We start from the raw sequence: 144,179 nt of genomic DNA, 5'->3' as shown, positions 1-144,179 counted from the left end.
CATCTACTCATCCTACCATTTTCACTTCTCTTTATTAGGGTGCATTTGAACTGGAAAACCATTATCAAATGTTTTTCTTTCTCTTTAAAATAGTAAACTAACTAAGTCTAACCTTATTACATCCAAGGGCTTAGATTAAACCAGTGAAGATAATATTGGTGATATATCACCGAATATCGGAAATATCGTGATATTTTCAGCGAGCCGAAATATCACCAAGAAAATATCGCGATATTTCTGGCTCCCAAAATTATCGCAATATTTCTGAGATATCGGCGATATCTCAGCAAAATATTGCGAGATGATATAAAATATTGTTGGGCGTGTTTTACCGTGGCTGGAAAAAGGAAAAATTGTTTTTTTCTTCATTTTTTTTCTGAGTTTTGGAAAAGGAAGGGGAAGAGTTTTCTGGTGGTTATCAAGGAGGGTTTAAGGATCAAACAACGATTATCACCACCAACTAAGATTTTTTTGTGGATCAAAGATTGAAGAATACTGAGACAAACTTCATTTCTTCCACTAAAAGGTATGTTCTTAAAAACCCCTATGTTAATGATTTTTTCATAGATTTAGGGTTATGCTTGCTTGCCACTTTTCCTACCAACATTTTGTTTCTTTGTTTTTTTCCATTCGCTATGATTTTCATGCCCATGAGCCAATGCAAGGGTTTTCTCCATATTTGGATAGCAAGCTTCATTCTTTTTTTTAACTTTCTTATGCACCCTCTTATTGCCATTCTTCATTCACATTGCAAAATGCAAATAATGTAGTAATTTTTTTTTAAATGAGGTGGTTATTACTTATTATTTTTTTTGTTGGGGGGTTTAATGCCAATTTTTTGTTTTTTTTGCGCCCTAGGTTTGAATTAGTTCACTATGAATGTCAAATATGCCAAAAGCCTTGGACCTATTTTGGGAGTATGGGGAGACTGTTGGTGGGGCAAATCAAGCATATATGTCATGCAAATTGTGTGGGACCAATATTTCAGGAGGGATTACACGATTGAAATACCATCTGGCTAGACTCTCTACACACGATGCAGATGTAATGCCTTGTATAGTTTCTAGTGCAGAGGTTATACAAAAATCTCTTGAAACAATTGCTGAACAAGACAGAAAGAAAGCTGCTAAGGAGAGGCCAATGGTCTCAGATAGAAAGCTGCTAGTTTAATTTGTTTTGCAACTTTTGCTACATATAAGTTTATAACTCATGATGATGAAATATTTTTAAAGTTTTATATGTGTGATGTTATTTTATTTGAGTCCTTAATTGGACAATTATTAGGGATCTCAATCAGCAGGATATGTGATGTTATTTTGTTTGAGTCCTTGATTGGACAATTATCAGGGATCAGCATGATTTGGTATCGCCTTTGAATTTTGATGTATCATTTCTATTTGACATCATATATATTAGTGCCTTGTTCATATTTATGTGCCAATGTGTTTAGTTCATGTTGTTATTACTATATATGTTTAGAAATCTAAAAAAAATGAATATATTATGCATTTTTTATGCTTGCCGATATTTTGTCGATGCCGATATTTTCAACACTGGATTAAATAGTTGAGCACATTTTATTTACTCTACCTATCTAATGATATGCTAAGATTAAACAGTTTGGTCAGATTTTTATTCTCTATCTATCAACATGAAACTGAAAACATGAAATAGCCAACTTTAAAAATTTTCACTATCATGGATTGTGACAAGGATTACAAGCTGCACACAATCATTTTATTCTACAAAAAATTAAATTACGAGTGGCATTTTGGCTTGCTCAATTTCATAGTATTTTTTCTTTTCTTGGGGTTCATATCTTTCATCTTTTTTGACCTTTTCTTATTCTTTTTGTCCTTTGATTTTTCTTTTAGGACATACCCTCTTTACATTTTTTAATTTTTTGAATATGGAAAACATTTGCAGAAAGAAAAGGTATGTACATATTACAAGTTTTAATCTGAGTCATTCAAAAATTATGACTTGTATTGGTATAGGAACCTAACACGACCAATAGTTTCTTAGCTTTCATCTGTGGTTATTCTTTGTTCTTACTAAGCTTTTAGTGATATGCTTTTGATTGTCTTCCACCCTATTCAATTTATATATTTTCATTTTCTTTTGACTCCATAAAAGGCAATGGTTTACTGAATCTTATGTTCTTGATCTCTCATTTAAAATGAATTTTTGCATCAAACATTGAACACCATGCATCTTTGGCATATCTAAGTAGGCCTCTAGGTCATTTTAGTATTGTTTTAGATAAAATTCAGCAAGATTAGCTTGCTGTAATTTCACCTTTATTACATTTTTCTCAATTTCTGTGCATTTAAACATAAGAAAACATTCAAAAATACCAAAAACAACAACATTATATTTATTAGGACATCCATAAATTATCACTGTAATTTGTGCTTTTTCATTTAAATCGATAGGTTTTCCATCATATAGTTGCACTGGCTTCTGTGCTTGACCTTAAATTAATATTTGTGTATATTTTCATTCCATTTTCAGCGTCAAGAGAAATTAATGCTTGCTGTAAATTCTGTTTTGTTACTTTGTTGGTGCATTTTTCATAATGATAATTGCATCTGGTTTTTTCAGTTCAGTCAGAAACAAATATTACATAATTTTTTGTGCATTATTGTTATTTTTTATCAATTATTTGTTATTAATGTATATTTAAGTAAGATCATTTGAACATTTCAATTGAAATACATCTCAACCTCTAGTTATTTGTCTTATAAGTGATTCTTCTTGTAATCAGAAGTTCTATCAGGCATGACACGTGGGTGTTTGTATTATGTAAGAAGCTTAAGGATCGCTCGTAGCAGGTAGGTTATAACAATAGGACAGGATCGATGTAGTTCAACAACATAGTTCTAGAATCTGTTATTCCACTTTGAATGAAATCAAATTTTAAATGCGTTGTGACTCAAGTAGCTTATTTACTTTCATATATAGGTAGTTGAAGGGGAATATCCAATTATTGTAGCCCATGGGTGAGTGTTTTAGCCTTAAATATTTTTATGCCTCTATGGATTTTATTTGATTGTGATCTAAGGCTTCCCTTCTTGTGTAGAGAGAAGAACATAACATACAAGGAACTTGATCCTGGTTCTCGGGCGTTGATTTTGACAACACTATGTGAGATTTGGGTTGAGGTATAAAACATATTTGCATTTCTATTTTTTTGGTATCATCAAAATGCAATGATTCCATTCTTCATATGTTGTGACCATGTTTAAATAAAGGCATGAATTTTCTGGTATTTTACCTTCAGTGTACTTTTGGTGATAATATATATTTTTAAATAAAGTTGGATTTTTCCTAAGTAAAATTTTTCTTGGTTGCCTCATGTTCAACATCTCAGTTTTTTTTGTAGTTCTTCCAAAATAGTTCATAGATAAAAAGATCTTTATTTTTGTAGTAAAAAAAACATTGGGTGCCTGTTTGGTGGTGCCAATGCTTGCAAACCATTACATCTATATCCGTGTTTTTTCAGATTCTCTTTAGTTGCATATTTTTCTAACATTTAATATTTTTGATAACAACTAATTAATGTGATCATTATCTTTTTTCCTTTCATACATGACAACAAGAGGAAATTCAACCCCATATCTATAGTTCTCTTAAGCATGGAGTTTATATCTCAACATTTTGTAGTGAACGGATTGGGGGGGGGGGATTCACATGGAACTTCCTCCTAGTAAAGTTGCATATATTATGGAGTCTTTGATGTTTCATTCTTGTTTATATACTATTGTGATTCTCATGATTTGAAGGCCAGATTTTCCTTATTATGAGTTCATTTGTTACAATTGTAGAACTTATACCCAAATCCTTAATTGTTATAAGGTGGAGATTCTAGAAATAGATTGCACAAAAGAAACAAAATTTTAAGTATATGAGTTCCTACTTTGTTGAGTGGGACCATAGGTAGGATCATGACAAGTGGTATTAAAGAGCCACAACTCTAGGGCTTATTGTGCCAAACCTGTCTTTTTGCTTCCTTTTGGTTCATTCTAGGTACTTTTATTCAAGTATTTAAAATTGTTATAATTGATATGTTCATCATGTTGTATTCTTTATTTGATTTGTCTAGGAAGCTATGATAAATTGATTTTAATACTTATATGTTGGATTGATTTTAAGGTACGAGGATGATTCCATTATTGGTCACCATTTATACAAGGAGATTCAAAAGATTGAGGTAAAAAATAAGACTAAGGGTAAAGGTCGTTTTTCCTTGCCAGTGGGTACCTGCCAATGGGAAACCATAGCAACCATTTTTTATGAATTTGAAGTTGTGGCGGTAAGTAATTTAGTGTACGAACATTGTATCCTGTTCACAATTTTTATGATATCCATTGCAATATGAAGTTTAAAGGTTCATATTGTGAACAATTGTTGTGTTATATAATATATTTCACTGCATGATGAATAAAAAACTTAAAATGATAAATAAATAAGTCGCTTCATAATGTTAGCATTACAAATTCTGCATGCAAGTTTTACAGCAGAGGTGCATCTCCAACTGAGCATGTCTAGTGGAGATTCATGTCCAAGAAGACTTTTTGAGCATGATTTTAGGCCAAATCTAATTATTTTCTCAGTCTTTCTTCCTTGGAAAGAGCCTCTCCTTAGGGACACTCAGATAATGATAGACAACTGCAATGTTTTATGGGACACTGTGTAGTTGGTGGCTAATGGATTTATAGAAATCTAGGTGTATGACTTCTTTTCATGATGAACCTTCTTCCTGTAGCTGTTAGGGTAATTGAGGCTTTTTTAGAAGGAATTGGCCTTGCTTGTAAACACCAAATCATAAGTTTTCATAAATATTTTGAACACTTTCCCACTTATTTTCGAAGAGACTCATATGTTAGCATTTTCTTCTTTTGTAGTTATGGAGTTTCCTTGTAATCTAGTTGTTAGATTCACCTCTTGCTTCTTGATGTAACTCTTTGTTCAACGAAGTAAAATGACAATTTTCATAAATAAATGATGATGTCTTGACTCTTCTCTGCATTTCAATGCACAAAATAATACTCCAAGGGTATCTAAAACTTTTGCATCTTATTGGGTTCTTGTAGCTAGTTATTTGTTGGTTGGCTCACATTTTCCTAGGAGAATGGAATGCAACAGTTGCTTGTAGACACATTGCCTTTTTTTTTTTTAATTTAAATTCTAGGTTGTTTGCACTTTCTAGATTTGTGTGCTTGCCCACAAGATGCTCTACTTTTGGTAGTTTTCAAGAGAATACATTGCCTTTTTTTTTTTAATTTAAATTCTAGGTTGTTTGCACTTTCTAGATTTGTGTGCTTGCCCACAAGATGCTCTACTTTTGGTAGTTTTCAAGAGAATAAATTATTCTCTTGAAAACTACAAAAAGATAGAGCAAGTTTTGTGGTCATTTTTCGGGCATTAATATAATTATTTTATCTTGTAGGTGGCGATAGGACTAAAAAGACCCCCCCCCCCCCCCCCCCCCCCCCTCCTAAAAAAAATAAAAAAATTGTCCTTTCTAGTCTAGCATAGGATGAAAAACACATTTGAAATGTACAAAGGGAATTAAAAACCATTATGGAATTTAGAGACATCGTTTTGTATCAAAAGGACAACAAAAACTATTCACCCCTCGCTATAATGTACAACCACCAAAAATTCCAAGTGACTGTCCTAAAATACTAGATTCCAAAGTGTTTGGAATCTATAATTCTTTTGTTTCATTAATATTCCATGAATATTTCAACAATGTTTGTACCTTTGTAATATATATGACTCTTTGTAAGCTTGAGAGGCCCTAGTTACCTTTCGAAGCCAATGAATGATAATGGATACATCCTTTGACGATATATCCACTTGATAATATCACTAATTTATGAGTTATTTTGGGAGGATTGGTTCTCTTGAGTTGTTCTTGATTTATGATGCCTTGATTTTGAGATATTGGTTTAATATTCCAAGTTGATATCCACTTTTTGTCGCTTTGAGTTAGATCTCCGCTACAAATTTTATCTGTGCAATTTGTAATGATAGTTTATGTTGTCAAATTAATAGTATATTTTAATATGCTTTTCGATGAGACTTCAAATGTTACAAAGTCTTTTAACAAATTTGAACCCTAGGGCTACTTAGGAAGGTTTTCCATTATCTTCTTGGAAACTCTTCCACTTACTTTAGGTCAATGCTTTTCTTACTTTGAATTATTATGTGAAATGGGGATTTTAAATCAATGTCCAGATGGACTATGTTATATATGTTTTTGTACATATATTTAATTGTAAATGCATTGAAATTTAGGTTGCAATTATTATGTAAGATGGACAATTTAAATCAATATCTTGGGTGATTACGAAAATTTCATTCACCTGCAGCATATTGTATGTTGGCAATATGTAAATAAGGTTGTTAGCAGGTTTTGTGGATGATTGATATTATTGGTCCTTTCGTGCTCAAATTCATTCTTGTGCTCATAATATGGCATTGTAGAAATACATTGAATGGACTCCACAGGTTGTGTGGGTCATGCTGCAGGTGTGACATTTAGGTAACTCCCTTGAGCTATTTTAGTAAGTTAAAAATAGTGTGTGCATAATTATAGTTTTCATAAAAATTATAGATCAGGTGTAAAGCATTTTTTTAAATCAATGTCTATCAATGTAATTTTAAGGATTGCCATAACTATTTACATAATTCTTTAAAGTGTGCTAGCTCAATGAAAAAGCACTGCCTTGCCTTACAAGCAGGAGGTTGGTGGTTTGATTCCAGTGTGCTCTAACATGAAGTAATCAATGATTTTGTGGTTTATTTTTATTTAAATGTTTTTTATATCGATTTATTTCAATGGTGGGATATTTCTGGATTCATTGTTCTATATTGTCTCTAGAGAGATAAGTGATCTATAAATAAAAATTTTATTGTCTCTAGAGAGACAATAGCTAGTATTAAAGACATATTGTCTCTAATCTGGAGTCTTGTCTCCAAAAAGACAAAAACGAAATTGTCTCCTAAGAGACAATAATACTTGTTATATATTGTCTTTATAGAAACAAATTTTGAAGACAATAATCTTTAAGACAAAAATTTTTGAGACACTTGCTTTGACAATATTTAAATTTTAAAACAATATACAATTTTTTTGTCTTACATTAAAATAATTTACCCAAAAATTATCTCAAATATTGTCTTAAAACCCCTCTTATATAATAGTAATCCAAAAAAAATTAAAATTAAAAATAAAAAATTAAATTGAATAAATAAATGTGATGCAATATAAAAATGACACATAAAATTTAAATAAATGAATGTTGTCTCGCTTTATCTCAACAATCACAGAAGAACAAAAATCTAAAATAGGTACAATTTGCCGCCCATGATTTGGCTGTATTCTAAGCGCTTTCTGAACATGCAGCCGGAACAAGTTAGATGATCCGTGCATGTTCTATCAAACCTCCTTATTTTTTTCGCTTTCATAATCCGGGCAATTTTAGGTCGTTCTCTTTTTTATATATTTGTGATTTGTGACTGGAATTCTATGTCTAGGTATTGCTACTTTTAACAGAACGATCTGAACTGTCATCGACTCTTATACTTCCAATCGATCGATCTGTTAACGCGTTAAGACCCACTGCATTAATCTCGTTAACTGGACACGAACCTCCCGCGCTGGGAGATCTGTAGTTCTGACAAGGAGAGGGGCCTGATGGAGTTACGGGACCCCTAAGGGATTCCAACCATCCATTCACCATCTTAATATTATTCTTATTACTTTCCATTTCATCTCCCTCAAATATGAATTTCAATTGCAGTGCCCTACTACTCAGTAGCCATGGTGACCACTGTAAGCATGACAATCAATGTTACCAAGCGTGCAGATGATAGTCTAATCTCCATATCGCCCCAATCTATACACTTCTTCTCTTCACAGCCGCAGGTCAAGTACTTGATGGTAACAATATCAATATTGAAATCAAAAGAAGATGATTAATAATAATATGAGTGTGGGTGTGTATATAGCAAGTAATTACGCGGAGAAGAGGAGGGCAGGGAACAGAGAAAACGCGGAAACGAGGTTTAAGAGATGACTCTATAATGTGGGCTTTATGGAATGAACGAGACTCCTAAGTTGAATCCAGATCTCTGTGCATAAGTCTTCCCCAAATCGCTGCGTGTAAAATTCCAGCTGACGTCAATTACTGACTTTGAAATTATGTGTTTAACTTTCGTAATAGAACCTTTGACTCAGTTTGGAGACTTGACTTTCGTAATAACGGCAACCATATGCGCTGTATATAGCAATGCCGCCCCAAAGCATGGTCTCTTTTCATTTAATTTTCATTCTTTAAAATATAAAAATTTTGAATTTTTATTTTTCATTTTTTTAAGATTTTAAAATTCAAAGTTATCAATGTTTACGTTTATTATAAATGTGAATTATAAGAATTAAATGTTCGATAAAATATAATAAGTATCTATTTATAATAAATATCAAAATATTTATGATATATTTTAGATATATATTTATAAAATTTAGTTAAATTAGTTAAATTATAATTTTGTTTTAATTTGTTATTATTATTATGAATTAGGATATAAATTAAAGATATATGTATCAAGATTTTAAATTGACTTCTAAAATTTTTAAATTCTAAATAGAATTTGTTATTATGTTATGGTCAATGTCATCGTTTATTAATATCACATAGCTCATTTTATATTGATATTTGTATTAATTAATTAATTTAATTAGAAAAGGGCAAATGTCACATAAGTACTTTGGAGATAAATCTCAATTTTTGATTTGTAATTATTATTAATTATAATCTAAAATATTTTTGGAACTTCAATTCCTACTATCCACCTAATAATTATGAATAATTAAATTCAAATTATAGAAGACCTATTCAAAAATAGATATATGATCCCAATAGATGAAATCAAGGACTTCCAAACCATTTTTCCATTTCAGACTTCCACTCTTGTCTTCTTTGTTCACAAATTCTAAGAATTATAAATATCACATAAGTATTTTAATAATTATCTACCTCTAACATCAAATAAAAATACTTAAATTTACTTTATATTTTCACAAAATTTTCAAATAAACTTTAAAAAAATAGACATTATTTCTATATTAGATATAGTAATTAAAAAAAAGATTTATTAGACCAGACCTATGTGACGCAGTAGGGGTCATGAAATTCTACCGCGTGTCCAAGCCCACAAATGTCATAAATTACTTTCACATCGATGCATTTCTTTCGGCCAAACCCTTGAATGGATACGGATTTTTGGTTGTGGTCGATGATGAATACCTCGAGTCTCTATATTTACAGAGTTTGGTATAGATGACATGAATTGTTTTTATGGAGTTTTACTGATTACATTCTATGTGAAATTCGATCCATTAACACAGCCACTTTTATATTTTATAACCAAATTGATCCATTTAGCTACTCACTTCTAGCATTTATGTTGAGATAGACGTTGGGTAGGCTAAATAATATTAATTTAATTAAGTTAAATGATTAGTCTTTACTTGAGCTAAGTAATATAACAATAATATTTGTTTCTTGATTGTCTATTAGTTTGATAAGATTCTCTATTAATTTTAATCTGTCAAGTCAGGCAGTAACTCCACAAAACAAACACTGAATCGTATATTATTCCATAGGTAGGTCTTTGTTATATACAATAGGGAGTCACTGCTCAGTTCATCTCTCGATGACTGTTCAAATTCCTAATTTAATTAATTACATAAAATTCATCCAATCACAAGGATTAAGTGTCAACATTCCCCCCTTAATCTGAAGGGATGTTGGTGAGTCCAAGCATCATTCTGAATCGTTCAAGTTTTTCCTTTCCAAGCGCTTTGGTGAAGATGTCTGCAATTTGCTCATTTGTTGAACAATGACGGAGATGGATTGTTTTGGCCTCAACATGATGTCGAATCAGATGATATTTAGTATTGATGTGCTTTGTTCGATCATGGAAGGCCAACTTTATTGCAGAGGTGTTGTCAATCATGAGTGGAGTTGATTGTACTTGTTTTATCTGCAAATCTTCAAGAATTTTCCTGAGCCACACAATTTCTTTTGTTGCTTCAGTTGCTGCCACGTATTCTGCCTCTGTTGTGGAATCTATTGGAACTGATCGTTTGTGTGATCTCCAGGAGACAGCTCCTGATCCAAGACTCATAGCATATCCTGAAGTAGATACCCCAGTTTCTTTGTCTCCATCGAAGTCTAAATCAGAGTATCCGATCAAGCTGAAGTCATCCACCTGTGTGTACTTGATTCCAAAGTCTTGAGTTCCCTTCAAGTACTTTAAAACTCTTTTTGTAGCAGACCAATGTCCCTCACAAGGCTTTTGCATAAACCTGGAGAGGATTCCAACAAAAAACGAAATGTCTAGTCTGGTTGTAGTTAGGTAGATGACACTTCCTACAAGCTGTCTATACTTTGTTGCATCCTCAAATTATTTTCCTTCAATAGATGTGAGCTTTAAGTTTTGTTCCATTGGAGTAGTGAGAGGATTGCACTCTGTCATGCCAAATTTGTTCAATAGATCTCCAATGTATTTCTTTTGAGAAAGAAATATGGACTTTGGATGTTGGGTTACTTCAATGCCAAGATAGTAATGAACATAACCCAAATCAGTCATTTTAAAACTTTTCCCCAATTCCTTCTTTATGGATGCAATGTAGCTTTCATTGTTCCCTATCATTAAAAGATCATCTACATATACCACAAGATATACAATTGTTTTGCCAACTTTCTTGACAAATAAAGTTGCATCATCAAGATCAAAATGATTGAAATTGAGTTTCAGAAGATGCTCAGTTATTTTTTCATACCAGGCTCGCGGTGCTTGTTTGAGGCCATACAAGGACTACACAAGTTTGCATACTTTATGTTCAAGTCCTTTCATAGCAAATCCTTCAGGTTGGGACATAAAAACATTCTCTTTTAGATCTCCATTCAAGAAAATAGTTTTTACATCCATTTGATGGACTTTCCAACCATTCTGAGCTGCTAGTGCAAAGAGTGTCCGGATGGTAGCCCATTTTGCTATGGGGGCAAATTTCTACTCATAATCGACCCCTTCTTTCTGTGCAAAACCTTTTGCCACAAGCCTAGCTTTGTGCTTGTCAAGTGAGCCATCAGCTTTATACTTGTTTTTGTAGACCCACTTGCAGCCAATTGGTTTGATTCCTAATGGAGGATCAACCAGCTTCCAAGTGTCGTTCTTTATGAGGGCATCATACTCCTTTTGCATTGCTTCTTTCCATTCATCATGAGAAGCAGCTTCTTTGAAGGAATTTGGTTCAAAATCTGTAGACAAGCTCAATTCACAATCATAAGAAACATCCATATCAACAGGTGAATTAGAGTCATCTACATCACCTCCATTCTGTCGGTTTGAATTTCTGGTTCCTATTTTTCCAATTTCATCAGGATGAACACTTTCAAGTGTCTTCGTCAACCACTTTGGGGGACATTTCTGAGATGGTACAAGCTACTCTGTTGATTGAGTTTCGACTGAATCAAGATTGAGTCTCCCAATTCTATCAATTACATCACTTAAATCACCATCCGTTGTTGGAGTTTCATGCGGGGGAGAGTGTTCTTCAAAAGAAGATTCCACATGTTGATCTAGTATAGAAATCCCCTCTTAAAGATGTGGAATCTGATTATCAAATTCTTGAAATGATTTTGTTTTTGTGAATCTATCCAAGCGATCAAGTTGCCGCTCAACAACATTGTCAGTTTTGGATGATTCAAGAAAAATTACATCTCTAGATACAAAAAACTTTTTATTTACTTCATCATAGAGGTGGTATGCTTTGGAGGTGTTTGAATACCCCAGGAAGATACACTTACAACTTCTAGCACCAAGTTTGTTTCTATGTACCTTTGGTATCAAAGCATAACAGGCGGAAGCAAAGACCCTGAGATGTCTTACCGAAGGAACATGTCCATACCACAATTCATAAGGAGTCTTGTTTCTTATAGCATTAGATGGACATCTATTCTTTATATATGCACCACATAGAACAGCATCAACCCAAAACATTATCTTTACATTTTTGAAGAAAAGCATGGATCGTACCATATTCAAGATTGTTCTATTCATTCTTTCAGCTACACCATTCTGTTGGGGATTATAAGGCACACTTGTTTGATGTTTGATCCCATGTTGGCGAAGATAGTTTTCAAATTCATTTGATGTGTATTCTTTTCCATTATCAGTGCGAATAGACCCAATATGAGATTGTGCATCATTTTCAATCCATTTATGAAAATTCTTGAATGTTTGAAAAGCATCAGATTTGTTCTTTAATAAATAAACCCAATAAATTCTGGTGTAGTCATCAATAAATGTCATGATATAGTTATTTCCATTTGCAGAAGGAACAGGTATTGGACCACATAAATCTGAATGTATGAGTTCAAGCTTCCTATGTGCTCTTGAATGTGAATCATGAAAAGATTGTTTGCTATGCTTTCCTAGAATGCAAGCATCACATTGCTTAAGTTTTCTAGGAATTGTAGGCAAACCAACAACACCATTTTTCTTCAATAAGTGGAGACTTTCATAGTTCAAATGTCCAAATCTAGCATGCCATAATAAACTTGATGGAAGTGTACCTTCTTCATGATGAGAATTGTATGAGAATTTTTGTGCATGAGCAGATGTTCCTTACAGTTTGAGAAGCCTTTCTTCTTCTATTCCCCTTATGACAAGTGAGTGGTTAGATGCTTTTCTTACCTCAGGTTTTCCATCAAACATATGAATGGAGTGACCTTGCTGGCGAATGTGGACCAAGGACAACAAGTTTCTCTTGAGCTGTGGGAGATATAGAACATGATCCAGAAGAAAGTCTGGAAGACCAAGCAGTTTAAGCCTGATTGTTCCAAGCCCTGATGGCTTGATTTTTGATTGATCTGCAAAGTATACTACTCCATCAACATTGTCAGTGAAATCTTCAAAAAAATCTTTTCTATGAGTCATGTGGCAGGTTGCTCTTGAATCAAGCAATCAATCATTTTTCCATGAAGCAAGTGAAGCATTAAACAAATCTTCATTTACTCTAATGTTACATTGTGCCTCAACATAGTGAGCGGATTCAAGTGCTTTACCTTTGTCTGTATCATCAATTTTACCTTTCTGTTGGTTTCTTTTCTCCTCAATTTTGTCCCATGGTAGCTTGCATGTAGAGGCATCATGTGATCCATTTCTTTTGCAGTGAATGCAGTGCAGATTTTCCTTTTCTCCTTGAGAATGTCTGCCCCCCCTGCCTCTTAAATATCTTCCTCTTCCTCTTCGTCCACCTCTTCGTCTTGTAGAATCTTGAGCAGGATGGTTTTCTTTATGAGCAAGGCACACAGTCTCTTCAGAAGATTCAGGGGCTATCTTCTTTCCAAAAGCTTTCTCTCTTTCATCAAACTTTTTCACAAGAGATTCAAAGGTTATATCTTTGAGGTTTCCATTTGCTTGCAAAGAGTGAAGATAATTGGAGTAAGTAGGATAAAATGCCTTGAGAAAAGCAATAAGAGGGATATCCAGCTCAACCTTATTGGAATTGATATCATGCATTATAGACTTTACTTCAGATGCAAGAGCAAGAGGATCATTATTTTGCAGTTCAAGAGTGAAGAATTTAATCATGAGTTGAACAACTTCCAGTGCAGAATGTGAGTCATAGAGTTCTTTCAACTTTTGTAAGGCTTCAGAGGCAGTTGAATATGACGAAATATGGAGACTCACCTCTTCATTTACAGATGCTGTGATTAATGCATAGCCTTTGCTGTTCCTGTTTTCCCAAATGATGAGCTCTTTGTCTGAGGTAGGTTGTACTGAGTCATTGTCTCCTTCTCCGACGCACACTCCTTTCCACAACTCATTGAAGATGAGAGTGTGTTTTATCATCCGGGATCATTCAAGATAGTTCTCCTTGCCAGTGAGAACTATTCCTACCATGGATATGATTGAATGCATTCTGTAAAAAACTTTTGCTGATAGAAAAAAATACTTCTGCCAATATACAGTAAAAATGTACTCAAAATGGCATTCTCAGAAGATTTCAAATCCACAATGTGACCCATATAAATCCATCATTATATAAATCCACCTCACATAAACCTCATATAAGTTTCATATATATCCACCATATAAATCTCATAAAACTTCACCATATAAATCTTATATAAATTTCCTATAAACTTCATATATAAATACCATGGTCATGACCATGTAGGTCAACACATTCTTTGAACTGTAATTTACAACGGTTAACCTCGGCAAATACTCCTGTGTAAAAGTTCTTTAACTCGGAAAAAAAAATGGCACCAGAAATCAAATCGGACCCAATTGTAGGGACAAAAGCACAGGCTCTTGGCCGAAAGTGAAAAAAATGTGCACAGAAATTTCACCCAATTTGCAGAGGCATACACACATACGTCAATTAGTTCGATGTAATATTTACAATTTGGAGAAAAATACAGAAGCGTAAGTGTGGAACGGATCTTTAAAGCCTGAAAAATTATCAGCTTTCATTCGATTGCATTCTTCAAAACACCAAAATCCCCAATGTCTTCTCTTTTCTGTACATCACAAGGACATGAAATCAGTAAAATTACACTTTCATCGGTCTCTGGATTCTCCACGCATCAGCAGCATACCTTGTCATCTCCACGCATGAAAAGGTCAGCACATCTCCACGCATCTCAGGTATTATCACCACAATAGCCACGCATATCAGATTCATTAACAAAACATGAGCAGGCATATCATGTTGTCTCAAATATTCACACGCAGTGTTAATATCTCTCACGCGCAGTGTTAATATCTCTCAGGCGTATTAACAACAACAGTGTTTTCATTGAAAAAGAAACTATATGCGTATAACAACGTTCAAATATATGAAACTTCCATCGTTCAAACATATGAAACTGATACCAGGTCAGATACCATGTCCAGCGTTCAAACAGCGTTCAATTATTACCATGACCAGCATTCAAACAACGTTCAATTATTACAACAGCATTCAATGACCAGCGTTCAAACAACGTTCAATTATTACCATGCGCATCGCCTTAATACCATGTCCAGGCAGAGAGCGCAGGTACAAGGACAATGCAAACGTTCCCATGTCAGATGAATGTCAGACAGAGAGTGCAGGTACAGAGAGTGTAGGGATGGCAGACAGAAGCAGGGAATCAGTTACTGAATTATATAGGGAGCAATGGAGCAGACCAGGAGTTACAAGGACATAAAGGCTAAAAAAAGAGTTGGCTCCGATACCATGTCAAGCGAGGCAGTAACTCCACAAAACAAAAACTGATTCGTATATTATTCCATAGGTAGGTCTTTGTTATATACAATAGGGAGTGACTGCTCAGTTCATCTCCCGATGACTGTTCACATTCCTAATTTAATTATTTACATAAAATTCACCCAATCACAAGGATTAGGTGTCAACATAATCATTTTCATGTGCATAATCAAAAAAATTATTTTGATTGTGTATTAGTTTGTTAAGATTTTCTAATTTTCATGGGCATAATTAAAATTTTCGGATTTTATTTTTATTTTTATTTTTTTTAAATTACTAAAGTGATTTTATAATTTATGAAAAAAAATTAATTTTCTGATTAGGCTATACCATCTTGATGAGATATAATACTTTTTCCCGAATGCACTTTTAGTTGTAGTAGTTTAATAGTTTTTTTTTCACTTGGGAAACAATGAAATTTTTCCATGATTTTTGTTTTTCCTTGGGAAACAATGAAAAATTTGGCATGATTTTGATAAAATCCGATGGAAAATTTGGAAATCCAATTATAGATGTCAAGCTTCAAGTGTTTGGGTGCCCCAAGGGTTTTTGATAGTTTTGACTCCATTTTCACTATGAAAAACACCATTCAAGCACTCCCATTGTTGGATTTTTTGAAAAAAAAAAAGGACCGGATTTCAACATTGTTTGGTCCTCACAGAGAAATTGATGCCTCATAGATAATGTATTTTTACTTTCTAATTTGTGAAACACATGAAAAAAAAATTAAAATGAAAAAAAGATAATTTTGTAAATGATGATTTTATCAGTGAGTACTCTAACACTAAGCTTGACACTACTAGTGCTCTGCCCAAGTCCTTTATCCAAGATAGGGCTAGGGCGTCTTTAGTAAAGGCCATTAGCATGGATGGTTTAGCCAAACCTTAAAACAATAAGATGAGATGGTATCAGACATTAGGGAAAAATGATTTTGTTTTATAAATTGCTTTTGTTTTATAAATTTACAACCCGATATTAAATGAGAAGACACGTAAGCAACAATTTTTCTTAATTTTAGTAATACATGATATGTAAAACATTAATGTTTGTTTAATAAATTTTCTTGGGAAAATTAAGTTAAAGTAATTAACTAAATCATTTTTAAATTTAAAAAAGGCTAATGGAAATGGTTATTCGGTAAATGAGTGATCTGAAATTGACACTGTATAGTTTATCACCATCTCTATCTGGTATCATTATAGTGGGTGCCACCATTACAATCGGTGGCTTAACTCATGGCAATTTGGTAATCTACGTGCATTCAAGCAAGGTAATATTTAACAATATAAGTACTCAATTAGATTTTTGGGCTTTGATTAGCCCATGGCCTCCCTCGACTCTCCTCTATTGAAATGCTTTAGCCCATGGCCTCCCTCGACTCTCCTCTGTTGAAATGATTTATAGGGATAGCACAGTGACATCAAGCTAAGAATCAACCGAAGAAGCTGTTGTTTCAACTGCTTCTTTTATCACTCGTTCTAGCTCTTGATCTCTCAATAGTATCAAGCAGGATTAGTATGGGTTTTGTATATTTTTTATCACTTCCACCCACATATCCGCAAAATCAAGCCAACCTAAAAAAACAACAAGGCAAGAGCCCTTCCAAAGGAAAGGATGTAGAGGAGGAAGGGTCATCATAAGGAAGTTGCGAGCCTATGGAATGATATGGATAAATATTTACAACAATTGAGAGCGCGACTGGGTCGAGAATGACCCCCATGAGACCACCGTGGATGATAAAACAACCAACAGTGGACACAACTAGGAAACTAGTAAATCACTAGTTAGTTATAGTTGTTGCTTCAACAGATTGATCTTTCTCTAATCAAGGTGATAGTGGATCTGTCCTTGCGTTCCTTTATGTGAAGTTAGCAATAATAATAATTATATTTAAATTTATAGAATGATTAGATTAGATTATCCGGTAATATCAATCTATTCCAACCTCTAATGTTTAAATTAACCACACACAACTACACAGTATCCAACCTTGCAAATTGAACTATGCCACTGAGGGCAGAAATGTTACAACATATTACAATGTTTTTCTCATAGCAATAAAATTTTGGTCCCTTCATATAAAATTAAAAAATTTTGGTGCTTCATTTGCAGTCCTTTATATGGGTTGACGGTGCCCTCCAAAAACAGTTTCCGTAGGCACATTTCTTCCTTTGATGCCTTCTTGTTTGATCCAATGGGTGCTTTTAAAAAACATAATAATGACCCCCCAAAAAAAACGTTGCAGAGGCTAGGGCTGCAGAGAGCGTAAAAAGATCAAGATAAGTCGTATCGCTAGCTCAAGGTCAACCCACTAGTTACCCATTGCTATCGGCGGATCATCAAGTCAAAGGCTCTGATAAATTCCTCTTTGATCATTTAAAAAAATCAATGAATGACGATGATTTAGTGCATCCTTTTTAGAAAAGGGGGCCTTTACATAAATAGGCCTCTTCAAATGAAATTTTTAATAGAAACGACAAGTTTGGTCATAGTGGCCATGATGATGTTGGTGGTGGTAAGCATTTCTATGGTACTAGATTCGTTCATATTGTTTCACTGAATTCATTTATATTGCTTCAGGCATGGGAAATGGCGACGAAAACTACATTAGTGTGGTCAGTGAACTTGTAGGGATGGAAGAGACGGTCAACCGCAAGGAAACGATGGGAAATTTCATTCATTTTCTCATGAAACCAATAGTGAGAAGAAGGCCTTTGTCCTTGGTGTTGACAAAAGAGGTATTGGAGAAAAAAGTACAGAGTACAAAGCTCAGAGTAATGCACTGTAGAAATAAAAATCGAATATCAAGAATGAGTGCATAAGCAAATATATTTTGATAATCTATTTACTTTGAAAGAAAAATGTGTTTTACAATGTGAATGGGGACTTCAGCTCTTTGCATCATAGTGAAAACAACATTTTTTTATATAGATATATCGACACTCTGTTTTTACAGGTAGTAGAAACTGGTTTTTAGGCACCCACAAATTTTGGCTCCAAACACTCGAACTTTCAGGCTACAAACTGAAACCATATATCATGACTTTATGTAAAAAAATATACATGCATTCATTTTTTATCTAAGGTGAAAAGTCAACACATTAAAACTATACATTAAAACAAATACATGGCAAATATATTCACTGTACAACAAAACGGTTATAGCTACACCAACTCTGGACAGATATTATCGCGGATTTGATTGATAAATGCAATGCAGCGATATGGGAGCTTGTACACTGTTCATAATTTCATTTACTTCACATTCCTTCCGCGAGAAATCAAAATCTACAATTCGATTTGTGTACTTCTAGGTGTGGTGCCCTATCAATGCATTTAGTTTGGTAGTTTTGATTATTTCCAATGCTATTCTTTAATCACAATTATTAATGTTGACAGTTCCCAAAGAGTGTCATACATGGAAAAAAAAACTTTCCCTTTCCCAATGGTTTAGTGAAGGTTTTTGCAAACTGTTATTGTGACTTGCAATGCTGCAAAACAATTTCAACATTGTTGATTAACTCTCTAATGAATTGATACTTCGTGTCAATATTCTTGCTTCTTTTGTGGAAAACTCAATTCTTGAACAACGAAATTGTTGAATTGTTGTCACAATAAATTTTGTTTTGCGTCCTTGTTCATGCCCTAAATCCTTCAAACTTCTTCTCATTCAAATTGCTTGACATGTTGCCCCTCTTGTTGTGACATATTAAGCTTCAGCTGTGCCCAGTGAAACTATTGGTTGTTTCTTGGAAGCACATGAAATGAGTCTCAAACATTAATGGAAAACATAACCTAGTGTTCTCTTTCTATCATTGACACTTCCTTCCCAATCACTGTTAGTATGTCCAACCAACCTAAAATCATTTGTTGTAGCATAAAAAATGTCATATCCTTTGGTTCCATTAACATACCTTAATATTCTCTTAGATGTTTGTCAATGTGTCTCCTTTCGTGTGTTCATGAACTTCGAAACCAAAATCACTACATACACTAAATCGGGCCTAGTTGTAGCCAATTACATCAAACTGCAAACCATACCTTTGTATATTGTTGGAATTACATTGTTGCTATAATCTTCCATAATTTCAAACCCATCATTGTTGGAGTTGGCACATGCTTGTTGTTCTACATTTTGTACCTCTTCAAGATGTTTGTTACATTATTTGTTTGAGAAATAAAAATGCAATCTTCCATTTGCTTGACTTCTATGCCTAGAAAATACTTTAACAATCCCAAATCTATCATTTCAAACTCACTTTTCATGACTTCTTTGAAATCAACAATGAGGATATCATCACTCCGTGTGAAAATTAAATCATCTACATATAAAACCATAATTAAAAGCTTTCCATCACTTTCTTTGATGTAGAGTGTCAGCTCACCATCACATTTTCTAAAGCCATCATCCAAAAAATATGTGTCTATAATGTTATAGCATGTGTGAGGTGCTTGCTTCAGTTCATAAAGAGCTTTGTTTAGTCTGTACACCTTGTCTTATTTCCCTTCAATATCATAATGAGGTGGTTGCTCCACATACACTTACTATTTCAACACTCGATTAAAAAACATTGATTTCATGTCCATTTGATATACCTTCCATTTATGTTGCGTTGTTATTGCCAAAATTGTTCTCATTGCCTCCATTCTTACAACTAGTACATATGTTTCAACATAATCTATTTCGCATCATTGTTGGTATCCCTTTGCTACTAACCTTTCTTTATGCCTTTCAATCCTTCCTTCAAAATTACTTTTGGTCTTATAGACCCACCTCACACCTAAGTCTTCTTTTTCTTGTGGAAGTCTCACTAAATCCCCTTTTTCATTCTTTTCTATTGCCTCTATTTCTTTATCCATTGTTGCTACCCATATTTCTTCCTTAATTGCATCTTCAAAATTAATTGGATAATATACATGAGAAGACAAAGCAAAAAGAGAATACAGACCAATGGTACTTTCTTCTTTATTTTTCTCTTAAATATCGCTCAAACCTCTCAATTGTTGTCTTCTCATACTTGCCAAAGATGTATTTGATGTGTCACTTGATGTTTAACTTGGAGAATGTGCAATTTTTTATCTTTGTTGCGCACTTGGATGGGTATATTCTTGAATGTGTAATACTATCCTATTTCTTGTTGATGATGTCACTTGATGACTACTTTGTTGAGCTTGAATAGGAGGAGTCACCATTAAAGAAGTATCTATTGCTGCTAATTCCTCTTTGTCTTCTTGTGGTGAAGTAGTTTCCACATTAATTATCTTATATACAAAGTTCCATCCCATGCTTTCTCTTCTATGAATTGCACATCTATGTTGATTATGATCATTTTGTTTTTTGGATTGTAGAGCTTATATGTCTTGGATTCATCACTACAGCAAAGAAATATGCAATTCTCCCCTGTGTTGTCCAACTTATTTCTTAGCTCATATGGGACATGTTCATATACCACACATCCAAATACTCTCATGTGGGTGACACTATGTTTTCTTCTACTCCATGCTTCTTTTGGAATCAAAATCTTCACAATTTTGGTTGGACATCTATTTATGATGTATATTGTGCAAGCTAAAGCTTTAGCCCAATAATTGTTTGGAAAATTATTTTCCTTTAACATACTCCTTGCCACTACCATGCTTCTTTTATTTTTCCTTTATACCACACCATTTTGTTGAGGTTTGTACATTGTTGTGAATTGTTTATGAATTCCATGTTCCCTACAAAAATGTTGGAAGTCATTTGAGATGTATTCAATAACTATAATAGTCTCAAAACTTTGATGTAGTGTCCACTTTATTTTTCAACAAGAGCCTTGAATTGGAAAAAGTGCTCAAACACATCACCTTTCTGCCTTAGAAATTAGACGGATGTCTTTCTTGTGCAATCATCTATGAATGTCAAGAAATAGTAACTTCCACCAATTGATGGTGTTTGCATTGGTCCACACACATATGAATGACGATTTCCAATGATGCCTTCACCCTTATTGACTTTCCTATTGGAAATGATTCTCTATGTTGTTTTCCCAAGATGGATCCTTCACAAAAGTTGTCTCGCTTTTTTATTAGTGACAATTTATTTACCATGGATTTCCTGTGTAGCAAACTTAAACGATTAGAGAAAAATTCAACGTAAATCTGCTCATGAAATTTTCATTTAATTTGGCTTTCATAATATGTAAACCAATAAAAATCTTTTAAATTTAGAAAGAGGTAGACACTTGTTGGATGCATAATTATATTTTTGGCTTATCTCATATGTTTACTCAAATTTCAAGTGTAGACACTTGTTGGATGCGGAATTAAATTCCACATTCAACAAGTACCCATTATGGATAATTTTTAGAAGAATCACATTCATAAAAAAATAGAGATACTTTTGAGAAGACCACTAAATATCCTTTTCTAAAAAATCTTTCCTTAAAGCATCCAAAGGTCCAAGGATAAGGAAAGGACCCAATGATCTGATTTCTAGGGTGCATCTTACCTTTATCTAGGGGACCACTCAAAAGAATGCTCAGATCTAGAGGACGCACAAGGTTCCTTCCACCTTCATGCCCCTAAATACCTTTCAGATCTCCTTAATATCAGTTAATGACCAGGTGGACCCTAGAACTATGAAAGGATTTTATGTTATCCCATGTTCTTGTGGGACACCACTACATTGGGGAAATTGGCCACTACATAAATCAAACTATTCTTGAGCATGTAGTCAACATAAAACATGGTTGGACTCACTCATCAGTGTTGGTTGAACACCTGGAGAAGAAGAAACACCATATTTATATTAAAGAGGGTCAATTTATTGCTAGGATTGATCATTTCCATCATTGAAAGTTTAGCGAGACCATAGAGATTGAGAGAAGGCTTAATACTATGAATAGAGATGATGGCTAGAAAATCGATAATTGTTGGATCCTTGTCCTTTATTCTGAATGTTCTTCCCTTTATAATTGGTTTTTTTCCTCTTTTTCTCCATTTTTAACTTAATTATTAATTTTTGTTTCCTTAATATTATAAATTATATATATATATATATATATATATTATTTCTTTTTTCTTATATTTCCTTTATATATATATATATCTATATATATATATATATATATATATATATATATATATATATATATATATATATATATATATATATATATATATATATAGATATAATCTAGTACTTGGTTTTTAGTTTTGTATTTACTTTTATCATTTTCTTTATCTATATAAATTTATATGCCTTTTATTCTATACTTTAAACTCCTTTATTCCTTAATAGTTTTTTTCTACTTAGAATTGTACTTTATTAATTTTACTTTTCAGTCTTCTTCTATAATAACATTCTTTATTATATATTTTTCATATATGTATGTATATATATATGAGATTATTTTTTTATTATTTATTATAAGATATTATTTTTGACCATTATTTTATTAAAACATATTTATATTTATATTCTATGTCAAATGATGTGTCTAAGGTGATATAATAACATACGACCTTCGTGGCTCATTTTCCTATGGCTCTGTGGGGTTTTTTCTCTAGGTTAATAGCCCCTGCTATATTCTAATACCTCTACGACAATACATGTTATATCTCTCTTCAGTGGAAAAACATATCTCTCTGCGGTGGAGAAGCATTTCAACCTTAATTTCTGTGGTGACCTCCATCTCTCTTCGATGATGAAGTATTCTTTCAAACATTTGTAGTGATCTCTACATGTTAACTCTCTCCAACGATGATAAATATATTATATATAATGATCTTCATGGTGGGAACATCTCTGTGCAAACTCTACGGCTAGTAATATAACTTTGCGGCATACAATCTCTTACGAGGTGCATACATTGCTCTTACCTTTCTCTTACTAAGCTTTATTTAGTATAACTAATTTCTTATCCTCATATCTCTAACTGTCCCTTTAGCAAAGGGAGGCCAAGAAAAATTACCCTATAAATTCTCAATGAGTACATTGAATCTTTATAAAAGCAGAGAGAAAAGAGTCTCTACAAGCATATTGAATCTTTATAAAAATGAAGAGAGGAAAGAGAAAGAAAATTTAAGCTAGAATTATCGAAAGTGCTTGAAAAAAACCACAAATCATTAGAAAATAAAATAATAGCACTTGATATTGAACTTCAAGAAATGAAGGGTAGGATGCAAAAAATCAAACCAGAAAAAAAATCAATGGTTGAAGAGAATGACATGTTGAGAGATGAGATTAAAAATATAAAAGAAAAACTAAGTAATAAGTCAGCTCGAGATAACAGACACTAAATTAAATATCAAACCCTTAAAAGAAGAAATTAACAAACTAATTGAAGTAGACCATGGGCTCCACGAAAGAGCCTTGAATCTTATAATTGTTGGTATAGAAGAGAAAGACAACGAGGACACATTATACATAGTTGAAGAACAATTTAAAACCAAATCACAAATTTAAATAACCTATCTCACATAAGCAACAAGTGTGGGAAATATAATCAAACATAATCAAAGGGTAATGCAAGTTAAGGTAAGTTGTAATGACCATAAATTAGATATTCTTAGGAAATCTCCAAGCTTAAAACGTTCACGAGTCTTCATAAATGAAGACCTTATGCCCGAAGACCAACCTGAACTAAGGAAAGAGCAACAAAAGGTCAAGGAGGCAAGAAAGAAAGGGAATGGGAAATAATTAGAAATAGGAAATCTATTATTATAGATAGATCCAAAAATAAGAGTGACACATAGGAATTAAGGTCACCCTAGATTCTCGAACTTTTGTGATTTTCCATGTTGTAAAGGTCATATGCTAAGTTGGATCCTGTGTGATATTGATCTTATTTTCATAGTTGGAACTTGCGAACATGAGGAATCTAGGGTCCCGCACATCGATGAGTTCATTCTTTGGTCAACTTAGAACAATAAATCTTCCCACAGAGGTGTTGGTGGTATAATTTGTTACATAAGTAGTAAGGTTTCTTCTCACTTTCAACTTCATAAAATCGATCCCATCAATCAGTACATTTGGTTTGAAATTTTTTATTCTAACACCTATAGGATTCTCCTCACGTTCATTATTTCCCTCCTGTCAAGTCCAGCTCCTATAAGAAAAAAAATTGATAAGAATTGCCCCTTCAATACCTTAGAACAAGACATCCATAGCCTAGGGAATGAAGGTAGTATCCTTTTACTTGGGGACTTCAATGGTAGAACCACTACTAACCAGGCTATTATCCTAAGAAATAACCCTAGCCTCAACCCCCTATGGCTAGATGAGGATGGTGACTTAGATAATAGATTCAAAAGAAATTCAGATGAAATTACGAGAACCTATTTCATACCAAGCTTATCAAGATTTGTAGTTCCAAATACCTTATAATTTGTAATGGAACTAACAAGTGGCCTACCTCTAGCCAAATAAATTTTACTGATGGGTTGGGCAATAGTGTTGTGGATTATGCGATATATGACACCCATGTTTTCAGCCATATTACAAACTTTGAACTGCTAAAAGATCATGAACGTAATTCCAACCATATATCTTTGTCCTTAACTCCAAATATTGTCATGCATACCAACCACATGAAAAAGATCTGTGAGAGTCAAGTGCACACCCTTTTTGATAGAAGTAACATAGATCTATTCTTATTGTATTTAGAGAGGGATTTAGGTTCCCTAACATATAATAATAACATTTATCAAATCTACTACAATTTTACTACAACCCTTTCCATCACCATTGACAAATTCTATACCAAGGTGTCACATAAAAATAATAATAGAACTTCAAACGCTTGATATGATAAGTACTATAAAATTTCCAAGAAAGCGATTAAGGATGTTTCTACCAAAACTGTTAAGATCAGAAATATAAGAATATACAAATCTCTTATCAAAAGGAAGAAAATGTCCTATATTAATAAGAGACAAGAGAATCTTCTTAACCTTTCTAAAGTTGAGCACAAAACGTTTGGGAAATGTACTTGCTCATGAATTTAAAGGAAATCATTTGATCCCCTTAGAGAACTCATACATGTATCTTACAAAGCTTTATGACTCCACATTCACAATGGATTTTGCTTTAAATACTCCTATAAAGGAGGATATCTTTTCTTTGGAAGAGGTCGAGTTTAGGATTAAGAAAGTCCCTAATGGGAAAGCTAGGGACACTGATGGGTACCAAGATGAAATCTTCAAAATGGGAATTTCTATCGTCATACCTTGTATCCACAATCTTCTCAGTTTGGCAGTAAAGAGTTAATTTTGTAATCTTTGGAAGCAAATCCCTATTGTGTTTGTCATTAAAAGTGGGGATAAAAATGTTCCCTCCAACTATATGAAAATTATGATTAGCCATATTTTAGCCAAACTGTATGGTCTCATATTTGAGAAGAAGATTAGCGTTTGGCGTGAAATATGTCATAAAAGAGATAAAAGGAAATTTGGTTTTATGAGACAACACTTGACTATTGATCATCTTGTCATGATTAGGATCATTGTTGAGTAGTTTCGAAATAGTAAAACTAATCTATTTTTTGTTTTTTTGACTTTATAAAACCTTTTGATATTGTTCCTTGGGTTAAGCTATGGAAAAGACTTGAAGAGATAATGGTTCCTCTTGAGTTAAGAATCGATGTAATTTGACTCTATAAGAATGGTGTTTCCAAGAATAAAACCAATGAACGGTGGTCTATACAAATTAAATCCAATATTGGGGTTAAGCAGGGGTGTCCCCTTTCACCTACCCCTTTTGTTATTTACATTGATAAACAAGAAGAGTGTTTGGAAATTGTAGGTTGCTCCAAGATGGGTATGATGATTAATACCGACAAGACTGAAGTCATCATAGTTAATTCCAGAAAGATCAACCTTCATAATATCATCTATGATAACAATTACTTGGAGCAGGTTTCTTCCTACAAGTATTTAGGTATTGATATTCATCATCAACTCAACTAGAATTATAACATTGAAAAAATGATTATTGGAGGTTGGAAATCTTATTATGAGCTTGAAAATAATTGTAATTCGGTCAATCTGTGGATTTTGAGTAAAAAAGGGTTCTCTTTACGATTCTTGTCACCTTTGTTATTTTATATGGATGTGAGGTTTTAGGTTACATTATATCTAGAGAGTAGTGGAATAAAATCAAGATGATTCAAATGAAATTTATAGCCTACAACCTCAAGATTAAAGAAAATATTACCTATCCTATCCTCCTAATCACAACTATCCTTTCCTTGATTGAAAACATGAAAATGTTTAGGTACATTATGTACTAGAAGAAGTTGACCAACATGGAATCCAAGAGGTTTCCAAAATTTTCTTCCAACGCTAGCCAAAACCTCCACATCTATCTCAAGCATGGTAGGCCTAATGATACCAAGTCTTGGCTTAACCATTGGGGGATAAAGGAGGGGACCATCTTGGAGAATAAGGATAATATTAAAAATACTATTACCTTCAAATTTAAGGATAAATTGTGAGATGATAAGGAGGTACAGGGGAAAAGGAGGCTAAAGTATTACAAGGATGAGATCAGCTAAACCCTTCCTAGCAAAAATTATCTCTCTATCTTGAGCAATATTATAAAGATAATTAAAATTTCAAAGATTAGAACTAATTCTCATGAGCTTCATAGTAAAACCGAGTGTTGGATTGTCCAAAAAACACCCTAGGATGGAAGTACCTGCCACCATTGTGATACTAAGAGAGTTTAAGATGAAATTTTTCTTCTGTTGGATTTCATGGCTCTTACTTACATTTGTTCTCATTTCCAAAAAAATTTCCACACATCCAACCTCCCTGACTTGTTAATTCAATAGAATTATAGTGGCCTTGGAGCGTTTCTTTCCCTTCTTTTTGATCATAGAAATAAAATATTAAAGAGTCGCAATTAATCCCTTATTAAGGTTCGATAGACCACATTGGTCTTTGTAGACATTAATCATCATCATAACCATCATATTCTTTTAATTATAGATTTTTTATTTATATATTTTATTATTATTTATTTTCATATTTTACTATTCGTTTATTATTCCTTTTGTTTTTACCTTTTACAATTATTATATTTAGTTAAAACATATTTATATTTATTTATTTAAATAGTGTAGTTTATTAAGATTTATTTGTTTTTTATTTTTTATGTTAGAATTTATTATTATTTACTGTAGGTTTTTTTTCTTCTTATCTCTTATTATTCATTTTCTATATGTTTTGTAGAAACTCCATACTATTTTAAATTTTCTAAATTATTAGTGAATATATATTAGTTTTATTTTTTATTTCGTGGTTAATTATATATATAGAGTGGAGATTTACATAGTTATTCATATTGTTTGAATCTTTTAGATATGAATTGTGTAGGAGTTTTTTTCTATTCGAGGTTTTCGCATCTTGAGGGACTAGAAAGTTGATAGATTATAAGGGACAATGCTTACTAGACCTATAAATAATGAGAACTTGTAGAGGTGATAGATAATAAGAGATAATGCTCACTAGACCTATAAATAACAAGAGCTTGGAGAATAGAAAACGATCACAAAGTTGTGAATAATAAAATAAAATAATTAATAATCAAATAATGAAAGAAAAAAACATCAAGCACCTTAGTTGTTTCAACCAGGCTTTAATCTTAGCTCGTATCCATTTTCATAATACTCTCGTTATCATAGAAGTCTTAGAAATAAAGAAGAATCTTACCTCGTATCCATTTTCACTCTCATAGAAGCCTTAGAAATAGAAAAGAGTCTTACCTCTTATCCATTTTCACTCTCATTATCATAGAAGCATTAGAAATATAAAATAACCCCAATAATTTCAATTGAGAAGATGGATATAAACTTAATCACCCTTGGAATCATATTATCCATCTCCTTTTCCCCTAATCCCCTAGTCCCCTTTTCTCGATCTCTTCTTCCCCTTAAAATTCCTCTTTCTTTTTTTTCTTCGTTCTATTCTTAGCCTCTTCTTCCTTTCTTTTTCCTATATTTACATTTTATCATATCATTACTTTCCTTCCTTCTATATATTTTTATTAATTAATATATTCAATATCTACATAATACTAAATATATAATCATCTTTACCCTTTATTCACATATTTTTATTTATTTATAATGATATATAAACCATTTCTAACTTATATATAGAATTTATTAAAACCTGTTATATTAAAATATTATAAAATTAAATTAAAAATAAATAAATAATTTGATTAGGTGAAAACCTTTCCTTAAAAAAAATTTATTTATACATATATTTTAAATATTTTCAAATATAAATATTTTATATTATTATATTATTAACTATATATAATATATATTTCTTTTCCATTCATATATATTTCTTCTCCATTCATATATTTTAAATCTTTTAAAAATATATATTTTCGAGCTATAGGTCAACCCGTCTCTTTCATATTTCTCATCTGCCAATATTATAACTTTTCTTCCCACCATGACAATAAAATGAATATAACGTGAAAAAATCATTTTACAATGGATAATATTTTGCTTAAAAGAAAAAATTCTGTAATATTCTTCTTAAATGCAAAAATGCTGATGTTTATATCTATAATGCATAACCAAATATCAGAAAGTGACTATATATATATATATATATATATATATTTAATGTAATGTTAATTTTCACAAGGAGCGAAACATAAAATAAAAATAAAAAATGGACAATGAAAAAAACATGATAAAAATGTAGCCGAGATGAATTTTTAATAGAAAAGAATGCCATGTAGTAGTGAAGATTTAATAATAAATTGAACAAGGATTAATGAAGGAATGAAGAATAAAACCTGTAATAAGAATGAACTAATGAGGAGAGGACTATGCTTTATCTGCAATGATAACCATTCATGTCGAGGTGATAGGAAGGAGGCAAGAAAGACGGAACAAGAGGAGATTTCTTCAAATCATGTGGACTTTTCTGTAGTTGGGTCTATTTGTTTATATGATGGTGAGCAGCAACATGGTATTATTTAGAGAGACTTGCAGGATTATAAGCATTTGAAAGTGCATGAGGAAATTCTAACTGATGGTATTGATGAGGTAGACGCCTATACAATAGAGTCCATATATATCCAGGAGTACGTCCATGAATAGTATGAGCTATCAGGTGTAGATAACAGTCCACCGGTACATCCATGTTTGAAAACCAGAGAGAGTGAACATCATATTTTCCCCACAGGTGGAGAAGGCCAAGAAGAAGACTTTCAAGGAGATTTAACTGAGGAGCCAGTAATGTAAACCAACATGATCAGGGGATCATGACAAACATAACGTGCAAGATGAACAATTCCCAGAGAGCCAATCAAAGGCTCATGTTGAAGTGGTGATCGTAGGGCATCCGATGTAGACATGTACAAAGACATTTAGAAGGGCACCAGAATCACCAGTAGAGGACTTTCATGTAAAGATAACACATTTGAAGGCATAACTTATGATGTTAAGGCAGAGTGTGAGGAAAACTCGAGACAATATCTTACAGGAGAACAGAAAAATTGAGGAGCTCATAAAGGTATGTGCTGAGTCAGTAACCAAAATGTCGAGTATAGAGGAACATCTCAATTCCCTCACTAAGTAGCGGGAGGAATACAATTGGGAGCTCCATAATAGCCCTCTAGAGGAGTACATAGATAAGGCTTGTAGCACTACCAACCCACATTTATACATTGGGGATAGCAAAGTAGAGTTCTACAAATGGATCATGTTGGGTGGTCGGGTAGAGAAGAATGAGTTGAGCATCAGGCAACATCAGCATGGTAGACTTATTCCATGTGTAGGCATTCATGCATTATGTCTTTCCCACGAAATAAATTGACAAGAGATTATGAGTTGGAACTCTATTTATCAGATACTATTAGCCAAGAGAATATTGCAGTTTGGGCCCTTAAGTACGGGCAATGATAGAGGGATGAGATGGTATCGTAACCCACAGGTCTCGGGACTTAAATGGAATTTGGATCTGGGAGAATCCATTGGGGGTATGATTGACTGGAGGATTGTTTGGGATCCATGTATTGAAGGATCCACTCAAGATCACTTAGCATGGAAGCATGGAATAGCACACTGGGTTGTATGGGATCCTGGTATCAATGTACAATTGCTTTTGTTGTGGATAGAAGTGGATTACTTGAGGGAAAGAAATCTTTGTGCGGGAGGATTTGTAATATTCCCTTTTTTGGATATGGTCCAAATGGACAGAATCTGCCCATGGTATTTACTGTGAATTTTCCCATAGTATCTTCCCATGGTATTTTCCTTCATTTTTCCAGGGAAAATAATAAAATAAAGTTTCTAGAGGGTCCATCAAGACTATCAAAGGGGATAGGAGCTAGGAATTAAGATGATTTGAAGTTTTTCTATCTTATTCTGTTTTGTTCAGAACTTGGCATGGCCAGTTCTAAGTTGATCCCAAGACAAAAACCTCGTAGTGGCAGTTGTATGGTGGATCCATTCAGGATTCACACGTGTCCTTTAGTGTCTTGTTTTTCTTGTGTTGAGCAGTAATGCATGCCATATGTAGGAGTTCCAATCTTATTCTATGGGCATGTGTTATTTTCTTCAGTTAATAATATCAATAAAGGGCTACATTTCTAGATCCCATCTATGTTCTTTTTCTTGTTGAAGGTTTAATTTATTTTACTTTAGTCATAACACTAAAGTGTGCAAGATTTGTTATAATTTTTAATGTTTGGGATGTTACAGTGGTATCAGAGCAGTGTGTCCTTCCAGCCCGAGGGTTTCTTACATGAAAATTTGGTGGGATTTACTCACCCTAGCCGACATTTCCATCTTAGGTGGTATTCTCTATCAACCTAGTTGGTTTTTCAGTTGATAAAAAAATAAAGTTTTCTACATTGTTTGAAGGTTATTATTTTGTTGTAGAAGAAAGGGGCTGTAGAAGTGAGTATTATTGTAAATAATCCATCAATGGTAAATTAATCATGACATTCCTTACACATTTGTTGCATAAGAGAATTAGATCCATAGCTTTTCATATGCTAGGTTTCATCGTAGAGGTCGAGGGGAAGTGTGCTAATCTCGTGCATCAGAGCAGTGATTGTGAGGGTTCGGAGCTATAAGGCCGAGCGGAAAGATCTCGAGGTTATATCCCTCTACATGGGGGCTTGTGACATAACCAAGATCGAACCTATACTGAACCAGATCAACCTTCATCATGTTGACAACCAGGGATTCATACACAACAAGGGAGCTCACCCTTCTCCTGTGACTAAGATGCTAAAGCCGTGAACACCAATAAATAGAGTTTATGTTGCTTTTGTTGGGAATAATTCTGAGAGGGGCGAGTGAATCAATATTTATCAAATAAATAGCCTTTTCATTTCATACTCAGATTTATATATGCAACTTCAATGAGGGGAACTCGCTTGTGCACGTAACTGTCTTTAAGGAAACCATCGTATATCCAGTTAGCTTATGATTCAGTTAATTCATCATATGTTGATCTCTAATGAGTACTTTATTAGCCATTTAAATAATAACCATGTACAATAAAAAATAATAAATTGTCACACATAAGCAACACACATGAACACCAAGATTTAAGGTGGAAACCCAAAGCGGGAGAAAAACCACCTACTCTTATCGTCTTTGTCTTCTTTTAACATAAGAAAAAATTGTTTACAATCTTGTACTGGCGTAAAATCATACCAGTATGAAGGCACCCACCTACAGAAGGCTGCAACCTTCTCTAGTTCTCTAGTTTCTACTAGAAGGGAGCTACAACTCCCTAGCTCTTGTACTAGCCAATATGTTTACTAGTATGTAGCCGCCAGCCTGTAGAGGGCTCCAACCTTCACTCGTTCTCCAGTTGCTACTCGAAGGGAGTTCCAACCCCTTGGCCCTTGTTCTGGCTGATACGTTTACCAGTACGTAGGCACCGACCTATAGAAGGCTATGACCTTCTCTCTTCCTCTAGGGACCACATTTCATAAATTTTCAGACTGGATACTACCGGTACACAACAACATAATATGAATGCCATGTTTCATCCAATTTTCATACTTTACCCATTAGCAACATTGAAGCTCAAAATAAATCACCATTGCAATACAGCCAATCACTGAAAACCCATCAAAACTGACGCAAATCACAATCAATCGATCTGAATATTCAGAGCACTATCACTAGAACACAGTCACCAAAACACAGAGTAGAACCCAGAACTTTGCATCAACAACCAGAACCAATTGCAAATTCAAACATCATATCTCATAATGTATACACTACTTTTAAGTACCGAAGCGATGTGTATACCTGCCTTCACCAAGGCGAACCAGCGTATAGAACTTCAAATACTAACTTAAAACTTCACAGCTATTCCAGACTTTAGTCATACCCAGATCATAACATTTACAGAATAAAACATGCGTTAGCATTAAGATCTAGATTATCCATGATCAGACCACATAATGATAATACATTTTAGGTCTTATCCATCATCAAATCTCATCCATCATCAATCGCTTAGATTCATCCTTAGTTTAGATCAGGGAAAGCAACAGAAAATCATAACATGCATATTTTCTCTTCATAAGATATTCATTACTTGCACACTTAGCCTTTTGATCTTCTCCTTCTTATATACTTAGATCCTTTCTCAATACCTCGGACCAAAACCTCAGACCAATACCTCAGACCAAAACCTTAGACAAAAACCTCAAACCAATACCTCGGACCAAAACCTTGATTTTCCATCCCATACGTGCTTTTCCTTTTGTGAAAGTGTGTGCATACATATATGCTACTTTTGTTCTGTTAACCCCCCGTGTGTTCTTTGCTTGGACAAAAGTGAACTAGCGTATACTTCTTAAACCATTTGATCTATAATCCTTTGTTGTTAGCCTGTTGCATTGTGAACTTCTATCATTCAACATATATGTGAGTTTCCATCAAGGACAACACCTGTATCATAATGCCAACAATCTCCCCCATTGGACTTGATGGCACCCATATTGGTGCTTATTACGTCAAGTTGTAGAACCTGATAGATATATTAAAAAACACCAAGATACTCTCCCCCTTTGACATCAAGGGAAAATGGCGGATGAAGATATTCTCCCCCTTTGACATCAACGGCAAAGGGAGGACCAAGTTATTCTCCCCCTTTGAGATACACTATGATGTCCATGCTCCTCCTGAGTACATGCAGAGTCTGCAAAGATATGTTTCAAAAAAAGAACATCACTTTATAACTCAACTAACTGAGTATGACCTCCCTAAGACCAATGACTCATACATACATCAATCACCCAACCAGGTGGGGATACACCAAATTTGACTCATCCACCCAAACAAGTGGGGATATACCAAATGTTTATACATGACTGAAATAGCAATTATTACATCATCCTTCCCATGCATAGTGGGGTTATAAATTAGGTCTTTACGTGACCTTTACATCAATTTATATACATGACATTTATAACAAGCACCAATGATCTAGAAAACACCATGATAGTCATCAACAACTATCATGCATCATATATGATATGTACCATAAGCATATGTTAGCAACGTCAAGATCAACAACCTGTATGTGTCCATTATTAAAAGAGTCATCTGAATCAAAGAAACTATGTGAATCAAGCAATATAAGTATCATCATGTATAATTCCAACAATGCATTATTAGAAGTATATGCTCCCCCTAAACCTATGTCATTCATTCACTGTAAGATTTGATCATAGAATTTATCAGTAAGAATCATCAAGGCATCATCATCAACCAATTATTCATCAAATTATTAACAACTTATGACGAGCAAAATCACTTCTACATATCATCAGCAGACTGTAATCATCATCAATCATAATAGAAAATATTATTGATAATTGATTGAACCATATCAGACCCCTTTTCCTGAGTCTGTCCCACTACTTCTTCCTCAAAACACCATATACGTGATTGTGCAGCTTTTAACTCGCATATATATGTGACTTGTATTCATGATAACTACATATGAGAACTAGAATACTTGAGTTTCACACTTTCAGCTCCCCCTGAGTCTGTCATGTATGTATACTAAGCTATGCCACATCCTTCTGACTATACTTCCTTCCTCTTCTATACCTTGGAGTGTGATGATGTTTTCTCCTTTTGATATGTTGGTTGAAAATTGCTCCTGCACTCTTTTGGTATATGCCTGAACTTGTTACAAGCATAACATCGTATATGTTTCATACTCTCTCTAGCAATCAATGGATTTGTGACCAAACATATTGAAATAGAAACAATATCTCTTAAAGTACCTGGAAGCTGATGATATTTCTGTGTGACGGTTATTAGCTTGAACCATTCTACTTCTGGATCTTGTTGCAACATGTCCAAAATTATAACATATAAAACATTCAACATTATTCATCAGAGGAAAGAATTTATTATCACTTGCATGGTTAGGAGTAAATGATTTTATTTGAAGACTTTCTTTCCTTGGTTGTTGATGGGGTTGACCTCTTATCTCCTTGTTTAGCATTTCAGATTTTGCATCAGAGTTCCTTGCTTCAGTTTGTGAGCTAGATTCACCTTTAACAGTTGCATGAAAACTAATACCATATTTGATGGTAGGAGGCCTTTGACTACTAAGAATGTCATCCTAAATATTAGTACTATATTGAAATCGTAAAAGTATCCTTTTCTTCTAATTTAACTTTTAGGATATTTACCTCAACTTGATATTTCTCTTCCTTTTTAAGAAATTAATTTTTTATGATTTCTTCAACCTTTCTTCCTTCTTCCACTTGTTGCCTTAATTTTATAATCTCATTTTCTTGTTCTTCATATGCTCGAGGTAGTTCTTCATTATGCTTATTTGAATTTTCAAGGTCTTCTTTTAGAGAGGCGATTTGAGCTTCAAGACTTTCATAGTAACTGGATCTATCTTTAGGTCTCTTGATTGTTGAACTCTTTTCATTTACTTCATTTCTTAATGATGTCACTTCATCCTACAACTTTTTACATTGATATTCCTTCTCCTTGTACTACTTCCTTACTTTGTTTCCTTCCTCCAACTGAGCTTTTAATCTGGTAACTTCTTCTTTGAAGGCACACTCCCTTTTGTTAAATAGATCTTGTTGATCTCTAATTTTATCTATGAGTCTTTGGACTTCTGCCTCTATATTTATTTCACTATTACTTTCAATGTCTTCAAAATTGCATGAATAGAGAAAAGAATCACCAAAAGACCAAAAATTTGTACTTAATACTTCTTTTGCTTGTTCATCTTCAATATGAGGTGATTCTGAATATGAATACGTGTTTCCACCTGATGGCCAATTGTCTCTCATGTTGTCAATGTTCCTTTGAGATGTCTTCTTCTTCTGAGGCGCTTTCTTCTTTAGCTTCTTTCCCATTGTTTCTACGGATCTCCTTGAAGCGATCAAGCTTGTGTCAAAGGACTTTCTCTAATACCAATTGTTGGGAATAATACTAAGAGGCTTGGGTGAATCAGTGTTTATCAAATCAATAACCTTTTCATTTCGTACTCAGATTTATATACACTACTTCAATGAAGGGAACTCTCGTGTGCACGCAACTATCTTTAAGGCAACCAATGTATATCCAGTGAACTTATGATTTAGTTAATTCATCATATGTTGATCTTTAATCAGTACTTTATTAACCATTTATACAGTAAAGACATGCTTTGTCCTCTCAAAATGTCATGACATGTTGGGAAATATCATTTGATAGTATTTCAGCCCAATTAAAAATTTTAGTCTCAGCATCCCTTTGAGAAATAGGGATCCAATATTCACGGAAATGATTAACATTTCTCCAACCAAATAAATGACATAACATGGTAGAAAGATAATAAAATTGAGAGCTAAGGGAAGAAATGGAATAAACATGAGCATGTTATTTCTTATGTTTCTCAAGGACACTTCTCCAATCTTTTATTAAAGAGGGAAGGGTTCTATCAAGGTTTATTCATTCTTTTATATGAAACTAATAATGAAGGCCTCATTGAAAGTTAAACTAGGTTTGGGTAGTTTGTACATACCTTGAATATCAATTGGCATGAATGGCCCAAGAATTGTACCCTTTGGATTTATAATGTGGTGCTTTGAAATACTGGAAAAGTCAACATTCCAATGAATTAAGTCAATATAATGCATGAGCCTGGGCCTAGTGGCGACTTTATGTAACCAGACCTCACTGTGTCGACTAATTTGTACTTCAATTCATTTTTCCTCTCAGGTTCATCGCTAGGTACCATTGTACCAGTTTATTCATGGACAGGTGACTAGAAGAGTGAAAGGGCAATAACGATCCCTAGATAGATACTTCCCCGGGATAAACTCATGATGAATGAAAGATATGTTTATTCCAGGATTGGTTATGTGCGAGATAGGTTTCACCTCAAGATGGGTTTAATTAATAAGAACAAATTCATCCTGGAGGAAAAGCATAGGGCACAATTGTACATAAATTCCAGGGAGGCTTGCAGCTAAGGTTTTGGGATTCATTTTATCTCTGATTCATGCAACAGTTAGTTTTAGAAACAAATTCCCCAATGGCAAATAAATAGTTTACTTAAATAGTTTTTTTCTTCTAGGACCTTCTTTATGAGGTAATTTGTACAATGTCTTCCCTTCGTAGTCCTAAAGGGAGTAGTGAAATAATATAAACGAGATTTAGTTGTGTAGATAACCTTAGTTATGTTCTCAACTGTGGTGTTTTTTAGATTTTATTTATTTGTAAATAAAAATGTAAATTAAGCTAGGTATAAACATGAAGATGTAAAATTAAAGGTTTTTCAATATTTTCCAAGGTGGTTCAAGTTTTTAAAAATGACCCTTTTATTATGACATAGATATAAAAATCAGTGGTTCTTGTTTGCCATGACAGGCATGGATTTATTATTTTCCCCATGGGAGTTCGTATCCCAAGATGCATTGGGGAGATCCATGCTGACGGATGAAACCGCTACCCCGCTTGTGACATCAACGTGAAGGAGAGGGGATAACACTATTTCATTTACATTTTTCAATAATTACAATGCCATTATACCATCGATTAACTTATGGAATGTTGATAGGGAATAGTGATAGCGGAAGGACTGACCCTATAATGTTAGTGGGTAAGGGGGTGGTCACACTTTTGGTGAGGATCATTATTTGAGCCCTTTTAGCTAGGACCATCGCATGGTTTATACAACTCACATCCAAGATAACCAACCTTTTTCATTCTACCGTGGGCATAATTCACTTAATACTTTCATATGATAGATCAATTCCACCATAATGTCAAGGTAGGCTGGTCGTTGAAGCAAAATTGGGCATCTATTTGTCCCCTGTAAGTTCAGATGTTGTTTCACTATGAAGAAAAATAATTATACTCAACACACACAATGCAATTAAGTGGATCCATAAAACTTTTTAAAAATAAATTTTCATTAAGTCTACAAATGCTTTTGGAAGGAAAAAAAATATTCCAAATTCTAACATGCAATTTTTTTCACGAACTATTTCTCTTGTATATAGATACTCTCCAAAGTCTTGCCAATATTCTTCTCCCACAGAGTGACAATATCATTGATATAATATGTTTTGAAAGGAATTCTCAAATACAAGATCTTGTCTAGAGTTCCAGGGTCAATCATTTCCTTGATGGTGAATGTTCTGATATCCTCCTGCTTCACAAAAGCAACTAGACATCCAATATAGGACAAATTAACAACTTCTCAAGGAGTACATGATCACACTTTAGTTATAAAACACAAACTTTTGAGAAGAGAGAACATTGAAAATACCTTTGGAATTTCTATCTCCGGATATCACACCATTATCTCTTGGAAGGACGGTAATGCCCAACTTTCCCAAAGCTGGCTAAGAAAAGGCCAAGAAAATAGTTGTTAGAGACAAATGTGTAAGGGATGCATTTTACCTCAATGGCCTTGTGAATTTTCACTTTCTTTGGTAGGAAATGTGGTATTCTTAGACTTCACTACTTTGGTTTTATTAATGTCATTCTTGAACTTAGATGGGAAAAACTTTAGCAAATATCATCACCAATGATTGTGAAAAAGCATTTGGAATTTATGTTTACTCATAACTCTATATATGAAAGTCTCAAAGATAATATATAATGCTATGTATCTTGACATTTCCAACCTCCTTAATGACCTTGATAATATTCAACTAATCGATCATCTATGGTCCCTTTACAACCGAGATAAATACATCAACTTTCTTGATTTCCTCCATAATACTTGCATGCTCTTCTAGAGATATCTGCAAATAGGTGATTCTATACTAGGTTATGCATTTAGGCACATCAAAGAACCATAAGGTCCTAAATGACTACCTACTCTAATAATTCCTTGTGTGAAATAGAAGACTCTCTAGAATATAGGATGCCAAGCACATTTTTTTAGATGAAAGAGAAAACTATATAACATAACTCTTACATTGTGGAATACAAATATGGAATAAATAACTATAGGGTTGAAACTCTCCAATAGGAGTTCAAAACATTGCTTAATATTTACCTCCATAATCGATTGAAAAAAATGGAAAAATATGCATAATAACATGAAAAATAGTAGAAAACTAGTATGTGCTTATGAGTCCTCACAACCCACTTGGGAAAATGATATATTTGGATAACCACAAGAACAAAGTAGCAGTGAATCAATTTATTAGACCTGGTCTTCAAATTCCATATAGATGGAATGGTAAAAATTAAAATCAATTTGATAACCAAAAAAACCAATGTGGATATAAAATGGGCTTATCACTCCTCACAAAAAATAAAAATAAAGCATGCACTATAAATAAGATGAAGAGGCAAAGAGAAGAAGAATACAACCCGAGAAGATCAATTGAAGTTATTTTAATAAATATATTATTTTCGAGTATCTCTAAGCTCCTTTTTCTTTATATTTGATCTATCACTTAACCCTATCATGTATCCTCAAGATCTAGTCATCAATCCTCATTGATACTAGTTTTATGTCCATTGTTAAGAAGGAATATATATTTGATCAACATTTTAGGACATTTACATATATTGTTCTAAATTTCTTACCCTTCAGTGTGCTCTTATAACTAAAATTAAAAAAAATTAAGCTCAAGTTGAAGATAAGGCTATCATTTCACATGAATGCTTATGATGCACATGCAGCAAACAATCATATGTATAATCTTATGAAAATAATATTTTTGTACTCAACAGATCATGTCCAAAATAAAATGCATATATCGCTTTCTTTTCATTGGAAGGATTCAAGGTAGTTTCCATTAAAATTTTAAAAGCACAAGATATTCCAATACATAACCATTAATTATAAAATACAAAGCAAAGAAAATTAAAAGATCATATGTCACATCAAAAAGGTCTCATAACATATTTTCAACATGGTCAATGAATATACAAATTTCATTGAGAACATTTATGAGTTCTTATTAATTACTGATAAGAAAACCTCTTATTTATATATGTCCATGATTATTTAACTACATGCATTACAAGGACATTATACAATATGAATATATCACATTTGTGACCTCCACGCTATCATGTTCATCTTGTTCTAGGGAAATAACGTCAATCAATGAATTCATAAGCATTGATATGTTAATCAGAATTGGCTTTTACTCAGTTTTAGTTTTCCCTGTATCAAGTATAATCATATTTTTATTGCACGAAAACAATAATAACACCTCCTTCTCTGATAAAACAGGTAATTTTTTGTATCTGTGAATCATATCCAATAAATTGACCATCAATTTCTCTATTAGGGTACAGAATATTTTTTATTGATTAAGCATACCCAACCACCTAACCAAGTATGCAAAATGAGTAACAAACTTTAGCTACTATGAGGCATTATATGAAAAGATTTGAATTGTGGCATAAAAATATAAGGAGAAGTTATATATACAAAGTATTTGTAATATTCAAGACCAAAGTAGCATGTAGATATAGAAGAAACTATATATTCACCGTTAGTAGCACCATGCATGAGAATTTTGACATGAGGAATTTAGGGTTTGTTGTGGGGAAAAATGCCTATGCAGGACGATCCTATCCACCTAAGGTGTGACAGTGCCTTAGCAACAAACAGAGACAGCTATTCTAGTTTCTTCCTTTATGAAATGTGAAAGAAGAGAGATCAATAGACTTATCGGTGTCTTCCGTTTGTCCCTCGATCCAGATCTTCTTCTCTTTGGGTGTTCACAGCTACTTGCCTCCTCGGTCACCCAGCTTCAATAGATTCCTGCGAGATCACAAGAGAACAGCTACTTGCGACAAGATAACAGCTACTTGCGACAAGAGAAGAACACAACACAAAGACAGATATTCACATTCATAACTGATTCAGGATTAGAAATAAATCAAATACACTAATGCAATCATACATCAAAGATACATCAGCATATAGGAGAAAACCAAGATAGCTTTATTGATAAATAACAAGGTTCAGGAAGAGATACAACCCAGAGGGCTCCAATCCAGCATCTCCTTCCCTGCAGAATGGAATTCCTATCTTCACCTCCCTTCAAAGCATTAAGCACCCAATGATTCCAGTCTCAAACCAACAACAATTCTTTGCAATAACAAAATTCCAGCCTCTAGATCTCATGGAGGAGAGATCCATATATAGATGTTTTGGAGAGAGGATGAGTCAGCTTGAGATCTGACTAGTGTCCTCTCCCTCTGTCAGTTCCTGATTCCACTTGGAGGTTCTTGCTTCCACTTGGAGATTTGGAACCTCTTACTCATCACCAGTTGAATTCACTGAGGCAAGTGTCATTTTGGAAGCTTCCTGGGTTTTGACACCTTGAGAAATGAGCCTGCCACATGTCCACTCTCGCTCAGCGCAGGTAGCCAGTGTTGCAGTTGACATTCAGCGCAGATGGTCAGTGGAGCCATTGACATGATCCTGATTTGACTTGTTTTTGAGCAGTTTCTGGTGGAGAACTTCTGTGAATTGCTGTGGTTTGTTAGCCTTGTTCCTCTAGGGGTAGGAACAACATGTTTAGGGACTTTGGATCCCTTAGATTATGGACATTTCATGCTCAATGCTGTAAGGCACAAAAATGTCTATAACAGTTGCCCCCTAAAGTATGAGGCCGTTTATCGGGTGAAATGCTTTATCCAGGAGGGTCCGAAGTTCATCCATTTGCTGGGAGGAGACCTGTAATAAGATACAATACAATACATTATTTTTCATACTGCTTTCATGATCTAGCTGAGGCAGGCATTCACATGCTCAGCTTTATAAATTCATTTATTGTACATAGAACAGACGATCGTCTGATGGTAGACTGATAATTTTGATGAAATTATCATCCTTTGAATAGGATGATCATCTGCTGCAATGGTGTACATGTCAAATGTCTTTATCTTTCCTGAATATTTATCGCAGCCTGGATGGATGAAACTAGATCCGGGGTCTTCAAACTCGTTCGATCTTCACTCTAAGTACAGGTCGATCCATGTGAGAATTGTTCTGAAGTCGAACATGGAAAGACATCGCTTGATTACCGGTCAATGAGGTAAACCGTTAACAAGCGCGAGAGGAATCACCGATAATGACAATGACCCTCAAGGTACTGCAGTACAATTCACGTGATGTGAATAAAGGACTTGGCATCGAACACCACGCAAAATCTTCTGGTCGAAGGTCATTGATGTATACCTATCGCCGGAAGTGAGAAACTTGCCATTGAGGCATGCAAGCTTCAAAGTACTGAAGGGGTTGTTCCTAGATCAACTTCTTGGATAATGAGCTGATGTCGACAAGAAGCGATCCGTCAAAGGAGGGCCTTAATGAATCCCACATCAGTGACACGGAACGGAGCTAATGATTTTGATGGAGGTGAAAATGATCTGTGACATATGATTCAGGGTGGCGGTCATGAATGGATGAAGGATAATGTATGGCAGTGGATGGGACCCGGTTGACTCTTTCTGAACGACTTCTCTTGAACATATTGCGACACTGATGCGATGGATCGGTAGCATTACCCCAAATATGGATGGTATGGCGAGACCATGGTGATGTGACCGGTGAATGAAACAACCCAACCCGATTGTGGTACGGAGGGAAAGTGTCATGTTCAAGAGCGACTTGCTACCATCAAAGTTTCCTTGAGTTTCTCCCAATTTTTCCCCAGTCATTGCTGACCAGTACCTCTTTATTTTTGTCAAGCTTGAGGAGGATAACATATGCTTGTTCTATGACCTGCCCTTCGGGCAAGCCCATCGCTATGTTTTAACGAGCCTAGCGATAGTGAAACTCGTTCTTGTCTAAAGACAAGTTTGTCGCTATTTAGTGATTTTAACGAGTCTAACGACAAGGATAACTCGGTCCTTTTCATTTTTAGAGAGTCTGAAAAGGTACATAAAGTCAACTCCAAAAGTCCTTTTTCGTCATCTAATCCCTTAAGTCCAAAAAAGTATAAAACAATACAGAAGGGATGAATTTTCGATAGTTTTAATGAGCCGAACAAAACAAGCGCTCGATCCTTTTGTGCAATAATCCCTCAGGTCCAAAAAGATTAAAATCTAGAGGAGGGATAGCACTTCCTGTCGCTTTAACGAGCTGGAAGGCCAAAACTCGGCAATCTTTTCATATTTTACGAGTCAGTTGAAAATAGCTTAAAGAAGACTCGTCTTTTGAGGAACGAGTGATAAACAGGGTTAGCAGCTGATTCCAGGTACAGGTTGGAATTTTCCAATCACGGCAGTGTCACAAGGATGGCTAGGCGAAATCACTCTTCGCAGCTGTTCCTCAAAATGGGTAAACAATCATATGGAGGTGAACGATTGGCCAAATGAAAAGTGGAGGTGATGGTGCAAACACAACCAAGGCTTTAATGGCTGATAGAGTTACATACACAATGGTTATTTACCAGGATAGGTTCATTTTTTAACGAGCTTAAACGCGAAAAAACACTGCTCAAACTTATGTTTATTTTTTAACGAGCATGAACTATGCGCTAAAACTGCTTGGATCTTGCGTTTATTTTTTAACGAGCATGAACTTTATGCTAAAACTGCTCGATTATATGGTCAAATTTTGATTTTTTACCATACCTAGCTTAGCCCTTTTCAAAGATAGTACTGCATTCTCAATTGCTGCATCAAACTTAGTTAGAAATGAATAACATTTGTTTGAAAATGAGATTAAAACCCTAATATTTCGCTTTGAACTACGTAAAAAGCAATTAAAAAGTGTTTTTACCTCTCATTTTACCATTTCATTTGAACTTGGTTTGTTGGAGCTTTGGAGGTGCCTCTTCCCCCTTGATTTTCACCAGCTGATTTCGGGAGATTCTGTGGACGATTCTCGGCGCCGTCTGGACCAGGTAGGAGCTAAACCCTAGCTCTTTCTTTTCATGGTTTCATTTTTCCATTCTGTGCCTGTTTCCCTGTCTTCCTAAGCACCTGGGGTTTTGTCAGGGCGCCTTGCCATCAACGCAGGTGGTTCACTCGAAACCTATGTTGAATGTCAAGCTGCCTTAAGGCAGTTTGACCTTCAACGCAGGTGGAACACTGGTTACCTGCGTTGGGCACAAAAACTGGTCTTCTTGCACAGTTTTTTGATGAAATTTTGCCAGTTTCTCATCAAATCCAGGATCTTACTCTTTCTCTTGTTTGTTTTGCAGGGACCTTTGAGTAAAATGTCCCTTACATGGCGAGAACGAGAACATGAAGAAGAGGACATGATTGCCCTCCATGACCCTGTCACGGTGAACGCGCTGCGGAACTGTGGCCTACTGAAGTTTTTCCGTATCTCTAGTATGAGAGCACAGATCTCCTTACTGCAGTATATGCTTGATGCTTGGGATCCCATCAACCAAGTATTCCAGATTAGGGGCAAATCCATCCCCTTGACCATCGTAGACATTTACTTCTTGACTGGGTTGTCAAGGCGGGGTGCCCCCATTTCTTTGTCAGGTTCGGCCCGAGGGAATGACTCCGTGAGAGATTATGTCCGCCAGTATTGCAGGGAAGGTTCCCAGCCGAGCAGAGACGGCAAGGTCGTTATCCGTGAGATTACTGACAGGTCTCTCAGGTCTATTCTGTATACTATTGGTAGGATGGCCGGTAGTGCATCTCTTCATGTCGCCAACAGATCTTATGTGCAGCACGCCTTGGAGTGTCTCCAACCGAAAGTATTCAACTGGTGTGATGCAGTACTTCTTCAGATGAAAAGTCAGTTGACCAAGGTAAAGGACGGGAAGCTGAAGAACTTTGGATTTGGTTCTATTTTGACTGCCTTTGCCTTGGAGAAAATACCACTGATGCAGCCTCAGTATATTGCACTCGACTTGCCTTCTCCCACCAAGCCACGCATGCAGAGATGGGTTGATCACATGTCTAGGCATGCTCGTCAATCTCAGATTACTTTCACTGATACCTTCTTCAGGTGGTTCGAGCGTCAAGAGATGGTCTATTCCGAGTATCCATATGTTGGCATGGATTTCCGAGGTCATCCAGATTTGGTGCTACCGGATGGCGAACAGTGGGGCGCTATTGGTAAAAATCTTCGACCATATCACTGTTTACTATTTTATTCATAATGTTTCTGTGCTTTACTCTATCAAGACTTTAATCAAACTCTTTGTGTGCATTGCAGATGTTGGTCCTATTCGTCCAGCAGTTCGCCCGAGAGCGCCAGTCGCTGCCCCAGCAGGGGAGCCTGCTGGGAGGGTTATTCTTCGCGACCTTGACGTGGCCGAGACCCTTACAGCTGTGCAGGAGCAGGTTGAGAGCCTTACTCTCGGTATTCCGGATGTACGGATCGACGAGTTACCTTTATAGTTGCAGCGGCATACTACTGGTGTGCCTAGACGATGGACTCGTCTCTTGCACATGATTGCACAGGCCGTGACGTGCTATCATGAGCATCACTAGGCTAGGGTGCCCCCTAGCATTTTTGAGCTTTTTGGGTCATGCGACCAATTTTTTCTTGGTTACAGAACATTATGTGTAAACGACAAACAGCCTTTATATATATATTTTGATTTTCGGGGTTAATTCTGGTTGAGTTATATGATCCACTTTTACAACATTGATGATGCATTTCTTTTTACAAATGTCGCAAATGTCTATCTAACACATAGTTTTCTAATGAGTCGGTTAATGTGTTTAAGTTCCTGGAAATATGTTGGTATTGAATTAAATCAAATTGTCTTTCCAAATCTTAACCCTTAGAAACATACGATAAATAGCTGGATTGCGGACAGAGTATATACCATTGAGTTGTAGTATCATGAGTTGTGAGTCTAGCCTGACGATCAGTCGGCGTATACCATGGGTGATGGCATCAGAGAGTAGTTCTATCAACGCGCTATACTCAGCGATATTATTCATTGATTGCCCAATACACACACCTCTGAAACTCACTAACTTGCCGTTTGGATCAAAAATGGCCCAGGCCGCAGAGGACAGGTTCCGCAAACTACGACTCGCTCCGTCAGCATATCCCACACATGTATCAGAAAGGTTCGACATCTGCAATAAATGTAAAAAGGTGGATTACTCGACCAAAACAAACACTTTAGCGAAAACAAAATACAACAAAAGCACACAGGTTACTATTTAAGCATAGTAACGCTTGAGGTACAACCCATTGCGGGGTTGCACCAGTGGAATTCCGTCATAATCCATTAACTCATAGGCTCCTTTTGCTAACACTCGTTTAACAATATAGGGGCCCATCCATAAAGAATTAAATTTACCTGCTCCCAATTTGTCGGATTCTTGGTCGTAAAGCAAGACCAAGTCACCTTCTGAGAAGACACGGGGTTTGACATTTTTGTCGAACTGCGCCTTGACTCGTTTCTTATGGGCTTCGTTAGCCAAAGCGGCGTCACGACGGGTTTCATCCAATTGGATTAATTCCAAGAAACGGGCCTCTTCTTCTGAAGTTCCGGGGAGAAGATCAATTACGAGTTTAAGAGACGAAATTTCACACTGGACTGGTAAGACTGCCTCCAGGCCATACACCAGTTGGAAAGGTGTGAACCCAGTCGCATTCTTTACCGATGTTCGGTAAGCCCACAAGGCTGAGTACAGGATTAGGTGCCACCTTCTTTTGTGAACCCTGATCATCCTTTGCAACATACGCTTCAGGACCTTGTTGATCGCTTCAACTTGTCCGTTGGCTTGTGGATAATACGGGGTAGAGCTGTCGTGAGATAGCCCTAGCTTGGCAGCTAATTCAACCATCATGTGATTGCAAAAATGCGATCCATGATCTGTAACTATAGCCTGTGGTACGCCGAACCTGGCGACTACATGATTGAAAAAAGAAAAGGGCAGTTGTTTCACCAGTGCTATCCAATGTAGGCATCGCCTCGGCCCATTTAGTAAAATAGTCAACGGCGACTATAATATACCCATGCCCCCCGGTCGAGTTGGGGTTACATTGCGTGAAATCGATGCCCCATTTGGCGAAAGGCCCAACAACAACTATTGGCTGTAAAGGTGCGGGTGGTCTTCTGGTTTTGCTATCAAAAATTTGACAAGCATGGCAACTTCTGACTGCGATTATGCAATCTTTGAACATGGTTGGCCAGAAGTATCCTGCTCGTAAGATTTTTTGTGTTGTTGCATATCCAGATTGATGTCCCCCACACGCGCCTGAATGACACTCATTCAGGGCTTTCTCGGCCTCCTCATGGGTGAGGCACCTCCTCAGAACTGTATCGACACCACGACGGTAAAGCGTATCACCGACGATCATGTAGTCTTTAGCTTGGTATCGTATATGTTTCTGTTCAGAGTGAGAGGTGTTAGGCCTGAACTTTTGGGTTTGGAGATAAATTATGATATCCCCATACCACTCATTGCTTGTAGATATCAGAAACAAATTCTCGTCCACGATTGATTCTTCGGAGGTTTCATCGTTGGACGACGATGGGAGATCGCACAATAATTCTGCGAAAACTAGAGCTTTCTTTGATTTGGATTTTACAAATTCCAGATCAAACTCTTGAAGGATCGCTATCCATTTTGAATATTTTCCCCCCCAGCAACTGTCGCGACAGTATATAAGTCATGGGGTTGCAATCTGACAAAATGGTAGTTTTCCGAAAGAGGACATAATGTCGAAATCTTTGAATCGCTTGAACAGCTGCAAGCGCTAGTTTTCGCAGAATTATTGTGCGATCTCCCATCGTCGTCCAACGATGAAACCTCCGAAGAATCAATCATGGACGAGAATTTGTTTCTGATATCTACAAGCAATGAGTGGTGGTGGGACCGAATAGACGGCCGGATATCGCTCTGATGAACTTCCTTCCTGCGATAAAGGAATGGTGGCATTGCCCCCTTATTCATCAGAGTCAGTGCTGATGAAGAGAATTTGGACGGTGTCATCTTTATTCTCCTCTGTGATGGTATCATTCGAAGATAGAGCCTCTGAAGACAAAACCGGGTCAACTGCCGTTTCAACCTTTAGACTTTCGTCAGGTATGGATTCAGACGGTTCATCTTCAATGACAGGTGCTTCGGCTGACCACCTGGGCGGGTCAGCCGGGTTCTCAACTAGCGAGGGACCTGGCAAGAGTTTTTGATATCCAGGAGGAAGTTGCACTCGCAAAATCGGGCGATCTTCTAGAACTCTTTTTGCCTCGTCTAAGAAGGGACAACGGTGGATGGTATGATCGCCTTCACACAGTCTGTAGGGAAATTTAGCTTTCCCTCTCTGTCCTGGGGCTTCACTCCCACTAGTTGACGGTGAGCAGTCAACATGGCTATCAGAGGTCGACGCTACCGAATTGTGCAAACGGGGGGACCAGTCCCTTAGTATCTGAGGGATACAGGGACAATCTCTGTGGAAGTGGTCTCCCTTGCATATGACACATGGCGATTTAGGCCTAGTGAGTGCTGTGTGTGGATTTTTGTCAGACGACACTTGTTTGCCCCCAGTCGCCTTTGGCTCCTTCTTCTTCTTCTCTTTCTTCTTCTTCTCCTTCTTCTCCTTAGGAACTCGGTTTTTTGTTCTACCAGTTCCGTCAAGCGAAGAGGAAGGAGGAGAGGAAGAATTATATGAAGTCGAAGGCTGGTGGGCAACTCTTGTCTGGTCTAACTGTTGACTCGACTGTTCAGGAACCGTGGTGTTCTGAACGACATTGGTTGAAAAGAGCCAGACTGGTAGGCCAATTGTCAGTCCTGGAAGCGACAATGTGGCCATGTGGGGCGCACCAACATCTCCCCAAGAGGAGAAAGGACTAGGATTTCCACCAAGGGGAATTCCTTGGTTGGTGTGCTCCATCTTTTCAACCTAAAGATCAACGCGGGAATAAAGGGTGATTGTTCCGTTTAAAATAAATTGTTAACGACGCTTTAGACACAACTTGCTTTTTCACTTTTAAAGAGTCGAGAAAAAGCTAAAGATGACTCTAGTCTCCTTCGATGTTTTAACGAGCCCGAAGTGACAAATGCTCGGATGGAATTTTTCTGTTATAGAGTCTGAAAAAGGCCAAAAGAAACTGCTCTGGAGTTCTAGGCAGAGGGTGTGCCAAAATTTTCGCAAAACCGCAGAATACTTTTTAAAGTACGAGCGGTCGATCTTCCTGAATGCTGTGTTCAGTGCATTGCGATCAGTAAGGCGGCCGACACGGCTTCCTAAGGATAAAGGTTGAATTCCTATAGGGGTCTCCCAATATATACGCGACGGTACGTGGGAGCACAATCCGTACTGGCGCTATCGTCCCTCAAGAGGAATCACCCACCTTCCACGAGATCGACAGTCACCAGGCTTAACGACGCCGGAACACGTCTCTAGCCTAGACCTCTATGTTGTGCGTTATGTTGCAAAGCGTTGTTAGGTTCATTCAGTTTATTTTAAGTTGATCTTTTTAGAAGTTTGCCTTTCTGGATCACCACGAGATGTATGGTACAATTCCTAAATGCAGTCTAAGATGATAAGCAAGCTTTATTATCTTTTCAACTTTGAAAATCCTAGCTACTAAGGGAAAAGAAAGACACCATCTTTTCTCAAAGAGCAATCAGCACACTCTAATGCACTCTTCCTAAATCAAGCATGCAAACTTATCAAAATGCAAATGCACAATGCAGGTGTTTGTTTTCCGCTTTTTTAGTATTGATGCCTACAAAGAAATCTTTTTGTACAACTTTGAATTTGCTTTTAAATGACAAGTACAAACAAGTTTACTTTTTCGAAATCAACAAGGGTAGAAGAGATTACAACACTTTGCGACTTTCGAAATGAACACTTGTTTCAACACTTAAAAGAGACAAACTCAAACCAATAAGCAAAAGCAAATGTATAATCAACTGTAAACAGCCAATGAACTCTCTCCTAAGATCACAGTCAACAGATCTGAATCAAGGGCTATAGGATGATTATTTCACTCATGCAAAGGAAAACTGTAAATGACGTCAAAAACACATAAAAACACTCACAGTCTTTTTGTACAAAAGGAGGCGGAATTCAAGCAAAGAAAAGGAGTTATCAGACTGGTACCTATGCTGGTTAAAGGCTGCAAAAAACAGAGATCAAAACAGGGCAACAGAGAGCAGAGAACCCCAGCTGCACAAGGCAAAACTGGTTCAGCGCAACCTCAACACTGTGGTTTTGACATTCAGTGCAGGTAGCCTTCACGGGACCTGCGTTGAAATGCAGAATGCCTTCACAACAGTTGCGCTGAAGGAGAAACTCTCGTTTCTCACTGGGTTCTGGGTCACAGATTGCTCAATAATCAACGGTTTCAGGCCAAATCAGAAACACAAGCAAGGTATAATCAAAGGGATGCTTTGAGGGGGTACTAAGATCTATCACAAAGGATCATCAAATCATTTGTGAGTCCATTGTTCAGATCATAGACAAAATCCAGTGAAGGATCAAGGAAGCAACAGTTTACTTTGCAACTGAGAATAGCAGAAGCAGTTCGATTGTTGCTGTTGAGTCTATGAAACAAACAATGATAGAGACACAAATAAAATGACTGAAACAATGCTTCCCCAGTGGAGTCGCCAATTTGTTGTGGGGAAAAATGCCTATGCAGGATGATCCTATCCACCTAAGGTGTGACAGTGCCTTAGCAACAAACAGAGACAGTTATTCTAGTTTCTTCCTTTATGAAATGTGAAAGAAGAGAGATCAATAGACTTACTGGTGTCTTCCGTTTGTCCCTCGATCCAGATCTTCTTCTCTTTGGGTGTTCACAACTACTTGCCTCCTCGCTCGCCCAGCTTCAACAGATTCCTGCGAGATCACAAGAGAACAACTACTTGCGACAAGAGAAGAACACAACACAAAGACAGATATTCACATTCATAACTGATTCAGGAATAGAAATAAATCAAATACACTAATGCAATCATACATCAAAGATACATCAGCATATAGGAGAAAACCAAGATAGCTTTATTGATAAATAACAAGGTTCAGGAAGAGATACAACCCAGAGGGCTCCAATCCAGCATCTCCTTCCCAGCAGAATGGAATTCCTATCTTCACCTCCCTTCAAAGCATTAAGCACCCAATGATTCCAGTCTCAAACCATCAGCAATTCTTTGTAATAACAAAATTCCAGCCTCTAGATCTCATGGAGGAGAGATCCATATATAGATGTTTTGGAGAGAGGATGAGTCAGCTTGAGATCTGACTAGTGTCCTCTCCCTCTGTCAGTTCTTGATTCCACTTGGAGGTTCTTGCTTCCACTTGGAGATTTGGAACCTCTTACTCATCACCAGTCGAATTCACTGAGGCAAGTGTCATTTTGGAAGCTTCCTGGGTTTTGACACCTTGAGAAATGAGCCTGCCACATGTCCACTCTCGCTCAGCGCAGGTAGCCAGTGTTGGCTTTGATATTCAGCGCAGGTAGCCAGTGTTGCATTTGACATTTAGCGCAGATGGTCAGTGGAGCCATTGACATGATCCTGATTTGACTTGTTTTTGAGCAGTTTCTGGTGGAGAACTTCTGTGAATTGCTGTGGTTTGTTAGCCTTGTTCCTCTAGGGGTAGGAACAACATGTTTAGGGACTTTGGATCCCTTAGATTATGGACATTTCATGCTCAATGCTGTAAGGCACAAAAATGTCTATAACAGGGTTCCACACATTGATGGGTTCATTCTTTGGTCAACTTAGAACAAAACTCTTCCCATAGAAGTGTTGGTGGTATAATTTGTTATATAAATAATGAGGTTTCTTCTCACATTCAACTTCACAAAATCGATCCCATCAATCTGTACATTTGGTTTGAAATTTTTTATTCTAACACCAATAGGATTCTCCTCACAATCTATTATTTCGCTCTTATCAAGTCTACCTCCTATAAGAAAAAAAATTGGATAAGAATTGCCCCTTCAATACCTTAGAAAAGGACATCCATAGCCTAGGGAATGAAGGTAATATCCTTTTACTTAGGGACCTCAATTCTAGAACCACTACTAACTAGGTTAATATCCCAAGAAATAACCATAGCCTCAACCCCCTATGGTTAGATGAGGATGGTGACTTAGATAATAGATTCAAAAGAAATTCAGATGACATAACTATTTTCTACCAAGATTATCAAGATTTGTAGTTCCAAAGAACTGATAATTTGTAATGGAACTAACAAGTGGCCTACCCCTAGCTAGATAAATTTTATTGATGGGTTGGGAAATAGTGTTGTAGATTATACGATATCTGACACCCATGTTTTCAGCCGTATTACAAACTTTGAACTGCTAAATGATCACGAACCTGATTCCGACCACATACCTCTTCCCTAACTCTCAATATTTTCATGGATACCAACCACATGCAAAATATCTACGAGAGTCAAGTGCACACCCTTTTTTATAGAAGTAACATAGATCTCTTCTTAACGTATTTAGAGAGGGATTTAGGCTCCCTAAGATATAATAATAGCATTGATCAAATCTACTACAATTTTACTATGACACTTTCCACCACCATTAAAAAATTCTCTACCAAGGAGCCATATAAAAATAATAATAGAACTTCCAACCCTTGGAATCATAAGGACTATAAAATTCCCAGAAAAGCGATTAAAAACGCTCCTACAAAATTGTTAAGATCAGAAACATAAGAATATAAAAATCTCTTATCAAAGGGAAGAAAAGGCCCTATGTTAATAAGAGACAAGATAATCTTTTTCACCTTTCTAAAGCTAAGCCCAGGAAGCTTTGGCGAAATGTACTTTCTCACAAAACTAAATACAATCATTTGATCCCCTTAGAGAACTCATATATGTATCGTACGAAGCTTCATGACTCTCCAGTCACCATGGATTTTTCTTCAAACACTCATATAAAGGAGGATAACTTTTCTTTGGAAACTGTCAAGTTTGGGATTAAGATGCTTCGTAATGTGAAAGCTAGGGACATTAATGGGTACCAAGATGAAATCTTCAAAATGGGAAGCTCTATCCTCATCCCTTGTATCCACACTATTCTCAATTTGGCGATAAAGCATGACTTTTTTAAGCTTTGGAAGAAAATCCCTATTGTGTCTATCTTTAAACGTGGGGATAAAAATGTTCCCTCCAACTATATGACCATTATGATTAGCCATATTTTAGCCAAAATGTATGGTTTTATATTGTATAAGAAGATTAGCATTTGGCATGAAATCTTTCATAAAAGAGCTAAAGGGCAAGTTGGTTTTAGAAGACAACACTCTACTATTGATCATCTATTCTCAATTTGGCGATAAAGCACGACTTTTTTAAGCTTTGGAAGAAACGCCCTATTGTGTCTATCTTTAAAAGTGGGGATAAAAATGTTCCCTCTAACTATATGACCATTATGATCAGCCAGATTTTAGCCAAACTATATGGTCCTATATTGTAGAAGAATATTAGCATCTGGTGTGAAATATGTCATAAAAGAGCTAAAGGGAAAGTTGGTTTTAGAAGACAACTCTCGACTATTGATCATCTTGTCATGATTAGGGTCATTATATATCTACCTGAGCTTGTTACTGAAATACTATAGGGTTTATATGCACTGTCTTTCTAGTTATTTACAGCAATCTAGATATTTACTACAATCTACATATTTGCAGCAATCTACATATTTTTTGCAATCTACATTCAGGTAATAACGGTGTTACTTTCTTTGATAATTGTTCATGTAATTTCTATTTAATAGTTTTTCACAGAATTCATTACCTCTATTAAAAGGCTCTGTACTATTATAATCTTTAGGATAACCAATAGGAATTAAACTTATTTACCTCCCTACCATGAGATTTACTATAATAATAGATCTCCCCTTGTGCTATCCCTGCTCCACAGAATTCTTTCTCAATAAAGACTAAGTGTTCTTAACCAGACTTAGCTAACACACCTCTCAACACACTTCTCTTCCTCCTTTCATACCCCTATCCTCTTGATCATTTTCTCCTCAAATAGTTTCCCAGATTTGGTTTCTTCTTTTGGAATAGGTAACAGCTTCTTTTAACTAATTAATTAAAGAAACATTCTTTACACTAGTAACTACAAAATTCCTTCTCATAACTTAATTCAAAAACAGTTTATGTTTTCAGAAAAATAATAGTTAGTTACACTTCCCCATAAATATAATGGTTCTTTGATGTTTTAATCAGTTTCTGCTTGACTACATTTTGTTTTAAGATCCCTGCAATCATATGTGTTCGTCATTCTGGTATCTGTTCATCCAATCAACGACCTGCTTATATTCCTCTGTAAAACATTCACAAGTATGTAACACCGAATCTTGACGAGAACATTATGATAAACAGTATACTATTTTTTCTTGAAGATCACATGAAGGCATATCATTTTGAGGTTCATGTTATTATATGGTTCCTTCCTTCAAAATCTCTCACAAGGATCCACATTAGTTAAATAAAAACAAATTCCAATTACAAAGTATTTAGATTAAGAATGTTATGTGAGAATCCATCACAACCATTTCTCAACTAATGTGTTGCAAAACATAAAGCTACATTGCATGTTTATTTTATTTAAGTTTTAGTCAACCCACCATATACATTAGAGTATCATATACAATTAACAAACATCCAATATAAAAGTGAGCCCCACGATTAAAAAAATATTCGAATAAATGATTGCTTTTGGCTCAGTTATCTTGACAATCGCTGTAACAACATAAATCTAAACTAATTACAATTTGCCGGCCATGAGTTAGCAAGCTTGGTAGTGCTGTGTGAACGTGAAGCGGGACCAAGTTAGATGATGAGTTGCAGGCTCTCTCAAACCTTTTTCTCTTAATAAGTCGGCCAATCCTAACCGGGCTAAATCTTTCCTCAGTTGCCCTCTTTGGATATATCTATGATTTACGTTCAGTGACTGATATTTTAGGCCTGGGAATTTCTACTTTTAAGTTTTAACAGTCAGATCTGAAGCACCAGCAACTCTTGCAATTCCAATCGACCGGTGCGTTAACGCACTAATCCCCGCCGCATTAATCTCGTTGACTGGACACGAACCTCCCCCGCTGGGAGACCTATAGTTTTGACAATTAGAAGGGCCTGACGGAGCTACGGGGCCCCTAAGGGATTCAAACCACTCATTCTTCATCTTAATAATATTATTATTATTTTCGATTTCGTCTCCCTGCAATTTGAATTTCAAATGCAGTGGCCTACAACCCGAACTTTCACCAACCATCGTGACCACCACAAGCATGTCCATCAATATTACCAGTCGCGCGGACGCTAATCTCAATTCCATGTCGCTCCAACCTATACAATTCTTCTCTTCGCAGCGGTAGAATAAGTAACTGTTCGCAACAATATGAATATCAAATTCAGAAGAAGATGAATAATAATATGAGTGTGTGTATATAACAAAGATAGATTGAAGTATATATAGCAAGTAGTTACGTGGAGAAGAGGAGGGCAGAGAACAGAGAAAACGGGGAAACGATGATTAAGCGTTGACTCTATTATCTAGTCACTGGGAACTCGTTCGAAATTTTCAATGCAATCAAATGGACACCTAAATGTAATCATGATCTCCGTTTACAAGTCTTCCCCAAACCGCTGCGTTTAAAATTGCGGCTAAAGTCAACTAATAAAACCTTTGACTCAGCTTCGAGACTTGACTTTTTGAGAACAGGCTCATGAACATGTCCACCCTGTCACGGATTGATCTCCGTTTACAAGTCTTCCCCAAACCGCTGCGTTTAAAATTGCGGCTAAAGTCAAGTAATAAAACCTTTGACTCAGCTTCGAGACTTGACTTTTGGAGAACACGCTCATGAACATGTCCGCCCTGTCACAGATTCCAAACGTTGAACGTTTTAACCGCTATAGGATCGAGAATAGGTAAACGCGTATTTAAACGAATTGCTGACGTCCACATATAACACTCATCAATTTCAGACCTGTCTTTCATATTTTTCATCTGCCAATATTTTAACTTTTCTTCCCACCATGACAATAAAATGAATATAACATGAAAAATTAAGTGTAGAATGGACAGTATTTTGCTTAAAAGCAAAAATGCTGAGACATTTTGCTTAAATTCAAAATTGCTGATGTTTATATCTATGATGTATGACCAAATATTAGAAAGTGACAAATAATATTTTTATATATATTTAATGTAATGTTAATATTCACAAGGAGCCAAACATCAAAAATAAATGGACAATGAAAAAAGCATGATAACAAAGTAGCCCAGATGAACCTTTAGTAGAAAAGAATAACATGTAGCGGTGCGGTGAGGATTTATAACCGTTAAAGGAGAATTAAATAGGACAAAGTCAAAAGATTTAATAAATTAAGAAATTAACTTAAGTTTACATAAATAAATATTATCATAAAATCAAGTAATTAATTTTTTATCAATATTTTAACTAAAAATGAAAAAAATGATAAGAGGATTCAAAGACGAGAGATAAGATTTAATAATAAGAAGAGCCAGGCTGTGATTTGTAGCTATATATATATTGGGTCTGTTTTGGTTTTTTTAAAGAATACTTCGTAGTGTTTTCATACACATTTATTCAAAAAAAAGATATGATAGCTTATGTTATAAGTTTATAATAATAATTGCAAGGAGCTTTATACGTCGGAATATGACTTAAAAAAATGATTACATTTAATTTTTTATATAAGATTGCATATACAGAACAAAATAGTATTGTATGTTTGGAATATGATTTTTAAAAAAAATGGTTACATTTAACTTTGATTATATATATTAAAAAAATAAATTAGTTATAATTTATTTGGGTGCATATTATTCTTTTTATCTTATTCATATATATTTAAAAATTACTAATTATTTATTATTATTTTATAAAATTTTCAAAACAAATAAAAATAAACCAAAAATTTTAATAAAATTTTGTATACAATCATATACTTGTTATATTTTTATTCAATTTTTTAATTAAAAAATGACTTCGCAACAACCATATACTTATTCCATTAATATTTAAAAATTTATTTTAAAAATAACATTTCCAACTTTGAAATAATAAATTTTAAAAAATACAAACTAAATAAAATTAAAATTAAAAACTTTAATGAAATTTTGCATGAATATAATAGATTAGTCTCCTCATATGTTGCTATGAAAAAATAGTTCGAGGGTTTCGCTTAACAAACTACTTTTAACGAGGTTGGACATTTAATTAGGTTAGGTATTTGATTTGAATCCCTTGAATTAAAAACTCACTAATAAGGAGTAGGTTGATTTTACCTATGGGCCTACTTTGTTGCAATTTTATGCCTAGACCTATGTGTTGCGGAATTTGGCATCGCTAATTGTCAAAAATGACCTCACTGTTTTGTTTTGAGCTAGCACTGAGTTAACTCAGAAGGATGAAGCTCTTGGGTTAGGGCCCAACCCTAGCAGCCAAGGCTCCTTTTTATTGTACATGTATGCTAGCATAGTTTCATGGTTTAATTTTTCATTTCCTTAAGTAGCGGCATTTCCATTACAACAATGTAGAGTAGCTTGGTCGTGTCTTAATTTGCTTCCATTTGTGCCTTCTTTCAATTAGCAGGTTGGAAAGGAGAAAGGGATTGCCATAAAGTTGTCAAAAGGTGTCTCAGCCTCACCCGCCCCCTCTGGGACCATGACTTGAGGAAGAGACCCTTCACCAACCCCAGAAAACAAAGATTTCTTGTTCCTGTATGAGCTTTGGAGTTTGTTGTCTTCATTCAGTACTTAGTTCATTTCATTGTCATATTTTCCCATCACTATCTTTCAGTGATAATATCTCACTCATATTCTCATTTCCTTTAGCACTTTCTTCATGCATAATATATGTGGAAGCTAATAAATCACATCTTAATCAGATTATACCTATGGATTTCATTACCATCCGATCCACAATGAACCTGCCCAATCATCGTCAACTGCGTGTCGCATAACTGGTGTATTAATTTCAGCGTTTGACTTTCAACACTCCAAATCTCCATCGTCGATCTGTTTTGCTTGATCCAATGATTATCGCATCACTCGTTTGCCAGCTATCTTGGCTGATCTCCACTGTCGATCAATCCCACATGATCCAATGGCTATCGAGCAATCTCGCATGAAGTATTACATGACATATATCCGATCGAGAGCGCGCGAGAAGAGTGGTTTTCCCGTGCTACATGTCACCCACTTAGGCTAATCGCGTGAAATTGAGGAATACTACTTACAGCTCTTAGGGCACTCGAGATACTGCTTACCTCAGCTACTGATAAGGAAAGGCCAAAATATCATCGTTGCATTTTGAAGTGATGGGAAACATGCCATCACTTTTACATTTACTTGCAACATATGGTTTACAATGGTGGCCATAACAAGATACTACCTCTAAAAAACCAACTTAATAAGGTAGACCACCTTGAATGGGGTGGCTTCATTTGTTGAACATGTTCATCTTTCGACTCCTCTAGCGATGTTTCTAGAGCATGGAGCATCAGACTCGTGGTTTGTTGGTGTCCCTCTTTGCTCGTGTCCCTCTTTGGAGCATCAGACACGCGGTTTTTCCTCCAAACATTTGGGGCTACCTTGGCGCGCTTTCCCCTGGTATTCCTCCAATAAGTGTTCATGGAACCCTCACTATCACTCAACTGTGAGGAAGGAGTTTCATTGTCTATCGTTGGTTGGTTACTGGCTGTATTGGAGCTTTCTCACATTTCCTTTTTGACGTATCTAAGTCCTACACAACGTGGAAATTCCTCGACTTTGGCAGGGTTTACAATGCCTTGGCCTTTGATGCTGAGGCACTTTCTCTGATACCCCATCTTCTTCAATAGTTTGGATGCAATCATTGTAGTATGATTTTCAAAAGTGGTGAATTCATCATCATGAAAATCATGAAATCTGCGAATTTATTTTTACCTCCAGATAGCTATGCTACCACTTTTCCAAGGCCTCATCCTCTGCTTGAAAATGGCGTAGTAACCTTTGTTTTCCTTCCCTTGCCTCCTGTTGAAGCCTCTTTAGCCCAAAATTCTCTGCTTGGATGTCGTGGTTGATCTCCTCAAGTTCTTCGAGTCTTGCTGCGGGGAGTGCCCTTTTGGTTATGTCTGTTGAAATCCTTGATTCATTGCCGGAATCAGACCCCAAATCTATGGGTCCTCCTACTCTGATCCTAAAGGTTGCAAACATTGTTTCATCGCCAGAATCAGACCCATGGGCCTACCTCGTGAAAATCCTGCAGTTGTGACCTTCTCATCTTCATCTGACTTAGAATCTTGGTTTTGTTGCACGGTGGTGATGGCCTCTTGCTTCCCCTTTTTGTCATTCCTTTTAGATCTTAGCTCAGGGTGTAGCTTCCAACAATTTTCTTCATCATACCCCTCTTTCTCAGAATGTGTACAAGAGGGCTTTGCTCCCCTTCTCTTTGCTATTGCGGTTCTCTTTGGGTGGTCATCTCGTCCATGTGTTCCCCTGTTTTCTAGACAAATGACCTTTACACTGGCCGAGTCAATGGTAGTAGGTTCAAACAATGATAATGAATTTCTAATGTAACTATGTAATGATCCAATATACTTAGTTACTACTTCAGGTGAGTCAAGTGCAATGGCCAAATTAAGTGCTTGTTTTCTAAACTCCTCGGTAAATATTTGGACATCCTGACCTCTGTCTTTCCTTAAGTATTTCCAATCCATTAAGGCTTTTTTCCTATAACCCAAGGGATATTTTTTTTTCTTTTAATGTAGAAATGAAACTAGGCCACGAGGAAAGAAGATTACCCACACTCTTACTACTTCGCAATTTGATCTCCCACCAGACGAGAGTGGTGCCACTCAGTCGAAGAGAGGCCACTAAATCTTTGCCTCATCCTCCGCAATCTGCTAAATTTTGCAGTAGATCTCAATCTGCCTAATCCAGTTATTAATATTTTCTGCATTACTTTCACCATTATATATGGGAAGATTAAATTTTACATCTAATTTAAAGAATTGTTTCTTAGATGAATCCCTTGAATTCTTATGATGATGGTGATGAGAGGAAGAAGAACTTTCAGTCGTGGAAGCAGAAGGAGGGGGTTCTTCTCCACCATTTCCATGTACTGAACCGTGTTCTTCTGCCTTTCTCCCTTCTGCTTTCTCTAACCTTGAAAGCAACTGACTGCCATTTTCTGTCATTGTATACAAGGTTTTGCAGAAATTCATCTGCCATGTTTCTCCTTCTATGTGCATGCCCCGCTTCAGGATTGAAAGACTTTAGTTTCCCTTCACCTCTTCAGAGCCTGTTTCTCGTTAACATACAAACATGCAATTCACATGTACAAAGACCAGCTCTGATACCACTTGATCCCAAAAAATATTTTCATTGTGATGCATTAAATAATTACATATTAAGCTTGCATTTAACCATGTAATTACAAGTGCATAAAAGAAGAGTAAGAGAAGAATAACAGGTCACGCATAGGAGACACAGGATTGATATCGGAGTTCATCTAGGAGGGACTACGTCTTTGGGCACTTCTCGAATTAGTGGGGAGGCCTTGTTTTCATTAGATGGCAAAATAATGAAAGTACATCAAAAGTAAAAATGACAACCTTATACCTCAAAAATTGAAGAATTCCGAAAATTGTAGATCCTTGATGGAGAAACAGACAACACCATTCAGTTCGTGCTGTCCAGAAATGTTGAAACTGTATAAAATTTCTTGGAAACTGACAATGTGAAAATCTGGCCCCCTGGAGAAATTGCTCAGATCATGGTTCCAGCCCCTTCTCTGTGTTTCTCATGGTTCCACCTGCATAGACATGTGTGCCCACTCTCGGCCTCCTCACACATTGCGAAAAATGGGTTTATATGAATTTGATGGGCGGATATGTCAATGAGAAGGTTGTTGGCCTGTTGGTTAAGGTGGAGGTATTAAGGTGATAGGTCGCGGGATCAAATCCCGCCTGCACCATATATAACAAAATATTTTAATGATAAACAGAGTGGATTTTTATGGTAACTATTACAGTTCTTTTTTGGGTGCACGGTTTTGTAATGGTTACATTGTATTATTGGGTGTGTTGTCTAGTTTGGCGGTACACCACATGGGACTGCTATGTGGGCGAGGCCTGCTGGCTATGGGTTCAACTCCCACTGGACCTGTCCGTATGTTTAATGTGTATGGTAAGCTATTGTGGTGTGGGTCGGGTCCACCGGAGGTGACTCGCCCACCCCTTTTTAAATGTTTAATGTAATACGATGGTTGAGGGAGGGTCAACGGGGGTCATGGCCCGTCAGCCAATAATTAAAATTTTGTTTTTCAATATTATGTGTTGGTTTGGGGGGGTTGCGGGGTTGGTGGCCCAGCACCCCATAATTTATTTATTTATTTATTTTTTTTATCAAACAAACACATTTTTTTTGAATTTGTCTAATATAGGGGATATTAAAGAAATTAACGATCCAAAAAATTCACCTGCTTTCGAAAGCTATGTTTCATGACCCAAGGTTGGTCAAATTGTAGGACACTTAAACTTGGCGCACTGCCCAACTTTGACCAAAACTTTGACTGGCTCATTCTCCTTCATACGATCTCTGATTTGAGTTTTATTTGCACCGTTGGAATCAGGAAGACGAGATATACAACTTGAACCTAGTTCGAGAAACTTTCTAGTGCTTTGATTTTTGAGCCTTTGTACTAAAGTCACCTGTATTTTGACCTATACGATCCACCTAGATCAAGGCCCAAGCCAAAATCAAGCACAAGGTTATAGGTATGATAAATCTAATGTCCAGTGTTGTTACTGTAAGAAGTATCATCATTATGCAAATGAATGTACAAAGAAGCAATATGACATTAGTAACAAACCAAGTGAAAATTTAACAAAGGAAAATCAGAACCATGATAACACGTTTTTAGCTTGTAATGTAGCACAAGAAAAGAAAGTGATATATGATATATAGATTGAGGGTGTAGCAACCACATGTTAGGGAACACAAATTTTTTCCAATCTAGATGAAAGTGTGAAATCTAAAGTGATGTTAGGGATCGATAGCAAAGTCTTTGTCATGGAAAAATGATGAGTTAATATGTTAATAGAAAAGGGAGAGAATAAATACATCTCATATGTTTACTTTGTCCCTCGTTTGATGCATAACCTAATAAGCATTGGACAACTCATGCAAAAGGGCTACAATTTTTTTTCGAAAATGGTGAGTGCACAATTTTGGATAGGCCTCTAAGAAAATAGTTGGTTGCAAAGGTTCAAATGACAAACAATAGAATGTTTCCCCAAAATATAAGATCAGATTTGAAGGAATAATGTGCGCAAGCACAACTATCGATGAACTCACAGGAGGATGGAAGAAAAGATGTAGTTGTCGTACAAGTAAACTTTCAAGAAGAGGTCAAAGATGAAAATTGGTTGTGGCATTTGAGATTTGAACATCTCAACTTTGGAGGTTTGAATTTACTGCATAGGAAAGGCACAGTGAAGGGATTGCCACTCATAGAAAAACCAGACAACCTATGTGAAGGATGTATCTTGGGAAAGAAACATAGAGAGACATTTCTAGCAGGAAAGCTAGCAAGGGTAAAGGAACTTTTCAAGATCATCCACTCAGATTTTTGTGAACCAATGTAGACACCATCAATTGGTGGCATCCATTATCTATTGACATTTATAGATAACTACACAAGGAAGACATGGGTCTATCTCTTAAAAAAAAAGGTGAAGTGCGTTATGCTCTTAACCTGCGAAGTAATACCCAAACACAGAATATGCAAAGAAAAGATACCCAGAACATAGAATATGCGAAGAAAAGATACCCAGAACACAGAATAGCAATGATTTTATTATTCAGAGAGAAATGTTCACAGGCCTCTTCGAGGGGGCAACCTCCAATAGAGCAGAGCTCGATTACAAAAACAAGACACGATACTCCTCGCAGAGAGTCTCTATCCTTTATATATGACCCATACATGCAATACCACGGGCCAATACCGTGGGTTTTATTAATACCATCTATCTAATACTACCGCCCATTTGCAACTAACTGTGGTCCCGTCATTAATTGCAGGTTAACCACTTACAAATATTAATATGGGCTTTATTGACTCTTGACTATGACGTGATCCCATGACATAAATAAGGGGGTTAGGGTGGGACCCTAACATGCCCTCCCCCTTAAGACTAGCCTTGTCCTCAAGGCTGAAGCTGCGGAAACTGCTGAAGAATAGTGGCTGGTTCCCAAGTTGCATCTTCCGGAGAGGTGTCTTTCCATTTGACGAGGACCTCCTTAATCATGCGGTCGCGCAGGTGCTTGTCTCGTGTGTCTAGAAACTATTCGGGTTGAAGCCAGATTGACCCTTCTTCGTCTAATTCAGGTAGACTGGTTTGAACTCGGCAATTGTTCCCAATCACTTTCTTGAGGCACGATACATGGAAAACTAGATGGATTTTTGCCATAGGGAGCAAAGCCAACTTGTAAGCCACTTCTCCAATGCGCTGAAGTACTTGGTATGGTCCATAGAATTTTGGAGCGAGCTTTTGACAACCCTTATCTTTGAGTGATGTTTGCTTATATGGTTGCAGCCTCAAAAAGACCTGATCCCCTTCTTGAAATTGGCGCTCTGAGCGATGTTGGTCGGACTGTTGCTTCATGCGGTTCTGAGCTTGATGAAGATTCTCGCGAAGATGGGCGAGCATGGTTGCGCGGTGTTGTAGGAGTTGATCCACTGCTTGTACTTTGGAGCATCCCTTGAGATAAGAAGTAGGGGAAGGCGGACGTTGACCATAGACTGCTTCATAGGGAGTCATTTTGGTGGTGGCATGATAATTGGTGTTATACCACCATTCCACCAGAGGTAACCACTGTGCCCAAAGGTGTTGCTTTTCTGAAGTGAAACACCTAAGGTAGGTTTCTAGACATTTGTTGACAGCTTCGGTTTGACCATCTGTTTGCGGATGATATGAAGTACTGAGTTTGAGTTGAGTGCCTTGTATTCTGAAGAGTTCCTGCCAAAAATTGCTGGTGAAGATCGGGTCGCGGTCGGACACTATAGAAGTGGGCATGCCATGTAATTTGAAGATCTGATCCATGAAAGTTTGAGCAACCAAGGTAGGTGTAAACGGGTGGGGTAGGGCGCAGAAATGAGCATACTTCGACAGTCGATCCACAACCACCATGACGACTAACTTATTTCCTAACTTTGGAAGCCCTGTAATGAAATCCATAGAAACCTCTGTCCAAATTGAGGCCGGAATGGGCAATGGTTGTAAGGTGCCTGGTGTGTTGACGGTTTCCCCTTTGTGGCGTTGACAGACATCACATTCGGCTACGAAAGTAAGGACATCCTTTTTCATGCCTGTCCAAAAGAATGATCTTCTGGTGCGAGCATACGTCTTCTGAAAGCCCGAATGTCCTGCAATGGGAGATGAGTGCAATTCTGCCAAAAGGCGACTTTTGAGGGTAGATGTTGGTGATATTACAACTCTGTCCTTGTAGCGAAGAATATCATTCTGCCACGAGTAGCCCTTGTGGGAATTAGGATCTACCTGCAATTGAGAAATGAGTTGGGAGAGCCCTGTGTGTGAAAACCATTCCCTACGAGCCTCTTCAATCCAGTCTGGAATGGGGAGGGAAATTGCGAGCAGAGTACTTTCCTCCTCAAATTGGCGCGACAATGCATCTGCTACACTGTTGTCTTTCCCTTTCTTGTAAATGATCTCATAATCATATCCCAGCATTTTGGCTAACCATTTATTTTGTTTTGGGGAGGATAGGCGTTGCTCCAAAAAATATTTAAGACTGTGATGATCTGTGCGGATTTGGAAACGTCGCCCCAATAAGTAAGGTCGCCAGGTCTCAACTGCATGTAAGATGGCCATCATTTCCTTCTCGTATGTAGATTGGCCCAGATTCCTCCCACTGAGTTGTTGGCTGGTGAAGGCCAATGGTCGCCCTTCCTGCATTAAGACCGCTCCAATACCTGTACCCGAAGCATCACATTCAATGACAAAGGATTTGGTGAAGTCAGGTAGTGCTAAGACGGGAGTGGAACACATGGCGTTTTTGAGAGCGGTAAATGCCTGTTGTGCTTCCTCGTTCCAGAAGAAGGAATTTTTCTTTAGGAGTTGAGTGAGGGGCTTTGCTATGCGGCCATAGTTGCGGACAAATTTACGATAATAGCCTGTTAGACCCAAAAATCCTCTCAAGCTCTTCAAGGTCTTAGGTTGAGGCCATTCTTGCATTTCCTGGATCTTTTTGGGGTCCACCTTGACACCTTCACGCCCCACAATGTGGCCCAAATACTCAACTTCTTCCATGCCAAACGAACACTTAGACATCTTGACAAATAATTTATGCTGGCGGAGCAGTTGCAAGAGTAGATCTACATGTTGAAGATGTGCCGCCCAAGTGCCACTATAGATGAGGATGTCATCGAAGAAGACCAGGACAAATTTTCTGAGATATGGTTTGAGGAGGTGATTCATAAGGCTCTGAAAAGTAGAGGGGGCATTACAGAGACCAAATGGCATGACCAGAAACTCATAATGGCCTTCATGAGTTCTGAAAGCCGTCTTGGGAATGTCGACTTCCTTCATGCGAATTTGGTGGTAGTCTGAGCGAAGATCCAACTTAGTGAAGAATTGAGCCCCATTGAGTTCGTCCAGCAAATCGTCAACCACCGGGATGGGAAATTTATCTTTGACTGTCAACTTATTGAGGGCCCTGAAGTCGGGACACATCCGCCACTCCCCATCTTTCTTGAGGACCATGACCACTGGGGATGAATAAGGACTAATGCTGGGACGAATGACACCTTCTTCCAACACTACCTTGATGATTTTTTCTATTTCATTCTTTTGGGTGAACGGATATCTGTATGGTCGCACATTTGGGGGTTGGGCCCCTGGAACCAATGTAATACTATGATCATGTTCCCCTCGCGAGGGTGGAAGCTCATGAGGCTTATCAAAGACCATCTGATGTTTATTTAAAATCTGTTGCATCTCAGGATGAATTGGCAGAGACATGGTTTCGACTACCTGGATGGCATTAAATTGAGTTACCACTCCATGATGGCCCTTTTTTAACAATTTTTCCATCCTATGCGAGCTGATGATAGAGGGGGCTCCAGCCTGTAGCCCACGGAGGGTATGTGTGGAGTTGTTCTGCTTAAAACTCATATATATAACTCCTGGAAATCCATTGTGATTGGCCCCAGAGTGCGGAGCCATTCCGCGCCTAGGACAATGTCGCAACCCCCCATGTGTATTGCAAACATGTGGGTTTTCAACTGATAATCCCCCATTTCAAGTTTGACATTTTCACAGCGGCCTTCACATTTCATTGTGCCCCCATCTGCAATTTGGACTTGGAAGTTAGAAACTGCACAGACAAAACAATGCGCTGCTTCAGCGATATTTTGATGGATGAAATTATGGGTACTTCCACTATCAATCAAGACTACTACTGGGCGATGTTTAAGAAAACCCCTGATTTTGAGAGTTTGAGGGGAAGAAATGCCTGCCAATGCATTTAGCGAAATAATTGGTTCGTCAGATACAATCTCCTTTTGGTTATCTTCTTCGATCGCCTCTGGTTCCTCAAGTGGTGGATCTTCCTCGGTGGAGCTGTAGTCAGTGGCATCTATTTGAAAAAACTTGGGCTCCTTGCATTTATGACCCAGGGAATATTTTTCATCACAGTAGTAACATAGTCCTTGCTTCCTTCTTTCGGCCATTTCCGCAGGTGACACCTTTTGAATCTTAAGTGTCTGAGTCGTGTTGGGAGCCTGTGGGGGACGACCTTTAGCGGGGAAGTTGAGGCGGTTGGATTGGGCTGTTAATGCACGTTCCACCTTACGAGCTACCTGGCAAGCCTCTGTCCACGTGGGAGGGTGGTGGACTAGAACCTGAGCTTTGATGGCTTCTTTCAGACCGCTGATAAAGCATTCCATTTAGAACTCATCTGTGAGACCCTTAGTGCGGAAGGCTAAGGCTTCAAAAGCGGTAATATATTCATCCACTGTACCCATCTGTCAGAGCTTAGTGAGACGCCCCAGAAAAGAGTCTTCCTGTTCAAAGCGATTTCGAAGAGCTTTGGCAAATTGGGCCCAATTTTGAAAATGTCCATTGCAACGCTAATGCCATTCCTTCCATTGCCATCGTTCATTGTCCAAGTACATGGTGCCCACCATAAGCTTAGTCCCCTCATCTATGATATGATTCAATTGGAAATACTGCTCCATTTGTGCTAGCCATGCGAACGTGTGAGAACCGTCAAATTTATGCATATCCAACTTGGGAGGTTGCTGACTGGGTGGTGGGTGGGTGTGCCAGACGTGGGGAGAGTGGCTAGACTCACCCTCATGGTATTCATGGCCATTATTCGCCTCCTCGTGGGCTGGCTCCTTGCCCTTCAGTGCGTTCTGTATCTGGATACTTATTCCTTTAATCTCATGTTGTATTTCATTCACCGAAAATTGGATGGAGTTCACCTGGTCTTCAATTTTTTCCATCCTTTCATTGGCCATCGCTTGAGCGCGAGTTTCTACCATACACCAACCTAATGAAAAATTGGGACCGCCAAAAAATTTTTACTAAGAAATTGAATGGTACCCCCTTGCTCAGCTCGTCGTCCTGATTCTGATGGGCTAGGTCACCAATAAGTGCCCCGGAAGATCTCAGACTTTTTTTTTTTTTTTTTTTGGAAAACTCCTAACGGAGTTTTACTCCTTCCTGATCAATACTGCAGTTGCCAAATCCTCAAAATGTCATTGCCGCCAAAAGTCCTGCGAAAATTATATCCAGGTACAGGAACCCTTCACAACTACTCCGATCTGGTGGATCTGAGAGATCTGAATGGTGGGACAACTACTGTTGCTGATCTGATGGAGCTGCGGGACTGATGTCTGCTGCTGCTGCACTTGCTGATCTGGAATAGATGATGTGTGATCCCCCGATAGAAAGGGAACTATGGTCTTGAGGAGTGTCAGGTGCTACAGATCACAATATACATAAGGGTCTGACAGTAGTACTCGGCTCAATGTTTCAGGGCTCTAACTAAGGAGGATCGACCGTACCCTTAGCCGTACAACCCGACTACACTATCGTACGGGCGAGTAATCTCTCCGAGTGCTGTTCTCGGTGTACTGTAGCCACAAGACAACCGAAGGTTTATCTATGGCGAGGTTTCAAGGGAGCTAGGGGGCTTCCTATATACCCAGAGGGTACGTGGAAGACAGTCTGTGCGTGGTTCTGTCTAATGCGCTACTACTCGAAGGGGTTCCCACAGGGGTTACAAGGGAGTCCAACAGACGTGACCACCTCTTGTGTTTCCTGCGTGCGTGCCTCCCCAAATCCGCAGGTTTATGCGCTTAATGACAGATCCCGTGGTTTAAAGACGCCGGAACACGTCTCTAGCCAAAAAAAAAATTTGCTAAAAATTGGAGATCCCACCGAGCCCTGGAAAGTGCTCTGATACCACTTGTTATGCTCTTAACCTGCGAAGTAATACCCAAACACAGAATATGCGAAGAAAAGATACCCAGAACATAGAATATGCGAAGAAAAGATACCCAGAACACAGAATAGAAATGATTTTATTATTCAGAGAGAAATGTTCACAGGCCTCTTAGAGGGGGCAACCTCCAATAGAGTAGAGCTCGATTACAAAAACAAGACACGATACTCCTCGCAGGGAGTCTCTATCCTTTATATATGACTCATACATGCAATACCACGGGCCAATACCGTGGGTTTTATTAATACCATCTATCTAATACTACCGCTCATTTGCAACTAACTGTGGTCCCGTCATTAATTGCGGGTTAACCACTTACAAATATTAATATGGGCTTTATTGACTCTTGACTATGACGTGATCCCATGACATAAATAAGGGGGTTAGGGTGGGACCCTAACAAAATGTTTGAGTGCTTTTGCCAATACAAGGCTCTTGTTGAGAAGAAAAGCAGACACTACATGAAAGTCCACAGGACTAACAAAGGTGGCAAATACATCTCGAATGACTTCCTTCAATTTTGCAGGGAGCATGGAATTCACAAGCAATTTACAACAATATATACACCTCAACAAAATGGTGTGGGAGAAAGGAAGAATAGGACCATCATGGAAATGTCAAGGGGTATGTTGAAGGCAAAGCATTTGCCAAACGATTATTGGGTTGAAGTTGTCCCTTGTGTAGCATATATCTTGAATAAATGTCCAACCAAAAGCATCCAGAATGTAGTTCCTAAAGAGGCATGGAGTGGAAGAAAGCATAGTGTCACTCACATGAGAGTCTTTGGATGTGTGGCATATGGACATGTCCTGGATGAGTTGAGGAAGAAGTTGGACAACAAGGGGAGAAATGCATATTTGTTCAATATAGTGATGAATCCAAAGCATACAAGCTCTATAATCCATCAACCAAGAAGGTCATAATCATCAGAGATGTGCAGTTCATAGAAGAAGAAGCATGGGATGGAAGTTTAGAGAAGACATTGAATATCAAAGCCAGTATACCACATTAGGATAAAGAGGAATTTACGGCAGCAAAAAATTCCTCAACAATGGCTCCCCCTACTCCTATTCAAGGGAAACAAAGCAAGCAACAAGCAGCACCATTAACAAACAATAGGACACAGTCGCACAGTCAAGCAATTGATTATGCGAGCACGCTACAATGCACAACACCAAGTGACATGTGAAGCCTATCTTCAACAAGCACAAGAAGACCAAAATTGAGAAATTTAAATGAGATTTATGAGCGAGATGAAGTTGATAGCAGTGCTTGTCTTAATTCCTTATTTGCATTATTTTATTATGTAGATGAACCAATCCATTTTGATGATGCAGTCAAAGAAGAAAAATGGGTTGCATCAATGGAGGACGAAATAGAAACAATAGAAAAGAATGCCACGTGGGATTTAGTGAACCTTTCATAAGGAAAAGAAATCATTGGAGTGAAGTGGGTCTATAAGGCCAAGAGAAATTTCGACAAGAAGATTGAAAGGCATAAAGCGAGGCTATTTGTCAAAGGATACAAGCAGTAACATGGAAGAGATTATGCAGAGACACTTGCGCCAATTTCGAGGATGGAGACAGTGTGTATAGTTGTGGCGATTTCCACGCAACATAAATGGAAAGTGTATCAAATGGACGTAAAATCAGCGTTCTTGAATGGAGTACTGAAAGAGGAAGTGTATGTTGCACAACCAACTGGTTATGAAGTAGAAGGCCAAGAAGACAAGGTGTATAGGTTGAGGAAAGCTCTTTACGGGCTGAAGCAAGCACCGCGTGCATGGTATAGTAGGATAGATGCTTACTTGTTGGAAAATGTTTTCGACAAATGTGATAGTGATCCTACTCTTAACATCAAAGAGAGTGTCAGTAAGATTCTTATTGTCGTCTTATATGTAGATGATTTGATTTTTACATGCAGTGATGATTTCCTCATCGTTGATTTCAAGCAAGTCATGAAGGATGAATTTGAAATGGCTGACTTGGGGTTGTTAGGGAATTTTTTGGCCATAGAAGTGAAGCAAATAGAAAATCGCATTTTTATCTCTCAAACAATGTATGTAGCATACATTTTGGAGAGGTTTAATATGCAGAACAACAAGCCCGCACCAACTCCAACTATCATGGGGTTGAAGTTGAGCAAAGAAGATTACAACAATAATGTCAATTCGACATTATACAAAATCATGAAAGTCAACTTGATGTATTTGACCACCACTATGCTGAATATAATGTATGTAGTGAGTTTGGTGTCATGATTCATGGAGACACCCAAGGAGACACATTGTCAAGTAGCCAAAAGAATTCTAAGGTATGTCAATGGGACAAAACAATAGGGTATTTTGTATGCCACAACAGATGATTTCAGGCTAGTTGGTTACACTGACAGTGATTGGGCAAGAAGTGTCGATGAAAGAAAGAGGACGTCAGGATATGTCTTTAATTGGGTTCCAGAGTGGTTTCATGGGCTTCCAAGAAGCAGCTGATAATTTCATTGTCAACAGCAGAAGCTAAATATGTCGCCGCAACAGCAGCAGCCGTCAGGCAGTTTGGATGAGAAAGATGTTGAGGGATTTTGGCCACGACCAAGGGGGAAAGACAATTGTTTTCTACGACAACACATCTGCAATTGCATTGTCAAAGAATTTTGTTTTTCATAGGAGGACCAAGCATATTGATGCTAAATATCATTTTATGAGAGAGTTGATTAACAATGATGAAATTGTGCTGCAGCACTGCAGGTCATAGGAATAGTTTGCTGATATTTTCACGAAGTCATTGCCACGTGAAAATTTTGTTTATATCAGAGATTGTTTGAGAACTGTCAATGGTGACAGTGGTTATTAAGGGGGAGTGTTAGAAATATTAATGTCAACTACCACCTTAAACACACTGACAACCACCATACTTGCCGAGTCAACTTTTGTTGACAACCACCATACTTTCCCAGTCAACTTTTGCAAGCGAAAGGACTAAAGTTTTGAACAACAGTAGCGTGATGACCATTCCACAACACATGATATAGTTAAAACACTTAATACATGGTGAAATGTATATGCAAGCATTTACTGTGCAACTCTTAGTTGCATTCCTCACTCATTTTGTATAATCCTCCATCCTGTGTCTTAATGATTTTCTCTGTCTTGTATTAATGTCGAATTTGTAGGTTGATATACATATGAATCTAAAGAGTTATTTGTAAAGTTAAGGGAGAGAGAGTGTGAAATGTGTGAGGTAGTGAGGAGAAAATTGTGAAGCAATTTGTGGTGGGCGCAACTAAACCTCCATATATGAAGCGAATGTGTTTTCCTATATTTTGAAATATAATCTAAAGCATGGTTTGGTACACCACGTACTTACAAAGTTAAAGTGGACCTTTTTATGAATATTTCGAATTTAATTCTCCGATCTTATAAATAATTTGACTTTGGAAAGATTATATTTGATCTTTTTAGAAACAAAAAAAAAATAGCCAAAGAATAATTTTGGGCTGAATAAATAGTTGGCAAAATTTTCTTTAATAAAATATGGCTTATTCATCTGCAAAATGATGAACTCCGGAAGGATGATAAACTCATTAGGGTGGGAATAAAAAACGACCGAAATTGTCAGATTCTAGTTTGGGTTTGATATACTTATTACGGTGGGTATAAAAAACCAGTAAAATTGTAGATTCTAGTTTGGGTGATTATGGAAGATCACTGAATGCTTTTCATAAAACTTTTAATCTCTAATATTAGGGTAAGATTGGAAATAATTAAATCATCAATAGATCTAGAACATTTCAGAGTTATAATTAAAATGTTAAGAAGTGAAATACAAAATACAAGGGCTAAAAAAATGCATTTTTTTATTTATATTATTAACTAAAGAAAATAGTGCATGTCCATATAACAATATTAGAGTAGTTGCAATGGTATGCACTCATGTTCATCAAAGAGAAAAAAAAATACTATAGTGCAGCTTTGATGGATCCACCAAATAGATTATAGCCATGGGGTATTAGTCTTTCGAATCAAATTATAAATGGCATTGTCAAGTTCTCAACCAAGATAAGATAAATTGACAACCAAGGATGCTCCAAAAGCCTAGCTCTTCTCGCATTTTATAAACTTGATAAAACCTTATTTTATTGTTTTCCCTAAAAAAAAAATGAAAACAAATACTATAAACAGATACCAAGGGAAATAACATAACTAAATTTAATACTATAAACAGATACCAAGGGAAATACCATAAGTAAATTTAATCCATTTTAACCCTATAAAAAAATGAATAATGAATATTAGAAAATCGTTGTTGAGAATAGCAAGCATGTGAAAGACACCATAGCAACCTAGAATAACTGTAAGCAAGATCTAGTAATCAAGAATGTATGCTTTGACAAGTTCAAGCCGGTCCTTTGCTCCTTCCGACTCTCTCAAATGCTCATACTTCCCCATCATCTACACTCATGTCAAATCTCTTTAGAAACTCTACTTCGAGGCATGATGTGAGAGTATATAGCAATATACGTATTCCATGCAAAAACAAATAATATAATTAATTTATGTGATGTGGTAAGAAAAGTGGCAAACAAATAAATTTATGTGATGTGGTAAGAAAAGTGGCAATCAGTGGACAATAAATATACCAGCTGGGTTGGTGCGAAGTGCTCCTCTCATGACATAGCCTTTGGTGAGGTGAACATTGATAAGCATAGTTACACGGATACGGTTCTCATGCATAGGAGAGTATGTATTTGAAGTTTCTCCATTCTTGGGAGTTTGGGAGTTAATCGGAAACGCTTCAAAATTGTTGGGAGTTTTAAACGGTATTTTGGATTTTTTTTTGGAGTTTCACTACAATCGATTTTTGATGTTTTGGGAGATTCACTACAATAAATAAGTGTAAATTTAGGTGTATTTGACGTTGCGAGCTTGGGTGCTGCTTAAATTGATGGAACTGTGAGAAGGGAAGGGTATGCCATTGGGTTCAGATTTGGATATGGCTCTGGAACTTAGAGAAACAACTTGTTTATGGAAAGCCCTTCTATCCCAATGAGGATGAGGCCTCTGGCCAATCTTGATCTTTGTCATTGAAAAGCTATTCATTCTCCTCATATACAGGGATGGCCGATGGATATAAAAGAATTTAGGAAGATTGTTGGACATTGGAAAAACCATAATTATAGTCCTAGCTGAATGGACAAAAGACTAATACTAAAGAAAAAAATTGAAATTATGAAATATAGATATTATTAAAAAACAATTTTTAATTTAATTTTCACATTTATTTAAGCATAAAATATATATTAACTTGGAAATTTATAATTTTATTATACAAACTCTTTTTAAAATAACATTGGATTTTTTTTTTTTTTTTTTTTTCATTCAGAGGGAAAATCAACATATGGCCAGGGCTAGCCAGCAGATTTTTTACAATATATGGCCGAAGCCAGCAGAATTTCAGAACATATGGCCGAAGCCAGCAGAATTTCAGAACATATCACTCATAAGGCAAGCCAGCATTTCAGAACATATCACTCATAAGGCAAGCCAGCACGAAAGCGCGGGGTCCAAACATCGCCAGCAGGATTCGATCCCGACTGGGGGGTGCGAAAGCCATCCGCCCCAGCCGTCAAGTCATTAAAATCTATTGTTTTAATTTTTTTTATTTACTATTAATATATATGTTATTTTTTCTTATCTCTATTATAATTAGAAGTAATATATATAATATTCATGAGGTTACATCAAGGGCGAAGAATTGAACCAATGATTAATATATGAAATCACCTAATAATCCAGTCATAACAAATTTTTTTCTGGTTTGGAAGTTCTGCATGTTTCTTGGCTCGGAAGGAATTTGATTGAGAAATTGTCGATGGATTAATATTTTTTTTTTTTGGGCAATGTTTCAAAGTTCAATCATGTTTATTTGAAAGATAGAATTTGATTGACAAATTTTTGATAGAAATAAATAAATTATTTTATCTTTATTTTTAATATATATTATATTATTACCACTCCTATTTTGATGTTTCTTGTAAATTTGAGCAATACTTCTAACCGTACTAGATACTCATTCCCTCGTCTGGAAAGTACCAGAGTAGCACAAACTTATGTAACATGGTAGTTGATAAGCCATGAGGCAATGAAACACCCTGCACCTGGCGCGCAAATTATTTCATCTCTTTTCAGATATCATGGTTTATATCAGAAGCCGAAGGTCGAATCTCTGAGATGAATGGGATAAGTAGCGCAATGAACTGCGGAAGTGAAATGGAGATGGAACCTTTTTAACACTTCCTAGATAGGGGAGAGAAAATTTCAGTAGGCCACAGCTACGTAGGAATAGCCCTGAAATTTCAGTTGTACATGAAAGAAAAGAGGATAACCATGGAATTTGAGCCGTACAAGAAAGAGGAGGATAACCATGGATTTTTTTTGTCGTTGGAGTATTTCTCGCATTTAGTTAGTTGGGAATCTTGGATTGATGGCAACGTTGGGAATGTAGATCAGACAAGTGGATTAATGGCCATTTTGAAAAAATGGGATCTTAGAGGACAAACACGTGGGAGGAGCTTGACAACATTGGCCATTTACACGATGTGGTGAACAAATGATCTACAAAAGTCTTATTTTCACGCCATGATATTCGCGGAGTTGTGGAGGCCCATTCGCTGAGCTGTGGAGCCCAATTGAACAAGGATTTTAACATGTAGCAGGTACAGATGTCAAAAGGAAATGAAAAAATATACTAATAATTTAAATATAAATATATAATAATAAAAATAATATTAAAAAAAAAAATTCATTAAAAAATATTATTATTATAATTAAAAAATATTTAAATTTTATAAATGAAATATTTATTTAGATATTAAATTTAAGTAATTAAAATTTAATGCATGCATGTCATATGCTAAAATGCGATACCAATTTCAAATTATATTTTGATGTTAAAATTATTTTACTATACATAAATAACAATAAATAAATAGAATGTGTTAGACGCATCAAAGAGATTACACTTACTTAAATATGGCTGTGAACAGTAACACGACGTCTCTGATGCTCTTAAGCATAGGGGTCTGCTTAATTTCCATAAATTGGGTTCTCGAACTATTTTCGAGAATATCAATTACAATTAAGCTATGGTTATGTGCATTATTAAATATCTCTGCGAAACAGATATTACATCGCAAATACCCGTCCTCACATATGACACGCACTAAATAAAACATTCATGAAAAGTTTTATATTAAAAAATATGAAAAAAACATAGTTTATCTTAAAAAATTATAAAATTTCCGTATTAAAGATCTGCAGTTACATAATTGTGGATGTTTTGATGAACAATAATATTCTTTTATGAAAAGGATAATTTTGATATTAAAATATAAAACAAAAATTTTAAAGTATTTTTCTCACTAGAGCTATTATGGTCAACAGAAAAACAAGGGATCAATGGTGTGAGATTTAATTAGAGGGGTTAGATTTTTTGTGTTTTACATTTTTGTGTTTTACATAAAAGATAATTTTTAGACATATTTATTGATAAATAAATTTGGATCTGATAAAAATAGTGATTCGGACAATCGGACAAATTTCTTCATATGATGAGACTGTTTCAAAGAGTGTTTTATTCTTTACATTGAATTTCATATTTGAGATTTTCTTTTTCCATGTTGTTAGATTTAACTATATTCTCTCTAATATAAATAAATTTAATACATTTTTTCTTTCATTATTTTTACATCATCAAAGGTTAATATTGTAGATAAATAAATAAAAGTATCACTATGAGAGAGATTTAATGATTTTTTGGTGAAGTTTTAAATATAATCATCACTCAATTTAAAAAAAAATAAAATTAAAATGTATATTCTTAAATTTTTTTTTTTGAATTTTATATAATAGATTTTTTTTTTTGGTCCCCAATCGAAAGGGAGATTGGAATTTGGGTACTACAGTGGTAATGTCTCAATCAAGAAATCCTCAACAAGTGATTATGCATGATAATTCACACTATCGTGCATGATGATTCACAATTTAAAGAAACTGAGGTGTGTCGATTATGGCTTTGCGCCCTACTGCTTTTTGTGAAAATCTGAATAAACTTCCAATCAAAAGATGGTCAAGTCTACTTTTATATTTCCCAGGGATGCTTGCAGTTCCGCCCAAATCATGGATTTAATTATGAGGCTCATATCTGAAAAGCTTAATTTGTTTTTTTTTCAATTATTCCACTTCATAATCCAGCCGGAAAGATACATCAAAGCCTAACTTGCTGTCTTCAGATTCGGTGAAAACAAACACGTCGTATTATCGTAATGGATTTAATTTTAACTTTAACTGAATTTATTTATAAATTTAGGATAGATAATTAAGAAAGGATGGAGAAACTATACAAATTTCAGACCTAAGAAAAACAAGGTGAAGAAAGGCCACTGGCTTTTTGCTTGCTTGAGCAAATGACATTGAGTGAATGCCTGCCATCATATAAATATGCTGCAACTGAAACTATGCTGCCCTATTGTTTAATGCAATTATCAAATACCTCGCAAGCAGTGACCTTTTAGGACCACAAAGCTCGTTTTTTGTTTTGGGTTATTCGAGGGCCAGTACACTGCAACTCGCCATAACTTACAATCGTGCACAATGAGAGACTCGATTAAAAGTAATAACGCTAGATTTATATATGGCACTCTTGGTTATGAGTATACATAGAGAGACTGGATTAAAAGCAATAACGCTAGATTTAGATATGGCACTCTTGGGTGTGAGTATATTCTATGTGTTAGATTAATTTTGAATGTAATGCGTACTGAATACTGATGTTATCTTTTTCACTTAATTGAAGGAAGACGAGTATGCTTTTTACTATAATTTTGTCATTATCTATGCTTGTGGTATTTGATAAAAGCACGTCCTTGAAAAGAGCGGTAAAGTTAGAAATAGGTAGTTCGTAAATCAACATTTGGTACTGTGAAAGAGAGTATGGGATAAAAAAGGGGAATGTGAACGGGCAGCTGTTACAGAAGCAACACACATTTATTGCTCAAAAGGCGGAAGGGTAAATTGAAAAGCTCCATTTCACAAATGTACCCACAATTCATTATTAAAAATCATTTTTAATAAATTAAGGAGATAACACATGTTTGTGTCATATAAATTTCAAAATTTGCAAAATCAAAACCAGAGCTGAGGCAAGAAACTGAAAATTATTTATAAACTTTAAATGATATATCCAAAAGAAAATTTTAACTATTTATTTAATAAAAAGTGAAAATTCTCCAAATCCGATTCAAACATAACCCATTTTATAATGATTACAAAAATAATTTTTATAATTAATATAAAAAAATATTATCTTTATTTTACATTTCTAAATGTGTCTTTTGCTGAAAGAATATAACCAATCACGTAAATCAGCAATGCATTGTTTTCTATATGTATATGTAGGGTTGAGTTTAGAATTTGCTACTCATAAAATTGTGTTCAATGATTTGAATATAATTACACTAGAGAAACTATATAAATTAAATGGTTAATAAATGTGATAGACATCAATGCAATCTAGGACATGTTTGAGTAAAACATGCAAAGGGTACTCAAACAAAAGGAGTGGGATGGGTCAAAAGTTTGTCGCATTCTACCCAATAAGTGAAAATGTGGATTGGTACTTTCGCCCATATGGGGAGCAGTCGCTCCACAGAACGGAAAGTCCAGCCCCAAATCCAAATCCTCATAGTTATCCACATATAGATCCATCTAAAGGTGCATACAAGCTCTCACTCCTGCAGAAGGACAACCATGTTGTAACATAGCTCACCTAATTGGCATATAGATCAACTAAGCAAATTTGATAGGAGGAGATTGAATTGCTTATTTGATTTTATGTTAGACTCAATTCATTAGTAAAAGACTTCTCTTTAAAAAAAAAATTAGTATGTTTACCAGAATGGCTAGTCAATATAAAATTTGGAAATTTTGTAAACAAACACTTGTGACCATCTACTCTTCATTTTCCCCAACAAGGATAGACCTTAATGCAAGGGTTAATAGCCTTATTACACCATGCAAGCCTTGAGACAATAACTTATCAAGTTATAAAGTCTATGGATTGGGGTGCTGTATAAAATTATGGTCTGTAAGGAATCAATAGATATTCCATAAGACCTGTAATACATATTGATTGTGACAATGTTTTAATATTAACTAGGTCAGTCAATATTTAAGTAATCCAATGTGTGGAGAAAGAATGTTGTAACAAGAATTACACATCATTAGTATGCACATCCATGGTTGTGTGGATCATTAATTTATTATTGGATAGAGTCCATTATCTTCTTTTAGTATTAACTAGGCCAGTCTAAATTTAAGTAATCGAATGTGTAGAGAAAGAATGTTGTAACAATACTTACACATCATTAGTATGCACATCCATTCGCACGTGGATCATTAATTTATTATTGGATAGAATCCATAGTCCTCTTGACATGTAGTAGGATAATTTGTGCAAAGGATAACATACGTGGTATCTCATTTCATCTTTTTATACATCCACAATTTGACAACACATTATGTGTAGTAATGCATAAGGAGATTTAAGCACTTTATCAAACTTTCGTTCACCTCAGTGAGTAGTAGACTATAAGATCAATGTAAACTCTTCTAGTCACCATTGGGTCTCGCTAATTATATCTTGTTAATTAGGATTTAATACTTGAGGAAAATTTAGATGATATGTTAAGAACATTGTCCAACAACATTAATACATTTACAATACAATTTTTGAAGCTCTTCTATCATCATTAAGAAAATTAACTTGGGTCTTGTCCTTATGAACTAGAAATAGAGAAACTAGATGTGAGCTTCACGAGATTTAATGGTTCTATAGTGATCTACCTAAAAGTCAAATACCTAGCTCCACCCAAGAAATGTAGACCATGATTTCATCCTAATGGCTGCTCATACCTCTAGCGTTCTTGTGAACTCCATGATTTATTGAAATCTTAAGATAAACTATACATGTGTGCATGATTTTATGCATTGAAATACTAAATCATCTCATGGAGACACGAGAAATACATAAGTAAGTCAATTTCTACACTAATTTAATAAGAAAGAAGCACCCTCTATGTGGACAAAAATTTGGAATCCAACTACAAGGTATATGTTTCATATTTCCAAGGAGGCTGAGGAAATAGACAAATTATTAGACAACCCATTAATATATAGAACATTCATACAATTATGGCATACTATAAGGAATTGCATACATACCAAATATAATCACCAAAGTCACACTACAGGTCATTAATCAGTACAAAAGGGCATTCACTTATGCTCTACATTTAAGCATAGCATCACCCATTGAAAAATAGATCCTATAGAGGGAAAACCTAGGAAAATGTGCATCCAAATCGTACTCAACTATTATGCAACTACTATAGGAATTGCATGCAACCCTTAGTGGAAGATATGGATATTGCATTAAAAAAAGAACAACCTTTTTCCATCAACAATTGATGTATAGCAATAGATGGCTTGTATGCATTGAGACTATGTAAGATGGGCGAAATAGTAGCATCCCATGTGAAATTCTCATCTCAACACTTATCCATTAGTAGTTTATATATAGTACATTGAGACTGTGTGATACAGGTGGATGAATTCATAATTTTAAGCCTACAAGGATCACTTGTTATCTTACTGTCTGAATGAGAAATCCAAATTAGAAGCACAAAAACCAATTTAGCAAAAGTCCAATGTATATAGGTAGATTACTATCTGTAGTATTCAAAAGGAACACATGTCACCACAGTTAGAAATTACCCATAACAAAATTAAATCATGTCACAATCAATACACATAACCAATGCATTTACTGTCTAAAAAAACCTAGTGCTTTTCAAGAATCACATACATGCATTTACTTTCTAAAAAAGCTTAGTGTTTTTCAAGAATCGCATACATGAATTTACATTACTTGCCATTAACAACCATACATTTAAAATATTTTCATTCAAACATACGTATATGGAATTTTTACTAACTTTCACAATGTTTATATATGTGTAAAGTGATCAAATAATTATACCATGACTAAATCATCAACACAATTTCTACCTATGTGTAAGAAGACTAGGGTCATTACACATGCATTCACAACAACAACAAAGGACATAATCACGAAGCATCACAAAGGAAATGGAATTATGGAAGATGAAACAAGGAGTCTTGAAAAATAAGACAAAGAGGAGCAAAAGGATGTTGCCAGTTGTTCAAGTTTTGATCTGTTTGAACTAGAGAATTTGGTAGAAATCAATACGAATATCTACCAAAGATGCTTATGAGATGGATATATGGGATCTTTGTATGATATTATTGTGAAAAATGAAATCAAGATGAAGATGATAATTTGATGCCACAAAATAAGCTTCCCATAAATGAAAACATAATCTTAGATCTAGATAGTATAATAAATATTGTAATTTATAAAGGTGGGGAAGAAAAAGTACTAGAAACGAGTGATGATATTATTCATCACATGAAAGAGTAGTTTAAGGAAAAATATCACAAGTATGAGTAAGTGAATTTAACAATGTCATGATACAATAATCTATTATAGATTGAGTCTTCTGAATAAAATGTGACAAAACACTTGTTGTGGGAGCTACAAGTTTGTGTATTATGTTGCTACAAATGTGGTAATCTTAAGATTCATGGTGGAGGTTTTTTGGTTTCCAATGCTAGCAGCATTCACTGTTCCTCTTTACCAAAGTGATGATGAGATGGTTATCTACCAGTGCCTTGAAGGTTTCCATAATGCAATTCATGTTACCTTTGTCATGTGTATGCAAGAAATTCGAGATGTTTTTGTGACTTCTTTGGAAAATTTCACTTATCAGAACTATGTTGCTGACATCTACAAGAAAAATATTGATTCAATCGAGGTTAGTAGCACTCCTCTACTTGTATCTCCTCATATTTGGAAATGGTGACTTTTTTTTTAGAAATTAGTTTGGAATCGAGAGAAAGGGTTGAATCGGATCTTCCAGTGTTTAGGGAAATTCATCCATGACATGGAAAAAATATGTGAGGCTCATGCATAGATTTAAAGTAGTCAACTTGTAAAGTATTTTAGTGTAGATGAGATAAACTGAAGCATACAAATCTGCATATAATTTGTTGACAAACATTTTTGGTTTATAGATGCAAATGTATGGATTTGACTTGACTAATTGTCTTACAAATTAAGAATGATTTGTTCGTCTATAGATGAAAATGTATGGTTTCAGCTTGACTAACTGTCTTACAAATTAATTATTATGTGTTGGTTTATAGATGCAAATGTATGGATTTGGCTTGACAAACTGTCTTACAAATTAAATATGATTTCTAGGATCACTATGCACCTCTTGTTTCTACTAGTGCATATGCAATAATATTTGTTTCACTTCGTTGATGTGAATGATAACCACTTTATACACTTTAAGCGCATGATAAGCACATCCACACTTCATACTATCATCAAATAAATCCACAATGATTTAGAAAGAATACTTACTAGGTAAATCGATGGTCATCAATGAAACCCTAATCATGAGTCATCCACAAAACTTGAGAATGCATACATAAATCATCTCTCCAAGAGGTTGCATAAGTCATTCATCCATAGCAAATTAGTAAAGAGAGAAGTAGACAAGTAGTAGTAATCCTCCACAAGTAGTAATGAGAAAATGAGGTGAGTGCTTCCCTTATTTCTATAAGGGAAAACAAGCACTTTAATTCTCTAAGGTTAAAAATTAATATCCACCAAAGTCCCCTAAAAGCATAATTATCCATGACACATGCTTGATGGGGATATGCAAATATATTCTAGTCTTCTGGTTGATGTGGGGATCTTCTACCATTCTTTCTTTCGAGGGGTTGCTTAAGATCCTAGTTCATAGAACTATGACATGTAATAGAATGACTTGTTGTTATGTATTCCATGTTGGAACTGTGCTCATGTTCACAAGGAATTATTGACATTGAGAGAAATGCATTACATCTAAGAATTATTGGTGTCCTTAGCTAAGATATTTCCTGGTGTACCTATATTGGAGCATTAGAGGGAACTTGAATGGCCCTAGGAGTTGTATGAAAGAGAAGCGTATCCCATTACTTGGGTTGTGCATGTTGAGGGGAAATATATATGGTGGGTTATAATTGTTGTAGAAGTTAACATACTATGACTTGTTGAAAATTGGGCCATGTGAGAGGACTACAACCAGCCATACAATAAATTTGTCCTTGTGGACTCACTGTCCCATTTTAGGGGTGGCCCTATTAGAAAGAGAGTGTTGACACCTAATCCGAAACGGATGAGGTGAAGCCGGACAGTCATCTAGAAGATGAACTGATCCGTTTCTTGTGTATATAAATAATAGTTATCTAATGTGAAATAATCAGTTCAGTATTGCACTCATAAATTGTTGGAGTTACCCTGGCCTGACATGGTATCAGAGCACAGGTCCCAAATTAGCTGTAACTCCTGCTGGCCACATCTGCTCTCTGCACTGCCTCTGACATACCTGTCTCTGCTGCCTCTGCTCCCTGGCGCACCAGCGCTGCATATGCTCTCTGCGCCCTCTGCCATTAAGTACGTTGCTGCCAGTACTTGAATTGAGGTATCGTTTTTGGAGGTATGAGCTGTGGACTGTGTTGTTTAACGTTTGGGCTATTGTTCATAAGGACTGCGTTTTTTAAAAAAAGACTCCTGCGTTTTGTTGCTGAAGACTCCTGCATTTTAATGTATTGAGAGCTGTGCCTTTAATGTTATTGAAACCTGCGTCTATTGCTGCGTGTTTATGGACTGAACGCTGCTGGTGTATCCTGGTCGAAACTCCATTGATCGGGTTGTGAAGCTTTGGTGAATGGTGAACTGTGGTGACTGCGCCTTAATACATTGAAGCCAGCGTTTATGCGCATCGAAACCTGGCCTGACAGAAGCCTTGGATCATGATCCCACAACGGTCGGTATTGAAGCTTTGGTGAAAGAAGTGACTGCGTTTATAGTTTTGAAGAAACTGGCCTGCGGATATATATATATGGAAATATATATATGGTTTTGGTGACTGCGTTTATGGTTTTGGTGACTGCGTTTAATGCTGAGATATATTAATGCTGAGATATATATAACGATGTATATTAATGCTGAGATTTTATGCTGAGATTTAATGCTGAGATATATATAATATATGCTGAGATTTAATGCTGAGATATAGGCCTGCGGATATATATATTAATGCTGAGATATATATACCTACGTGTGCTATTGACCTGCGCAGTGATATATATTGAGACCACAGTGATGAGCGCCCTTCTTTACAGTGATTTTCATATGAGCGCCTTTGTTTAATATATGTAAGCAGTGACATATATATATGCGCCCTCTTTTTGTTCAGCAGTGATATATGTAAGCAGTCATATATGTGAGCGCTATTTTTTTTGAGATATTGATATATGGAAAAGCAGTGAGCGCCCTTATTTTTTTTTGTTAAACAGTAATACAGTCATATATGTGAGCAGTCTTTGAGCAGTGAACAGTGTATTGAGCGCCCTTTGATTTTTGAACAATGATAGATATATGTGAGCAGTGATATATATAATGCATAAGGCAATCATATAAGGATATTTTTACAGAAGTTTTTGGCAGAGATATTTTTTTTCAGAAGGATTTTGTTTACAGAATTTTTTGGCAGAGATATTTTGTTACAGTATGCATTCAAGAGAAAGAAGAAGATACTTCAGAGGCAGGGGGGGCAGACACCCTCAAGAAGAAAAGGCAGACTTACATTGCATTCGCTGCAAACAAAAAGGATCTCATGATGCTTCTACATGCAAGCTACCATGGGAAAAGATTGAGCAGAGAAGAAATCAGCAGAAAGGTAAAACTGATGACTTAGACAAAGGTAAAGCACTTGAATCCGCTCACTATATTGAGGCACAATGTAACATTGGAGTAAATGAAGATCTGTTTAATGCTTCACTTACTTCTTCGAAAAATGACTGGTTGCTTGATTCAGGAGCAACCTGTCATATGACTCATAGGAAAGATTTTTTTGAAGATTTCACTGATAATGTTGATGGAGCAGTATACTTTGCAGATCAGTCAAAAATCAAGCCATCAGGGCTTGGCACAATCAGGCTTAAACTGCCTGGTCTTCCAGACTTTCTTCTGGATCATGTTCTATATCTCCCACAGCTGAAGAGAAACTTGCTGTCCCTGGTCCACATCCGCCAGCAAGGTCACTCCATTCACATGTTTGATGGCAAGCTTGAGGTAAGAAAGGCATCTGACCACTCACTTGTCATGAGGGGTATAGAAGAAGAAAGACTTCTTAAACTGCAAGGAACCTCTGCTCATGCACAGCATTTTTCATATATTTCTCATCATGATGAAGGTACACTTCCATCAAGTTTATTATGGCATGCTAGATTTGGACATCTAAACTATGATAGTCTCCGCTTGTTGAAGAAAAATGGTGTTGCTGGTTTGCCTACAATTCCTAGAAAACATAAACAATGTGATGCTTGCATTCTAGGAAAGCATAGCAAACAGTCTTTTCATGATTCACATTCAAGAGCACATAGGAAGCTTGAACTTATTCATTCAGATTTATGTGGTCCAATGCCTGTTCCTTCTGCAAATGGAAATAAGTATATCATGACATTTATTGATGATTACACCAGAATGTGTTGGGTTTATTTTTTGAAGAACAAATCTGATGCTTTTCAAACATTCAAGAATTTTCATAAATGGATTGAAAATGATGCACAATCTCATATTGGGTCTATTCGCACTGATAATGGAAAAGAATATACATCAAATGAATTTGAACATTATCTTCGCCAACATGGGATTAAACATCAAACAACTGTGCCTTATAATCCTCAACAGAATGGTGTAGCTGAAAGAATGAACAGAACAATTTTGAATATGGTACGATCCATGCTTTTCTTCAAAAATGTAAAGACAATGTTTTGGGCTGATGCTGTTCTATGTGCTGCATATATAAAGAATAGATGTCCATCTAGTGCTATAAGAAACAAGACTCCTTATGAATTGTGGTATGGACATGTTCCTTCGGTAAAACATCTCAGGATTTTTGGTTCCACCTGTTATGCTTTAATACCAAAGGTACATAGAAACAAACTTGGTGCTAGAAGTCGTAAGTGTATCTTCCTGGGGTATTCAAACACATCTAAAGCATACCGCCTTTATGATGAAGTAAATAAAAAGTTTGTTTTATCTAGAGATGTCATTTTTCTTGAATCATCCAAATCTGATAGTGTTGTTGAGCGGCAACTTGATCGCTTGGATAGATTCACAAAACCAAAATCATTTCAAGAGTTTGATAATCAGATTCCACATCTTGAAGGGGGATTCCTATACTAGATCAACATGTGGAATCTTCTTCTGAAGAACAATCTCCCCTGCATGACACTCCAACAACGGATGATGCTTTAAGTGATGTAATTGATAGAATTGGGAGACTCAATCTTGATTCAGACCCAACTCCATCAACAGAACAGCCTGGACCATCTCAGAAAGGTCCCCCAAAGTGGCTGACAAAGACACTTGAAAGTGTTCATCCTGATGAAATTGGAAAAACAGGAACCAGAAATTCAAACCGACAAGATGGAGGTGATGTAGATAACTCTAATTCACCTGTTGATATGGATGTTACTTATGATTGTGAATTGAACTTGTCTACAGATTTTGAACCAACTTCCTTCAAAGAAGCTGCTTCTCATGATGAATGGAAAGAAGCGATGCAGAAGGAGTATGATGCCCTCATAAAGAATGGCACTTGGAAGCTGGTTGATCCTCCATTTGGAACCAAACCAATTGGCTACAAGTGGGTCTACAAGAACAAGTACAAAGCTGATGGCTCACTTGACAAGCACAAAGCTAGGCTTGTGGCAAAAGGTTTTGCACAGAAGGAAGGGGTCGATTATGAGGAAACTTTTGCTCCCACAGCAAAATGGGCCACCATCCGGACACTCTTTGCACTAGCTGCTCAGAACGGTTGGAAAGTCCATCAAATGGATGTAAAAACTGCATTCTTGAATGGAGATCTAAAAGAGAATGTTTTTATGTCCCAGCCTGAAGGATTTGCTGTGAAAGGACATGAACACAAAGTATGCAAACTTGTGAAGTCCTTGTATGGCCTCAAACAAGCACCACGAGCCTGGTATGAAAAACTAACTGAGCATCTTCTGAAACTCAACTTCAATCATTTTGATCTTGATGATGCAACTTTATTTGTCAAGAAAGTTGGCAAAACAGTTGTATATCTTGTGGTATATGTAGATGATATTTTAATGACAGGGAACAATGAAAGCTATATTGCATCCATAAAGAAAGAATTAGGAAAAAATTTTGAAATGACTGGTTTGGGCTATGTTCATTACTATCTTGGCATTGAAGTAACCCAACATCCAAAGTCCATATTTCTTTCTCAAAAGAAATACATTGGAGATTTGTTATACAGATTTGGCATGACAGAGTGCAATCCCCTTTCTACTCCAATGGAACAAAACTTGAAGCTCACATCTACTGAAGGAAAGGAATTTGAGGATGCAACAAGGTATAGACAGCTTGTAGGAAGTCTCATCTACCTCACTACTACCAGACCAGACATTTCATTTGCTGTTGGAATCCTCTCCAGGTTTATGCAAAAGCCTTGTGAGGGACATTGGTCTGCTGCAAAAAGAGTTCTAAGGTACTTGAAGGGAACTCAAGACCTTGGAATCAAGTATACACAGGTGGACGACTTCAACTTGATTGGATACTCTGATTCAGACTTCGATGGAGACAAAGAAACTGGGGTATCTACTTCAAGATATGCTATGAGTCTTGGATCAGGAGCTGTCTCCTGGAGATCACGCAAACAATCAGTACCAGCAGATTCCACAACAGAAGCAGAATACGTGGCAGCAGCTGAAGCAACGAAAGAAATTGTGTGGCTCAGGAAAATTCTTGAAGATTTGCAAGTAAAACAAATACAATCTACTCCACTCATGATTGATAACACATCTGCAATAAAGTTGGCCAAGAATCCAAAGTTCCATGATCGTACTAAGCACATCAATACTAAATATCATCTGATCCGACATCATGTTGAGGCCAAAACAATCCATCTCCGTCATTGTTCCACAAACGAACAAATTGCAGACATCTTCACCAAAGCGCTTGGAAGAGAAAAGCTTGAAAGATTCAGAACGATGCTTGGACTCACCAACATCCCTTCAGATTAAGGGGGGGAATGTTGACACCTAATCCGAAACGGATGAGGTGAAGCCGGACAGTCATCTAGAAGATGAACTGATCCGTTTCTTGTGTATATAAATAATAGTTATCTAATGTGAAATAATCAGTTCAGTATTGCACTCATAAATTGCTGGAGTTACCCTGGCCTGACAGAGAGTATGGGAAAGAGAGAGCCTATAGTTGGGTGAAACATCCTCATGTTTCATGTACATTGTTTGAGTCTTGAGCAAGGGAGATTTCAGCAAATGAAATTGAGAAAGGGTGATTTCAACAGGGGGGTTTGAGCAAGGGTGGTTCAACAAGAGATGATTCATATTATAAGGATACCACGATCATCCTTATTGTTTTGTGTTGTTTTGGGTAGCAACAATTGTAATTTTTTACTAGTTTGTGGTGTTTTTGGGTAGCTAAAACCATCCTTGAGTTTCGATTTTTCAATATAATTTTCCATATTTCTTAATTTTTGAGGGGTCAAGTTTCCAACATATTTCCATTTTAGATACCTATTTACGATGAATTCAAATGATGTTTATGCTATTCTTTGATGGTTTTTATGTTTACAAGAGAAATATATGCATCTATAACTTTGAATGTTTAATTTATATTGTCATATGTCCTCTTGTCACATGCATTCTTATATTCATGGCAGGGCAGTGGAGAAATTGGTATAAGAGTATAGAAAAATGGAAAAAATGTAAAATTCAGAAGTACCCACTATCCTCAATGGTTGACAGAGGGTACTGGGTATGTTATAGATGGAATTTTAAGAAGCAATTGTGAAGAATATATTTTGCTTGATTGTTGGCCACTTACGCAAGAATAGGTTTGAAAGAAATACAATGCTTTTCATTCAAGAATGGGATGTCCCCTACTTCACACTTATGTGTAAATCCTTGACACCATCAAAAGATCCCCATGCCATAGATTTGTTTATCTCTAGGATTTTCAGAGTTGTAGGAAGATTTATGTTAACACGTTTCCAGATTCCTTCATAGGAAAATATAACATGATGACACACTTGGATTGGAAGAATTTCATTGCTTTGAAAGGCCATTTCATTAGACTTCACCCTAAGTTGATGGTATCAATTGGAATAGATATTTTTCAATCTATGTATGTCTTATTTTTTATTTACTGCTATTCATTGTCACTAGTGGTAGCTCTTGATAGTAGTTGACATAATCTCTTCTTGGTATGCCAAACATGGAAATTTAAAGAAAGCAATTCAGTCCATATAAGATGGGTGTATGAGTGATCAACATGGGGAAGGGAACTATTTGTGAATGTTTAAATATGGGTTTCCTAGCTAGAACTCAAGACTACTTGCAATGAGACAATTCACTAGATCAAACCTTTGGAGAAAATGTGTCTCAATTCTGGAAACATTATTATAGACATGTAGTGTGAAGGAGAAAAGCTACAGGAGAACAAGTGGATGTGTTAGTATATTACCTATTCTTTTGTTTGGATATGTTTTGAATGCTTCAGGAACATGGTTGGAAGGGTAGAGAATCAATATGTTTTGGGAATTTCTTTGTTATTAATGTAGACTTTAATAAGATCATTTAAACATATCAATTTAAATACATCTCAAACTCTAGTTATTTGTCTAAATTAATCACTAGACAACCCATAATTACACCTACAAAACACCATAATGTGGTAGAGCTCACTCGCGAGAGACGAGTGAAATTCACTACACACAGAGGGAAGCTCAATGAAATTCAGTTCGACAGGAGAACCTACATGTTTCACTTGGCCATAATTGAGGTGGACGAAAGGACATATAATGTCATGAAAAATTTGTTGAAACATGATGAAAACCTTTGTGACTCGTTGTATCTTCTTGGGGAAGTGAAATAGCTGAGGTGTTATGTATTCTAATTAATCAACAAAACTGAGGGAGCTGAAGTGCTGAGAGATAGCGGTATAATCATCAATCACTTTAACATTGATGAAAAATTGACCAAGGTGTGGGGTAAAATCAAGAAAGAGATGACAAACATGAACCCCCAGTATATGAACCAATCGACATTGCCATTGATCACCATCGCCCTCCCTTTTCCTAATTTCACCCGAAACCTTGGTTACTTCTTCATCGCCCTTGCCTTCATTGATCAACTGGAATATAAATTCCACATATTGCCTTAGTTGTTTCACTTCCTCAAGGAGATACAAGAAGTCACAAAGATTTTTCTTGCGTCTGAAAAAAAAATTCATGACACAAGATGTGCATTCATCCACATTGATTCTGTTGACATCAGAATTAATGTGGATGAGAGCACATCTAATGTCATCAAAATATTGTTGAAATTTGTTGAAATGAGCAATAATATATTTTAATTTGATATTTTTCACTTTTACTGCAAATGGTATCAAGAACATGTTCTTTTAAAATTTCTAACTGATTATAATCCTTTTTTAGAAGATTCCTTTTACTTCTTCCCTTTGATAGTTACTGTGTTCTCTAATAAGTTAATTACAATGTTTCAGGGCTGCCAAAAGTGGAGAAGCTTGGTCTTACAGGAAGGGAGTGGAAGGAAAAATATTGATTATTGTGGAGATCATTCCAAAGAGTGAGTCACACCAAAACATAGAAGTACAAAAAATATGAATAAATTCATTAGTTAAACTTATTTGGTTCCTCTCTCATCCTCATTCTTTTGTCATTCTTGTTCTATATATTGTAACAAGAAAAGAGAAGGGTTTTATTTTCTTGTGTAAAACCTTTTTCCTCATTCTTTTGTCATTCTAGTTCTACATATTGTAACAAGCAAAGAGAATTGTTTAATTTTCTTGTGTTATATCTTTGTGCTTTCATCTTTTGCTTCTTTTGTGCTTATTCCTCGTAGAGAGATTGAGATCAAGTACTAGCATGGATTATCTGTGATGGTGGATTGGTTGTGTTGTATTATTACTAGTACTATTACATTCAACAAAGTTTATTTGTACCATGGTGTGTGTTGTCCAAACTTGTTACGACTTTGTTCTACCAACTACTTTTGATAATGAAGACATATTTTCATTTGCAACCAATATTTTCTTAGGCTTTCATATGTGGTTATTCTTTGTTCTTATTAAGCTTTTAGTGATATGCTTTTGATTGTCTTCCACCCTATTCAATTTATATCTTTTCATTTTCTTTTGACTCTATAAAAGGCAACGGTTTACTGAATCTTATGTTCTTGATCTCTCATTTAAAATGAATTTCTGCATCAAACATTGAACACCATGCATCTTCGGCATATCTAAGTAGGTGTCTAAGTAATTTTAGTATTGTTTTAGATAAAATCTAGCAAGATTAGCTTGTTGTAATTTCACCTTTATTACATTTTTCTCGGTTTCTCTGCATTTAAACATAAGAAAACATTCAAAAATACCAAAAACAACAAAATTATATTTATTAGGACATCCATAAATTATCACTGTAATTTGTGTTTTTTCATTTAAATTAGTTAGTTTTCCATCATATAGTTGCATTGGCTTACATGCTTGGCCTTAAATTAACATTTTTGTATATTTCCATTCCATTTTCATCCTCACGAGAAATTACTGCTTGCTGTAAATTCTGTTTTGCTACTTTGTTGGTGAATTTTTCATAATGATAATTGCATTTGGTTTTTTCACTTCAGTCAAAAACAAATATTGCATCATTTTGTTTGCATTCTTCTCATTCTCATATCATTTATCAATTGTTGTTTTTTATCAATTCTTTGTTATTAATGTATATTTAAATAAGATCTTTTGAACATATCAATTGAAATACATCTCAACCTCTAGTTATTTGTCGTATAGGTGATTCTTCCTATAATCAGAAGTGATATCAGGCATGACACGAGGGTGTTTGTATTATGTAAGAAGCTTAAGGATCGCTCGTAGGAGGTAGGTTATAATAATAGGACAGGATCGATGTAGTTCAACAACATAGTTCTCGAATCTGTTATTCCACTTTGAATGCAATCAAATTTTAAAATGTGTTGTGACTCAAGTAGCTTATTTACTTTCATATATAGGTAGCTGAAGGGGAATATCCAATTATTGCAGCCCATGGGTGAGTGTTTTAGCCTCAAATATTTTTATGACTTTATGGATTTTATTTGTTTGTGATCTGACGCTTCCCTTCTTGTGTAGAGAGGAGAACATAACATACAAGGAACGTGATCCTCATTCTCAGGCATTGATTTTGAAAGCATTATGTGAGATTTGGGTTGAGGTATAAAACATATTTGCATCTCTATTTTGTTGGTATCATCAAAATGCAATGATTCCATTCTTCATATGTTGTGACCATGTTTAAATAAAGTCATGAATTTTATGGTATTTTACCTTTAATGTAGTTTTGGTGATAATATATATTTTTAAATAAAATTGCATTTTTCCTAACTAGAATTTTTATTGGTGGCCTCATGATCAACATCTTAGTTTTGTTGTAGTGCTTCCAAAATAGTTCATAGATACAAAGATCTTTATTTTTGCAGTAAAAAAAAACATTGGGTGCCTCTTTGGTGGTTCCAATACTTGCAAACCATTACATCTATATTTGTGGTTTTTTAGATTCTCTTTAGTTGCATATTTTTCTAAAATTTAATATTTCTGATAACAACTAATTAATGTGATCATTATTTTGTCCTTTCATATATGACAACAAGAGGACATTCAACCCCATATCTATATTTCTCTTAAGCATGGAGTTCATATCTCAACAATTCGTAGTGAGCAGATCAGGGGGGATTCACATGGAACTTCCTCCTGGTAAAGCTACATATATTATGGAGTCTTTGATGTTTCATTTTTGTTTATAGACTATTGCGATTCTCATCATTTGAAGGACATATTTGCATTATTAGGAGTTCATTTGTTACAATTGTAGAACTTATACCCAAAGCCTTAATTGTTATAAGGTGGAGATTCTGGAAATAGATTGCACAAAAGAAACAAAATTTTAAGTATATGAGTGCCTGCTTTGTTGAGTTGGGCCATAGGTAGGATCAAGAAAAGTGGTATTAAAGAGCCATGGCTCTAGGGCTTATTGTGCCAAACCTATCTTTTTGCTTCTTTTTGGTTCATTCCAGTACTTTTATTCAAGTATTTACTATCATTATAATTGATGTGTTCATCATGTTGTATTCTTTATTTGATTTGTTTAGGAAGGTGTGATAAATTGATTTTAATACTTATATGTTGGATTGATTTTAAGGTACGAGGGTGATTCCATTATTGGTCACCGTTTATACAGGGAGATTCAAAAGTTTGAGGTAAAAAATAAGACTAAGGGTAAAGGTCATTTTTCCTTTCCAGTGGGTACCTGACAATGGGAAACCATAGCAACCAATTTTGATGAATTTGAAGTTGTAGCGGTAAGTAATTTAATATACAAACATCGTATCCTGCTCACAATTTTTATGATATACATTGCAATCAGAAGTTTAAAGGTTCAAATTGTGAACAATCGTTGTGTTATATAATATATTTCATTGCATGAAGAATAAAAAACTTAAAATGATAAATAAATAAGTCGCTTCATAATGTTGGCGTTACAAATTCTGCACGCAATTTTTACAACAGAGGTGCATCTCCAACTGAGCATGTCTAGTGGAGCTTCATATCCATGAAGACATTTTAAGCATGATTTTAGGGCAAATCTAATTATTTTCTCAATCTTTCTTCCTTGGAAAGACCCTCTCCTTAGGGACACTCGGATAACTACAACCAACTGCAATGTTTTATGGCACACAGTTTAGTTGGTGGCTAATGGCTTTATAGATATCCAGGTGTATGACTTTTTTTCATTGTGAACCTTCCTCCTGTAGCTGTTGGGGGAATTGAGGCTTTTTTAGCAGGAATTGGCCTTGCCTGTAAACGCCAAATTATAAGTTTTTCATCAATATGTTGAACACCTTCCCACTTATTTTGGAAGAGACTCATATGTTAGCATTTTCTTCTTTTGTAGTTATGGAATTTCCTTGAAATCTCGTTGTTAGATGTAACTTTTGCTTCATGTTGTAACTCTTTGTTCCATGAAGTAAAATGGCATTTTTAATAAATAAATGACGATGTCTAGACTCTTCTCTCCATTTCGATGCACAAAATAATACTCCAAGGGTATCTAAAACTTCTTCATCTTATTGGGTCCTCATAGCTAGTTATTTGTTGGTTGGCTCACATTTTCCTAGGAGAATGGAATGCAACAGTTGCTTGTAGACACATTGCCTTTTTTTTTTTTAAATTTAAATTCCGTGTTGTTTGCACTTGCCAGATTTGTGTGCTTGCCCACAAGATGCTCTACTTTTTGTAGTTTTCAAGTGAAGAAATTATTCTGTTGAAAACTACAAAAAGATAGAGCAACTTTTGTGGTCCTTTTTTGGCCATTAATATAATTATTTTATCTTGGAGGCAGTGATAGGACTAAAAAGACCCCCCCCCCCCCCCCCCAAAAAAAAAAAAAAAAATGTCTTTTTTGGTCTAGCATAGGATGAAAAACACATTTGAAATGTAGAAAGGGCATTAACAACCTTTATGGAATTTAGAGACATCGTTCTCTATCAAAAAGACAACAAAAACTATTCACCCCTCACCATAATGTAGAACAACCAAAAATTTCAAGTGACTGTCTTGAAATACTAGATTCCAAAGTGTTTGGAATCTATAATTTTTTTGTTTCACTAATATTTCATGAATATTTCAACAATGTTTGTACCTTCGCAATATATATGACTCTTTGTGATCTTGGGAGGCCCTAGTTACCTTTCGAAGCCAATTAATGATAATGGATACAACCTTTGACTATAGATCCACTTGATAATATCACTAATTTACGAGTTATTTTGGGAGGATCGGTTCTCTTTAGTTGTTCTTGATTTATGATGCCTTGATTTTAAGATATTGGTTTAATATTCCATGTTGATATCCACTTTTTGCTGCTTTGAGTTAGATCTCCACTGCAAATTTTATCTGTGCAATTTGTAATAATAGTTTATTTTGTCAAATTAATAGTATATTTTAATATGCTTTTCGATGAAACTTCAAATGTTACACAATCTTTTAACAAAGTTGAACCGTAGGGGTACTTAGGAAGATTTTCGAGTGTCTTCTTGGTAACTCATCCACTTAGTTTACGTCAATGCTTTTCTTACTTTGAATTATAATGTCAAATGGGGATTTTAAATCAATGTCTAGATGGACTATGTTAGATCTGTTTTTGTACATATATTTCATTGTAAATGGGTTGAAATTCAGGTTGCAATTTCTATGTAAAATGGACAATTTAAATCAATAGCTTAGGTGATTAGGAAAATTTCATTCACCTGCAGCATATAGTATGCTGGCAATATGGAAATAAGGTTGTTAGCAGGGTTTGTGGATGATTGATATTATTGGTCCTTTCGTGCTCAAATTCATTCTTGTGCTGATAATATGGCATTGTAGCAATACATTGAATGGACTCCACACCCTGTGTGGGTCATGCTGCAAGTGTGACATTCAGGTAACTCCCTTGATCTATTTTAGTAACTTAAAAATAGTGTCTGCATGATTATAATTTTTATAAAGATTATAGATCTAGTGTAAAGTATTATTTTTTTAAATCAATGCATATGAATGTAATTTTAAGGATTGCAATAACTCTTCACATACTTCTGCCTTGCCTTACAAGCAGGAGGTTGGTGGTTCGATTCCACTCTGCCCTAACATGAATTAATCAACGATTTTGTGGTTTATTTTTAATTAAATGTTTTTTATATCGATTTATTTCAATGGTGGGATATTTCTGAATGCATTGTTTTATATTGTCTGTAGAGAGATAAGTGATCTTTAAATAAAAAATTTATTGTCTCTAGAGAGACAATAGCTAGTGTTATAGACATTGTCTCTAATCTCGAGTCTTGTCTCTAGAGAGACAAAATAAACTAGTCTTAAGAGAGACAAAAATGAAATTGTCTCCTAAGAAACAATAATACTTGTTATATATTGTTGAGACACGACAATATTTAAAACAATTTACCCAAAAATTATCTCAAATATTATCTTAAAACCCCTCTTATATAATAGTAATCCAAAAAAAAAAAAAATTTGAATAAATAAATGTGATACAATATAAAAATGACACGTAAGATTTAAATAAATGAATGTTGTCTCGCTTTATCTCAACAATCACAGAAGAACAAAAAATCTAAAAGAGGTACAATTTGCCGCCCATGATTTGGCCGGATTCTAAGCTTTTTCTGAACATGCAGCTGGAACAAGTTAGATGATCCGTGCATGTTCTATCAAGCCTCATTTTTTTCGCTTTCATAATCCGGGCAATTTTATTATTCCCTACTAAATATTTCCTTGGTCGTTCTCTTTTTGATATATTTGTGATTTGTGATTGGAATTCTATCTCTAGGTATTGCTACTTTTGACAGAACGATCTGAACTATCACCAACTCTTATACTTCCAATCGATCGATCTGTTAACGCGTTAAGACCCACTGCATTAATCTCGTTAACTGGACACGAACCTCCCGCGCTGGGAGATCTGTAGTTCTGACAAGGAGAGGGGCCTGACGGAGTTACGGGACCCCTAAGGGATTCCAACCATCCATTCACCATCTTATTATTATTCTTATTACTTTCCATTTCATCTCCCTCAAATATGAATTTCAATTGCAGTGCCCTACTACTCGAACATTCAGTAGCCATGGTGACCACTGTAAGCATGGCAATCAATGTCACCAAGCGTGCAGATGATAGTCTAATCTCCATATCGCCCCAATCTATACACTTCTTTTCTTCACAGCCGCAGGTGAAGTACTTGATGGCAACAATATCAATATCGAAATCAAAAGGAGATGAATACGAATACTATGAGTGTGGGTGTGTATATAGCAAATATAGATGCAACTATATATAGCAAGTAATTACGCGGAGAAGAGGAGGGCAAGGAACAGAGAAAACGCGGAAACTACGTTTAAGAGATGACTCTATAATCTGGGCTTGATGGAATGAAGCAGACTCCTAAGTTGAATCCAGATCTCTGTGCATAAGTCTTCCTCAAATGGCTGCGTGTAAAATTCCAGCTGACGTCCATTACTGACATTGAAATTATATATTAAACCTTTGACTCAGTTTGGAGACTTGACTTTCGTCGAACATGCTCATCGACTTTTACGCCCTGTCACAAAATCCGCATGTTGAACTACTCAAAAAACCATTTTAAATGTCTATCGCGACCAATAAAATTCCGGCCTTTCTCTTTCTTCATTCCCGTGAAGAAAGAACACGCCTGTACGAGTTGCCGATTTGACGTATACGCGTATGGCCTTTTAATAACGGCAACCTATGTTACGAGAAACGGGAAACGAAACGAGAAACGAAATCGGTACAGGTTTCGCACTCAAGAAATGAGAAGAGAGAAAATGAAAATAAAAATAAAAAATAGTAATCCCGCCTCAAAGCATGGTCTCTTTTTGAAGGCTGTTTTTTTCTTTAATTTTTCTTCTTTAAAATATAAAAAATTTGAATTTTATTTTTCATTTATTTTAAGATTTTAAAATTCAAAGTTATCAATGTTTACATTTATTGTAAATGTGAATTATAAAAATTAAATATTTGATAAACTATAATAAGTATCTATTTATAATAAATATTAAAATATTTATGATATATTTTAGATGGTTATTTATAAAAATTAGTTAAATTATAATTTTGTTTTAATTATTTCTTCTTATTATTATGAATTAAGATATAAATTAAAGATATACGTATCAAGATTTTAAATTGACTTCTAAAATTTTTAAATTCTAAATAGAATTTGTTATTATATTATGGTCAATATCATTGTTTATTAATATCACATAGCTCATTTTATATTGACATTTGTATTAATTAATTAACTTAATTAGAAAAGGGCAAATATCACATAAGTACTTTGGAGATAAATCTCAATTTTTGATTTGTAAATATTATTATTAGAATCTAAAATATTTTTGGAACTTCAATTCCTACTATCCACCTAATGATTATGAATAATTAAATTAAAATTATGGAAGACCTATTCCAAAATAGATATATGATTCCAATAGATGAAATCAAAGACTTCCAAACCATTTTTCCATTTCAGAATTCCTCTCTTGTCTCTTTTTAACAAATTTTAAGAATTACAAATATCACATAAGTATTTTGATAATTATCTACCTTTAACATTAAATAAAAAATACTTAAATTTACTTTATATTTTCACAGACTTTTCAAATAAACTTAAAAGAAATAAACATTATTTCTATATTACATATAGTAATTGAAAAAAGGGATTTCTTAGACCAGACCTATGTGATGCAATAGGGGTCATGATATTGCTCTTAAAAAAAATAGACATTATTTTTATATTAAATATAATAATTAAAAAAAAGATTTCTTAGACCGGACCTCTATGATGCAATAGGGGTCATGATATTGGTTTGTTATTTTGGCGATGTTTTGTTAGTTTTTATTATACTTTAATAAAGCATTTTAAATATAAAAAAATTATTTTAATCGTTTTCAAGTAAATTAAGATTTTTGAATATTAAATTTTATTAATGGTTTTCAATTAAATTAAGAGTTTTGAATATTAAATTTTAGCACAAAGAAATTCTACCGCATGTCCAAGCCCATAAATGTCATTAATTACTTTCACATCGATGCATTTCCTTCGGCCAAACCCTAGAATGGATACGGATTTTTTTGTTGTGGTCGATGATGAATACCTCGAGTCTCTATATTTACAGAGTTCGGTATACATGACATGGATTGTATTTATGGAGTTTCACTCATTACATTTTATATCCAATTCGATCCATTACACACAGCCACTTTTATATTTTATAACCAAATTGATCCATTTAGCTACTCACTTCTAGCATTTATTTTGAGATAGACGTTGGGTAGGCTAAATAATATTAATTTAATTAAGTTAAATGATTAGTCTTTGCCTTAGCTAAGTAATATAACAATAACATTTGTTTCTTGATTGTGTATTAGTTTGCTAAGATTCTCTATTAATTTTGATCATTTTCATTCATGTGCATAATCAAAAAATTTATTTTGATAGTGGATTAGTTTGTTAAGATTATCTAATTTTCATGGGCATAATTAAAATTTTTGGATTTTATTTTTATTTATTTATTTTTTTAATTATTAAAGTGATTTTATAATTTATGAAAAAAAAATCATTTTCTGATTAGGCTATACCATCTTGATGAGACATAATACTTTTTCCCTAATGCATTTTTATTTGTAGTAGTTTAATAGTTTTTTTTTTTCCTTGGGAAACAATGAAATTTTTTCATGATTTTTGTTTTTCCTTGCGAAATGATGAAAAATTTGGCATGATTTTGATAAAATCCGATGGAAAATTTTGGAAATCCAATTATAGATGTCAAGTTTCAAGTTTTTGGGTGCCCCAAAGGTTTTTGATAGTTTTGACTCCATTTTCACTATCAAAAACACCATTCAAGCACTCCTATTGTTGGATTTTTTGGAAAAAAAAACAAAAAAAGACCGGATTTCATCATTGTTTGGCCCTCGGAGAGAAATTGATACCTTGTAGATAATGTCTTTTTACTTTCTAATTTTTGAAACACGTGAAAAAAAACATTAAAATGAGAAAAAAATAATTTTGTAAATGATGATTTTATCATTGAGTACTTTAACACTAAGCTTGACACTACTAGTGCTCTGCCCAAATCCTTTATGCAAGAAAGGGCTACGGCGTCTTCAGTAAAGGCCATTAGCATGGATGGTTTAGCAAACCTTAAAACAATAAGATGAGATGGTATCGGACATTAGGGAAAAATGATTTTGTTTTATAAATTGCTTTTGTTTTATAAATTTACAACCTGATATTAAATGAGAAGACACTTAAGCAACATTTTTTCTTAATTTTAGTAACATTTTTTCTTAATTTTAGTAATACATGATAGGTAAAGCATTAATGTTTGTTTAATAAATTGTCTCGGGAAAATTATGTGGAAGTAATTAACTAAATCATTTTTAAATTAAAAAAAGCTAATGGAAATGGTTATTCGGTAGATGAGTGATCTGAAATTGACACTGTATAGTTTATCACCGTCTCTATCTGATATCATTATAGTGGGTGACACCATTACAATCGGTGGCTTATCCCATTTGGTAATCTACATGCATTCAAGTAAGGTAATATTTAACAATACAAGTACTCAACTAGATTTTTGGGCTTCGATTAGCCCATGGCCTCCCTCGACTCTCCTCTATTGAAATGATTTAGCCCATGGCCTCCCGCGACTCTCCTCTATTGAAATGATTTATAGGGATAGCACAGTGACATCAAGCTAAGAATCAACCGAAGAAGCTGTTGTTTCAATTGCTTCTTTTATCACTGGTTCTAGCTCTTGATCTCCCCACAGTATCAAGCAGGATTAGTATGGGTTTTCTCTCACTTTCCATGTATAATTTTTATCACTTCCATCCACATATCCGAAAAATCAAGCCAACCTAAAAAACAACAAGGCAAGAGCCCTGCCAAATGCCAAAGGAAAGGATGTAGAGGAGGAAGGGTCATCATAAGGAAGTTGCGAGCCTGTGGAATGACATGGATAAATATTTACAACAATTGAGAGCGCGACTGGGTCGAGAATGACCCGCACGAGACCACCGTGGATGATAAAACAACCAATAGTGGACACAACTAGGAAACTAGTAAATCACTAGTTATAGTTGTTGCTTCAACAGATGGATCTTTCTGTAATCAAGGTGCTAGTGGATCTGTCCTTGCGTCCCTTTATGTGAAGTTAGCAATAATAATTATTATATTTAAATTTATAGAATGATTAGATTAGATTATCAAGTAATATCAATCTATTCCAACCTCTAATGTTTAAATTAACCATGCACAACTACACAGTATCCAACCTTGCAAATTGAACTATGCCACTGAGGGCAAAAATGTTACAACGTATTACAATGTTTTTCTCATAGCAATAAAATTTTGGTCCCTTCATATAAAATTAAGAATTTTTGGTGCTTCATTTGCAGTCCTTTATATGAGTTGACGGTGCCCTCCAAAAACAGTTTCCGTAGGCACATTTCTTTTCTTGTTTGATTCAATGGGTTCTTTAAAAAAACACAATAATGATCCCCAAAAAAAAAAACCGTTGCAGAGGCTACGGCTGCAGAGAGCATAAAAAGATCAGGATAAGTCGTATCGCTAGCTCAAGGTCAACCCACTAGTTACCCATTGCTATCGGCGGATCATCAACTCAAAGGCTCTGATAAATTCCTCTTTGATCATTTTAAAAAATAAAGGAATGACGATGATTTAGTGCATCCTTTTTAGAAAAGGGGGCTTTACATAAATAGACCTCTGCAAATGAAATTTTTAATAGAAACGACAAGTTTGGTCATAGTGGCCATGATGATGTTGGTGGTGGTAAGCATTTCTATAGTACTGGATTCGTTGATATTGCATCACTGAATTCATTGATATTTTCTCATGAAACCAATAGTGAGAAGAAGGCCTTTTTCCTTGGTGTTGACAAAAGAGGTATTGGAGAAAAAAGTACAGAGTACAAAACTCAGAGTAATGCACTGTAGAAATAAAAATCGAATATCGAGAATGAGTGCATGAGCAAATATATTTTGATAATCTATTTACTTTGAAAGAAAAATGTGTTTTACAATGTGAATGGGACTTCAGCTCTTTGCATCATAGTGAAAACAACATTTTTTTATATAGATATACCGACACTCTGTTTTTACAGGCAGTAGAAACTGATTTTTAGGCACCCACAAATTTTCGCTCCAAACACTCGAACTTTCAGGCTACAAACTGAAACTATATATCATGACTTATCTAAAAAAAATATACATGCATTCATCTTTTATCTAAGGTGAAAAGTCAACACATTAAAACTATACATTAAAACAAATACATAGCAAATATATTTGCTGTACAACAAAACAGTTATAGCTACACCAACTCTGGACAGATATTATCGGGGATTTGATTGATAAATGCAATGCAGCTATATGGGAGCTTGTACACGGTTCATAATTTCATTTACTTCACATTCCTTCAGCGAGAAATCAAAATCTACAATTCGATTTGCGTACTTCTAGGTGTGGTGACATATCAATGCATTTAGTTTGGTAGTTTTGATTATTTCCAATGCTATTCTTTAATCACAATTATTAATGTTGAAAGTTCCCAAAGAGTTTCATACATGGAAAAAAAAAACTTTCCCTTTCCCAATGGTTTAGTGAAGGTTTTTGCAAAATGCTATTGTGACTTGCAATGCTGAAAAACAATTTCAACATTGTTGATCAACTCTCTAATGAATTGATACTTCGTGTCAATATTCTTGCTTCTTTTGTGAAAAACTCAATTCTTGAACAACGAAATTGTTGAATTGTTGTCACAATAAATTTTGTTTTGCGTCCTTGTTCATGCCCTAAATCCTTCAAACTTCTTCTCATTCAAATTGCTTGACATGTTGCCCCTCTTGTTGTGACATATTAAGCTTCAGCTGTGCCCAGTGAAACTATTGGTTGTTTCTTGGAAGCACATGAAATGAGTCTCAAACATTAATGAAAAACATAACCTAGTGTTCTCTTTCTATCATTGACACTTCCTTCCCAATCACTGTTAGTATGTCCAACCAACCTAAAATCATTTGTTGTAGCATAAAAAACGCCATATCCTTTGGTTCCATTAACATTCCTTAATATTCTCTTAGATGTTTGTCAATGTGTCTCCTTTTGTGTCTTCACGAACTTCAAAACCAAAATCACTACATACACTAAATCGGGCCTAGTTATAGCCAATTACATCAAACTGCAAACCATACCTTTGTATATTGTCGGAATTACATTATTGCTATAATCTTCCATAATTTCAAACCCATCATTGTTGGAGTTGGCACGTGCTTGTTGTTCTACATTTTGTACCTCTTCAAGATGTTTGTTACATATTTTGTTTGAGAAATAAAAATGCCATCTTCCCTTTGCTTGACGTCTATGCCTAGAAAATACTTTAACAATCCCAAATCTATCATTTCAAACTCACTTTTCATGACTTCTTTGAAATCAACGATGAGGATTTCATCACTCCGTGTGAAAATTAAATTATCTACATATAAAACCATAATTAAAAGATTTCCATCACTTTCTTTGATGTAGAGTGTCAGCTCACCATCACATTTTCTAAAGCCATCATCCAACAAATATGTGTCTATAATGTTATAGCATGTGTGAGGTGCTTGCTTCAGTTCATAAAGATCTTTGTTTAGTCTGTACACCTTGTCTTATTTCCCTTCAATATCATAATGAGGTGGTTGCTCCACATACACTTACTACTTCAACACTCGATTAAAAAACATTGATTTCATGTCCATTTGATATACCTTCCATTTATGTTGCGTTATTATTGCCAAAATTGTTCTCATTGTCTCCATTCTTACAACTAGAACAGATGTTTCAACTTAATCTATTTCGCGTCATTGTTTGTATCCCTTTGCTACTAACCTTTCTTTATGCCTCTCAATCCTTCCTTCAAAATTACTTTTGGTCTTATAGACCCACCTCACACCTACGTCTTCTTTTCCTTGTGGAAGTCTCACTAAATCCCCTTCTTCATTCTTTTCTATTGCCTCTATTTCTTTATCCATTGTTGCTACCCATATTTCTTCCTTAATTGCATCTTCAAAATTAATTGGATAATATACATGAGAAAACAAAGCAAAAAGAGAATACAGACCAATGGTACTTTCTTCTTTATTTTTCTCTTAAATATCGCTCAAACCTCTCAATTGTTGTCTTCTCATACTTGCCAAAGATGTATTTGATGTGTCACTTGATGTTGAACTTGGAGAATGTGCAATTTTTTATCCTTGTTGTGCACTTGGATGGATATATTCTTGAATGTGTAACACTATCCTATTTCTTGTTGATGATGTCACTTGATGACTACTTTGTTGAGCTTGAATAGGAAGAGTCACCATTAAGGAAGTATCTATTGCTACTAATTCCTCTTTGTCTTCTTGTGGTGAAGTAGTTTCCACATTAATTATCTTATATACAAAGTTCCATCCCATGCTTTCTCTTCTATGAATTGCACATCTATGTTGATTATGATCATTTTGGTTTTTGGATTGTAGAGCTTATATGTCTTGGATTCATCACTACAACAAAGAAATATGCAATTCTCCCCTGTGTTGTCCAACTTATTTCTTAGCTCATATGGGACATGCTCATATACCACACATCCAAATACTCTCATGTGAGTGACACTATGTTTTCTTCTACTCCATGCTTCTTTTGGAATCAAAATCTTCACAATTTTGGTTGGACATTTGTTTATGATGTATATTGTGCAAGCTAAAGCTTTAGCCCAATAATTGTTTGGAAAATGATTTTCCTTTAACATACTCCTTGCCACTACCATGCTTCTTTTATTTTCCTTTATACCACACCATTTTGTTGAGGTTTGTACATTGTTGTGAATTGTTTATGAATTCCATGTTCCCTACAAAAATGTTGGAAGTCATTTGAGATGTATTCAACACCTATAATAGTCTCAAAACTTTGATGTAGTGTCCACTTTATTTTTCAACAAGAGCCTTGAATTGGAAAAAGTGCTCAAACACATCACCTTTCTGCCTTAGAAATTAGACGGATGTCTTTCTTGTGCAATCATCTATGAATGTCAAGAAATAGTAACTTCCACCAATTGATGATGTTTGCATTGGTCCACACACATATGAATGGACGATTTCCAATGATGCCTTTACCCTTATTGACTTTCGTATTGGAAATGATTCTCTATGTTGTTTTCCCAAGATGGATCCTTCACATAAGCTGTCTCGCTTTTTTGTTAGTGACAATTTCTTTACCATGGATTTCCTATGTAGCAAACTTGAACGATTAGAGAAAGATTCAACGTAAATCTGCTCATGAAAATTTCATTTAATTTGGCTTTCATAATATGTAAACCAATAAAAATCTTTTAAATTTAGAAAGAGGTAGACACTTGTTGGATGCATAATTATATTTTTGGCTTATCTCATATGTTTACTCAAATTTCAAGTGTAGACACTTGTTGGATGCGGAATTAAATTCCACATTCAACAAGTACCCATTATGCATAATTTTTAGAAGAATCACATTCATAAAAAAATAGAGATACTTTTGAGAAGACCACTAAATATCCTTTTCTAAAAAATCTTTCCTTAAAGCATCCAAAGGTCCAAGGATAAGGAAAGGACCCAATGATCTGATTTCTAGGGTGCATCTTACCTTTATCTAGGGGACCACTCAAAAGAATGCTCAGATCTAGAGGACTCACAAGGTTCCTTCCACCTTCAGGCCCCTAAATACCTTTCAGATCTCCCTAATATCAGTTAATGACCAGGTGGACCCTAGAAATATGAAAGGATTTTATGTTATCCCGTGTTCTTGTGGGACACCACTACATTGGAGAAATTGGCCACTACATAAATCAAACTATTCTTGAGCATGTAGTCAACATAAAACATGGTCGGACTCACTCATCAGTGTTGGTTGAACACCTGGAGAAGAAGAAACACCATATTTATATTAAAGAGGGTCAATTTATTGCTAGGATTGATCATTTCCATCATTGAAAGTTTAGCGAGACCATAGAGATTGGGAGAAGGCTTAATACTATGAATAGAGATGATGGCTAGAAAATCGATAATTGTTGGATCCTTGTCCTTTATTTTGAAAATTCTTCCCTTTATAATTGATTTTTTTCCTCCATTTCTCCATTTTTAACTTAATTATTATTTTTTGTTTCCTTAGTATTTTAAATATATATATATATATATATATATATATATATATATAGATATATTATTTCTTTTTTTTTTATTTCCTTTATATATATATATATATATATATATATATATATATATATATATATATATATATATATATATAATCTAGTACTTGGTTTTTAGTTTTGTATTTACTTTTATCATTTTATTTTTCTATATAAATTTATATACCTTTTATTCTATACTTTAAACTCCTTTATTCCTTAATAATTTTTTTCTACTTAGAATTGTACTTTATTAATTTTACTTTTCAGTCCTCTTCTATAATAACATGCTTTATTATATATATATATATATATATATATATATATATATATATATATATATATGAGATTATTTTTTTATTATTTATTATAAGATATTATTTTTGACCGTTATTTTATTAAAACATATTTATATTTATATTCTATGTCAAATGATGTCTCTAAGGTGATATAATAACATACGACCTTCGTGGCTCATTTTCCTATGGCTCTGTGGGGTTTTTTCTCTATGGTTAATAGCCCCTACTATATTCTAATACCTCTATGACAATACATGTTATATCTCTCTTCAGTGGAAAAACATATCTCTCTGTGGTGGCAAAGCATTTCAACCTTAATTTCTGTGGTGACCTCCATCTCTCTTCGATGATGAAGTATTCTTTCAAACATCTGTAGTGATCTCTACATGTTAACTCTCTCTAACGATGATAAATATATTATATACAATGATCTTCATGGTGGGAACATCTCTGTGCAAACTCTACGGCTACTAATATAACTTTGCGGCATACAATCTCTTACGAGGTGCATACATTGCTCTTACCTTTCTCTTACTAAGTTTTATTTACTATAACTAAGTTCTTATCCCCATATCTCTAACTGTCCCTTTAGCAAAGGGAGGCCAAGAAAAATTACCCTATAAAGTCTCAATGAGTACATTGAATCTTTATAAAAGCAGAGAGAAAAGAGTCTCTACAAGCATATTGAATCTTTATAAAAATGAAGAGAGGAAAGAGAAAGAAAATTTAAGCTAGAATTATCTAAAGTGCTTGAAAAAAACCACAAATCATTAGAAAATAAAATAATAGCACTTGATATTGAACTTCAAGAAATGAAGGGTAGGATGCAAAAAATCAAACCAGAAAAAAATCAATGGTTAAAGAGAATGACATGTTGAGAGATGAGATTAAAAATATAAAAGAAAAACTAAGTAATAAGTCAGCTCGAGATAACAGACACTAAATTAAATATCAAACCCTTAAAAGAAGAAATTAACAAACTAATTGAAGTAGACCATGGGCTCCACAAAAGAGCCTTGAATCTTATAATTGTAGGTATAGAAGAGAAAGACAATGAGGAAACATTATACATAGTAGAAGAACAATTTAAAACCAAATCACAAATTCAAATAACCTATCTCACATAAGCAACAATTGTGGGAAATATAATCAAACATAATCAAAGGCTAATGCAAGTTAAGGTAATTTGTAATGACCATAAATTAGATATTCTTATGAAATATCCAAGCTTAAAATGTTCATGAGTCTTCATAAATGAAGAACTTATGCCTGAAGACCAACCTGACTAAGGAAAGAGCAACAAAAGGTTAAGGAGGCAAGAAAGAAAGGGAATGGGAAATAATTAGAAATAGGAAATCTATTATTATAGATAGATCCAGAAATAAGAGTGACACATAGGAATTAAGGTCACCCTAGATTCTCTTCTCGAACTTTTGTGATTTTCCATGTTGTAAAGGTCCTATGCTAAGTTGGATCCTGTGTGATATTGATCTTATTTTCATAGTTGGAACTTGCGAACATGAGGAATCTAGGGTCCCGCACATTGATGAGTTCATTCTTTGGTCAACTTAGAACAATAAATCTTCCCATAGGGGTGTTGGTGGTATAATTTGTTACATAAATAGTAAGGTTTCTTCTCACTTTCAACTTCATAAAATCGATCCCATCAATCAGTACATTTGGTTTGAAATTTTTTATTCTAACACCTATAGGATTCTCCTCACGTTCATTATTTCCCTCCTGTCAAGTCTAGCTCCTATAAGAAAAAAATATGATAAGAATTGCCCCTTCAATACCTCAGAACAAGACATCCATAGCCTAGGGAATGAAGGTAGTATCCTTTTACTTGGGGACTTCAATGGTAGAACCACTACTAACCATGCTACTATCCTAAGAAATATACCTAGCCTCAACCCCCTATGGCTAGATGAGGATGTTGACTTAGATAATAGATTCAAAAGAAATTCGGATGACATTACGAGAACCTATTTCATACCAAGCTTATCAAGATTTGTAGTTCCAAATACCTTATAATTTGTAATGGAACTAACAAGTCGCCTACCTCTAGCCAAATAAATTTTACTGATGGGTTGGGAAATAGTGTTGTGGATTATGCGATATCTGACACCCATGTTTTCAGCCACATTACAAACTTTGAACTGCTAAAAGATCATGAACCTGATTCCAACCATATATCTTTGTCCTTAACTCTCAATATTTTCATGCATACCAACCACATGCAAAAGATCTACGAGAGTCAAGTGCGCACCCTTTTTGATAGAAGTAACATAGATCTATTCTTAATGTATTTAGAGAGGGATTTAGGTTCCATAACATATAATAATAACATTTATCAAATCTACTACAATTTTACTACAACCCTTTCCATCACCATTGACAAATTCTATACCAAGGTGTCGCATAAAAATAATAATAGAACTTCCAACGCTTGATATGATAAGTACTATAAAATTTCCAGGAAAGCGATTAAGGATGTTTCTACCAAAACTGTTAAGATCATAAATATAAGAATATACAAATATCTTATCAAAAGGAAGAAAATGTCCTATATTAATAAGAGACAAGAGAATCTTCTTCACCTTCTAAAGTTGAGCACAAAAAGTTTTTGGGAAATGTACTTGCTCACGAATCTAAAGGAAATCATTTGATCACCTTAGAGAACTCATATATGTATCTTACAAAGCTTATGACTCCACATTCACAATGGATTTTGCTTTAAATACTCCTATAAAGGAGGATATCTTTTCTTTGGAAGAGGTCGAGTTTAGGATTAAAAAAGACCCTAATGGGAAAGCTAGGGACACTGATGGGTACCAAGATGAAATCTTCAAAATGGGAATTTCTATCATCATACCTCGTATCCACAATCTTCTCAGTTTGGCAGTAAAGAGTTAATTTTGTAATCTTTGGAAGAAAAGCCCTATTGTGTTTGTCATTAAAAGTGGGGATAAAAATGTTCCCTCCAACTATATGAAAAGTATGATTAGCCATATTTTAACCAAACTGCATGGTCTCATATTTGAGAAGAAGATTAGCGTTTGGCATGAAATATGTCATAAAAGAGCTAAAAGGAAAGTTGGTTTTATGAGACAACACTTGACTATTGATCATCTTGTCATGATTAGGATCATTGTTGAGTAGTTTCGAAATAGTAAAACTAATCTATTTTTTGTTTTTTTGACTTTAGAAAACCTTTTGATATTGTTCCTTGGGATAAGCTATGGAAAAAACTTGAAGAGATAATGGTTCCTCTTGAGTTAAGAATAGATGTAATTTGACTCTATAAGAATGGTGTTTCCAAGAATAAAACCAATGAACGGCGATCTATACAAATTAAATGCAATATTGGGGTTAAGTAGGGGTGTCCCCTTTCACCTACCCCTTTTTTTATTTACATTGATAAACAAGAAGAGTGTTTGGAAATTGTAGGTTGCTCCAAGATGGGTATGATGATTAATACCGACAAGACTAAAGTCATCATAGTTAATTCCAAAAAGATCAACCTTCATAATATCATGTATGATAACAATTACTTGGAGCAGGTTTCTTCCTACAAGTATTTAGGTATTGATATTCATCGTCAACTCAACTAGAATTATAACATTGAAAAATTGATTATTGGAGGTTGGAAATCTTATTATGAGCTTGAAAATAACTGTAATTCGGTCAATCTGTGGATTTTGAGTAAAAAAGGGTTCTCTTAACGATTCTTGTCACCTTTGTTATTTTATATGGATGTGAGGTTTTAGGTTACATTATATCTAGAGAGTAGTGGAATAAAATCAAGATGATTCAAATGAAATTTATAACCTACAACCTCAAGATTAAAGAAAATATTACCTATCCTATCCTCCTAATCAAAGCTATCCTTTCCTTGATTGAAAACATGCAAATGTTTAGGTACATGATGTACTAGAAGAAGTTGACCAACATGGAATCTAAGAGGTTTCCAAAATTTTCTTCCAATGCTAGCCAAAACCTCCACATCTATCTCAAGCATGGTAGGCCTAATGATACCAAGTCTTGGCTCAACCATTGGGGGATAAAGGAGGGGACCATCTTGGAGAATAAGGATAATATTAAAAATACTATTACCTCCAAATTTAAGGATAAATTGTGAGATGATAAGGAGGTACAGGGGAAAAGGAGGCTAAAGTATTACAAGGACGAGATCAGCTAAACCCTTCCTAGCAAAAATTATCTCTCTATCTTGAGCAATATTATAAAGATAATTAAAATTTCAAAGATTAGAACTAATTCTCACGAGCTTCATAGTAAAACCGAGTGTTGGATTGTCCAAAAAACACCCTAGGACAGAAGTACTTGCCGCCGTTGTGATACTAAGAGAGTTTAAGATGAAATTTTTCTTCTGTTGGATTTCATGGCTCTTACTTGCATTTGTTCTCATTTCCAAAACATTTTCCACACATCCAACCTCCCTGACTTGTTAATTCAATAGAATTATAGTGGCCTTGGAATGTTTCTTTCCCTTCTTTTTGATCATAGAAATAAAATATTAAAGAGTCGCAATTAATCCCTTATTAAGGTTCGATAGACCACATTGGTCTTTGTAGACATTAATCATCATCATAATCATCATATTCTTTTAATTATAGATTTTTTATTTATATATTTTATTATTATTTATTTTCATATTTTACTATTCATTTATTATTCCTTTTGTTTTTACCGTTTACAATTATTATATTTAGTTAAAACATATTTATATTTATTTATTTAGATAGTGTAGTTTATTAAGATTTATTTGTTTTTTTATTTTTTATGTTAGAATTTATTATTATTTACTGTAGGTTCTTTTCTTCTTATCTCCTATTATTCATTTTCTATATGTTTTGTAGAAACTCCATATTATTTTAAATTTTCTAAATTTTTAGTAAATATATATCAGTTTTCTTTTTTTATTTCGTGGTTAATTATATATATAGAGTGGAGATTTACATAGTTATTCATATTGTTTGAATCTTTCAGATATGAATTGTGTAGGAGTTTTTTCTATTGGAGTTTTTCGCATCTTAAGGGACTATAAAGTTGATAGATTATAAGGGACAATGCTTACTAGACCTATAAATAATGAGAGCTTGTAGAGGTGATAGATAATAAGAGATAATACTCACTAGACCTATAAATAACAAGAGCTTGGAGAATAGAAAACGATCACAAATTTGTGAATAACAAAATAAAATAATTAATGATCAAATAATGAAAGAAAAAAACTTCAAGCGCCTTAGTTGTTTCAACCAGGCTCTAATCTTAGCTCGGATCCATTTTCATAATACTCTCGTTATCGTTATCGTAGAATCCTTAGAAATAGAAAAGAATCTTACTTCGTATCTATTTTCACTCTTATAGAACTTTAGAAATAGAAAAGAATCTTACCTCTTATCCATTTTCACTTTCATTATCATAGAAACATTAGAAATATAAAATAACCCCAATAATTTCAATTGGGAAGATAGATATAAACTTAATCACCCTGGGAATCATATTATCTATCTCCTTTTCCCTAATCCCCTGGTATCTGTTCAATCAATCAACGAACTGCTTATCTTCCTCTGTAAAACATTCACAAGTATGTAGCAGCGAATCTTGACGACAACATTATGATAGACACTATACTATTTTTTCTTGAAGATCACATAAAGGCATGTCATTTTCAGCTTCGTGTTATTATATGGTTCCTTCAAAATCTCTCACATGGATCTACGTGATCACATGGATCTTTGAGAAACAAATTCCAATTACAAAGCATTTAGATTGAGCATGTTATGTGAGGATCCATCACAACCATTTCTCAAATAATGTATTGCATGTTTATTTTATTTATGTTTAAGTCAACCCACCATATACTTTAGACTCTTAGAGTATCATCTACAATTAACAAACGTCTAATATAAAAGGGAGACCCAGGATTAAAAAAATATTCGAATAAATGATTGTTTTTGGTTATCTCGACAATCGCAGTAACAACATAAATCTAAACTAATTACAATCTGCCGCCCATGAGTTAGCAAGCCTGTTAGTGCTGTCTGAACGTGCAGCGGGACCAAATTAGATGTTGGGTTGCAGGCTCTCTCAAACATGTTTCTCTTAATAATTCGGCCAATCTTAACCGGGCTGAATCTTTCCTCAGTTGCCCTCTTTGGATATATCATTGATTTACGTTCAGTGACTGAAATTTTACGCCTGGAAATTTCTACTTTTAAGTTTTAACAGTCAGATCTGAAGCACCAGTAACTCTTGTAATTCCAACCGACCGGTGCGTTAACGTGTTAATCCCCGCTGCATTAATCTCGTTAACTGGACACGAACCTCCCCCGCTGGGAGACCTATAGTTTTGACAATTAGAAGGGCCTGACGGAGCTACGGGACCCCTAAGGGATTCAAACCACTCATTCTTCATCTTACTAATATTATTATTATTTTCGATTTCATCTCTCTGCAATTTGAATTTCAAATGTAGTGGCCTACAACCTGAACTTTCGCCAACCATCGTGACCACTACAAGCATGGCCATCAATATTACCAGTCGCGTGGACGCTAATGTCAATTCCATATCTCTCCAACCTATACAATTCTTCTCTTCGCAGCCGTAGAATAAGTAACTGTTCGCAACAATATCGATATCAAAATCAGAAGAAGATGAACAATAATATGAGTGTGTGTATATAATATGAGTGTGTATATATACCAAGAAATTAGGGGGAGAAGAGGAGGACAGAGAACAGAGAAAGCGCGGAAACGATGATTAACCGTTGACTCTAATCTGGAGTTTGGGAACTCGTTCGACATTTTCAATGCAATCAAGTGGACACCTAAATGGAATCTTGATCTCCGTGCACAAGTCTTCCCCAAATCGCTGCGTTTAAAATTGCGGGTACTGACTGAAATTATTTATTTAATTTTCGTAATAAAACCTTTGACTCAGCTTCGAGACTTGACTTTTGGAGAACACGCTCATCGACTTGTCCGCCCTGTCACGGATTCCAAACGTTGAACGTTTGAACGTCTAGAATAAAGGCCCTATTTCTGAAAATGAAATGAGTCAGTAATAAACTCGTGGTCTTTCTGTTTTACTGTGACGGAAAAATGGCTAGACGATCGAGAATAGGTCAACCCGTATTTAAACGAATTGCTGAGGTCGACATATAACAGTCACCAATTTAAGACCTCTCTTTCATATTTCTCATCTGCCAATATTATAACTTTTCTTCCCACCATGACAATAAAATGAATATAACATGAAAAAATCATTTTACAATGGCTAATATTTTGTTTAAAAGCAAAAATTCTGTGATATTGTGCTTAAATGCAAAAATACTGATGTTTATATCTATAATGCATAACCAAATATCAGAAAGTGACCATATATATATATATATATATATAATATGTTAATTTTCACAAGGAGCGAAACATAAAATAAAAATAAAAAATCGACAATGAAAAAAAACATGATAACAATGTAGCCGAGATAAATTTTTAATAGAAAAGAATGTCATGTAGCAGTGAAGATTTAATAATAAATTGAACAAGGATTAATGAAGGAATGAAGAATAAAACCTGTAATAAGAATGAACTAATGAGGAGATGACTATGCTTTATCTGCAATGATAACCATTCATGTCCAGGTGATAGGAAGGAGGCAAGAAAGACAGAAGAAGAGGAGATTTCTTCAAATCATGTGGAGTTTTCTGTAGTTGGGTCTATTGGTTTATATGATGGTGAGCAACAATATGGTATTATTCAGAGAGACTTGCAGGATTATAAGATTTTGAAAGTGCATGAGGAAATTCTAACTGATGGTATTGATGAGGTAGACGCCTATACAATAGAGTCCATATATATCCAGGAGTATGTCCATGAATAGTATGAGCTATCAGGTGTAGATAACAGTCCACCGGTACATCCATGTTTGAAAACCAGAGAGAGTGAACAACATATTATCCCCACAGGTGGAGAAGGCCAAGAAGAAGACTTTCAAGGAGATTTAACTGAGGAGCCAATAATGTAAACCAACATGATGAGAGGGATCATGATAAACATAACGTGCAGGATGAACAATTCCCAGAGAGCCAATCAAATGCTCATGTTGAAGTGGTGATCGTATGGCATCCAATGTAGACATGTACAAAGATATTTAGCGGGGCACCAGAATCACCAGTAGAGGACTTTCATGGAAAGATAACACATTTGAAGACACATCTTATGATGTTAAGGCAGAGAGTGAGGACAACTCGAGACAATATCTTACAAGAGAACAGAAAAATTGAGGAGCTCATAAAGGTATGTGCAGAGTCAGCAACCAAATTGTCGAGTATTGAGGAACATCTCAATTCCCTCACTAAGTATCAGGAGGAATACAATTGGGAGCTCCATAATAGCCCTCTATAGGAGTACATAGATAAGGCTTGTAGAAGTGGATTACTTGAGGGAAAGCAATCTTTGTGCAGGAGGATTTGTAATATTCCATTTTTTGGATACGGTCCAAATGGACGGAATCCGCCCATGGTATTTACTGTGAATTTTCCCATGGTATTTTCCTTCCTTTTTCCAGGGAAAATAATAAAATAAAGTTTCTAAAGGGTCCATCAAGCCTATCAAAGGGGATAGGAGCTAGGAATTGAGATGATTAGAAGTTTTTCTATCTTATTGTGTTTTGTTCAGAACTTGGCATGGCCAGTTCTAAGTTGATACCAAAACGAAAACCTCGTAGTGACAGTGGTATGGTGGATCCATTTAGGATTCACACATGGCCTTTAGTGTATTGTTTTTCTTGTGTTGAGCAGTAATGCATGCTATATGTAGGAGTTCCAATCTTATTCTGTGGGCATGTGTTATTTTCTTCAATTAATAATATCAATAAATGGCTACATTTCTAGATCCCATCTGTGTTCTTTTTCTTGTTGAAGGTTTAATTTATTTTACTTTAGTCATAACACTAAAGTGTGCAAGATTTGTTATAATTTTTAATGTTTGGGATGTTACAGTGGTATCAGAGCAGTGTATCCTTCCAGCCCGAGGGTTTCTTACATGAAAATTTGGTGGGATTTACTCACCCTAGCCGACATTTCCATCTTAGGTGGTATTCTCTATTAACCTAGTTGGTTTTTCAGTTGATAAAAAAATAAAGTTTTCTACATTGTTTGAAGGTTATTATTTTGTTGTAGAAGAAAGGGGTCGTAGAAGTGAGTATTATTGTAAATAATCCATCAATGATAAATTAATCATGACATTCCTTATACATTTGTTGCATAAGAGAATTAGATCCAAAGCTTTTCATATGCTAGGTTTCATCGTAGAGGTCGAGGGGAAGTGTGCTAATCCCGTGCATCAGAGCAACGATTGTGAGGGTTCAGAGCTATAAGGCCGAGCGAAAAGATCTTGAGGTTATATCCCTCTGCATGGGGGCTTGTGACATAACCAAGATTGAACCCATACTGAACTAGATCAACCTTCATCATGTTGACAACCAGGGATTCATACACAACAAGGGAGCTCACCCTTCTCCTGTGACTAAGATGCTAAAGCCGTGAACACCAATAAATAGAGGTGATGTTGCTTTTGTTGGGAATAATACTGAGAGGGGCGAGTGAATCAATATTTATGAAATAAATAACTTTTTCATTTCATACTCAGATTTATATATGCTACTTCAATGAGGGGAACTCGCTTGTGCACGCAACTGTCTTTAAGGAAACCATCGTATATCCAGTTAGCTTATGATTCAGTTCATTCATCATATGTTGATCTTTAATGAGTACTTTATTAACCATTTAAATAATAACCATGTACAATAAAAAATAATAAATTGTCACACATAAGCAACACACATGAACACTAAGATTTCAGGTGGAAACCCAATGCGGGAGAAAAACCACCTACTCTTGTCGTCTTTGTCTTCTTTTAACATAAGAAAAATTTGTTTACAATCTTGTACTGGAGAAAAATCATACCAGTACGAAGGCACCCACCTACAAAAGGCTGCAACCTTCTCTAGTTCTCTAGTTTCTACTAGAAGGGAGCTACAACTCCCTAGCTCTTGTATTAGCCAATATGTTTACTAGTATGTAGCCGCCAGCCTGTAGAGGGCTCCAACCTTCACTCGTTCTCCAATTGCTACTCGAAGGGAGTTCCAACCCCTTGGCCCTTGTTCTGGCTAATATTTTTACCAGTACGTAGGCACCGACCTATAGAAGGCTACGACCTTCTCTCTTCCTCTAGGGACCACGTTTCATAAATTTTCAGACTGGATACTCCCGGTACAGAACAACATAATATGAATGCCATGTTTCATCCAATTTTCATACTTTACCTATCAGCAACATTGAAGCTCAAAATAAATCACCATTGCAATATAGCCAATCACTGAAAACCCATCAAAACTGACGCAAATCACAATCAATCGATCTGAATATTCAGAGCACTATCACTAGAACACAGTCACCAAAACACAGAGTAGAACACAAAACTTTGCATCAACAACCAGAACCAATTGCAACTTCAAACATCATATCTCATAATGTATACACTACTTTTAAGTTCCGAAGCAGTGTGTATACCCGCCTTCACCAAGGCGAACCAGCGTATAGAACTTCAAATACTAAGTTAAAACTTCACAGCTATTCCAGACTTTAGTCATACTTAGAACATAACATTTACAGAATAAAACATGCGTTAGCATTAAGATCTAGATTATCCATGATCAAACCACATAGTGATAATACATTTTAGGTCTTATGATCCTAATCCATCATCAAATCTCATCCATCATCAATCGCTTAGGTTCATCCTTAGTTTAGATCACGGAAAGCAGCAGAAAATCATAACATGCATATTTTCTCTTCATAAGATATTCATTACTTGCACACTTAGCCTTTTGATCTTCTCCTTCTTATATACTTAGATCCTCTCTCAATACCTCGGACCAAAACCTCAGACCAATACATCAAACCAAAACCTTGGACAAAAACCTCAAACCAATACCTCGGACAAAAACCTTGATTTTCCATCCCATACGTGCTTTTCCTTTTGTGAAAGTGTGTGCATACATATATGCTCCTTTTGTTCTGTTAACCCCCCGTGTATACACTGCTTGGACAAAAGTGAACTAACATATACTTCTTAAACCATTTGATCTATAATCCTTTGTTGTTAGCCTGTTGCATTGTGAAATTCTATCATTCAACATATATGTGAGTTTCCATTAAGGACAACACCTATATCATAATGCCAACAATCTCCCCCTTTGGACTTGATGGCAACCATATTGGTGTTTATTATGTCAAGTTGTAGAACCTGATAGATATATTAAAAAACACCAAGATACTCTCCCCCTTTGACATCAAGGAAAAATGGCGGACGAAAATATTCTCCCCCTTTGACATCAACGGCAAAGGGCAGACCAAGTTATTCTCCCCCTTTGAGATACACTATGATGTCCATGCTCCTCCTGAGTACATGCAGAGTCTGCAAAAATATGTTTCAAAAAAATAACATCACTTTATAACTCAACTAAGTGAGTATGACCTCCCTAAGACCAATGACTCATACAAACATCAATCACCCAACCAGGTGGGGATACACCAAATTTGACTCAACCACCCAAACAAGTGGGGATATACCAAATGTTTATAAATGACTGAACTAGCAATTATTACATCATCCTTCCCATGCACAGTGGGGTTATAAATTAGGTCTTTACATGACCTTTACATCAATTTATATACATGACATTTACAACAAGGACCAATGATCTAGAAAACGTCATGATAGTCATCAACAACTATCATGCACCATATATGATATGTACCATAAGCATATGTTAGCAACATCAAGATCAACAACCTGTATGTGTCCATCATTCAAAGAGTCATCTGAATCAAAGAAACTATGTGAATCAAGTAATATAAGTATCATCATGTATAATGCCAACAATACATTATTAGAAGTATATGCTCCCCCTAAACCTATGTCATTCATTCACTGTCAGATTTGATCATACCATTTATCAGTAAGAATCATCAAGGCATCATCATCAACCAATTATTCATCAAATTATTAACAACTTATGAGAGCCAAAATCAATTCTACATATCATCGGCAGACTGTAATCATCATCAATCATAACAGAAAATATTATTGATAATTGACTGAACCATATCAGACCCCTTTTCCTCAATCTGTCCCACTACTTCTTCCTCAAAACACCATATACGTGAATGTGCAGCTTTTAACTCACATATATATGTGACCTGTATTCATGATAACTATGTATGAGAATTGGAATACTTGAGTTTCACACTTTCTGCTCCCCCTAAGTATGTTATGTATGTATATTGAGCTATGCCACATCCTTCTGACTATACTTCCTTCCTCTTCTATACCTTGGAGTGTGATGATGTTTTCTCCTTTTGATATGTCGGCCGAAAAGTGCTCCTGCACTCTTTTGGTATATGCCCGAACTTGTTACAAGCATAGCATCTTATATGTTTCATATTCTCTATAGTAGTCAATCGATTTGTGACCAAACATATTGCAAGAAAAACAATATCTCTTAAAGTACCTGGAAGCTGATGATATTTCTGTGTGACAGTTATTAGCTTGAACCATTCTACTTCTGGGTCTTGCTGCAACATGTCCAAAATTATGACATATAAAACATTCAACATTATTCATCAGAGGAAAGAATTAATTATCACTTGCATGGTTAGGAGTAAATGATTTTATTTGAAGACTTTCTTTCCTTGGTTGTTGATGGGGTTGACCTCTTATCTCCTTGTTTAGCATTTTAGATTTTGCATCAGAGTTCCTTGGTTCAGTTTGTGAGCTAGATTCACCTTTAACAGTTTCATGAAAACCAAGACCAGATTTGATGGTAGGAGACCTTTGACTACTAAGAATGTCATCCTAAATCTTAGTACTATCTTGAAATCGTAAAAGTTTATCCTTTTCTTCTAATTTACCTTTTAGGATATTTACCTCAACTTGTTATTTCTCTTCCTTTTCAAGAAATTAATTCTTTATGATTTCTTCAGCCTTTCTTCCTTCTTCCACTTGTTTCCTTAATTTGAGAATCTCATTTTCTTGTTCTTCATCTACTCGAGGTAGTCCTTCATTATGCTTATTTGAATTTTCAAGGTCTTCTTTTAGAGAGGCGATGTGAGCTTCAAGACTTTCATAGTAACTAGATCTATCTTTAGGTCTCTTGATTGTTGAACTCTTTTCATTTACTTCATTTCTTAATGATGTCACTTCATCCTGCAACTTTTGACATTGATCTTCCTTTTCCTTGTACTGCCTCCTTACTTTGTTTCCTTCCTCCAACTGAGCTTTTAATCTGGTAACTTCTTCTTTGAAGGCACACTCCCTTTTGTTAAATAGATCTTGTTGATCTCTAATTTTATCTATGAGTCTTTTGACTTCTACCTCTATATTTATTTCACTATCACTTTCAATATCTTCAACATTGCATGAACAGAGAAAAGAATCACCAAAAGACCAAAAATTTGTAATTAATACTTCTTTTGCTTGTTCATCTTCAATATGAGGTGATTTTGAATATGAATACTTGTTTCCACCTGATGGCCAATTGTCTCTCATGTTGTCAATGTTCCTTTGAGATGTCTTCTTCTTCTGAGGCGCTTTCTTCTTTATCTTCTTTCCCATTGTTTCTACGGATCTCCTTGAAGCGATCAAGCTTGTGTCAAAGGAATTTCTCTAATACCAATTGTTGGGAATAATACTGAGAGGCTTGGGTGAATCAGTGTTTATCAAATCAATAACTTTTTCATTTCGTACTCAGATTTATATACACTAATTCAATGAAGGGAACTCTCGTGTGCACGCAACTATCTTTAAGGCAACCAATGTATATCCAGTGAACTTATGATTTAGTTAATTCATCATATGTTGATCTTTAATCAGTACTTTATTAACCATTTATATAGTAACGACATGCTTTGTCCTCTCAAAATGTCATGACATGTTGGGAAATATCATTTGATAGTATTTCAGCCCAATTAAAAATTTTACTCTCAACATCCCTTTGAGTAATAGGGATCCAATATTCACGGAAATGATTAACATTTCTCCAACCAAATAAATGACATAACATGGTAGCAAGATAATAAAATTGAGAGCTAAGGGAAGAAATGGAATAAACATGAGCATGTTATTTCTTATGTTTCTCAAGGACACTTCTCCAATCTTTTATTAAAGAGGGAAGGGTTCTATCAAGGTTTATTCATTCTTTTATATGAAACCAATAATGAAGGCCTCATTGAAAGTTAAACTAGGTTTGGGTAGTTTGTACATACCTTGAATATCAATTGGCATGAATGGCCCAAGAATTGGACCCTTTGGATTTATAATGTGGTGCTTTGAAATATTGGCAAAGTCAACATTCCAATGAATTAAGTCTATATAATGCATGAGTCTGGGCCTAGTGGCGACTTTATGTAACCAGACCTCACTGTGTCGACTAATTTGTACTTCAATTCATTTTTCCTCTCAGGTTCATCTCTAGGTACCATTGTACCAGTTTATTCCTCAAAATCATATTATATTTCATCTTCCATTAAATAATAAATTACATCACAGGTTGATACTTTTACATCTTGAGTAATCACTCTATCTGAATACAAGCTAGTTTTGGGAATTTTATCATTGAATTCTTCCATAACTGGCCCCATAGATCTTGGAGGACGTTGTATTTTCCTTGTGTTTCCCATTATTGATGATTGCATAAATAATGAAGGAGAATCCATTTTTACAGGATTGGTACTACTTGTAGAGCTGGATTGCTACACACAAAGGTGAGAATTACTATGATTTCATGCAAAAAAAATTAAGCAAGTGTATCTATGCCAAAGGATGGTAAATTAAAATTAATTATAAAAGACATAGAAATCATAATAGTTGGCTCATTTTAAAATACAATGTGAGCCACATCAGTATGTCAAATGGCATGTGCCAAATGGTGGGTTTTAAGTGACATGTGATGATGTGGAAATGCCACCATCCTAGGAGAAATTAGCCTAGAAGCAACTCGTGAAGTATTCCAGAAGAAAATATTTGGGGAACTTTACCTAGGATTCTATAGATGATGAGATGAGCTAAGATTCATGGACAGGTGACTAGAAGAGTGAAAGGGCAATAACAATCCCTAGATAGATACTTCCCCGGGATAAACTCATGATGAATGAAAGATATGTTTATTCCAGGATTGGTTATGTGCGAGATAGGTTTCACCTCGACATGGGTTTAATTAACAAGAACAAATTCATCCTGGAGGAAAAGCATGGGGCACAATTGTACATAAATTCCAGGGAGGCTTGCAGCTAAGGTTTTGGGATTCATTTTATCTCTAATTCAGGCAACAGTTAGGTTTAGAAACAGATTCCCCAAGGGTAAATAAATTGTTTACTTAAATAGTTTTTTTTCTTCTAGGATCTTCTTGATGAGGTAATTTGTACAATGTCTTCCCTTCTAGTCCTAAAGGGAGTAGTGAAATAATATAAACGAGCTTTAGTTGTGTAGATAACCTTAGTTATGTTCTCAACTGTGGTGTTTTTTGGATTTTATTTATTTGTAGATAAAAATCTAACTTAAGCTAGGTATAAGCATGAAGATGTAAAATTAAAGGTTTTTCAATATTTTTCCAAGGTGGTTCAAGTTTTTAAAAATTTAAAGGGTCCCCATTTTATTATGACATAAATATAAAAATCAGTGGTTCTTGTTTGCCATGACAGGCATGGATTTATTATTTTCCCCATGGGAGTTCGTATCCAAGATGCATTGGGGAGATCCATGCTGACAGATGAAACCGCTACCCCGGTTGTGACATCAACGTGAAGGAGAGGGCATAACACTATTTCATTTACATTTTTCAATAATTACAATGCCATTATACCATCGATTAACTTATGGAATGTTGATAGGGAATAGTGATAGCGGAAGGACCGACCCTATAATGTTAGTGGGGAAGGGGGTGGTCACAATTTTGTTGAGGATCATTATTTGAGCCCTTTTAGCTAGGATCATCGCATGGTTTATACAACTCACATCCAACATAACCAACCTTTTTCATTCTACCGTGGGCATAATTCACTTAATACTTTCATATGACAGATCAATGCCACCATAATGTCAAGGTAGGCTGGTCATTGAAGCAAAATTGGGCATCTATTTGTCCCCTGTAAGTTCAAATGTTGTTTCACTATGAAGAAAAATAATTATACTCAACACACACAATGCAATTAAGTGGATCCATAAAACTTTTTAAACATAAATTTTCATTAAGTCTGCAAATGCTTTGGGAAGGAAAAAAAATATTCCAAATTCTAACATGCAATTTTTTTCACGAACTATTTCTCTTGTATATAGATACTCTCCAAAGTCTTTCCAATCTTCTTCTCCCACAGAGCGAAAATATCATTGATATAATATGTGTTGAAACGAATTCTCAAATACAAGATCTTGTCTAGAGTTCCAGGGTCAGTCATTTCCTTGATGGTGAATGTTCTGATATCCTCCTGCTTCACAAAAGCAACTAGACATCCAATACAGGACAAATTAACAACTTCTCAAGGAGTACATGATCACACTTTAGTTATAAAACACAAACTTTTGAGAAGAGAGAACATTGAAAATACCTTTGGAATTTCTATCTCCGGATATCACAACATTATCTGTTGGAGGGACGGTAATGCCCAACTTTCCCAAAGCTGGCTAAGAAAAGGCCAAGAAAATAGTTGTTAGAGACAAATGTGTAAGGGATGCATTTTACCTCAATGGCCTTGTGAATTTTCACTTTCTTTGGTAGGAAATGTGGTATTCTAAGACTTCACTACTTTGGTTTTATTAATGTCATTCTTGAACTTAGATGGGAAAAACTTTAGTAAATATCATCACCAATGATTGTGAAAAAGCATTTGGAATTTATATTTACTCATAACTCTATATATGAAAGTCTCAAAGATAATATATAATGCTATGTATCTTGATATTTCCAACCTCCTTAATGACCTTGATAATATTCAACTAATCCATCATCTATGGTCCCTTTACAACTGAGATAAATACATCAACTTTCTTGATTTCCTCCATAATACTTGCATGCTCTTCCAGAGATCTCTGCAAATAGGTGATTCTATACTAGGTTATGCATTTAGGCACATCGAAGAACAATAAGGTCCTAAATGACTACCTACTCTAATAATGCCTTGTGTGAAATAGAAGACTCTCTAGAATATAGGATGCCAAGCACATTTTTTTAGATGAAAAAGAAAACTATATAACATAACTCCCACATTGTGGAATACAAATATGGAATAAATAACTATAGGGTTGAAACTCTCCAATAGGAGTTCAAAACATTGCTTAATATTTACCTCCATAATCGAAAGAAAAAAATGAAAAAATATGCATAAGAACATGAAAAATAGTAGAAAACTAGTATGTGCTTATGAGTCCTCACAACCCACTTGGGAAAATGATATATTTGGATAACCACAAGAACAAAGTAGCAGTGAATCAATTTATTAGACCTGGTCTTCAAATTCCATATAGATGGAATGGTAAAAATTAAAATCAATTTGATAACCAAAAAAAACCAATGTGGATATAAAATGGGCTTATCACTCCTCACAAAAAATAAAAATAAAGCATGCACTATAAATAAGATGAAGAGGCAAAGAGAAGAAGAATACAACCCGAGAAGATCAATTGAAGTTATTTTAATAAATATATTATTTTCCAGTATCTCTAAGCTCGTTTTTATTTATATTTGATATATCACTTAACCCTGTCATGTATCCTCAAGATCTAGTTATCAATCCTCATCGATACTAGTTTTATGTCCGTTGTTAAGAAGGAATATATATTTTATCAACATTTTAGGACATTTACATATAGTCTTCTAAATTTCTTACCCTTCAAAGTGCTCTTATAACTAAAATTAAAAAAAATTAAGCTCAAGTTGAAGATAAGGCTGTCATTTCACATGAATGCTTATGATGCACATGCAACAAACAATCATATGTATAATCTTATGAAAATAATATTTTTGTACTCAACAGATCATGTCCAAAATAAAATGCATATATCGCTTTCTTTTCATTGGAAAGATTCAAGGCAGTTTCCATTAAAATTTTAAAAGCACAAGATATTCCAATACATAACCATTAATTATAAAATACAAAGCAAATAAAATTAAAAGATCATATGTCACAGCAAAAAAGTCTCATAACATATTTTCAACATGGTCAATGAATATACAAATTTCGTTGAGAACATTTATGAGTTCTTATTAATTACTGATAAGAAAAACTCTTATTTATATATGTCCATGATTATTTAACTACATGCATTACAAGGACATTATACAATATGAATATATCACATTTGTGACCTCCACGATATCATGTTCATCTTGTTCTAAGGGAAATAACGTCAATCAATGAATTCATAAGCATTGATATGTTAATCAGAATTGGCTTTTACTCAGTTTTAGTTTTCCCTGTATCAAGTATAATCATATATTTATTGCACGAAAACAATAATAACACCTCCTTCTATGATAAAACAGGTAATTTTTTGTATATGTGAATCATATCCAATAAATTGACCATCAGTTTCTCTATTAGGGTACAGAATATTTTTTATTGATTAAGCATACCCAACCACCTAACCAAGTATGCAAAATGAGTAACAAACTTCAGCTACTATGAGGCATTATATGAAAAGATTTGAATTGTGGCAGAAAACTATAAGGAGAAGTGTAGATATAAAAGCAACTATATATTCACTGTTAGTAGCGCCATGCATGAGAATTTTGACATGAGGAATTTAGGGTTCCACACATTGATGGGTTCATTATTTGGTCAACTTAGAACAAAAAATCTTCCCATAGAGGTGTTGGTGGTACAATTTGTTATATAAATAATGAGGTTTCTTCTCACATTCGACTTCATAAAATCGATCCCATCAATCTGTACATTTGGTTTGAAATTTTTGATTCTAACACCAATAGGATTCTCCTCAGAATCCATTATTTCGCTCTTATCAAGTCTACCTCCTATAAGAAAAAAAATTGGATAAGAATTGCCCCTTCAATACCTTAGAAAAGGACATCCATAGCCTAGGGAATGAAGGTAATATCCTTTTACTTAGGGACTTCAATTCTAGAACCACTACTAACTAGGTTAATATCCCAAGAAATAACCATAGCCTCAACCCCCTATGGTTAGATGAGGATGGTGACTTAGATAATAGATTCAAAAGAAATTTGGATGACATTACTATTTTCTACCAAGATTATCAAGATTTGTAGTTCCAAAGAACTGATAATTTGTAATGGAAGTAACAAGTGGCCTACCTCTAGCCAGATAAATAATATTGATGGGTTGGGAAATAGTGTTGTAGATTATATGATATCTGACACCCATTTTTTCAGCCGTATTACAAACTTTGAACTGCTAAATGATCACGAACATGATTCCGACCACATACCTCTATCCCTAACTCTCAATATTTTCATGTATACCAACCACATGCAAAAGATCTACGAGAGTCAAGTGCACACCCTTTTTGATAGAAGTAACATAGATCTCTTCTTAATATATTTAGAGAGGGATTTAGGCTCCCTAAGATATAATAATAGCATTGATCAAATCTACTACAATTTTACTATGACACTTTCCACCACCATTAAAAAATTCTCTACCAAGGTGCCATATAAAAATAATAATAGAACTTCCAACCCTTGGTGTCATAAGGACTATAAAATTCCCAGAAAAGCAATTAAAAACGCTCCTACAAAATTGTTAAGATCAGAAACATAAGAATATAAAATCTCTTATCAAAGGGAAGAAAAGGCCCTATGTTAATAAGAGACAAGATAATCTTTTTCACCTTTCTAAACTTGAGCCCAGAAAGCTTTGGCAAAATGTACTTGCTCACAAAACTAAATACAATCATTTGATCCCCTTAGAGAACTCAGACATGTATCTTACGAAGCTTCATGACTCTCCAGTCACCATGGATTTTTCTTTAAACACTCATATAAAGGAGGATAACTTTTCTTTGGAAAATGTCAAGTTCGGGATTAAGATGCTTCGTAATGTGAAATCTAGGGACATTGATGGGTACCAAGATGAAATCTTCAAAATGGGAAGCTCTATCCTCATTCCTTGTATCCACACTATTCTCAATTTGGTGATAAAGCATGACTTTTTTAAGCTTTGGAAGAAAATCCCTATTGTGTCTATCTTTAAACGTGGGGATAAAAATGTTCCCTCCAACTATATGACCATTATGATTAGCCATATTTTAGCCAAACTGTATGGTTGTATATTGTATAAGAAGATTAGCATTTGGTGTGAAATCTTTCATAAAAGAGCTAAAGGGCAAGTTGGTTTTAGAAGGCAACACTCTACTATTGATCATCTATTCTCAATTTGGCGATAAAGCACGACTTTTTTAAGCTTTGGAAGAAACGCCCTATTGTGTCTATCTTTAAAAGTGGGATAAAAATGTTCCCTCTAACTATATGACCATTATGATCAGCCATATTTTAGCCAAACTGTATGGTCGTATATTGTATATTGTAGAAGAATATTAGCATCTGGTGTGAAATATGTCATAAAAGAGCTAAAAGGCAAGTTGGTTTTAGAAGACAACTCTACTATTGATCATCTTGTCATGATTAGGGTCATTATATATCTACCTGAGCTTGTTACTGAAAATACTATAGGGTTTATATGCACTGTCTTTCTAGTTATTTACTGCAATCTAGACAATCTACATATTTGTTGCAATCTACATTCAGGTAATAAAGGTATTACTTTCTCTGATACTTGTTCATGTAATTTCTATTTAATAGTTTTTCACAGAATTCATTACCTCTATTAAAAGGCTCTGTACTATTATAATCTTTAGGACTACCAATAGGAATTAAACTTATTTACCTCCCTACCATGAGATTTACTATAATAATAGATCTCCCCTGGTGCTATCCCTGCTCCACAGAATTCTTTCTCAATAAAGACTAAGTGTTCTTAACCAGACTTAGCTAACACAACTGCCTGACCTCTCAGCACAGTTCTCTTCCTCCTTTGATACCCCTATCCTCTTGATCATTTTCTCCTCAAATAGTTTCCCGGTTTCTTTTCTTGGAATAGGTAACAGCTTCTTTTAACTAATTAATTAAAGAAACATTCTTTACACTAGTAACTACAAAATTCCTTCTCATAATTTAATTCAAAAACAGTTTATGTTTTCAGAAAAATAATAGTTAGTTACACTTCCCCATAAATATAATGGTTCTTTGATGTTTTAATCAGTTTCTGCTTGACTACATTTTGTTTTAAGATCCCTGCAATCATATGTGTTCGTCATTCTGGTATCTGTTCATCCAATCAACGACCTGCTTATCTTCCTCTATAAAACATTCACAAGTATGTAACACCGAATCTTGACGAGAACATTATGATAAACACTATACTATTTTTTCTTGATCACATAAAGGCATATTATTTTGAGGTTCATGTTATTATATGGTTCCTTCCTTCAAAATCTCTCACAAGGATCCACATTAGTTAAATAAAAACAAATTCCAATTACAAAGTATTTAGATTAAGCATGTTATGTGAGAATCCATCACAACCATTTCTCAACTAATGTGTTGCAAAACATAAAGCTATGCATGTTTATTTTATTTAAGTTTTAGTCAACCCACCATATACATTAGAGTATCATATACAATTAACAAACATCCAATATAAAAGTGAGCTCCACGATTAAAAAAATATTCGAATAAATGATTGCTTTTGGCTCAGTTATCTTGACAATCGCTGTAACAACATAAAATCTAAACTAATTACAATCTGCCGGCCATGAGTTAGCAAGCTTGGTAGTGCTGTGTGAATGTGAAGCGGGACCAAATTAGATGATGAGTTGCAGGCTCTCTAAAACCTTTTTCTCTTAATAAGTCGGCCAATCTTAACCGGGCTAAATCTTTCCTCAGTTGCCCTCTTTGGATATATCTATGATTGACGTTCAGTGACTGATATTTTAGGCCTGGGAATTTCTACTTTTAAGTTTTAACAGTCAGATCTGTAGCACCAGCAACTCTTGCAATTCCAATCGACCGGTGCGTTAACGCACTAATCCCCGCTGCATTAATCTCGTTGACTGGACACGAACCTCCCCCGCTGGGAGACCTATAGTTTTGACAATTAGAAGGGCCTGACGGAGCTACGGGGCCCCTAAGGGATTCAAACCACTCATTCTTCATCTTAATAATATTATTATTATTTTCGATTTCGTCTCCCTGCAATTTGAATTTCAAATGCAGTGGCCTATAACCCGAACTTTCACCAACCATCGTGACCACCACAAGCATGGCCATTAATATTACCAGTCGCGCGGACGCTAATCTCAATTCCATATCGCTCCAACCTATACAATTCTTCTCTTCGCAGCGGTAGAATAAGTAACTGTTCGCAACAATATGAATATCAAATTCAGAAGAAGATGAATAATAATATGAGTGTGTGTATATAACAAAGATAGATTGAACTATATATAGCAAGCAGTTACGCGGAGAAGAGGAGGGCAGAGAACAGAGAAAACGCGGAAACGATGATTAAGCGTTGACTCTATTATCTAGTCACTGGGAACTCGTTCGAAATTTTCAATGCAATCAAATGCACACCTAAATGTAATCATGATCTCCGTTTACAAGTCTTCCCCAAACCGCTGCGTTTAAAATTGCGGCTAAAGTCAACTAATAAAACCTTTGACTCAGCTTCGAGACTTGACTTTTTGAGAACACGCTCATGAACATGTCCACCTTGTCACGGATTGATCTCCGTTTACAAGTCTTCCCCAAACCGCTGCGTTTAAAATTGCCGCTAAAGTCAAGTAATAAAACCTTTGACTCAGCTTCGAGACTTGACTTTTGGAGAACACGCTCATGAACATGTCCGCCCTGTCACAGATTCCAAACGTTGAACGTTTTAACCTTTTGAATAAAAACCCTAATTCTGAAAATGAAATGAGTCAGTAATAAACTCGTGGTCCTTCTGTTTTACTGTGACGGAAAAATGGCTATAGGATCGAGAATACGTAAACGCGTATTCAAACGAATTGCTGACCTCTCTTTCATATTTTTCATCTGCCAATATTTTAACTTTTCTTCCCACCATGACAATAAAGTGAATATAACATGAAAAAATCGTTTTAGAATGGACAGTATGTATTTTGCTTAAAAGCAAAAATGCTGGGACATTTTGGTTAAATGCAAAAATGCTGATGTTTAACCAAATATTAGAAAGTGACAAATAATATTTTTATATATATTTAATGTAATGTTAATATTCACAAGGAGCCAAACATCAAAAATAAATGGACAATGAAAAAAGCATGATAACAAAGTAGCCCAGATGAACCTTTAGTAGAAAAGAATAACATGTAGCAAAAATAAATGGACAATGAAAAAGCATGATAACAAAGTAGCCCAGATGAACCTTTAGTAGAAAAGAATAACATGTAGCGGTGAGGATTTATAACCGTTAAAGGAGAAGTAAATCGGACAAAGTCAAAAGATTTAATAAATTAAGAAATTAACTTAAGTTTACATAAATACATATTATCATAAAATAAAGTAATCAATATTTTTATCAATATTTTAACTAAAAATGAAAAAAAAATTATAAGAGGATTCAAAAACGAGAGATAAGATTTTTTAATAAGAAGAGCCATGCTGTGATTTGTAGCTATATATATTTATATATATTTTGGGTCTGTATTTTGGTTTTTTTCAAGAATACTTCGAAGTTTTTTCATACACATTTATTAAAAAAAAATATGATATAAGTTTATAATAATAATTGCAAGGAGCTTTATACGTCGGAATATGAAAAAAAAAATGATTACATTTAATTTTTTATATAAGATTGCATATACAGAACAAAATAGTCTTGTATGTTTGGAATATGATTTAAAAAAATGGTTACATTTAACTTTGATTATATATATTAAAAAAAAATTAGTTATAATTTATTTGGATGCATATTATTATTTTTATCTTATTCATATATATTTAAAAACTATAATTATTTATTGTTATCGTATAAAATTTTCAAAATACAAAAAAAATTAAACCAAAAATTTTAATAAAATTTTGTATACAATCATATACTTATTATATTTTTATTCAATTTTTTAATTAAAAAATGACTCCGCAACAACCATATACTTATTCCATTAATATTTAAAATTTTATTTTAAAAATAACATTTACAACCTGAAAAAATTAATTTAAAAAAATACAAACTAAATAAAATTAAAATTAAAAACACCATATACTTATTCCATTAATATTTAAAATTTTATTTTAAAAATAACATTTACAACCTGAAAAAATAAATTTAAAAAAATACAAACTAAATAAAATTAAAATTAAAAACGTTAATGAAATTTTGCATGAATATAATAGATTAGTCTCCTCTTATGTTGCTATGAAAAAATAGTTCGAGGGTTTCGCTTAACAAACTACTCTTAACGAGGTAGGATATTTAATTAGGTTAGGTATTTGATTTGAATCCTTTGAATTAAAAACTCACTAATAAAGAGTAGGTTGATTTTACCTATGGGCCTATTATGTTGCAATTCATAGGTTGCAGAATTTGGCATCGTTAATTGTCAAAAATGACCTCATTGTTTTGTTTTGAGCTAGCACTGAGTTAATTCAGAGGGATGAAGCTCTTGGGTTAGGGACCAACCCTAGCAGCCAAGCCTCCTCTTTACTGTACATGTATGCTAGCATAGTTTCATGGTTTAATTTTTCATTTCCTTAAGTAGCGGCATTTCCATTACAGCAATGTAGAGTAGATTGGTTGTGTCTTAATTTGCTTCCATTTGTGCCTTCTTTCAATTAGCGGGTTAGAAAGGAGAAAAAGATCGCCATAAAGTTGTCACGAGGTGTCTCAGCCTCACCCACTCCCTTTGGGACCATGACTTAAGGAAGAGACCCTTCACCAACCCCAAAAAACAAAGATTTCTTGTTCCTGTATGAGCTTTGGAGTTTGTTGTCTTCATTCAGTACTTAGTTCATTTCATTGTCATATTTTCCCATCACTCTCTTTCAGTAATAAGATCTCACTCATATTATCATTTCCTTTAGCACTTTCTTCATGCATAATATATGTGGAAGCTAATAAATCACATCTTAATCAGATTATACCTATGGATTTCATTACCATCCGATCCACAACGAACCTTCCCAATCACCGTCAATCACGTGTCACATAACTAGCATATTAATTTCAACGTTTGACTTTCGATGCTCCAAATCTCCATCGTCGATCTGTTTTGCTTGATCCAACGACTATCGCATCACCCGCTCGCCAGCTATCTTAGCTGATCTCCACCGTCGATCAATCCCGCATGATCCAACGGCTATCGAGCAATCTTGCATGAAGTATTCCATGAAATATATCTGATCGAGAGCGCGCGAGAAGAGTGGTTTTCCCATGCTACATGTCACCCACTTAGGCTAATCGCGTGAAATTTTGGAATACTGCTTACAACTCTTAGGGCAGTCGAGATACTGCTTACCTCAGCTACACCTCAGCTACTGATAAGGAAAGGCTAAAATATCATCGTTGCATTTTAAAGTGATGGGAAACATGCCATCACTTTTACATTTACTTGCAACATATGATTTACAATGGTGGCCATAACAAGCTACTACCTCTAAAAAACCAACTTAATAAGGTAGACCACCTTGAATGGGGTGGCTTCATTTGTTGAACATGTTCACCTTTCGACTCCTCTAGCGATGTTTCCAGAGCATGGAGCATCAGACACGTGGTTTGTTGGTGTCCCTCTTTGTTGCAATGACTACAATGATTATTTTTCTTCCAAACATTCGGGGCTACCTTGGCGCGCTTTGCCCTGGTGTTCCTCCAATAAGTGTTCATGGAACCCTCACTATCACTAGACTCTAAGGAAGGAGTTTCATTGTCTATCATTGGTTGGTTACTATCTGTATTGGAGTTTTCTCACATTTCCTTTTTGACGTATCTAAGTCCTACACAAAGTGGAAATTCCTCGACTTTGGCGGGGTTTACAATGCCTTGGCCTTTGATGCCGAGGCACTTTCCCTGATACCCCATCTTCTTCAATAGTTTGGATGCAATCACTGTAGTATGATTTTCAAAAGCGGTGAATTCATCATCATGAAAATCATATGAAATCTAAGAATTTATTTTTACCTCCAGATAGCTACGTTGCCACTTTTCCAAGGCCTCATCCTCTGCTTACAAATGGTGTAGTAACCTTTGTTTTTCTTCCCTTGCCTCCTGTTGAAGCCTCCTTAGCCCAACATTCTCTGCTTGGATGTGGTGGTTGATCTCCTCAAGTTCTTCAAGTCTTGCTGCGAGAAGTGCCCTTTTCGTTATCTTTGTTGAAATCCTTGATTCATTGCTAGAATCAGACCCCAAATCTATGGGTCCTCCTACTCTGATCCTAAGGGTTACAAACATTGTTTCATCGCCAGAATCAGACCCATGGGCCAACCTCGTGAAAATCCTGCAGTTGTGACCTTCTCATATTCATCTGACTCAGAATCTTGGTTTTGCTACACGGTGGTGATGGCCTCTTGCTCCCCCTTTTTGTCATTCCTTTAGATCTCAGCTCAGGGTGTAGCTTCCAACAATTTTCTTCATCACACCCCTCTTTCTCACAATGTGCACAAGAGGGCTTTGCTCCCCTTCTCTTTGCTATTGCGGTTCTCTTTGGGTGGTCATCTCGTCCATGTGTTCCCCTGTTTTCTAGACAAATGACCTTTACACTCGCCGAGTCAATGGTAGTAGGTTCAAACAATAATAATGAATGTCTAATGTAACTATGTAATGATCCAATATACTTAGTTACTACTTCAGGTGAGTCAAGTGCAATGGCCAAATTAAGTGCTTGTTTTCTAAACTCCTCGGTAAACATTTGGACATCCTGACCTCTGTCTTTCCTTAAGTATTTCCAATCCATTAAGGCTTTTTTCCTATAACCCAAGGGATAATTTTTTTTCTTTTAATGTAGAAATGAAACTAGGCCACGTGGAAATAAGATTACCCACACTCTTACTACTTTGCAATTTGATCTCCCACAAGACGAGAGTGGTGCCACTCAGTCGAAGAGAGGCCACTAAATCTTTGCCTCGTCCTCCGCGATCTGCTGAATTCTGCAGTAGATCTCAATCTGCCTAATCCACTTATTAATATTTTCTGCATTACTTTCACCATTATATATGGGAAGATTAAATTTGACATCTAATTTAAAGAATTGTTTCTTAGATGCATCCCTTGAATTCTTATGATGATGGTGATGAGAGGAATAAGAACTTTCACTCGTGGAAGCAGAAGGAGGGCATTCTTCTCCACCATTTCCATGTACTGAACCTTGTTCTTCTGCCTTTCTCCCTTCTGCTTTCTTCAGCCTTGAAAGCAACTGACTGCCATTTTCTGTCATTGTATAATAGGTTTTGCAGAAATTGAGCTCCTCTTCATAAAGAGCCTCTTCATCTGCCATGTTTCTCCTTCTATGTGCATGCCTCGCTTCAGGATCGAAAGACTTTAGTTTCCCTTCACCTCTTCGGAGCCTGTTTCTTGTTAACATACAAACGTGCAATTCACATGTACAAAGACCAGCTCTGATACCACTTGATCCCAAAAAATATTTTCATTGTGATGCATTAAAGAATTACATATTAAGATTGCATTTAACCATGAAATTACAAGTGCATAAAAGAAGAGCAAGAGAAGAATAACAAGTCACGCATAGAAGACACAGGATTGATATCAGAGTTCATCTAGGAGGCACTACGTCTTTGGGCACTTCTCGAATTAGTGGGGAGGCCTTGTTTTCATTAGATGGCAAAATAATGAAAGTACATCAAAAGCAAAAATGACGACTTATACCTCTAAAATTGAAGAATTCCGAAAATTGTAGATCCCTGATGGAGAAATGGACAACACCGTTCAGTTCGTGGCATCGAGAAATGTTGAAACTGTATAAAATTTCTTGGAAACTGATAATGTGAAAATCTACCCCCTGGAGAAATTGCTCAGATCATGGTTCCAGCCCCTTCTCTGTGTTTCTCATGGTTCCATCTGCATAGACATGCGTGCCCACTCTCGGCCTCCTCACACATTGTTAAAAATGGGTTTATATGAATTTGATGGGCAAATATGTCAATGAGAAGGTTGTTGGCATGTTGGTTAAGGTGGAGGTATTAAGTGATAGGTCACAGGATCAAATCCCACCTGCGCCATATATAACAAAATATTTTAATGATAAACAGAGTGGATTTGTATGGTAACTATTACAATTATTTTTTGGGTGCACGGTTTTGTAATGGTTACATTGTATTGTTGGGTGTACTGTCTGGTTTGGCGGTACACCACATGGGGCTGCTATGTGGGCGAGGCCTACCGGCTATGGGTTCAACTCCCACTGGGTCTGTCCGTATGTTTAATGTATATGGTAAGTTATTGTGGTGTGGGTCGGGTCCAGCGGAGGTGACTCGCCCACCCATTTTTAAATGTTTAATGTAATACGATGGTTGAGGGAGGGTCGGCAGGGGTCATGGCCCGTCGGCCCATAATTAAAATTTTGTTTTTCGATATTATGTGTTGGTTGTTGGGGGGGTTGCGGGGTTGGTGGCCCAGCACCCGATAATTTATTTATTTATTTTATCAAACAAACACATTTTTTTTGAATTTGTCTAATATAGGGGATATTAAACAAATTAACGATCCAAAAAATTCACCTGCTTTCGGAAGATATGTTTCATGTCCCGAGCTCGGTCAAATTGTAGGACACTTAAACTTGGCGCACTGCCCAACTTTGACCAAAACTTTGACTGGCTCGTTCTCCTTCATACGATCTCGGATTTGAGTTTCATTTGCACCGTTGGAATCAGGAAGACGAGATATACAACTTGAACCTGGTTCGAGAAACTTTTGAGTTCTTTGATTTTTGAGCCTTTGTACTAAAGTCACCTGTATTTTGACTTGTACGATCCACCTGGATCAAGGCCCAAGCCAAAATCAAGCACAAGGTTATAGGTATGATAAATCTAATTTCCAATGTCGTTACTATAAGAAGTATGATCATTATGCAAATGAATGTACAAAGAAGCAATATGACATTAGTAACAAACCAAGTGAAAATTTCACAAAGAAAAATCAGAACCATGATAACATGTTTTTAGCTTGTAATGTAGCACAAGAAAAGAAAGTGATATATGATATATAGATTGAGGGTGTAGCAACCACATGTTAGGGAACACATAAATGTTTTCTAATCGAGATGAAAGTGTGAAATCTAAAGTGATGTTAGGGATCGATAGCAAAGTCTCTGTCATGGAAAAATGATGAGTTAATATGTTAATAGAGAAGGGAGAGAAGAAATACATCTCATATGTTTACTTTGTCCCTCGTTTGAAGCATAACCTGATAAGCATTGGACAACTCATGCAAAAGGGCTACAATTTTTTTTTCAAAAATGATGAGTGCACAATTTTGGATAGGCCTCTAAGCAAATAGTTGGTTGCAAAGGTTCAAATGACAAACAATAGAATGTTTCCCCAAAAGGTAAGATCAGATTTGAAAGAATAATGTGTGCAAGCACAACTATCGATGAACTCACAGGAGGATGGAATAAAAGATGCAGTTGTCGTACAAGTAAACTTTCAAGCAGAGGTCAAAGATGAAAATTCGTTGTGGCATTTGAGATTTGAACATCTCAACTTTGGAGGTTTGAATTTGCTGCATAGGAAAGGCACAGTGAAGGGATTGCCACTCATAGAAAAACCAGACAACCTATGTGAAGGATGTATATTGGGCAAGCAACATACAGAGATATTTCTAGCAGGAAAGCTAGCAAGGGTAAAGGAACTTCTGGAGATCATCCACTCAGATTTATGTGAACCAATGTAGACACCATCAATTGGTGGAATCCATTATCTATTGACCTTTATAGATAACTACACAAGGAAGACATGGGTCTATCTCTTAAAACCAAAAAGTGAAGTGTTTGAGTGCTTTTGCCAATACAAGGCTCTTGTTGAGAAGCAAAGAAGACACTACATGAAACCCCCAAGACTAATAGAGGTGGAAAATACATCTCGAATGACTTCCTTCAATTTTGCAGGGAGCATGGAATTCACAAGCAATTTACAATAATATATACACCTCAACAAAATGGTGTGGCGGAAAGCAAGAATAGGACCATCATGGAAATGTCAAGGGGTATGTTGAAGGCAAAGCATTTTCCAAATGATTATTGGGTTGAAGTTGTCCTTTGTATAGCATATATCTTGAATAGATGTCCAACCAAAAACATCCATAATGTAGTTCCTGAAGAGGCATGGAGTGGAAGAAAGCATAGTGTCACTCACATGAGAGTCTTTGGATGTGTGGCATATGGACATGTCCTGGATGAGTTGAGGAAGAAGTTGGACAACAAGGGGGAGAAATGCATATTTGTTCAATATAGTGATGAATCTAAAGCATACAAGCTCTATAATCCATCAACCAAGAAGGTCATAATCATCAGAGATGTGCAATTCATAGAAGAAGAAGCATGGGATGGAAGTTTAGAGAAGACATTGAATATCAAAGCCAATATACCACATGAGGATAAAGAGGAATTTACGGCAGCAAAAAATTCCTCAACAATGACTCCCCCTACTCCTATTCAAGGGAAACAAAGCAAGCAACAAACAACACCATTAACAAATAATAGGTCACTGTCGCATAGTCAAGCAAGTGATTCTGCAAGCACACTACAATGCACAACACCAAGTGACATGTGAAGCCTATCTTCAACAAGCACAAGAAGACCAAAATTCAGAAATTTAAATGAGATTTATGAGCAAGATGAAGTTGATAGCAGCACTTGTCTCAATTCCTTATTTGCATATTTTATTATGTAGATGAACCAATCCATTTTGATGATGCAGTCAAAGAAGAAAAATGGGTTGCACCAATGGAGGAAGAAATAGAAACAATAGAAAAGAATGCCACATGGGATTTAGTGAACCTTTTGCAAGGAAAAGAAGTCATTGGAGTGAAGTGGGTCTATAAGGCCAAGAGTAATGTCGACAAGAAGATTGAAAGGCATAAAGTGAGGCTAGTTGTCAAAGGATACAAGAAGTAACATGGAAGAGATTATGCAGAGACACTTGCGCCAATTTTGAGGATGGAGACAATGTGTATAGTTGTGGCGATTTCCACGCAACATAAATGGAAAGTGTATCAAATGGACGTAAAATCAGCGTTCTTGAACGGAGTACTGAAAGAGGAAGTGTACGTTGCGCAACCACCTGGTTATGAAGTAGAAGGCCAAGAAGACAAGGTGTATAGGTTGAGGAAAGCTCTTTACACGCTGAAGCAAGCACTGTGTCCATGGTATAGTAGGATAGATGCTTACTTGTTGGACAATGGTTTCGACAAATGTGACAGTGAGCTTACTCTTTACATCAAAGAGAGTGTCAGTAAGATTCTTATTGTCGTCTTATATGTAGATGATTTGATTTTTACATGCAGTGATGATTTCCTCATTGTTGATTTCAAACAAGTCATGAAGGATGAATTTGAAATGGCTGACTTGGGGTTGTTAAGGCATTTTTTGGCCATAGAAGTGAAGCAAATAGAAAATGGCATTTTTATCTCTCAAACAAAGTATGTAGCATACATTTTGAAGAGGTTTAATATGCAGAACAACATGCCCGCACCAACTCGCCCTATCATGGGGTTGAATTTGAGCAAAGAAAATTACAACAATAATGTCAATTCAACATTATACAAAAGCATGAAGGTCAGCTTGATGTATTTGACCACCACTATGCCAAATATAATGTATGTAGTGAGTTTGGTGTCATGATTCATGGAGACACCCAAGGAGACACATTGTCAAGTAGCCAAAATAATTCTATGGTATGTCAATGGGACAAAACAATAGGGTAATTTGTATGCCACAACAGATGATTTCAGGCTAGTTGGTTACACTGACAGTGATTGGGCAAGAAGTGTCGATGACAGAAAGAGGACGTTAGGATATGTTTTTAATTTGAGTTCCAAAGTGGTTTCATGGGCTTCCAAGAAGCAGTTGATAATTTCGTTGTCAATAGTAGAAGCTGAATATGTCGCCGCAGCAGCAGCAACCATCAGGCAGTTTGGATGAGAAAGATGTTGAGAGATTTTGGCCACGACCAAGGGGGAAAGACAATTGTTTTCTACGACAACACATCTGCAATTGCATTGTCAAAGAATTTTGTTTTTCATAGGAGGACCAAGCATACTGATGCTAAATATCATTTTATGAGAGAGTTGATTAACAATGATGAAATTGTGCTGCAGCACTGCAGGTCATAGGAATAGTTTGCTGATATTTTCACAAAGTCATTGCCACGTGAAAATTTTGTTTATATTAGAGATTGTTTGAGAACTATCAATGTCGATAGTGGTTATTAAGGGGGAGTGTTAGAAATATTAATGTCAACCACCACCTTAAACACACTGACAACCACCATACTTGCCCAGTCAACTTTTGTTGACAACCACCATACTTGCCCAGTCAACTTTTGCAGGCGGAAGGACTGAAGTTTTGAACAACAGTACAGTGATGACCATTCCGCAACACATGATATAGTTAAAACACTTAATACATAGTTGGTAAAATGTATATGCAAGCATTTACTACGCAACTCTTAGTTGCAGTCCTCACTCATTTTGTATAATCCTCCATCATGTGTCTTAATGATTTTCTCTGTCATGTATTAATGTCAAATTTGTAGGTTGATATACATATGAATGTAAAGAGTTATTTGTAAAGTTAAGGGAGAGAGTGTGAAAGTCTGTGAGGTAGTGAGGAGACAACTGTGGAGCAATTTGTGGTAGGGGCAACTAAACCTCCATATATGAAGCAAATGTGTTTTCCTATATTTTGAAATATAATCTAAAGCATGGTTTGGTACAACCTTTTTGGTTTTTCACTATTTTGCCATATGTTAAATTTCTGTTTCAATTAAACATCTGTGTACTTGCGATATCCTTAGTGCAAGTGAAGTTGACTTTGCCACAACATATTTCTGAGCCAGACTCCTCTCCTCCGCCACTTGAAATTTTTCTAACACTCTCGTCACAAATGCTGGAATGTATGGTCATGCACGCTCATTCTAAGATATATATGGCTCCTCAGCCCGACTCTCGACCTTCAGGATTCGGCTTATAACAGAGAGGATGTCAATGCTAAGGTTGTCGATCTTGGACCAGTGATGACTTCCCTGTATGGCTCCTTCACACTGGCGATTTAGAAGATCCACCGCACTCCCACTGCCACGGTCCACTTTGTTCACCATGCGCCCGGGTAGTGCGACCATATCTGTAAGGTCTTCGCAACTCGGGCAGGCGAGTGACGGGCGCGCGGCACGGCGGGCGCACACGGGTGCGACGAGCGGGCGGACAATGCGACGGGCGGGCGCTCCTTGGTGCGACGAGCGGGCGGACGTGCGACGGGCGGGCGCTCCTTGGGCGACGAAGTGCGACGAACCTCCGAACCTTATGCGACGATACAAGTGCGTACGACACTTAGTGAAATAATGCGATGGAGCGAAGAGGTTTATACCTTGGTTGAGAGGCTTGCACGATGGAACAAGGCCGACATACACTTTGGTTATGTTATGGGCGTTATAACATGTTTTAGGGGGTCAGCTTTAAGGCTGGACACCCCTTACATTTGAGCAGGCATGCGTATATATTGGTGGACGCAGAGCTCATTTGGAGCATTGAAATCAAGCAGATCGCATTCCTTTCTACGCATTGGACAAGGGGTAAAGGAAGGCGCAGAAAAGAGGAGTGCGCATATCTCATGCGCTCCTCTTGTGAAGTGCGCAGTTTTACTGGGAGTCAGGTGTAGGTCGAACAAGGTGCGGTTTTGAGGTGGTTATGTGCAGAACTTAGAGGTGGAGTTCTTGGTGTCTCGGGTGAGCACCCTCCTACCGTATGAGGTTGGCACATGTATTGTAAAGGCTGTATATGCCTTGATTGTAAATTATTCTAAGTGTTGGCTTGGAGCTTGCCAAGCATCACTTGTATTGTATTATTGAAGAAACTGTTATAATATATTGTTGGGCAGACTGTTCGGGAGTTGCCCCTCACTTTATACTTGTTTGCAATTGTTGATGTTCTTGGTTAATTGCATATGGATAATGAATGAGTATGGGCTTCATTAAGTATAAAGGATAATGCATTTTACTTGGTTGCGAAACACAAACTAAGTAAGGATAAGTGAATTAGGCGTAGTCCATGTGCACGAGTATTGTTAAAAAGAAAGTGTTCGGTGGTGCCGCACCTCGCCGGCATGGTTGAAAGACCAACGTAGGCTTGGGGGCGTGACAGTTGGTATCTGAGCAGCTGATCCGGATATTAAAGCTGCTACACAACTTCACCGAAGTGAAGTTGGTATCAGAGCTAGTCTGAAGACTTGGAGAAGTCTTGTAGGAAGCTGGGCGAAGCAAGTGTGTATACACTTGGAAATTTGACAGGTGATATTGAGGCTTGAACAAGGTTCAGGTGTTGAAGCATTTGAAGGTAGTTTCAAGACTTGGTTTGAGCAGGGTTGCTCGTGACAGTGGAAGCAGGTACTTGCAGGTGAAGGAAGCCGTTTCAAACGAAGTGAACAAGGGCTGGTTCATAGTTGCAAGGAAACTTGGTTAAGCTGGTAGAGGTTGGAACCAGGTATCATAGAGTTGGGCAGGCGGTACTACGTGCTGATCATACGATTTGGGCACTTGTCAGGTGGGCAAGTGGGACTGCGTGTGGGCAGGTATACACAGTTTGGGCGTCTGTGGACCAAACAAAGTACGAACCGGGGAAGACGAAGTACAAGGCATGGCAAGTTTGGGAGAAGGTGAAGGGAAGCTCTTGCTTACCTTATACAGGTTGAAAAGGTTGAAGGAAGAGAAGCCCCAGATCCGAAAAGAACTTGAAGTCTTGGAGAAGAATGTTGAAGGAGAGCTTCTTCAACTTGGTTGGACAATGGAGCAAGGTGAAGTTGCAGATTGTGCTATCAAGGAAGAGGAAGTGATGATGATTGAAGATGTTGCAGACATGACCATGATGGAGGATGAACTTGAGATTGATCAAGTTGGACCAGGATCGTGCAGTTTGCCAGCATGGATGGATGAGGATACTCATATGGAGGAACCTCATGACAATGATGATGAAGTAAGTATTGATACTTGTGTTTCATTTGGGCATTCAGGAGATGGACAGTATGCAGGGAATGGCAAAGCCAGTTTGCCAATGCTAGGGAGGATCTTACCATGGATGACTATGATGAGACCTTGCATGGAGAAACAAGGATTGTCGATTGTTGCAGGACTTGTTGGGGTTGTTTGTGACCTTATGGTAGAAGGTACAAGGGCCCGTGACAAGGGAGGAACATGATGATCGTTGTGGAGGATTGGGTCATGCTTTAGCCACTTTGGCTAAGTGCCCGGCATGACTCATGGACAGATTGAGGAGGGCACACATTTGATGATGCTTGGGTGGACTTCTCATGGCCGAGACCAAGAGATGATCTTGGTGGAACCTTTGGTGGAGGAGCTATGATGGAGAGACTCATGTGATGATGATATGGTTGGGTGACCGAGTTCACTAGACCGAAGATTGCAGACTTGGATGAGGGTGACCGATTGTTGTGATGGGTCTACTTGGTTGGACTACATGGGCAACTTAGGCATGAACATTAGGTGGAGACATGGAGCATGGTAGTCTTATGCAAGGACATTGTGTGGGAGCACTTGTAGAGGTGTCATGGACATCCAATGAGGAGTGCTAAGACAAGGATGTTGTGCAGATAGATTTGCTAGTGTGACATGGAGACTATTACTTATGTGTCGATGGAGAAGTTGTGCACTTATGTGCAAAAAGACCATGGACTTGGATGGAGTTGTGAGCAGACTATGGAGCATTCTTACTACATGGAGAGTTGAGGCATCTTGTAGAGACCTTTGGGTCGAGACTTTATGCTTGCTGAGATGTTGGTTTGGGATGACTTATGGAGCTCGTGATGACATGAGATTGTTGTGACTTTTAGGGACTTCTTATATGGTGGACTTAGAGGATTTGATGCATTGAGGAGATGAGGTCAGGAGACTTTGATGCAGTATGGGATGCATACTTTCAAAGTGCATGTATGGGCATGGCTTGAAAGAGTGACTTGATGTGGAGGATCGATATGAGACACTTTGGAGTGATGGAGTTACGATGATGATGATGCCTTGGTGGCAACACTTGGGGCATGAGTTGAGCCGAGACTCAACTACCTTTTGACATGGGAGCTTATTGATCTATGATCATGGGCAGCACATGGATAGATGAGGCAGGTGTATACTTGTTTCTATGGAGACTTGAGGGTTGACACATTGCAGATGTGATGGAGGTAGCTTCATGGACTTGGATGTGGCATACCGAGAATCAGAGTTTGATGAGATGGTCTCTTCATATGGAGGAGGCACACATATGGATGATGTTGGAGTAGATGTGACTGACTTCATGTAGCACATTGACATCAAACACCATGAAAAACATGTTGCAGTTGAGATGAGGACTACTTCATGGACCTGAGCATGGTTTACTTATATGGATGGATTCTTGATCGAGTTCACGATGTGACAGGATGCTTTGAGGAATGACTGATGGTGGCATAAGGATGTGCATTCTCATGGTTTGGGCGTGACGGTTGGATTAGCTACCCAACTAGTTCAGACATGGGGACTAGTAGTGTACGGAGATATGTTGGCATTGTGTTGGAGTATCATGGCAGCGGTTCACATGAGGACGACACATGATGATTGATCATCATGGATTGAGATGGCTTCTGATATATTGAGATGAGATGTTGACACATGGTTGAGGTGTGTTAGCACTTGTTGACATATCGTGGGCAGTTTTGCACATGGTGGTGATGACATGATGGGGGTTGACACATTGTTGTGGTAGACATGTAGCTTGAGTTGGGGGGATCAACCTTCCATGATGGAGAGCAGCATGAGGAGATTGTGACAGGGTGGTCAATGATCATGGACATCTGATATATGACATACATTAGTATGGAGTATCTTGGTGACAGTCGGTTGCTAAGGTGGAGCATGATGGAGATGGGATTCTACATATGTTGCAGGGATGTTTGCCTTATGTGGAGGAGTTGACATCATGTTTGATGATGATCTTGGTGGAGGGCTATCGGGATGGTATGTTGTCGAGGACGACAACGATTTTAGGTGGAGGAGGATGTAAGGTCTTCGCAACTCGGGCAGGCGAGCGACGGGCGCGCGGCACGGCAGGCGCACACGGGTGCGACGAGCGGGCGGACAATGCGACGGGCGGGCGCTCCTTGGTGCGACGAGCGGGCGGACGTGCGACGGGCGGGCGCTCCTTTGCGACGAACCTCCGAACCTTATGCGACGATAAAGTGCGACAATACAAGTGCGCACGACACTTAGTGAAATAATGCGATGGAGCGAAGAGGTTTATACCTTGGTTGAGAGGCTTGCACGATGGAGCGAAGAGGTTTATACCTTGGTTGAGAGGCTTGCACGATGGAGCAAGGCCGACATACACTTTGGTTATGTTATGGGCGTTATAACATGTTTTAGGGGGTCGGCCTTAAGGCTGGACACCCCTTACATTTGAGCATGCATGCGTATATATTGGTGGACGCAGAGCTCATTTGGAGCATTCAACTCAAGCAGCTCACATTCCTTTCTACGCATTGGACAAGGGGTAAAGGAAGGCACAGAAAAGAGGAGTGCGCATATCTCATGCGCTCCTCTTGTGAAGTGCGCAGTTTTACCGGCAGTCAGGTGTAGGTCGAACAAGGTGCGGTTTTGAGGTGGTTATGTGAAGAACTTAGAGGTGGAGTTCTTGGTGTCTCGGGTGAGCACCCTCCTACCGTATGAGGTTGGCACATGTATTTTAAAGGCTGTCTATGCCTTGATTGTAAATTATTCTAAGTGTTGGCTTGGAGCTTGCCAAGCATCACTTGTATTGTATTATTGAAGAAACTGTTATAATATATTGTTGGGCAGACTGTTCGGGAGTTGCCCCTCCCTTTATACTTGTTTGCAATTGTTGATGTTCTTGGTTAATTGCATATGGATAATGAATGAGTATGAGCTTCATTAAGTATAAAGGATAATTCATTTTACTTGGTTGCGAAACACAAACTAAGTAAGGATAAGTGAATTAGGCATAGTCCATGTGCACGAGTATTGTTAAAAAGAAAGTGTTCGGTGGTGCCGCACCTCGCCGGCACGGTTGAAAGACCAACGTAGGCTTGGGGGTGTGACAATATCCCTCGCCCTCAAGGCCCAC

The 144,179-nt window shown here is 35.8% G+C and overlaps 1 protein-coding gene across 1 annotated transcript; it reads right to left on the bottom strand.

Moving 5' to 3' along the window:
* Nucleotides 1-95,933: 95,933 nt before the first annotated feature.
* LOC149151285 (uncharacterized) lies at nt 95,934-96,356 on the bottom strand. The gene has a single exon (XM_089439460.1). It carries the CDS (start codon nt 96,301-96,303, stop codon nt 95,941-95,943), a length of 363 nt encoding a protein of 120 aa, XP_089295586.1. The 5' UTR covers nt 96,304-96,356; the 3' UTR covers nt 95,934-95,940.
* Nucleotides 96,357-144,179: the final 47,823 nt, after the last annotated feature.

Source organism: Pinus tabuliformis, chromosome 9 (genome assembly GCF_031772625.1).
Source record: "Pinus tabuliformis cultivar Carrire ecotype Pingquan chromosome 9, CPIR1, whole genome shotgun sequence".
Lineage (NCBI taxonomy): Eukaryota > Viridiplantae > Streptophyta > Pinopsida > Pinales > Pinaceae > Pinus > Pinus tabuliformis.
Note: the sequence above shows the minus strand (reverse complement) of the source record. Positions and strands in the feature narration are given on the sequence as shown.

Bases quoted from the DNA above. Each gene is read 5' to 3' on its own strand.
- LOC149151285 (XM_089439460.1), bottom strand. From the start codon at position 96,303: ATGGAGATTAGACTATCATCTGCACGCTTGGTGACATTGATTGCCATG.